Source organism: Tasmannia lanceolata, unplaced genomic scaffold, assembly GCF_043159265.1.
Source record: "Tasmannia lanceolata isolate RefF3 unplaced genomic scaffold, GAP_Taslan_0.1 ptg000019l, whole genome shotgun sequence".
Taxonomy (NCBI): domain Eukaryota; kingdom Viridiplantae; phylum Streptophyta; class Magnoliopsida; order Canellales; family Winteraceae; genus Tasmannia; species Tasmannia lanceolata.
This window is the reverse complement of record NW_027518696.1, coordinates 3,183,588-3,324,878: the sequence shown is the minus strand read 5'-3', so window position 1 is coordinate 3,324,878 and position 141,291 is coordinate 3,183,588. Positions and strand designations below refer to the sequence as shown.

At 38.3% G+C, this 141,291-nt stretch overlaps 14 protein-coding genes, 2 long non-coding RNA genes and 1 other non-coding gene across 39 annotated transcripts in view; 10 read left to right on the top strand and 7 right to left on the bottom strand.

Moving 5' to 3' along the window:
- LOC143852246 (uncharacterized) overlaps positions 1-7,493 on the bottom strand; it is a 13,688-nt gene extending 6,195 nt beyond the window's left edge. For 2 of the 3 annotated variants that reach the window (XM_077361645.1, XM_077361647.1), the window contains exons 1-2: positions 7,358-7,493; positions 1-310 (exon numbers count right to left, since the gene is read on the bottom strand). The exon at positions 1-310 is cut by the window's left edge and continues 358 nt beyond it. In XM_077361645.1, the coding sequence (XP_077217760.1) occupies positions 1-269 (269 nt within the window). In that variant the 5' untranslated portion in view covers positions 270-310; positions 7,358-7,493. Of the gene's footprint in view, positions 311-7,244; positions 7,269-7,357 lie in introns of those variants that run through there. The other variant, XM_077361646.1, reaches the window with a different exon arrangement.
- Positions 7,494-10,593: 3,100 nt separating this feature from the next.
- LOC143853417 (DNA mismatch repair protein) lies at positions 10,594-18,607 on the top strand. Of its 3 annotated transcripts, XM_077363168.1 has the most exons (5): positions 10,601-10,714; positions 10,863-10,960; positions 14,591-14,686; positions 17,592-17,715; positions 18,366-18,607. In XM_077363168.1, the coding sequence occupies exons 3-4, from the start codon at positions 14,596-14,598 to the stop codon at positions 17,711-17,713; spliced, it is 213 nt and encodes a 70-aa protein (XP_077219283.1). In that variant the 5' UTR covers positions 10,601-10,714; positions 10,863-10,960; positions 14,591-14,595; the 3' UTR covers positions 17,714-17,715; positions 18,366-18,607. The 3 variants fall into 3 exon arrangements, with proteins under 3 accessions (XP_077219282.1, XP_077219283.1, XP_077219284.1); XM_077363167.1 differs by lacking the exon at positions 10,863-10,960 and having other exon boundaries at positions 10,594-10,714; XM_077363169.1 differs by lacking the exon at positions 10,863-10,960 and having other exon boundaries at positions 10,613-10,696.
- A 2,345-nt stretch (positions 18,608-20,952) lies between these two features.
- On the top strand, positions 20,953-43,317 carry LOC143853508 (RING/U-box superfamily protein). Of its 4 annotated transcripts, XM_077363299.1 has the most exons (9): positions 20,953-21,112; positions 22,902-23,031; positions 23,218-23,330; positions 37,057-37,177; positions 37,854-38,169; positions 39,948-40,020; positions 41,884-41,974; positions 42,058-42,137; positions 42,813-43,317. In XM_077363299.1, exons 1-9 carry the CDS (start codon positions 21,071-21,073, stop codon positions 42,954-42,956), a joined length of 1,110 nt encoding a protein of 369 aa, XP_077219414.1. In that variant the 5' UTR covers positions 20,953-21,070; the 3' UTR covers positions 42,957-43,317. The 4 variants fall into 4 exon arrangements, 3 of the variants coding, with proteins under 3 accessions (XP_077219414.1, XP_077219412.1, XP_077219413.1); XM_077363297.1 differs by having other exon boundaries at positions 22,902-23,330; XM_077363298.1 differs by having other exon boundaries at positions 22,902-23,330; positions 42,058-42,141.
- Positions 43,318-44,126: 809 nt separating this feature from the next.
- LOC143852645 (uncharacterized) lies at positions 44,127-56,240 on the bottom strand. Of its 3 annotated transcripts, none has more exons than XM_077362144.1 (9): positions 56,065-56,240; positions 55,788-55,904; positions 49,244-49,681; positions 45,627-48,241; positions 45,196-45,465; positions 44,963-45,043; positions 44,695-44,806; positions 44,528-44,594; positions 44,127-44,409 (listed from the first exon to the last, which is right to left on the bottom strand). In XM_077362144.1, exons 2-9 carry the CDS (start codon positions 55,879-55,881, stop codon positions 44,310-44,312), a joined length of 3,777 nt encoding a protein of 1,258 aa, XP_077218259.1. In that variant the 5' UTR covers positions 55,882-55,904; positions 56,065-56,240; the 3' UTR covers positions 44,127-44,309. The 3 variants fall into 3 exon arrangements, with proteins under 3 accessions (XP_077218259.1, XP_077218257.1, XP_077218258.1); XM_077362142.1 differs by having other exon boundaries at positions 44,127-44,419; positions 44,529-44,594; XM_077362143.1 differs by having other exon boundaries at positions 44,127-44,419; positions 44,529-44,594; positions 49,244-49,678; positions 56,065-56,239.
- Positions 56,228-56,299, top strand: TRNAP-AGG (transfer RNA proline (anticodon AGG)). Its single transcript has one exon. It is a non-coding gene; the product is annotated as a tRNA-Pro (tRNA).
- Positions 56,300-59,961: 3,662 nt separating this feature from the next.
- On the bottom strand, positions 59,962-72,168 carry LOC143853006 (uncharacterized). 2 transcript variants are annotated; one of them, XR_013236947.1, is made up of 5 exons: positions 71,420-72,168; positions 71,086-71,137; positions 70,238-70,466; positions 68,210-68,322; positions 59,962-60,596 (listed from the first exon to the last, which is right to left on the bottom strand). It is a non-coding gene; the product is annotated as an uncharacterized LOC143853006 (long non-coding RNA). The 2 variants fall into 2 exon arrangements; XR_013236946.1 differs by lacking the exon at positions 59,962-60,596 and adding an exon at positions 66,821-67,851.
- On the bottom strand, positions 60,690-63,627 carry LOC143853005 (uncharacterized). The gene has a single exon (XM_077362700.1). It carries the CDS (start codon positions 63,073-63,075, stop codon positions 60,994-60,996), a length of 2,082 nt encoding a protein of 693 aa, XP_077218815.1. The 5' UTR covers positions 63,076-63,627; the 3' UTR covers positions 60,690-60,993.
- Positions 72,169-73,966: 1,798 nt separating the features above from the next.
- On the top strand, positions 73,967-75,342 carry LOC143853395 (F-box protein At3g56470-like). The gene has a single exon (XM_077363151.1). It carries the CDS (start codon positions 74,034-74,036, stop codon positions 75,177-75,179), a length of 1,146 nt encoding a protein of 381 aa, XP_077219266.1. The 5' UTR covers positions 73,967-74,033; the 3' UTR covers positions 75,180-75,342.
- Positions 75,343-78,138: 2,796 nt separating this feature from the next.
- LOC143853147 (uncharacterized) lies at positions 78,139-80,506 on the top strand. Its single transcript, XR_013237031.1, has 2 exons — positions 78,139-78,352; positions 78,973-80,506. It is a non-coding gene; the product is annotated as an uncharacterized LOC143853147 (long non-coding RNA).
- A 1,150-nt stretch (positions 80,507-81,656) lies between these two features.
- On the top strand, positions 81,657-82,947 carry LOC143853490 (uncharacterized). Its single transcript, XM_077363278.1, has one exon. The coding sequence runs from the start codon at positions 81,741-81,743 to the stop codon at positions 82,842-82,844; it is 1,104 nt and encodes a 367-aa protein (XP_077219393.1). The 5' UTR covers positions 81,657-81,740; the 3' UTR covers positions 82,845-82,947.
- A 2,650-nt stretch (positions 82,948-85,597) lies between these two features.
- LOC143853526 (F-box protein At1g49360-like) lies at positions 85,598-87,004 on the top strand. Its single transcript, XM_077363328.1, has one exon. The coding sequence runs from the start codon at positions 85,610-85,612 to the stop codon at positions 86,603-86,605; it is 996 nt and encodes a 331-aa protein (XP_077219443.1). The 5' UTR covers positions 85,598-85,609; the 3' UTR covers positions 86,606-87,004.
- Positions 87,005-93,810: 6,806 nt separating this feature from the next.
- Positions 93,811-94,818, top strand: LOC143853208 (F-box protein At1g69090-like). The gene has a single exon (XM_077362948.1). The coding sequence runs from the start codon at positions 93,811-93,813 to the stop codon at positions 94,816-94,818; it is 1,008 nt and encodes a 335-aa protein (XP_077219063.1).
- Positions 94,819-96,989: 2,171 nt separating this feature from the next.
- On the bottom strand, positions 96,990-99,264 carry LOC143852916 (Tetratricopeptide repeat (TPR)-like superfamily protein). The gene has a single exon (XM_077362569.1). The coding sequence runs from the start codon at positions 98,882-98,884 to the stop codon at positions 97,004-97,006; it is 1,881 nt and encodes a 626-aa protein (XP_077218684.1). The 5' UTR covers positions 98,885-99,264; the 3' UTR covers positions 96,990-97,003.
- Positions 99,265-100,294: 1,030 nt separating this feature from the next.
- On the top strand, positions 100,295-107,990 carry LOC143852814 (NAD(P)-binding Rossmann-fold superfamily protein). 10 transcript variants are annotated; one of them, XM_077362422.1, is made up of 5 exons: positions 100,328-100,440; positions 105,681-105,768; positions 105,892-105,927; positions 106,056-106,127; positions 107,062-107,990. In XM_077362422.1, coding segments are annotated over exons 3-5 (876 nt in total). In that variant the 5' UTR covers positions 100,328-100,440; positions 105,681-105,768; positions 105,892-105,925; the 3' UTR covers positions 107,864-107,990. The 10 variants fall into 10 exon arrangements, with proteins under 10 accessions (XP_077218535.1, XP_077218541.1, XP_077218534.1 ...); XM_077362427.1 differs by having other exon boundaries at positions 100,329-100,440; positions 106,043-106,127; XM_077362423.1 differs by having other exon boundaries at positions 100,329-100,440; positions 105,590-105,768.
- A 1,699-nt stretch (positions 107,991-109,689) lies between these two features.
- On the bottom strand, positions 109,690-114,410 carry LOC143853420 (plant/protein). Its single transcript, XM_077363174.1, has 2 exons — positions 114,011-114,410; positions 109,690-110,174 (listed from the first exon to the last, which is right to left on the bottom strand). The coding sequence occupies exons 1-2, from the start codon at positions 114,251-114,253 to the stop codon at positions 109,905-109,907; spliced, it is 513 nt and encodes a 170-aa protein (XP_077219289.1). The 5' UTR covers positions 114,254-114,410; the 3' UTR covers positions 109,690-109,904.
- Positions 114,411-114,855: 445 nt separating this feature from the next.
- On the top strand, positions 114,856-135,136 carry CYP59 (cyclophilin 59). Of its 3 annotated transcripts, XM_077363171.1 has the most exons (13): positions 114,860-115,065; positions 116,609-116,713; positions 119,333-119,450; positions 120,631-120,681; positions 120,770-120,861; positions 122,225-122,444; positions 122,543-122,620; positions 122,862-122,908; positions 123,001-123,056; positions 125,896-125,936; positions 129,718-129,826; positions 133,770-133,905; positions 134,025-135,136. In XM_077363171.1, exons 1-13 carry the CDS (start codon positions 114,968-114,970, stop codon positions 134,824-134,826), a joined length of 1,953 nt encoding a protein of 650 aa, XP_077219286.1. In that variant the 5' UTR covers positions 114,860-114,967; the 3' UTR covers positions 134,827-135,136. The 3 variants fall into 3 exon arrangements, with proteins under 3 accessions (XP_077219288.1, XP_077219286.1, XP_077219287.1); XM_077363173.1 differs by lacking the exons at positions 133,770-133,905; positions 134,025-135,136 and having other exon boundaries at positions 114,856-115,065; positions 129,718-129,837; XM_077363172.1 differs by lacking the exons at positions 114,860-115,065; positions 116,609-116,713; positions 119,333-119,450; ... (6 more) ...; positions 125,896-125,936; positions 129,718-129,826 and adding an exon at positions 129,871-130,594.
- Positions 135,137-135,746: 610 nt separating this feature from the next.
- Positions 135,747-139,122, bottom strand: LOC143853012 (uncharacterized). Of its 2 annotated transcripts, none has more exons than XM_077362706.1 (8): positions 138,989-139,122; positions 138,365-138,452; positions 138,143-138,245; positions 137,957-138,056; positions 137,738-137,769; positions 137,564-137,639; positions 135,995-136,048; positions 135,747-135,881 (listed from the first exon to the last, which is right to left on the bottom strand). In XM_077362706.1, the coding sequence occupies exons 3-8, from the start codon at positions 138,194-138,196 to the stop codon at positions 135,799-135,801; spliced, it is 399 nt and encodes a 132-aa protein (XP_077218821.1). In that variant the 5' UTR covers positions 138,197-138,245; positions 138,365-138,452; positions 138,989-139,122; the 3' UTR covers positions 135,747-135,798. The 2 variants fall into 2 exon arrangements, with proteins under 2 accessions (XP_077218821.1, XP_077218822.1); XM_077362707.1 differs by lacking the exon at positions 138,989-139,122 and adding an exon at positions 138,791-138,935.
- Positions 139,123-141,291: the final 2,169 nt, after the last annotated feature.

Sequence of the window (141,291 nt, the reverse complement as noted above, 5' to 3'; positions counted from 1 at the left end):
TCAGTTTCTTCCGTCTTTACAGCGATCTGACTTTCAGATTCTGGAGTACCTTTTTCGTCTTTTGTTGCTGCAGTGTTCTGAATTTCAGAATCTGGAGTACCTTCGGATTCTCTTGTCATTGTAGAGTTCTGATTTTGAGAATTCTTTAAGATTTTCGGTCTGGGTTTCAATGCATTTGGAAATTTTATTTCAGTTGGTAACGAGTTTGACGCTTCAGCAACATTCCCAGCTTTCTTCTTTGCTTTCTTCTTTGCTTTTCCTCGGCCCATAGTTTATTCTTCCAATTAAGCTTGCCAAGGCAAATGCTTCCCTGCATGCAGCGAGTCACAGTTGTGGTTGTTGATTAAAAACACAACAATTGAAAGAGTAAGATAATTTACTTTACTTCAATTTCAAGAGAGATGCAAAATGAAACTATACACATGCATTATATTTTGGTAATCCGCAACCACCAGCATGCCTTTATCATAATAAGTGGCATTTAAAAATCTAGAGGAAGATCCAATACAAGTCATGTGAGAAACTTGAGTTGTTATACAGTGTTCACGAGTTCCAGATTGTAATGGGGGCACCACCCGTGATATTTAATCCAACGACAGCTGACTTTTTCAGATGCTGTGCTGGATCAAATATCAAGGGCGGCACCTATGTCATACCACATTAAGCGCATGAACGCTCGAACATTGTATAAATGAAAAAATCATCCTACCATAAAAGGATATTACAATTCCCAAAAAGCTCTCAGCAGCCAATCCAAAAGTTTAAAAGAAAGTGAGTTGTCCCGTTATCAAAACACGGTTGTGCCGGTAGCAGTAGCCTACACACACACACACACACACACACACACACACACTAATCATGAATCTTTCCTTTGTCATTCGCTTTTTCCATGGAAAATTTCTATTAAATTTTTTTTCCATAGAAATTATTTTTCAAAATAAATTGTTTTCCCAGATTTCAAGGAAAATATTAATCCTACTAGACATTGAATTTTTTCCATGGAATATTATTTTCCATAGAATTTGTTAACACCTCATGCATAGCAACAGGTGGGGCCCACAATTTTACACCTCATGTTTTGATAGGCAGGGATCATTTAACACCCGGGCTTGGGGGGGGGGGGGGGGGGGCATCTAAGAGTACAAGTCTCGACTCATAGGGCCTTTAACACCGTTTTTAAAAAGGCAGGCATTTCTCTCGCTCCAAATAACCCCTATAGTAGCCACAAGTGCCACCCTCCAAAGAATCCTACCTTTCTTCGGCAAGGCACACAAGACCAATTGTCCAGGAGGTCAGAAATGTGGTGAGGGAACACCCAAGAAATTCCGAACCTCACGAGATACTAGGGGTGCAAATCGGGTCGGGTCCCGAGGAACCATTTACTCATCCCGAACTCGACCCGACCCGAGGAACCCTTTTTTTCCAACCCGAACCCGACCCGAGTTTTTAAGCTTACTAAAAACTTTAAAAAAAAAAAAGATAAAAAATGTCGGGTTTCACTCGGGTTGGGTTGCCCAAGCCCTCAACCCGAACCCGAACCTGAACTCAACCTGGGTTACGAAAACCCAACCCGAACCCGACCCAAAAGACACCCAACCCGGCCTGACTTCTTTTTTTCGGATTTAACCCGAAGAAGGTTCAGGTTGAACCCGACCCGGGTTGCACACCTACGAGATACGACAGCACACATCAGTGGAGAAGTAAATGATCTACTGACTACCTCGCCTCTACACATAGAGGGAAATGATCGATGATCAGCGTCTCACGGTTGCGTAGGTGATCAACCATCGAGATGTTGTCCTGGAAGGCAGTCCCCCCAAAAGCACGAACTCTAAGAGGTGCAGGGACAGTGAACGGCCCCGATTTGTCGCAGATCCAAACCCTTTAGTCACTGTTATGCTTGCCAATGTATATGGCCTCCAGAATGCTAGCATTTGGGCAATTCTATCAACCTCTCTATCCAAACCCTTTAGTCACTGTCATGCTTGCCAATGTATATGGCCTCCAGGATGCCAATTCTATCAACCTCTCTATCGAAAAAACTCCGCTTGAAACCAATCTTCCAAGAAATCTGGCCTCGGTTCAATCCTGGATGAAAGATCTTTTTTGGAAGCCACCCTAAACAAGTCAAGGAACATATCCTTGAGAGGAGACCCTGAACACCAATTATCAAGCCAAAACTTTAACTTGTTTCCCTTTCTAAGCTCTAAATGTAACCCCTTCAAGAAATTTTTGCTTATGCCTCAATACGCCGCTCCAGATTGTTAAACCATTGGTTCTATACTTGTCACCAGATAACCATTGGTTCCATACTTGCCTTCAATCACTCTCGCCCAAAGGTGATTCTTCTCTTTTCCGAACCTCCAAAACCATTTTCCAAGAAAACCTGTATTAACAATTTTTAGTTGACGGATACCCAAACCTCCAACCTTGATCACTCTGCACACATCTTCATAACTAAGTGGATTTTCTTTTTTGCTTTTCCCCTCAAAGCCACCCTATAAGAAGTTCCTTTAGATTTGCTCAATTCTCTTTATCACACTGATCGGACATCTAAACAGGGATAAGTAGACAAGGATATTTGCCAAAACCGCTTTGGTAAGGGTGATTCTTACCCTAAGAGAAACCAGGTTTCGCTTCCAAGTAGAAGGCCTCCTTTCAACCCTCTCAATGATTGGGTCTCAAGACCTCTTCTTAGGCCACCTGATGTGGATCAAGTGCGGCGGAACCTAACTAATTAGACAATGAAGGCAATCTGAAACTCAAAGGAAGTCTTAAGTAAGAGAGCGAATAGTTCTTGTTCATATCTCACTGAAAGAAAGCACATCTCATAGACCTTTGTAGAGTGAAACTGAAGGTTAAATCCAGGTACAATTAAAGAAGTATTTGTGCTAGAAGTTAAACAAGAAAACATGTGGAAGTCACAAGTAGAACGGTAAACTAATTGCTTCCAAATCTGACTTGGAATCAATTGAAATTATAAATTGTTCTCTTGGAAACAAGGTCAATCTTGTTAGCTTTCCATTAGATCTATTAGATCAGAGCTCATAGGTATTCATATGAGGAACACGTATGAAACTTTCATTTCAAGATGACAGTACATTCAGATTATGAACTTTGCTCTAGCATGACTTCTTCTTGACTCAACAATAGAAACATTCACAGCTCAGCAGAAACTTATTCAGATATGAAAAAAAAAAAACTTCCACATCTCCATAGAAGGAGAAAACTCCTCACCTGGAGCCCAAGGCTCACCTCACGAACACACACCACTTTTTTAACTTCCCAAAAAAACTTCAATGTGTAATAGTCCACCTCCCCAACATTGAGTTCATCTCCTCTTCTTTATTTTGAAAGCCCATAGCTCCTTTCTCTTAAAAGCCGTGCACAACCTTCCCTGATATATGCTGCAAAGCAAATGGAATGGAAAACAAATAATAGAGACGGCTGCTCCAACTGCCTCAATGAGTTGAACAAAGTCAGTTTAAGTTAAAGCCCATGCTCTCATTAAACATGAACAGATCAACCCCAATCTACTCCAGGTTCCAACGCGCAGAACACTCAACTACTTGTTCTTAAACCCAAGTTCAGAAGCTTGCTGAAGACAACATTCTATTTGTCTCTCTTCCACTATTCAAGAATCTCCTTCCTCAAAAGGTTCAGCATGTAAGGATTCCAAAAGAAACGAGGAAATGGAGCTATAGAAGAGGACATGGGGAAAAAATGAAATTCCTTGAATGAAAATAGCTTGAGCTATGATGGATTGCAACCGGTTCACTAGTTACGAATGAAATTCTATTGTAACCTCAACTTCAAATTGAAATCGGAAAGAACAATGGGGTAGTCTTTATCTGTCACTGTTGCTAATGTGCTTAAGATGAGGAAGTAGGCAAGGTCACAAGAAGGATATGCATTACAAGAGTGCAGTGTGGAACAGAGTACAGGAAGGATATGCCAAAACATAGTACAGAGCGATGCTCTGTTTTCTTCTTCCGTTAACCTTGTTGGATTTTGTGTTAATACCAGCTAGGAGATCAAGGTTTTTGAAGTATCACAGTGCACAGTCACTCTGTGATTATTAGAACTCCATTAAAATCTATGCGTTGATTAGGTGGACAAAGAGTAGGTCTCAATAGATTTTGTTTTTCTCAATCATAGATAACTATATAGAAAGGACGACAACTAGATAATGGTCGTAGATTAGACTAAGGTTCGACGAACTGTGATGACTGCAAGGGAATTTGTGATGGACTTTCAAGAGAATTCTGTGGAAACAACTCTAAAATCAACAGTATGCATGAATTGTCACCTATGCAGCTGATTTTAAGACTGATGGATAGGTTCAGATAGTTGTTTACTGTAAATTCGTCAACTATGAAGCACGGGTACGGGTACGGGGTGGGGTAAGACACGACACGGGTACATGGGTACGTGATTTTCCAAAAAACCCAGGTGCGGGTACGTTCAGGTACGCCGAATATAATAATATATTTTGATATTTTATTATATATTTATAAAAATTTTAAAAAATTTGGGGAGCAATCAAATAACACAATAACATCACCAAAATGGAAAATTTTAATATTACTCTTCATTTCAAAAGTGATTAAGTTCCATAACATGAGGCATCAATACATCATTCATTAGAAAAAAAGTTTGTCGCCAGTGTGTTGACCACTTGACCAGTGCCTGACAAGATGAATAATTTTTAGAGACTAAATTATGAGATTTTTTTACACCGAACTTTTGGGATTTAATAATGTTTGGACATGATAGATTTTATGAATTTTTAAAAATTGAAAAATAACCCACCGTTTGGAAGTTAAGAAAGTTAAAATATTGACCCGACCCTTTTTCTTCGGATTTTGTACTAGAACAGGAGAGTTGACTTTTTTTCTTTTTAGATTTGGGTCTTGAAACTATTTTTAATAAATCCAAATGGGGGGTATTCCGTTATTTACATGTAAATTTTATGTAAATGGACAATAAAATAGTAAAGACATTTACTTTACTATTTTATCGTACCCGAATGTACCCGCACCCCATAAGTGTCGGGTACGGGAGCCCCGGGAGAGTACCCGTGCTCAAGGTTGCCAGAGCGGGAATCGAAAACGGGAATCGAAACGGGAATCAAAAGCGGGAATCGAAGGCTCTCAGGGAAGAATCCTGCTCAAGGTTGCCAGAGCGGGAATCGAAGGCTCCCAGGGAAGAATCATGCTTCCTTGCCCGTGCTTCCTAGTTCGTCAATGTTAGCCTTGGAATTGGATCGAGTTTCAAAAAAATAGTGATGAAGATGCTTGGAAACGGCTTGACTATTGGTCACCAAACTTATTGTACAGGCACAACAGAACTCAGGAACAAAAATAAGCATTGCGACAGAACTAGCTCAGATCTAACAGATATGATGCGATTCACGTGAGATTAGAATAGATTTACTAATGCTCATTAGATCCAGTCAACTCTAGCTTCAAAAGATGAGGATCTTTTGCAAGCTGAGCTCTGATACCAGTTGATGTAAACTGGATCTGAGATATTTATGCTGCCTCTCATCAAATGAACATGAAGATATTTTGAAAATTCTATAGCAGGAATTTGGCAGAAATTGTGATGGAATTTAAGAACATAAGATAAAAAAAAGAAGGAAAGGGAACAGAATTGGATTGAATAAAGGAGGATATCTATTGAAGGATGAAATCGACAACAAGAAATGGAAAGTTGTGAAGGAGGAAGAAAGGAGATCTTACTTAGCCAAAGACTCCAATCTTCTCCTGACATGATCTATCTACCAAAGGCCTCCCCACAAAAGACTTCAAGAAACTAAGGTCAGGTTCGGGCTGGAAAAAAGGGCTCCTCAAGTCGGGTCAGTTTGAACCTCTTCGGGTTGGAAATCGGGTCAGGTCAAAAGGAACATAATTGGATTGAATAAAGGAGGAGATCTATTGAAGGGTGAAATCGACAACAAGAAATGAAAAGTTGTGAAGGAGGAAGATAGGAGATCTTACTCAGCCAAAGACTCCAATCTTCTCCTGACATGCTCTATCTACCGCCACAGCCCGACCCAACCCAACCTGAGTTGCACCCCTAATCGGCGGCAAGGGTTGTGCCTAGGCCTAGGGTTTCAAATTTTGAATGGAGTAGGCATAGAAGGGAAGGCTTCTCAAGACTAGAGAAACCCACTCACGATAGTGACACCACAGCAATCGCCAGTGAAAGTATCAGTGATGATCTCCAACAGCAGCAGCATCAGTGGTATCCAACTCACTCTGTCCGTTCTCCAACTGCATAATCAATGAACGTGGCAGCCGGCGGGGCAGGGCATACGCCTAGGCTTTCATTCAAGCATAGGACAGGAAAGGGAAGGAAGAATGGAGGTCACAGAACTTTAGAACATATTTTTCCGAATATATGAGACAGTGTGTTTTAGACAGAAAATGCATGTATTATTCAGTAAGCGTGTGACTTATTTAAGATTCCCTCATATTTGGGTCTTACCACTCCCGCATCCCAAGTTGATGCACTCATTATTCGTTACAATTTGTTTGCCTAAGTGCCCATAAATTATATATGCTGTTCTAAGTTCCAATAGCTACCCTCATATTTGGGTCTTGCCCCTCCCGGAACCCAAGTTGATGCACTCATTATTCATTAAAATGTGTTTGCCAAAGTGCCCATAAAGGGCTGAAACCTTATGCACTTTACCGCCCTTTACCTACTCCCCTTCTCTTCTTTCCAAGAAAAGGATTATCCTTCACATATTTCTGTTTTTGGAAGTTAATCTAGGATTGAAACAACAACCACATGGTTGCATGCAACTACAACGAACACCTGATTGATCTGATCTAACTTTTTTTTTTTTGAATGGCAATTGATCTGATCTAACTAAGTAATTCAATTATGGAAGACAGAAAGGTCAGCACCCAAAACCTACATCGAAGTTTCTACTCAAAACAAATAAGTACTATCGAAAAAATGTAATAACCCAAGCAATATCATCTAAGGTAATTAGAACAAATATCACCAATATAAATTCCACTCTCCCAAGCATTTTCAGCCCAAAAGAAACAGACCACTTCACAAATCACAGAAAAAAAATCTACTTCCAGCTACAACAGATAGTAATACAGAAGGCCCATTTCATAAAATCTCAACAGAACCAGTAAGAATCTACAATCTCGCCTCATTTGATATAAAAATCATAATAGAAAGCACACAGAAAGAAAAATAGGCTAAACCATAGGGCAAACCAATTCTATTAAACCCTAGGTCAGGGGATTCTACCACAGACAAATTGAAGATGAGGGAAACTAATCCAATAAATAGCGAACAAAGGGTTAGGGTTTTTGGGCAGAATTGGTACCTCAAAAAGCTCTAGTTGCAAATTGAAAAGTGAAAAACACTCCGAGAAAAGAAAAAGATGACAAAAGAAGAGCTGAAAATTTATGTGTGAAATATATATGTCCACCCCTTTTCATTACTTGGTACACCCACCTGCAGTGTACGTTGGCAATCAAATCCGTTGAATCCTTCCCATGTGAAGTACAACAGCCCCTTTGCAGTCATAGATACACGGAAGGTGGGTGTCCTGAGTAATGAAAAGGACCGGATATATTACTTCCAGGAAAAGAAATGATCGATTCTGTAAAGTACCACCTCTTCTGACGCATTTTAACAGTATTCCATGGAATAATTTTTCATGGTTGTCAGACACGGCCTAATAATTAAAGGAAAAATTGCTAATTGGCTATATCAAAATATGAGAATTGCCAAAGGGGGACACACTTTTGAAAAATTGTTAGAGGGGGAAGAAATGGGGGTTATCAAGTCTCTAAAAGGAGGTTATCAACCCTCTAAATGGTGTTATCAAACTCTGAAATGGGGTTACTAACCCACTTTAAGAATTTTTCAAAAGTGTGTCCCTAGTTGGCAATTATCGTATTTTGATGTCCCCTGTTGCCAATTTTTCCATAATTAAAAGAGAAAGTATGGAATGCAGGCCGATGTTAGTGAAACTACGGATTACGGGCACCTTTTAAACACAAGAACAAAAAAGGGGCAAATCTTCAAAATCGGGTTGAAAAAAGACATTGATACCCTTCTGACATCAACAGAAACGTCATTCAGCCTCCTTTTTCATTACTGGCGTGTTTCACGAGGTTCTTTTGGTTCGTCTGGTATTTGAACCGGCAGAAGTCACAGAACCTTGGGTTCGTTTCTATCTTGGCCGTCGGAATTACCTAGAGACGGATGGATGCCTGACACGTGTTGAGAAACTCTTTGGAATGCTAGCGGCTCTATACATAGTTGGTTTGGTTTGAATTGAAATCTTTCTGTGAACCCAGAGTCCTTGGGTTCCTTTAAATCTTGGTCGTCGCCAATATGAATAAACGGTCGGATCCACGACACGTGGACGTCAATATGAAACAATGGCGTCTTCTAATAATACCCCTCTCTGTAACCATTATTCCCTTCTCTATAACCATTATTTCCATCGGCGTACCCATTATATCCACTGCCGTACACATTATTTTCCTTTATGTAATGTAACCATTATTTTCATCGACGTACACATTATTTTTGCCGGCGTACCCATTATTTCTATTTTGGCCGTCGGAAATACCTAGAGACAGATGGATGCCTGACACGTGTTGAAAAGATAAGTGAGAAAAGATATCGTCTACCGTTCTAAGCCAAAAGATAACGTCAGTGTTCAAAAAAGTACAATAACGTCGGGGTTCCAAAAAGTTTTCTAACACATGTCAAGATCCATTCGTCTCTAGTTATTTCCGACGGCCAAGATAGAAACGAACCCAAGGTTCTCTCGGTTCAAATACACATTTAAATGAATCAAAAGAAGCCTCGTGAATCAGGCCAATTTAAGACGCAGTAATGAAAAAGGAGGACTATGTCGATGTCAAAAGGGTATTAAGGTCTTTTGACCACCCGATTTTGAAGTTTAGCCCTTTCATATTATTGTTTTAAAAGGTGCCCACAATCCGTATGTTCTCTAAACATCGGCCCACATTCCGTACTTTTCTCTAGTTAAAAGGGTTGAGGGTGACCTAAGGGCACCCGTTTTAAGGTGCATTGGAAAACAAGGTGTACCTCAGCTCGGGTTGAGGCCAACCCGATCCAAGCCGAGGAACCCATTTTTCCCGAACCCGACCTTACCCTACCCGACCAGAGGAACCCATTTTTTCAATCCGAACCTAACTCGGCCCGGGTTCTTCTACTTAATTTCATTAATATGATTAGTTTTTTCTTAAATCAAATTCACGGTATTTTAGTTCCATATCAACGAGTAAAACATCCATGACTTTCTAGAATGTCTTGAAAAGGGTTGTTTGGATTCAAGGATAATATTTTTCAATTTTCTTTGAAAAATATTATCCTCAAAAAGGATTTTTTCAGCTTTTGGCTAACTCATTTTTAATGGAAAATATTTTCCAAAATTTAAATTTTTTTCCATAGTATGTAGGAAAACTTATCGTATTTGCCATTGATATGCCATGAGTCAATATAAAGACTCTCCCATTCCACGATCCTAACACTCCAATTTCTGGCGGTGAATACCGGTTGTTGATTCTTTGTTTCATCACGGTCCATTTATTGACAACAAATTGGAGGGTCAAAATTGTCCAATCGGAGTGGATCTTGATCATGGTTTAAAATTTCGACCAAAATCCGAAATTTCGGTTTTCGGTGGGGACCGAAACCGGTATTTGGCGAAATTTGAAATTTCGCCATTTACCAAATTTTGGCCGAAACCTCGGTAATTTCGGTCCGAAATTTCGAGAAAATGACTCTCTTATTTATAAAAAAAAGCGTCACAAAATTTCGTCCGAAACGGAATTTCGGTTTGAAATTTCGAAATCTGTCTCTGGAATTTCAAACGAGAGTACCAAATTTCGACTCGAAATTTCGGTTTTAGGGAAGACCGAAACCGGTACCGAAATCGAAATTTTAAACCATGATCTTGATACATGAATCATTTATAACAAGTCCCAACAAATAAACGGTTTTGAATCATTTAAAAAATTAGTCCCACATCAAATGAGAGTTTTGCTAATGGGAAGTGATATATCCGTCCCATTTTTTCCCTCAAGGGTGTATTTAGGAACCGTTGAGAGGCATCATTTAATTTCATTTAATTTCTCCATTAGATGCTAATACGAGGTTTTGTGGGTTAAGCCAGTTTTCGTATCAAACTCCAAAAAAGAGAGGGCTGTGATAAATTCACCCCCTTCTAGAATGAACTCACCCGGTATTTTTCAAAATGGACTGTACAGCCCATTTGCTGGGCCCCAACATAAACAGGCTATGTCCCAAAAGTCATTTTCCACAGGATGATCCCAACCGTCCGATCTATGGAGTTTCTCTATATACATATCGGAGGGCTAGCATCATCCTATAGAAATGAGATTTTGGGGAACAACCTATTTACGCTGTGGCCCATCAAATGGGCGGTTTGGATCCTCCCATAGTGTGGGCTGTTCCTGTACAGTCGATTCTGAAAAATACAGGGTGAATTCATCCTATAATGGGGTGAATTTATCATTGCCCAAAAGGGTACCTTTAAGATATTAAAAGGGGTGGAAATTGTATTTCCCCATTCGAGAATTTACCCTCTGTAGTCTGTTCTTCTTCCTATTTTCTACATCATTGGCTCGTCCTTCATCAGCTCTGCTCTCTCTTCTACGTGAGTTTTTTTCTGAAGGTATCGTTCTGCACAAAATCCCAATATATACTTTGGTGTTTACCTTTCTGTCTTCCATGGTTGGGTTAATTGGATTAGATATTCTGTTTGTCAAATTGTGTATGGTATTGTATTGTGTTGTAACCATGTGTTTGTGGGGCAATCCCAGCTTATCTAAAAAGGGAAAAAAAAGAAGATCAGATATGGTGTGAAGGACAATAATCCTTCTCTGGCACAAGAGAAAGAAACCATGTAAAAGGCAGTAAGGTACAGTAGGTTTCACTCATTTATATGCACTTACAAATAGCAAAGATATTAGAAAGCAAGTACCCGTGGGTTGAAAGAATAAGAGAGAGATTTATTGGGAAAAGGTAACCGGTGAATGCCATATTCTTATTTGGGGTTGGTATATAGTAGGATCTTTTCACAACTTATGCGATGTTTTGCACTTATATTACTAGAGCTGAAAATCACATTAGATTAAAGCTCACATGATTCACTCCCATCTCATGAGATTTCTAGAATTGATTTAAGGATTTAGTTGTTGCTCACTTGACAATGAAAATACAAAAAGATATAGAGTTCTTTTTGTTGTTTTAGGCTTTTTGTTCTTTAGGTTGCAACCAATGGTTGTCAATAATTATTATGAGAAGTTGGGATATTGAATTGGTTAGTTATCGGGATTCACTACTACACTTCTTTCATTTGCGGAACATCTCATCTATGTTTTCTAGTGCACTTTTATTACACTTTGGCTATTTTGTATCAATACGGACAGATTGTCTGAATCCAACATGGATACCGAGTGTCGGATTCGGCAAACTTAAAAAAAGAACGATTCGTGGGATTCACCAAAATATTATAATCAATTTTCAAATTTTGTTTTCTTACATAATAATATGGGTATAACAAGAAATATATTGAAAATTTTGATTGGTTTAGCTGATATAATATTCTACTTCTATTTATGAAACTTACTAGTAGGATGTGTCTAACACGGATTATTCGCCTGTTTAGAAGAATCCATGTATTCTGTCACTTTTGGTATGTATTATGTAAGTTTTGGGTACAAATTTTGATATTGTTTGATAGGGTGTCACAGAGGGCTTCACATCTATTAGGTTTGATGGTTGAACAAAATGAGTATATCCTTGAACCTTTGTATGCAATGCTTCACTGACAAAATATGGAAGGGAGAGTAGGTGATAGGGAAGAAGTTCCGTAAGCCCTAGAATTTTGGCTGTGTTAGCCATAAAACCCGACTTCTCAAGGTCATGAGGCATGGAGTTAGCCGGGCGAGGGATATTGGATAAGGATTTGTTGAGACCAGTACACAAGTCCCTAATCTTGAGCTTTGTCCCTAATCTTGAGCTTCTTGATCTCCTCATTGCCATCCCAAAATATGTTCATTTGGATTTTCTTGTTCTTCTTAGTGATGGATAGCAGGATTTTGAATATAAACCTATAATATACGGGAAGATTGGCCAAAGCCGGTTTTATGAGTTCAATCCTTCCCCCAAAGCATATGCATCTCTTTTTCCATGTAGTGTGGTTTCCATTTTTTACACCACATTGAGCAAAGTGTCTTAGTGGGAGCACCCACACCAAGGGGAAGGCTCAGATTCTAAATGGGGAGGGAGTACAGTTAGCATCCAAATGAATTTGAAAGCTCTAAGCATCTCCCCTGGTCAATGTTGACACTTTTCGACAATCTCTTGGTTGAGTTGACTTTAAGACCAGAAACCGCCTCAAACCACCTTAAAACATCCCATATGTTGAAGAGATCTTGATCTCTCTTCTTGAATCAGATAATGAAGTCGTACTCATATTGAAGGCGTGAGATTGAGGGAAGTCCAAGCAATTTGAATCTTGTTGAACTAACCTTTGATTGAGGGACTGTCATGAACGTGGTTCTTCTGGTCGTAGTTCTTTAGACTTTGAAGTTTTAAATAGAGACACTCTTTGGCATAGTTATCCCTTTCAAGTTTGGGGAGGGGTGGATGGAGTCCTGTTTGGAACTATAGGTTGAGAGCATGGAAATTGGCCAGAGAGTTTTATGTTAAGTTTAATGAGGGCATCAGTTAGGTTGGGTTGGGACAATTAGATTTTGGGAGGATATTGGCTTTTTTCATTAGCCGAGCCCAACTAGTTTGGGACAAAGGCTTAGTTGAGTTGAGTTGAGTTGAGTATTGACTTTTTTCTTTCTTAGTAAAGCCTATTATCGTTTCAAAAAATGAGGATATTTAATTTGGTCTTTCGTTTTATTCCAGACTTTCGGAAGTTGGGTTAGCAAGTAATATAATAGGATGGGAGTTTTTTTTTATTTGGGGGGGGGGTTGTTTTGAAAAAGTTGTTTGAGTCTGGCCTTTTAGCCGACCCCAACTAGTTTGGGACAAAGGCTTTGTTGAGTTGAGTTGAGTTCAGTCTGGCCTTTCTTTGTTGTGACCATCAGAGTATGCCCATGTTTCCCTTTGGTGTTGAATAAGTGAATTTGGTTCCTTGATTTCTGAGGGAGCTTTTCAGTTAAATTGTTCTTCTCCTTCATGTCGGCTATTTGGATTCCTGGTTCTTTCTCTAGCTAAAGTGTGGGGTGCTTTGATTCCCTCGAGGTGTGAGTGTGACCATTTTTTGGATTACTAGCACACAAATCGTGTTATTTGGAAAACAAATTAATAAGCATGCTTTGAGAAGCTTATGCCTGAGGTGTGGCGAAAGTATTTTAACTTGGGGCCATAAATGAAGGCCCAAAATAGGTTAGGAATTCACCTCTTTTAACTTGAGTAGCTGGGACATTGGGTTTGACAATCTTGCATGCTACTAAACCCTACACCTTGCGGTATACCAGGTTTCCACAGGTTGTTCTTTTTCCAAAAACTTGTTCATTTTCATTTGTTTTGCCTAAAACCTATATTAAATATTGTTATTAATAGACAGGTCAAGAGCTAGAGTTTTGGAGAAAAAGCTACTTTTGGTTGCAACAAAGCGTTTTCTCCAAACCCTAATCATGGATATTTAGAAAGGAAAATCAAGATTTCTTGTAAAAGTTTGATCCGCAAAATGCAAGAGAATTTCATTGGTTAAACGGACTTCATATTGGTTGAATTGTGGGATTTCAATATCCCAATTTTCTTTGCGACTCAAGATCACTGATTGTATTGTAGGGAAAACAATTTTGACAAATTTTTTTGTTAGGATTTGTTTTCCTTTTCACAATTTAAAGGGAAATGATGTGGTTATGGCTTATTTAGCAGAATATCATCATGAATTGAAGGTTCCTCTAAATAAAAATTGAACCCCTCCTAGTTCATGGTATTTTTTTAACGTGTAATCAAATCATGGAAAAACAGGAAATTCTTGGAAAATTCCCTTTTCAAACTTTTCCAGTAAATTCCTGCAATCCAAACTGGGTTAGGGAAAAAATATCTTCTGTTTGGGTTTCGGCTATTATATATTATTTTTTTATGGGCATAATTATTTGCGTTTTCCCATTTAGACCTTAATCAATTACAGCTATAAACTCTCCTATGATAAATATTCGTAGTTTATCCTCATTTTTTTACTCAAAGATTGACACTAGGAAAGGCTGTTCTTGGTTTCATTCAAGGTATCAGTGCCATTGAAGGAGATATAAATAAGGACTGCTATCTAGATGACCATGTTTTGATAATATGACAAGCCACCCTATTTTACACTTCTCTAATTGGCTTTGAGATATGGTCGTGTGCTTATAAATATTGGTGCTATGTTTTGGTAAAATGTATCCCCATAGGAGGGACCCGCTACTCAGAATTTTCTCACCCAAGCATAAACCTTGACCCCTCCATGCCCTTTTCTTATTCTCATTTGATCATTTCCCTAACTTTTCTTTTTATGTTTTCGTTTACATTTTGTTTTCAGCCAATATGAAGTTTGTGGACTGGTATTTGAAGATTGCAGCTGTATCAGCCACGATCGGAGCTTCCATGGAATTTTTCATGATCAAGACTGGTTTCTGTGTGAGAACTCTCCATTTCCTTCTTCCAACTGTTCTCCTTTTCCTTTTTCTTCTTGCTCTCTTCTGCTTGAATTGTATTCTTTTTATCAAAGCTGCTAAATATGAAAACCTTGAGTCAATTTCACACCTGATCTGTGTATTTTCTAGTCAGAACTACTAAATTTCGGGTTTTAGGAAAGAAACAATCTCCAAGTCATTTTCCCTTTTAGACAACTGCTGAGAATTGCTTTAACCTATTTGGGGGATGGTAGATCTTTCTACATTTTACAATCCTCTGTGTTTGGTGGGATATGCTTGTGTGATTTTCCATATCATGTTTGCATGTCAAATTATCAAGTTGGAAACTGTATGGCCTTGGCACATAGAAGGTTGAAGGATTAAAATATAAGATCGAACTTGGGAAGTTTTTCTTCCTGGGAAGATGAACAAGTTACTTTTAGAGCAGTTTGGTCTTTTGATACTGTTTGAAAATTGAAATAATACATTGTTGACTTTGGCCCATGTAGGTGGCTATCTTTCTTCACACTGATATGAAATCTTTTGTATTCCTGGGCCCATCGTGCATGCCACATGTGTGTTGTGATTCGGACCTTTAATCTTGTGGGCCACCACATACACCATTTGGAATTTCCAACTCTGCCAAACAGAGGATTCTAATCCTTTGATCAAAAGGAGCTTGTTTTCCCATTTTTTCTGTAATATTTGACCTTTAATATTTTCAGACCTGGATTGAGTGGATGGGATCTTGATTTGGTGTGGGACCTAATATTTTGTATTGTCTTCCTGTAGCCGCATTTCATTTTCATTATGGAATGTGTTAACATTCGTTGTCATTAGATACCATTTAAAAAAAACAGGAAAAAAAAACCATTCCCTATCATTATCAGTTACTTAGAAATGTCATGGGTGACAATAGAGAAGGAAAGAGACCTGGTCCTCTACCTTCCTACTTGTTGGATTAGATTGAATTTTGATGGACGCAATAAAGGAGACCCAGGCTAGGTAGATCTAGCTAGGGTTTTCACAGAAAAAAATAGAGGTTAATCAGTGTTATGCAGTCCCTACTATGGACTAACTGCCTCCACCTGTGCTCAAGTGTAGGATCTTTTACATGGTATGAGATTAGGTTTCGCTTGTCTTTGAATTGAAGTAGATGCCCTGAATATGATCATTAGGCTGAACTTTTCCAAAGGAGATTTCATAGGGAATTCCGGGAGGTAAAAGAAATGTATGATAGTCTCTGTTCAAGATTCACATGTCTCTACATATTAGTTGCACACTCTACCCCACATGGTTGAGCTAACTTTTTGAGTCATCTATATAACCGCCAACAATTGTTCTTCTCTTAAAGATATAACCTTATTAGTTTCAAATGGATTCCATGTTTCCACTATTGTTTTAATTGCTAGACTCCTTGACAAAGCTACTTGTCTCTCCTGAGTACTGACACTGAGAGAGTTGACATTGTGGTCTGTTGAGAAATAAGATCCCACATCTCTTGGTACTCCTCCCAGTCCCAGACACGTGGATTAAGTGGTTTCTTCTGGAAGGACGTTTTTGGCCACCAAATTTACACTGGCTGAAAATTCATAAATTGCATGCAGTCTAGCTAACTTGGAGGGATCTAAGTAACTCCCTAGAATTGCTGTTCTTCTTTTAGAACTGTATCCTATTTTATCTTCGTACAAATTTTATGGTCCTATTTTGTGTACTTGCATTCCCTTTGACAAGGCTCCATTTGATTAAAAACAAACCAATGTTGCTGCAATTCGAGAAATTTGTTGGTCAAGAAATGCACCCCATCTCTTGGTGCTCCTACACCAAAATGCATGGTGAGATTAGTTGCTTTCTCTACAGTCTTGAATCAGTAAAAAGGTGGCACCATGTTGATGTGAACTATCACCACCGACTCCTTAAGAGTCCTTTTTTATTTGGGTAGGATTTCTATTTGATAGATTAAAAGAGTTTGTTTCTATCTGAATTCTTAGTAGATGAAGTTAAAGGAGTCTTGTATGGGTAGGATAGCTTGTAGTTAGTATTGCTATTTATATTAAACTTAAAAAAAGTGAACGTGAGTTTTTAGCTTCCACGTTTTGCAAAGTGTATCTAGGTTTTGGTTTTCTACAGCAAATTTGTGTTCTCTTTCTTCTTACTCTATAACTCATTATCTCTCTTTTTGGCTATATTATTTAAATATTTCTTTCTTCCAACTATACCAAAGAAGGTTCACAGTTGAAAATTCACTAATTGAGACTTTTATGGTGTACTGGGGCCTTGTCCCCTACACTCATCTGTATCTCTGATTCAAATTAATGGAGTCACCTTTTTCAAAACAAAAAAAAAAAATCATGGGATTAGTGATTGGGGCCTTTAAGTAGCTGGCACATTTTGAGTCGTTGTCCATACGCAGGACGTCATGGATCAATTCAAATGAAGGTTTCAAGAAATGAAAAACCCATCAAAGACAATCTGAGAAGCTGATGGATCTCCCTAGATCTTGCATAGCCAGTATATACAAGATTGTAACTTCTGATACACGAAAAGAGGAATGTTGCAACTTCCAAGAATCTGCATGTAAGGAATAGGTGCAAAGCCTGTGGGATAACTGATCTATAAATGATGCAGAGAATAATAGATGAAATTGAAGGTGCATTTATCTCAACACATTTCAATTCATAAATTCTATGTCATCTACAAACTACAAAGAAACTGCTATGGGTGTTTTTTTATCAATGACAACCACAATTAGCAGGAACTAACAATTATTAGAGTGGTGTGACTGTGAGCATGGTTGTGATGTTTAGCAAAATGAAGATGGCTCTGTGCCGTATCCTGTCAAGAATGTAACTTTGATGTTGAATGGGCGGTGGCTAACACATACCCGAAATGTCGTGTATTTTTCAGATGACAAGGTAACTGTTCTGGAGTCAGAGAAGAGAGCTTGGGAGAGCAGTGACGAAGCCCAAACTGCTAGAGAGGCTCTCAATCCTTGGAGAAAGCGTGAAGCAGAAACAAAAAACTCCTAGAGGTGTGTTTTCTATTGTTGTTTTATCTTAACTTGGGTTGTTGAAAAATAGCATATCAAGCAGCCACTGGAAAGAAGTGCTGACAATATCAAATTTCTCTTTTGAAACAAATTATCAAAATAATAATGTTGCAAATTCAATCCAGTTACATTGGACCTTTCAGTCTGCTATTGGGTCTCCCACCATGCTAAAACTTTGGTTTTCTACATGTTCTTGCATCAAATAAGCATCCGAGTTAGGCACTCTTGCCTTCATGGATTCAACTATTAGATCTCTGAGCCGATTGGCATTGAGTTCTGAGTACTCGTTAGGCACTCTTGCCTTCATGGGTTCAACTATTAGATATCTGAGCGGATTGGCATCGAGTTCTGAGTACTCTTGCCTTCATGTCCAAAGTCCAAACTGATGGTTCCTGATTGTTTGGCTCTTTACTCTAGGAGTTTTGTGTATGGTATCAGCAGGTCCCATTCACAGATAATGGTATTTTTACTGGCCTACGCTCACTAAATTCTATTATTAAATTAATACACCGTCGTAGCATATTTTATTGGTTACCCGAAATCTGAAATGCATAGGGTAATATTTAATAACATTTGGCGATATGTTAAACTGTAGTTGTAACCTTGGCAACTTAATTTGGTCATCTTTGCAGGCTGAAGGAACAAATCTGCATCTGTAGTAATATCTGAAGTCAGAAGTCACTGAACTCGGATGATTTCATTCTGTTGAGTGAACAACTGGAGTTAAAAATTTTGAAGAGAAAAAGGATTGAAAATTTTATTCAGCCTTTTACTAGGTACTGTATTGACTATTTGAAGTTATATGCAAATTCTTGTAGTAAGAACATATTGTAGTAAATGTGTTAACCCTTAAATCATAAATTTCTTTTGCATTTATCTATCCATTGTTGTAAAGCATGAACTTGAGGCTGTCTGACTCTATTTTGGCAAATGTATCTCTCAATGAATTTAAAAATCTAACACTAAACACCTTTTCAAAAAAAAAATCTAACACTAAACTGTAGATGGGCGGCCCAGTGCACGAGGCTCCCGCCATTGCTGGGTCTGGGGAGGGCTAGATGTACGCAAGCCATACCCTTGCTTTGCAAAGAGGCTGTTTCCGTGACTCGAACCTGTGACCACAGGTCACAATGGAGCAACCTTACCGTCACACCAAGGCTCGCCCTCTAACAGAGGACTGTTAGAGTGAAGGGTGCCCTTGCAAAAACCTAGACACAAAGGTGCCCCCCATTGGATTCATATCACCCAACCACAATTATCGTCCTTTAACTTTGGATTTTTAAGTGTTGTTATAAATTTGGATGACATGGATCCAATGGGGCACCCTTGTGGCCGTTTTTTTTTTTTTTTTTTTTGCGATGGCACCCTTCACTTTAGTATTTCTCATTTTCTTTGGTTACATTTCTAAAATGGAAGCACGCTTAAGGGCATGTTTGGCAAGAAGAAAAACTATTCCATGGAACATGGTTAGTCCAATTGTGAAAGAGGATTTGAGAAGGGTGGGGGACAGACTTGAGAGGTCAAGGTGGGGGGAGAGAGAGAGAGAGAGAGAGAGAGAGAGAGAGATCCCTAAAAAGTAAAAACAGTGAAAAATAACACCCCTACCAAATTCAAATTGGGTTTTACATGCTTCCCTCGGTCCCACCCTCTCAAGTCTCTTTCCTCTTAGGCCATCACTCACAACTGGCCCACTAATATTCCATGGAATATTTTTCATGATTGCCAAACATACCCCAAAAAGTCTCACTATTTCTTATTACCCTCTTAGAAAAATGGAAGAGTAACCAAAATAGAAGCACACTTTCAGGGCATGTTTGGCAATCATGAAAAAAAAATGCTTGACAATGATGAAAAAAATATATTCCAAGGAATATTTATTGGGTCACTTTTGAGTTTTGATAGATGGGGGGAGAAGGTAAACTAGATTTTAGCCCCATGATCCAAAGGCACCCTTATTTAACTTTTTCCAAAACAACTTCAGCCATTGATTTTGCAGCCCTTCATTTAATCAAAGGAATCTCAGCTGATCTTTGCCAACGAAATCAACAGTTCACATCATGCAACAGGGTCCCAAGTGTAGACCTGGCAAAAGCGACCCGTGTCAGCGGGTCAACCCAACCCACCTGCAAATTTGCAGGCACGGGTCGGGGTTTTAGTGACCCGCCAAAACCGATCCGCGGGTGACCCACCCGCAAAAACACTGGTCAGGTCGGGTCGGGTCAACCCGCGGGGCACCCGTGATTTTTTGGATTTTTTTAACATTTTTTATTTTAAAATAGAAAATGAGATTGAGGGCTAAGAGCATCTCACTTTTTGAGCTGGAATAGTGCACTTGTGTTTGGAAATCAGCCCTTGTAACAACATCTCACTTTTTTAGGACTCCCAACTTCCAGCAACTCATGAGCATTACTAATTTACTATGCACGAATACACTCCCTATTTTTCAAAATGGATGATTGGAAGGTACAACCCACACTATAGGATGATCCAAACCGTGCATTTGAAGGGCCATAATGTAAATAGGTTGTGCCCAAAAAAGCATTAGCATAGGATGATTCTAACCCTCCGATCTAAACAGGGACTGACAATATGGAAACTTCTATAGATCGAATGGTTGAGATCGTCCTATGGCAATGATTTTTGGGGCACGATCTATTTACATTGTGGCCCATCAAATGGACGGTTTGGATCATCCTATGGTGTAGGTTGTACGGTCCATTTTAAAAATTAGGGGGTGAATTCATACATAGAAGGGGGTGAATTTATCACCGCCCAATAAAAACTCTGTTTTGGAAAAACATGCGGGTAATCCGTGGGTCGACCCGACCCACCCACACTGGGTATGGGTCACCTGGTTGCTGACCTGTATGAATGTGGGTCATTTTGACCCGCACCCGCATGACCCGCGGGTCGACCGACCCGACCCGACCCACCTGTTTGCCAGGTCGACCCAAGTGTATACTGGGCCATGGCTATCCAAATTAATTTGGACAGCTACTATGACGATAATTGAATGTAAATGGTTTATCATCCGCTCCTTCTCCCTTACACCACCCACTTCTAGTGTAAAAGGATTGTAATCAAACACTAGAGGGGTATGGCCCAGGGAAGAAAAGGGTACGAATATATCACTCCCCGAGTTGAACTCTATACTTAAAAAATTGATAGTAGCACGACCAAGGTAGTGGAGGCGTTGTCCTCTTTATTCCGTCGCTGACAAATCCTTGTCGTTATCCCACTGAAAACTTATAATAATTGATGCATATTGCTTTTGGCCATTTTTAATTACAAAGCAAAGCTCCCACTTGTTCTTCTTTTTCACTTCACTCCAGAAAAAATGCAAGACGAACCAGGAAGCCCTAGTAGGGTTGAAGATAAGGTTTTTTTATTCAATCACATCTCTCTCTCTCTCTCTCTCTCTCTCTCTCTCCTTTCAATGGAATCAGGCTTACTCTAATTTTAGGAATTTAAAGTTGATTCCAGAATATATCCAACTGGAACAAGTATTTGTGAGATCTGTGCTTCATTTGCCTGCTATTTTGAATTTTCTACCAACTTTTTATTTTCAATTCATAAATTAGGGCACTTTTTTATTTCTATACTTTTTTTTTTTTTTTTTTTGATTTCTATACTTCAAAAGATTATAGAGGAATCTATCTCCTATACTCCTTGGATTTTATTCCATGTAATGCTTCAATTACATTTACTCCATTACTTTTCTAGTGGCTAACAAAAAAACATTTGATTAAAGGCATTGAGTTTGAGGGGTAGATTGTATTATTGTGTACATATGGATCTTAGAGGAGTGTCCACTATTATTTCTTTATGTTTTTTTCACAGGCGAATGCTATTAGTGGATGTTTTAGGGTCTAGGCTAAGGAGGATGTGTTGAGGTTCAACGCACAAATTGGCTTCTTGTTTCTTTTACCAAATTGCTACTTGTATTGGTGAGAGCATATGTATCACACATTGTGTAGTAATAAGTTTGTAATTGATAAAAAAAAGAGAATTGATATTTAACCCTCCTTTTTTGATAGATACTTCCCTCTATTTTGATCTCTGCTCATTGGGAATTGTAACATCCTACAAGAATTGTTTAAAATAAAGAGATGGGGTGTATCTATCAATGGAGACTTTATTAAAGAACAGAAACAGAAACAGAAAATACAGATTACAATAGGGCAGAGGTAGGTCCTCAACTAGAAAATCTCTACCAGTCCCTTCCTTAGCTAAAAAATCGTTGTTAGCTTCCTTGAATACATTATTAAAAGACCGATGTTTTCCCTTAGGCTCTGTTCACTTGTTTTCCCGGGAAAGGAAAAGAAAAGATTTCCCGGGATTCTGACGTGGCATTAGGAAAAAAAATCCAGGGAAACTGTGTAGGAAAAGGTTTCCCGCGCCTGTTCACGTGCGCAGGATCTATGCAGGAAAATGTTACCCGAGAAACTGCTTGCCCACCTTTTATCACTAGTTTTTTCCGGGAAAGCAAATCCGACCAAAATAATGGGATTTGGTTTCCCACACTAGTGAGAAAAGAGACATTTCCACGTCATTTTTGGCAATTCCATGTCATTATTTGACATATTCCACCCAGGTTTGTTAATTTCTCAGGAAAGCAAGTGAACACCAGAATTATGTCTTGTCAAGGTCATTATGTCTTGTCAAGGTCTTGTCAAGCGAAAAATGAGTGTGTTTCCAGGGATTTGCTTTCCCGGGAACGCAAGTGAACAGAGCCTTAGTGAAATTCTCAGTCCAATAATCGGTTGGGGACTCCACAATCGGTTGTCATAATCTAAAACTAACAGGCCCTTAGTAATATAAATAATCTCAAAATTCTTAATAAAAGCTTTGAGTTTTATTAAGTCAACCTAAGATGGACTGAGTTGAATCCATCCTCGTGTGACCTTTATAAAGGTACAGTAGACAGTGGATGGCAGATCAACTGTTTTTTCCTCCCAGAATTTGATTTGAAATATGATGGCTCTCACTGTAATCTATGTTGAAAACAAGATGTTGTCTACCATGACTTGGCTCGAGTGTCTTGCTGTCATGCTTGTTATCTAAATATGATGTTTCATTTAAGCTATATGATGCAGCTTCCGATTTGGTATTCATTTTTGGGAGACTTGTACTTGAGAAATAAGCCCAAAAGTTATGTTACTATGCAGGCCGACTATCAAAGCATGGATCCCATAACCAAAGACGTTGCACGTTCAGAACTTAGTCGGAAGCGGGCAGATCTCTCACTTCAAATACCCCCAGGACCTATGGATTACACCAGTAATCGTAATGGAAAAGGTCAGGTTCAATTCCATGGTTCGTCTATTGTTGCTTCATCTGAAGGGGTTTTTTTGCATGGGTTAAGCTTCAAGAACCAGGTATCTGCAGTGGATAAGAGAAGCTCCCTTCTCGATTCAGATCCTGCTGCAACATCAGAATCCAGGGTGGTTCCTGAGAATGCTAGTTTGTCTACTTACATTGCAGCTCTCCCTTGGAAAAAATGTGCATCACTACCTGTTACGCCTGCGTCGGTCTTGTCCCCTTCAATTTCTAACTCTGGTTGGGAAAAGACATGTAGTGAGCAGAACCCTTCACGTGTAAGATCTCTCTCTCTCTCTCTCTCTCTCTTCATTTGTTGTCCACACGTAATTCATCTCTATGAATCCTCTCCCAGAAAGTGAGTCTGTTAAATTGTTAGTACTCTTACAGATAAGCGGAAAGAAAAAATCCCTTTGATATATAAATCATTTAATTTGTCAAATATCTGTGCCAAAATCTAAGAAATATGACTCGCCCCCCCCCCCCCCCCCCCCCCACCACACACACACACACACGCACGCACGCACGCACACACACGCAAAAATGCAAATGTCACCTTTCATGAAGATGCCAAGACAGTAGGAAACCCCATGAATAGACAAACCACGTGAGGATACCTTTCCAAACTTCCCTCACCATCAAACATTGTATAAAATGTGGTTGCAATGAAGTTGCGAGCTTTTGGGTTCAAGCCAGCTTCTCTACCAAAAAAAGTGGTTACAAGATTCCATAGCCTTCTTAAACAAAATATATCGGCTGTTCACTATTTGACATATCCTAGTCCCCTTCAACAAAATATATTGGTTCACTATTTGACATCTTTTTCTTTCAAGCGTATCGATCGTTTTGATATTTTGCCAAACAACTGTCCAACAAAAACATTTAAATCCTTGGAGTAGCATGGGATCTCCAAATGCTCATCCAAGAAAAGATGCTCTCTCTCCAGCCATAAGAGTATGGGAAAAAGATCTCTCCATGAAAACCCAATTGGGATCAAGGAACCAATTCCTTAGATCCACGATTATAGAAGATACATACCTATTTTCAAGACAACCCAACAACTCAAGAGATCTATTGACTCCCCATATTTGAGTTCGCCTAAGAACCCAACCCACACTACCCTATGAGAGACATTTTCGAGACAAGCCAACAACTCAAGACACCTATCGACTGCCCATATTTGTGATTTCGCCTAAGAACCCAACCCACTCTACCTTCTCATAACAATCAACTATACCTAACCTTTTCTCACAAGCTAGCCTATAAAGACTTGGATACTCATGCCACGATGGAACAAGACCCACCCATAAATCTTCTGAAAACTTCAATCCCCAACACCTTTCCACGCTAAACCTAATCAAAGAGAGCAAGTCATCTAACAGTACACATGGACCGCCATTCCCTCAAATCCCCAACTCTCTTCCCACTCACCTGCCCCATCGACTGCCATTCTCCAAAGGGCTTTAATTTCTTTTCTGATTATCCAAGTCATTTCTTTTCTTTTCAATTGCATAAAGTTCCACCTTTGTTCAATTGCATAAATTTCCAAGGCCTAGAAGGCATGGTCTCTGAGCCTACACATCCTCCCATTTCCCTAAGCAATTTATTCCTTTTATTTTTTCCTTCCCCTCCAAAGGAAGTCCTTTTGAAGTTTCTTTGTTCTCTTGGCCTCACCACTAGGATTTTGAATAAAGACATAAAATACGTTGTAGGTTGGAGAGCGCGGTGTAATACCCGGTCCCAAGTATTTGGGTAATTATCCTTATCAAAGTGAACATATGATTTTTTTTTATAATGGGTGTCATTATAAAAAATTAAGCCAAGATTAATTGTTAGAAATGGGTGTTAGTATCAAATAAAAGTTGTGAATTTTCTTTGATATGGGTAATAATATCAAATGGACTAAAGTTAAATTAGGAATCAAATATGCAATCATTTTCAATATTCAATCATAAGGTAACAATCATGTGCTATTATCATCAATGACTAAAGTTAAATTAGGAATCAAATATGCAATCATTTTCAATATTCTATCTTAAGATAGCAATCATTTCAATATTGAAAAAGAAAGAAATGTGTGGGATGTTTGGAACCTTACGAGACTACAACCTTCTTCTTTTTTTTCTCTCCACTCTCTTCCTCTCATTGGATGAAGGTTAGTTGGTTAAATTAGGAATCAAATATGCAATCATTTTCAATATTTTATCTTAAGGTAGCAATCATTTCAATATTGAAAAAGAAAGAAATGTGTGGGATGTTTGGAACCTTGCGAGGCTACAACCTTTTCTCTCCACTCTACAACCTTTTCTCTCCACTCTCTTCTCTACAACTTTCTCACCACAACCTTTTCTCTCCACTCTCTTGCCTACAACTTTTTCTCTCCACTCTCTTCTCTCATTGGATGAAGGTTAGTTGTTGTGGGATTTAGAAAGGGGTGGTGTTGATGAAGGTTAGTAGTTGTGGGCTTTAGAAAGGGGTGGTGTTGATGAAGATTAGTTGTTGTGGGCTTTAGAAAGGGGTGGTGTTGATGAAGGTTAGTTGTTGTGGGCTTTAGAAAGAAGAAATATAGGTGTTGGATGTAGTTGTTGTGGGCTTTAGAAAGAAGAAATATAGGTGTTGGATGTAGTTGTTGTGGGCTTTAGAAAGAGGGAATATAGGTGGTGTTTGAGGCCATTGAGATGCTTGTAACTCTCCTACATTGGGATGCTTGTAACTCTCCTACAAGACCAAGTTCTACACCACTTTAGAACCATTGCAAAACAGTCCTAGAAGCCATTGCAAAACAGTCCTAGAAGCCATTGCAAAACAGTCCTAGAAACCTCTGCAAATTGCTATTGCTGCCGGTAAATAAACTACTTTCCACCATCTTGTTGCCATAACCTTGTGTCCAAGAATCAAGGCCTACAAGACCTCATATTCCATCACATATGTCTTGAGATCAACTACGGTTGGGTGGATCTTCATCACGAATAATTGCCAAAATTCTGTAAGTTCATATTCTTGTCTTGAGATCAACTACGGTTGGGTGGATCTTCATCACGAATAATTGCCAAAATTCTGTAAGTTCATATTCTTACTCAGTCACCTTCTAGTTTCAGCTTTGCAAATTCCCTTCCTTGACAAGAACAAAAAGGAGGAAAAGAGTAGTCTTAATTAAATAAATTTGGTTGAGCAAATGGGATTGGAGTTTAGGTGCGAATAAATTTGGTTGAGCAAATGGGATTGGAGTTTAGGTGCGATGTGTTAGAAATGAGTTTTTAGAGCCGTCCTAATTTCTTTTCTTTTTAGAGGCACAATCAAATATGAAATCTTATTTAATAGGGACTGTTACACATTAGGATAGTTAAATGACCTTGGTTTACTTACTAATGTGAAGGGGAAAAAGAGGAGTTTTTGTCAACGTCAACGTCGTCCTAGAGAAAACAAAACAAAGTCAGAAATTCGTGCAAGAGGTAGGTGATCCTACCCTATGTCAGTGTATTATCAAATAATTACATTAGCTAAGTTGAAAGCTTTCTATTTCAATTTTTGCATATCTACTTTGACTTGGAACTTCTTTTGGAGAAGATTTTTACTGAACGTTTTTTTTAGTATGTCATTCTACATAGTTGAATATCATTATGCATGGTATCCTTTAGTCTTGACATGTTTTCATCCCTATACATAAAAAGCTTTATGAAGAACATGATTTAGAAAACTAGAATTCATGAAGCAACAATTTGAAAAGCACTTTGTTTACGATATGTTTTCGTAGATTTGAAATGAGGGAAGTTCCCTATGGCTTGAAGCGTTACAAATTTATGGCATGGTATTGCAAACATTAAAATTGCTTCTCTCTATAATTGCATACAGTCTTGGTATGGAATGGATTCCGCCAGTAAGGTTGATCTCTGGTGGGGATCTAGTGCCCAACCTACCAGTGGGTGAGTACACTGGACGTGATCACGTAGACCGGTCAAATTTTATCTACCCGTAAGGTTGATCTCGGGCGGCCAGTAGGGAGTCCTCTGGCTATTGATATTGTGACATTGCGCACTTTTGGACCTGTGAGTCCTGCGAACGAGTGTTCGCCTTGGGTTACGCTACTTGCCAATAAGGTTGGAAATTGGCCACAGAGAAGACTGTTATGTTTGAAAATATATTACTGTTAAGTATTTGATTTCCAAGTGGAAAAATGCAAAATCAAGTGTTTGAAAATATATATTCTTGTCATTGATTTCCAAGTGAAAAACTGCATAACCGAGTGGTTGGAACTGTTTTGTAAAAACATGTATTTTTCTTATATAGCTTATGTAGAAATGATCTTTTTAATTCTTATCAATTTCTGCATTGGCTAAATTTTATGGCATGCTACGTCTTTTCCGCACAAGTTTGTTTTTGTTTTCCTATTAGCTGGCTTGGATTTGGAAAACCGGCTGGGCTGTTAGCTCATTATGTGGTTTAACAAATTTCAGATACAGAGGAGCGGCAGTAGATTTGCTGAGATCAGGCACTTGGATTGGAGCCTAGGAGATTTGTTCTTTATTTCATTGTTCCAATTTAGAAACCTTTGATATTTTATTAAGGTGATTGTCTTGAAATAATTATTGTTGGATTTAGACTTATGGACCTAATCTATATTTGTATTTCATTATGAGACTAAAATTTCCGCATTTATTAGTTACTCTGATTGTTGAGAATAGTTGATCGAAAAAGGAGCCTTGCATGCTTGTGGGGGCGACCCTATGGGCGTGCGGCGGCTGTCACGTGCGCCTTACCTAGAATTATGGGTTCGGGGCGTGACAGTAAAGTGGTATCAGAGCAATAGGTTTAAGAACCGGTAGGACCTTAGGCAAAGGCAAATTGTATTTTTACTACAGGACCTTAGGCAAAGGCAAATTGTATTTTTACTACTTAGGTAAAGGCAAATTGTATTTTTACAATTTTTACTACTTACCTTCCGATTAGATGTAGGTATTTTATAATCTAGAGCCTTACTAGTGTTTGCTATTGTTGGGATAGGTATGGCTCGTACCAAGAGAATGACTGACCTTGCTCGTAGCACGACCCGACTTCAGCGAAACCCTATACCGGCTCCAGTGCAGCCAAATCAGGCGCAAGAGGAGGAGCCTCCCACCCCTATCATCCATACTGCAGAGGGAGGGACTCATCAGGAAGAGCAAGGGTTACCCCGATTAGAGCGGATGATGGAGACTTTGGTTGGGGTGGTGACCCAACAGCAGCAGCAGCCTCAGCATCATCCGCCACAGGTCGAGCCTCGTCAGCAGAATAGGATGACCGAGTTTCGGAGGATGGCCAATACATTTGGAGGGACCACTGATCCTCTCGTGGCTGATGAATGGTTGCAAGAGACCGAGAAAATCTTTGAATTTCTGGGGATGGCAGCGCCGGACAAAGTAGTAGCTGCCACGTTCATGCTTAGAGGAAGTGCAGATGCTTGGTGGAAGATGGAGAAGCGTGTCAGGGGGAGCGCTATCATTGCATGGGATGAATTCTCTACAGCTTTCTATGACAAATATTTTCCTGATAGTGTGAGGATTCTTAAGGAAAATGATTTTTTCAATTTAAAGCAAGGGAACAGATCTGTCATAGATTATGAGGCAGAGTTTACGAGATTGGGGATGTTTGCACCCATATCGGTCATGGAGGACGACGGGCTTCTTGCTCGCCGTTTCCAAGACGGACTCAGGGAGCCTATCAGGCATCGAGTAAAAGATTTCCAGCTTAAAACCTATGCAGATGTGTTGAGTAAGGCTTTACAGGTTGAGGAAGGAGTCATCAGGTCCCAACAGCATAGGGACCAGCAGAAGAAGAGATTCAGGGCAGGAGGTCAGCAGGATGGCCAGATTTCAGGAGAGCCATCTAAGAGGCCTAATTCCTACCGCCAGGGAGGTGGATCACAGCAGAGGTCAGGCGACCATCGCCCGCAGCATCAGAGTGCTGGTCAGAGGTCTAGCTTGTGTGCCAAATGCAAGAAACATCATGCAGAAAAGGATTGCCCATGGATCACTGGGGCATGTTTTGAGTGTGGCCAGTTGGGTCACAAGGTAGCAGATTGTCCTCGGAAGAGAAATTTTCAGTTTTCAGGAGCACCCCCAGCAGCGCGAGTTCCGCCCACAGGAGAGAATCGGGCACCTCCAGCGGTGCGAGTCCCGCCCACAGGAGAGAATCAGGCATGGAATAAGAAGCAGAGGATCCCAAGCCGAGTCTATGCACTAACCAAGCAGGACGCTATGGCCTCTAATGCAGTGGTGACAGGTATGTCATTAGTTAGTTGTTGATATTCTTATTCATATAAATGTCTATAAAATTTCAACGTATTGCATTTTGATGTTTACTTAGTTAATAGTGGGAATAGGTTAACCTATGTTTGCTTAGTTAATAGTGGGAATGGGTTAACCTATGACAGGTACCCTTCCAATAGCTTCGGTCTATGCATGTGTATTATTTGATTCGGGTGCCTCACATTCTTTTATATCATCCCGGTTTGTTGTGAAGCATGGATTAGTTCATGAGCCTTTAGATGTAGAGTTATGTGTAGACACACCTGTAGGAGGTAGCCTGATTACCGACAGGATTTGCAAGTCGTGTGCAGTGAAGATCGGTGACAGGGAGTTACCCGCTGATTTGGTAGTCTTGGAGATGAAGGATTTTGATGTTATTCTTGGGATGGATTGGCTGGCTGCTAATCATGCCAGCCTAGACTGTCACAGTAAGTTAGTGACTTTTCAGATGCCAGGACAGCGAAGGTTCAGTTTTATTGGTAGTCCTGGTGGTGCGCCCACCCAAATCATTTCGGCTTGCAAGGCTAGCAGATTGTTAAGGAAGGGTTGTGAGGGATTTCTTGCCTCTATATCAGAAGTCAGTCAGGAGGCCCTCAGGCTAGAGGACATCACAATTGTACGAGACTTCCCTGATGTATTCCCTGAAGACTTGCCGGGGTTGCCTCCAGATAGAGAGATCGAATTCTCCATTGATCTTGTACCTAGCACGGGTCCCATTTCTAAGGCTCCCTATCGAATGGCTCCAGTAGAGCTTAAGGAGTTGAGTGGGCAGTTGCAAGAACTTCTTGATAAGGGGTTGATCAGACCTAGTGTTTCTCCTTGGGGTGCACCAGTGCTATTTGTGAAGAAGAAAGATGGGAGTATGCGGTTGTGCATCGATTATAGAGAGCTAAACAAGGTAACTGTGAGAAATAAGTATCCATTGCCCAGGATCGAGGATCTATTTGATCAGTTACAGGGGTCTAAAGTATTCTCTAAGATCGATCTTCGCTCGGGTTACCATCAGTTGAAGATCAAGCCAGAAGATGTGCCCAAGTCAGCTTTCAGGACTAGATATGGACACTACGAGTTCTTAGTGTTGCCATTTGGTTTGACTAACGCACCCGCGGCATTTATGGATTTGATGAATAGGGTGTTCAAGCCATTCTTAGACAGATTTGTAGTAGTGTTCATAGATGACATCCTAATCTACTCAAAGAGCCATGAAGAGCATGAAAATCACTTAAGGCAGGTGTTGCAGGTATTGAGAGCAGAGCAGCTATATGCGAAATTCAAGAAGTGTGAGTTTTGGCTTGATAGAGTGGCTTTTCTGGGGCATGTGATTTCTAAGGATGGAGTGTCTGTGGACCCCCAAAAGATTGAGGCCGTAGTGGATTGGAGCAGGCCGTCTAATGTCGCCGAAATTCGCAGTTTCTTAGGTCTGGCGGGATATTACAGGAAATTCGTAGAGGGATTTTCACGGATTGCCGTACCACTGACCCGTCTAACGCATAAGGGAACCAAGTTTGAATGGTCTGATAAGTGCGAGGAGAGCTTCCAAGAGTTGAAACGAAGGTTAGTATCGGCCCCAATCCTCACTATACCATCTAGAGTTGAAACGAAGGTTAGTATCGGCCCCAATCCTCACTATACCATCTGAGAGTGGAGGATTCACCATATATAGTGATGCCTCTAAGAGTGGTTTAGGTTGTGTGTTGATGCAACACGGAAAGGTAGTGGCCTATGCCTCCAGGCAGTTGAAGCCATATGAGCAGAACTATCCGACGCATGATCTAGAGTTAGCAGCAGTAGTGTTTGCATTGAAAATTTGGAGACACTACCTTTATGGGGAGCCATGTGAGGTCTTCACTGACCATAAGAGCCTAAAGTACTTGTTCACGCAAAAGGAGCTAAATATGCGTCAGAGGAGATGGCTTGAATTGCTACAGGACTATGACCTGACCATCAGCTATCATCCAGGGAAGGCTAATGTAGTAGCAGATGCTTTGAGCAGAAAGGCCCAGGGTAAGATGGCATCTTTGATAACTAATCAAAGGCAGATCATTGAGGACTTGAGGAGGTTGAGTATTGAGGTAAGACAGCACGAGCCTGGTCTGCAAATTGCGAACCTGAGAGTTCAGCCCACTTTGTTAGAGAGAATAAAGATTTCTCAGAGTACTGATGAGAGACTCCATAAGATCAGGGCAGAAGTTGAGGCAGGATCCCAATTAGATTTTCGAGTCCATGAGGATGGGTCCTTGAGGTTCGGAACTCGGTTGTGTGTGCCTGCTGATGCGGATCTCAAGAGGGAGATTATGGATGAGGCCCATAGTTCTACTTATTCAGTGCACCCTGGAAGCACCAAAATGTACAGGGACCTCAGAGAAATTTTCTGGTGGAATAACATGAAGCGAGAGATTGCAGAGTTTGTGGCTCGTTGTATAATCTGCCAGCAGGTCAAGATAGAGCATCAGAGACCTGCCGGGAAGTTAGAGCCCCTCCCTATTCCAGAGTGGAAATGGGAGCACATCACTATGGATTTTGTGACCGGTTTGCCAAAGACATTGAAGAAAAATGATGCCATTTGGGTTATAGTCGACAGGTTGACTAAGTCGGCTCACTTCTTGGCTTATAGAGTGGGTTCGACATTGGATCAGATGGCAGAGTGGTACTTGGAGGAGATTGTCAGGCTACATGGAGTGCCAGTGTCGATTGTGTCTGACAGAGACCCAAGGTTCGTGTCTCAGTTCTGGAGGAGTTTCCATAAGGCTTTGGGAACTAGGTTGAACTTCAGTACAGCGTATCATCCACAAACCGATGGCCAGTCAGAACGGACGATCCAGATATTGGAAGACATGCTGAGAGCATGTGCCTTGGATTTTAGAGGTTCTTGGGATCGGCAGTTACCTTTGGTGGAATTCGCATACAACAATAGCTACCAATCCAGCATTCAGATGGCCCCTTATGAGGCCCTCTATGGTAGAAAGTGCAGGTCTCCCATCCATTGGGATGAGGTTGGTGAGAGGCAGATTTTGGGCCCGGAGCTAGTGCATCAGGCAGAAGAAAAGGTTCAATTGATCAGAGAGCGTCTCCGAGCAGCACAAAGCAGGCAGAAGAGCTACGCTGATGTCAGGAGGCGTGAGCTTGAATTTGAAGTTGGAGATCGTGTTTTCTTGAGGGTGTCTCCCACTAAAGGAGTGGTCAGATTTGGCATTAGAGGAAAGTTGAATCCCAAGTATGTTGGGCCATACGAAATTCTTAAAAGGGTCGGGACAGTTGCCTATCGCCTTGCACTACCACCCAGTTTGGCTGGGGTGCATAATGTCTTCCATGTCTCTATGCTGAGGAAGTATGTTCCGGACCCGGACCGTGTAGTAGAATTGGCCCCTTTGCAACTCAGAGAGGATATGTCATATGAGGAACACCCGGTGCGTATCGTTGATCGAAAGGACCAAGTTCTTAGAAAACGCACCATTCCCTATGTCAAGGTACAGTGGAGAAATCACTCTGAGCGAGAGGCAACTTGGGAGCTTGAGGAGGAGATGCAGGAAAAGTACCCCCAGCTTTTTCAAGCACCAGGTATGTGAAATTCGAGGACGAAATTCTTTTTAGGGGGGTATGATGTAATACCCGGTCCCAAGTATTTGGGTAATTATCCTTATCAAAGTGAACATATGATTTTTTTTTATAATGGGTGTCATTATAAAAAATTAAGCCAAGATTAATTGTTAGAAATGGGTGTTAGTATCAAATAAAAGTTGTGAATTTTCTTTGATATGGGTAATAATATCAAATGGACTAAAGTTAAATTAGGAATCAAATATGCAATCATTTTCAATATTCAATCATAAGGTAACAATCATGTGCTATTATCATCAATGACTAAAGTTAAATTAGGAATCAAATATGCAATCATTTTCAATATTCTATCTTAAGATAGCAATCATTTCAATATTGAAAAAGAAAGAAATGTGTGGGATGTTTGGAACCTTACGAGACTACAACCTTCTTCTTTTTTTTCTCTCCACTCTCTTCCTCTCATTGGATGAAGGTTAGTTGGTTAAATTAGGAATCAAATATGCAATCATTTTCAATATTTTATCTTAAGGTAGCAATCATTTCAATATTGAAAAAGAAAGAAATGTGTGGGATGTTTGGAACCTTGCGAGGCTACAACCTTTTCTCTCCACTCTACAACCTTTTCTCTCCACTCTCTTCTCTACAACTTTCTCACCACAACCTTTTCTCTCCACTCTCTTGCCTACAACTTTTTCTCTCCACTCTCTTCTCTCATTGGATGAAGGTTAGTTGTTGTGGGATTTAGAAAGGGGTGGTGTTGATGAAGGTTAGTAGTTGTGGGCTTTAGAAAGGGGTGGTGTTGATGAAGATTAGTTGTTGTGGGCTTTAGAAAGGGGTGGTGTTGATGAAGGTTAGTTGTTGTGGGCTTTAGAAAGAAGAAATATAGGTGTTGGATGTAGTTGTTGTGGGCTTTAGAAAGAAGAAATATAGGTGTTGGATGTAGTTGTTGTGGGCTTTAGAAAGAGGGAATATAGGTGGTGTTTGAGGCCATTGAGATGCTTGTAACTCTCCTACATTGGGATGCTTGTAACTCTCCTACAAGACCAAGTTCTACACCACTTTAGAACCATTGCAAAACAGTCCTAGAAGCCATTGCAAAACAGTCCTAGAAGCCATTGCAAAACAGTCCTAGAAACCTCTGCAAATTGCTATTGCTGCCGGTAAATAAACTACTTTCCACCATCTTGTTGCCATAACCTTGTGTCCAAGAATCAAGGCCTACAAGACCTCATATTCCATCACATATGTCTTGAGATCAACTACGGTTGGGTGGATCTTCATCACGAATAATTGCCAAAATTCTGTAAGTTCATATTCTTGTCTTGAGATCAACTACGGTTGGGTGGATCTTCATCACGAATAATTGCCAAAATTCTGTAAGTTCATATTCTTACTCAGTCACCTTCTAGTTTCAGCTTTGCAAATTCCCTTCCTTGACAAGAACAAAAAGGAGGAAAAGAGTAGTCTTAATTAAATAAATTTGGTTGAGCAAATGGGATTGGAGTTTAGGTGCGAATAAATTTGGTTGAGCAAATGGGATTGGAGTTTAGGTGCGATGTGTTAGAAATGAGTTTTTAGAGCCGTCCTAATTTCTTTTCTTTTTAGAGGCACAATCAAATATGAAATCTTATTTAATAGGGACTGTTACACATTAGGATAGTTAAATGACCTTGGTTTACTTACTAATGTGAAGGGGAAAAAGAGGAGTTTTTGTCAACGTCAACGTCGTCCTAGAGAAAACAAAACAAAGTCAGAAATTCGTGCAAGAGGTAGGTGATCCTACCCTATGTCAGTGTATTATCAAATAATTACATTAGCTAAGTTGAAAGCTTTCTATTTCAATTTTTGCATATCTACTTTGACTTGGAACTTCTTTTGGAGAAGATTTTTACTGAACGTTTTTTTTAGTATGTCATTCTACATAGTTGAATATCATTATGCATGGTATCCTTTAGTCTTGACATGTTTTCATCCCTATACATAAAAAGCTTTATGAAGAACATGATTTAGAAAACTAGAATTCATGAAGCAACAATTTGAAAAGCACTTTGTTTACGATATGTTTTCGTAGATTTGAAATGAGGGAAGTTCCCTATGGCTTGAAGCGTTACAAATTTATGGCATGGTATTGCAAACATTAAAATTGCTTCTCTCTATAATTGCATACAGTCTTGGTATGGAATGGATTCCGCCAGTAAGGTTGATCTCTGGTGGGGATCTAGTGCCCAACCTACCAGTGGGTGAGTACACTGGACGTGATCACGTAGACCGGTCAAATTTTATCTACCCGTAAGGTTGATCTCGGGCGGCCAGTAGGGAGTCCTCTGGCTATTGATATTGTGACATTGCGCACTTTTGGACCTGTGAGTCCTGCGAACGAGTGTTCGCCTTGGGTTACGCTACTTGCCAATAAGGTTGGAAATTGGCCACAGAGAAGACTGTTATGTTTGAAAATATATTACTGTTAAGTATTTGATTTCCAAGTGGAAAAATGCAAAATCAAGTGTTTGAAAATATATATTCTTGTCATTGATTTCCAAGTGAAAAACTGCATAACCGAGTGGTTGGAACTGTTTTGTAAAAACATGTATTTTTCTTATATAGCTTATGTAGAAATGATCTTTTTAATTCTTATCAATTTCTGCATTGGCTAAATTTTATGGCATGCTACGTCTTTTCCGCACAAGTTTGTTTTTGTTTTCCTATTAGCTGGCTTGGATTTGGAAAACCGGCTGGGCTGTTAGCTCATTATGTGGTTTAACAAATTTCAGATACAGAGGAGCGGCAGTAGATTTGCTGAGATCAGGCACTTGGATTGGAGCCTAGGAGATTTGTTCTTTATTTCATTGTTCCAATTTAGAAACCTTTGATATTTTATTAAGGTGATTGTCTTGAAATAATTATTGTTGGATTTAGACTTATGGACCTAATCTATATTTGTATTTCATTATGAGACTAAAATTTCCGCATTTATTAGTTACTCTGATTGTTGAGAATAGTTGATCGAAAAAGGAGCCTTGCATGCTTGTGGGGGCGACCCTATGGGCGTGCGGCGGCTGTCACGTGCGCCTTACCTAGAATTATGGGTTCGGGGCGTGACACGCGGCCTTAAGTGATTCTACCCCCAAAAGAAATATAACCTCTCCTCCAATGAGCCTACTTCCTCTCAATACATTCCACCACTAGTTCTTCTTGTGAGCTTTCTTTTGACTTTTAGAACTTCATGTGTTGCTTTTTGTATGGTTCACTAGATTTACTTTTTGAGATTTATCCGCTACTTAGTCTTGCTCAAATTTCCAATGTCATGGTTATTGTGCATTATGTAGATGTATTGTTTTCCCGTTCTTGTTCGACATGTTACCGAGTATGATTTGGCCAACTCAACCTTGTCATCTGGGCTTTTGAATTGGACCCTTTCAGATAACATTCAACTCACTCTAAAAGCATAACATAAGATGGGCATCCGTTGACTTATTTCCGTATTTATTCCCAATTATGTGAACTGTATAATGTCGTTCTTCACATTGAGTTGAACGGTCCGACTTTGATCTGCTCACTTTTTCCTTTTCAGTAAAGTGGTCGTCTTGATTATGTTTTGCTTTTGAACGAATCGTATCTTTTGGCTTGCTTTATTATCATTTCCTATTTTTCTGATATTGCTTTTCATACGTTTTTTGCACACACCATTTTTCTTTTTGAGAGAGATGAGTTCCTTATGCAGAATGATGACACAGTGCAACTATTGCCAACCACTTTTAAATTTACCATTCACTGTTACCCTGCCAGTCATAAATGCGAGGAAACATGAAATCCTTTATACTTCCACTATTTATTGAAAACAAAACGAAAACATGCTAGATAACTGTTGCACAGTGCAACTATTGCCAACCACTTTTAAATTTACCATTCACTGTTACCCTGCCAGTCATAAATGCGAGGAAACATGAAATCCTTTATACTTCCACTATTTATCGAAAACAAAACGAAAACATGCTAGATAACTGTTGATCATTTTTATTTGCTAGACACAATGGCTTTTTCTTTTGGAATTTTGGAAGTTAGTCTAGTTTTGAATATGTGCTGATTGTTTCTGCCACTAATTCTTTTATAAATAATCTAAATGTATGTTGAAAGGAAATTGGCAATTTTTGGGTTCTCACAGAAGCGAAGAATTCCAGAAACAGTTTCAAGGTCCTTGTCTGTGCCCCTACGAAATGTTGTTATTTTGAGATCTCTATCCATCCCTACCCCAAAGGAACTCACAAGCACGGATACTAATGACGGTAAAGACATGTGTGTGTGTGTGTGTGTCTGTTTCTGTGTTTATATATATATATATATATATATATATATATATATATATATATATATATAGAGAGAGAGAGAGAGAGAGAGAGAGAGAGAGAGAGAGAGAGAGAGAGAGAGAGAGAGAGAGAGAGGAAAAGGATTGTGAGCTTGAGCGCACCATCCTTATGGTGCGCTTGAGCTCTCAAACCCATGTGGTCCACATTGTTAGGATGATCCAAAGCATTCATTTGAAAGGCCCTTACATAGATAGGGTGTGTACAAAAAATCAGCTCCATAGGATCATCCTAACCCATCCATTTATGGAGGTCAAAATGAATAGACCACAAATCTGCCAATTTTTGCCCTCCACTTTTGGAGGGGTTAGGATGATTCAATGGACCTGATTTTTGGTACACACCCTATCTATGATAGAGCCTTGCAAATGAATGGTTTGGATCCTCACAGAAATTGTGGGACCCATGTGATTGGTGCATTCAAGCGCACCATTTGTTTGGTGTGCTCAAGCGCCCCAACACATTCCTCATATTCATATATATATATATATATATATATATATATATATTTTTTTTTTTTTTTGAGATCTCCATGGTTGATTTTTCCTTCTATTCGCATTTTTATCTTCTGAAGATAGTTGATTGCTTTCCAAGTCAGGTCAAATAAGGTCTGCTGATGTAGAGGATGGTGATGAAGAGATTCCAGAAGAAGACGCAGTTTGCAGGGTCTGCTTAGATGAACTATGTGATGGAGAAAATTCATTCAAGATGGAGTGTAGTTGCAAAGGTGCTCTCAGTCTTATACATGAAAAATGTGCGGTGAAGTGGTTCAGAATAAAAGGTAACAAGAAATGTGACGTCTGTGGGCAAGAGGTCCGCAATTTACCTGTAACTTTGTTTCGGATGCAGAGTTCTGGTCAAAGGGATAATGGAGATCTGAACATCAGACAGAACTCCAATTCACAGTTGACCAGGTAACCAAACCAGAGATTAACATCACAGATACCATTTTTTCTTACTCATGATAAGCAAATGTTGTGTTAAGGCACCAATGTTACATGGATATGGGCATGGATATATATGATACGCTTAGGGGTATCAGGTACGGGGAATCTCTTAAGCCCCAACATCTTAGGATACAGGTGCGGCAAGAGTAATTTGTTTTTATCGATATGGGCAAGGATCATTGAAACCTAATAGGATATACGTCAGGAGCATCCAAGGATATGATATGCTGTTCTTGAGAACATATGATGCTTTCGTCAATATAGGTGAGGATCATTAATTGAGCCTCATCTGCTAGTCATAAAAAAGGAAAATATAGTAGGATACAGATCAAGAATATCCGAGGCGTATCCCTTACCTTCACCCAAAGATATGTAGAAATACCGAGAAATACCTTCTCTGCACGGATTGAACACGATGTGCAACAAAAAACTTCAAGAAACGATGCAAAGAATACAATCACACAAGAAACACAAGATTTACTTGGTTCGGCAATGCCTACGTCCACAGGGAAAGATTTTCCACTATTTTGGTCTAGGGTTACAAAGTCTTCTTCTTGGCCAAGAAAACACAAAGAAAAACCTCATCCCGTAACCTTAACATGCGGCTTATATATCAATACCACCACATGAAAAATTTACCAAAATACCCTTTAGTGAAAATCCGAAAATTAACCGCATATGCGTCGCACACATTAGTCCGTCGGGGTCTTGTATAATGCCAGAATACAAGATATATGCATAAAAATATCCTTATCTGATAATTGGATACTTTTTTTTTTGTAAGTAATAATTGGATACTTTATGAAGGATCCAGAAAATGTTTTAAAAATAGGAATCGAATCGTAAATAGTAATAGGGGTTGAATCGTATTGGATCATAAATCGTAAGATTCATTCAGATTTATATATATTTATATGTCAAACAATGTAAAGAATTATAAATAAATTAGAAAATAATAAAATAGACAATCATTCATTTTTCATACACATCCATTCGTTTAAATAAAAACTATTACTTATTCAATATCATAATACGAATTGTTTCCTGACAAACTTGTCACATATTAATTATCTATTTCTCATCCAAACCCATGCTTATTGGATAATAATCCTAAAAATAATAAGACACAAGATCGTAGCAATTATCAAAGTCTCAAACATCAAATGACAAATATTAATTATAAAAACCGGTAAGTTGTCGATGTTGTCCTCATTATAGTCATCTCTCTCCTCTAAGTAATCTCCTCAGAAACATGCACTATTCTCAATTGGTTCAAATTAGTTAGATTCGTCCAAACTCCACCTCCGTCTACTTCCTTCCCATGAGAGAGTGTTCGAAGGCTTTTTCTAACCTAGAAGGGAAATGGGGTCTTTTGTAAGAATATCCTATTTTCTTTTATAAAAAACTTAATTAGGAAAAATCACATGAATTGTATGAATCATTCGATTTATGATATAATCGTAAGATTCAATAAAAAATCGTAAGATTCATACAAATTATCGAAATCCATAAGATTATATTTGAACCATAAGAGTTTTACAACAATAGATTCGGCTATCATACTAAGGCACTACTAAACCTAGTCCATCAAGCAACTATATAGAAAACATGAGAGGATCACTTTTGACCATTTTGTTGGACATGAACTGTTCACATTTCCTTTTCTTTTTCTTTTTTCTTTTTTCTGTGGCCATGGATCACTTCTGTTGATTTTAACACATTATTTTGATGCTTTGTTTCTGCAGAGCCTGGCACGATGTTGTGGTGCTTCTTTTGATTAGCACCATGTGCTATTTCTTTTTCCTCGAGCAGCTGCTGGTATGTCAGCCTGGTTATGAAGGAGAAAACAGTTTTAAAGCAAATCCCAAGTTCTGTTGACCTGTCCCTAGTTCTGAAAACTGAAAATACAACACTAAACCAGGTTTTTCTAAATATGGATTATAATGTCGCCTAATGCCTTTCATTTTCATTGCAAAAGTAGATACATGCATGGTATTGAAAGCAGGAGAGAAAAAATATGAGAAACATGAATCATGCTGTTTGATAGTTTTTCATCATCATAGTAGGAGTCGTCATTTGAGCTATAGATCACCAGCAAAAGCCAGACAGGTAGAATCCTTATGTGAGTAAACCTCTTCATGTGAAGATTCCTATGTCAAATAAATAGATCTCATTTACGACATTCCACTCTAAAAACGTAGGATGTTCTATTGCTTCTGAAGGAGGAGGAGGAGGAGCATCCCTCTTTTATTTATTTATTTGAAAGGTTACAGAAGACATAAGGGTTTTAAATTTCCAACGAAACCGACACAAAATGACAGAAATGTTTCTGTTTCCAACTCCATCAAAACGATACCAAAATAAAAAAAACATCTCAAAGCCAAAATCGTTAAGTGCATTAGTGGTATACTGCATCAATATGAATTACATAATTATATTTATATGAATTGCATGTGAAATCTAGTGTATATGTAATATGTTATATATAAATATTTATATGAACATGTGAAATGTGGTATGTACTGAATCATCATACACATCCGACAACGCATGTCACTAGATGGTTGATCTTATTAAATCATTATGGATGACCGACTTGCTTATGAAAGGATGCCAACAAAACTACTCAGCCTGATCACCACTTTGTCAGTGTTTCTCAACAGTCCCGCAATGCCTGGCAGACTTGGATTACGAAACTCAATGTTCAGTCAACGATAAGGTTAGATGCAAGAAACACAAACACACAAAGCAAGAAACACAAGAGTTATGTGGTTTGGCAGTGTGCATACGTAGATGGAGAAAGAGAGTTACACTATTTCGATATGAAGGTTACAAACACTCTTTTTTACCTTTTCTCTCGTGTACATTAGTCCACCAGGGTGATGAATCATTGCCATAATACAAGAGATCTGCACAACATAACCATTAATGGAAACAGAAAATTGGAAGAAGAAAGTCCAATGCAAGTGTTTTAAATCTTGGGTTAGTTTGATGTTCCCATTCTAGGACCATTTTGTAGCATAACATAAAGCTGGGGAGCATTTATTGTTTAGTATACTAAACATTACCAATTCCTCAATGATACCAAATTTGAGGTAGGCTAGGGAGAGAAAAGAAGAAGAAAGAAGAAAAGAAGTACAAATAAAAGAAGAGGAGAACTTTGGGGAGAAAGAAGCACTCATCTCTATAATCAAATCAATTAATCATCCAAAAGTGACAAAGAAGCTGTAAATTGGCCTATAAATAGGCATTTAAGAATCCCTAAAAGACTAAAATATCATAAAAATCAATAAAGACTAAAATAATCCTAATAATAGCAACTAATCCCCAAAATAACCCTAAAAACAACAAAAAGATCCTTACGGGGCTCCCTAAGTGCGGCCTGCCTAGAATAAACACGCGAGGGACGTCCACGATCCCCATCATTATCATATAGAACAACTACTTTATAATCATGGTTTGAGTTTAGTCCCACCAATTTTATTATTTTGGGGAAAATTGGATGCTTGTATCTGTCCTTAATCCTTATCATCCATTCATTCATTTTTTACTATAGATAATGGCGTGGCTTGAGATGGCAATTTCCCCTGGTGCAAATCTTTTCTCCAGTTTTGTCTTTTTTCATACCTATACTCAGTGTGTTTAATAATTTCTTTTTGATAATTTCTTTTTGTTACATAGGTTGATGACATGAAATCTCATGCAATTGAGATTGCAGCTCCGTCTTCTGTGATCTTGGGCAGTTTGACATCAATGTTTGCAATCATCTTTGGTACAATCAAGCCTCAAAAAAGAAGTTTCAACAAATCTGAATATCTGTGGTCATTTGCTCAGTATTTGCTTTCTTTCATGCAGCACACAGGGAGTACGTTTGGGCATATTCTGCGTTTCAGTTTGCACTTGTAGCCATATTCCTACATCTCTTCTATTCTAGCGTGGGTATTCTTTTATAAGTTCTATGGTTTAAGACTTGGGTGATTCATTTCATTCTATTAGACTATGTTCCAATTGTAATTTCGTTCTTTTTAATTAAAATGAGCCAATAACACTTTAGTGTTGGTTCTATCTTGAGAAAAGTAATGATGATCTTGGTTCATGTTATAAAGAAGATAAAACTCTAGTGACAAATCTTGTTCATGGGATTCTCTTGATGAGGGAAATCTCGTGTTTTTTTGGTTTTTTCAGTTTCCTTTATTAGAAACTATGGGATTTGCTAGCAGATTTTGTCTCATTCGTTTAATTCATAATGAGATGGCTGTTCTTTCCTGCAAAAGTCAGTCGCGAAATGGCTTTCTGGGAAATTGCCAAATCCCCATATTATGTGTGTTTACAATGCTCAAGACATTGGTTTTAAGGTATAGGATGTCCATGGATATATATTGAATTAGCTGATCACCAGTATGATATAGAAACCGATGCATGTATCTCTGATGATTGAATGAAATTAACTGATAATGGGCTGAAAATGATGAGACAGGTACCCAGAGATGACTCTTCTTTGTAATGATATCTTAAACAATGAGTAATGATGTACTGTTATTGCACTTTGCTGATTGCTTGCTTATCCTTGATTTTGGCAAGTAACCCAATGTGTTTTCTTCTCCTTGCAGCTTCAAGTAGGAACAGCTTATGCTCTCCTGTTTGCGTCGTTTCTCGGTTTTGGGATCGCAATTAGCACCAATTCACTCTGCCGTCTATTTTTGGGTTGGAGAGCTCAGGTTGTTCGGACACCGATGAATTCTAATCCAGTCTGATTGAAGAGGAATTATCTTTAGGTTTATTTATCCCTTCTGATGAAATTTTGTACATATTAGTGATTGCTCTACACAAGCAAGTAAATTAGATTAAGAAAACATCAGTTTTATGTTAGAGTTTCCAAAAGGAAGAAACCTCGCTGATCTCTCGAAAGCGCACAATTGGGCCCATAAATTGGCCAATCTTGATGGACAGGATTCCTGATCTGGCCACTCCATTGGCTTCGCTTCATGGAGGTGTACTGGACTCAAGCTCTATGGTCACATGTACCCAACAAAGAGCTCATTCTACAGAGCTTTTCTTCTTATCTTACTGTAAACAGGAACAAATAAGTTTATAATTCCATTTATCTTTTCATCATTTATTGCCCTTTTCAAAGTTTATTTTCTTTTACAATCAACAAACCAAAGAACTCTGAACAGTTGCTGGGAAAGGCAGAACAGCAAGACTTCATTGTAATAAGAGGAATCCTTTTAAGTCAGGATAGTAAAAGACTTGATGTAATAAGCGTGGTTTTAAATTTCGACCGAAATTTCGGATTTCGGTGGGGACCGAAACCGGTATTTGGCGAAATTAGAAATTTCGTGGAAATGCCTTTTTTATTTTAAAAAAAAAAGTGTTACAAAATTTCGGTCGAAATTTCGGAAGTCCGAAACCGGGACCGAAATCGAAATTTTAAACCTTGGTAATAAGAGGAATCTTTTGGTAGTTTGCAACCTCATTGTAATAGAATGAGGCATACCCACTATGGCATAATGGGTTTCACCTTAGATTGATCTGAACCATTCATTTTATTGGTCTTGATTTCGATCCCCTGTTACCCAATGGATTCAGATCCGAAGCAGAACGAACCAAGATCTCATTCTCTAGATTGAGGCTTGCAAAAATCAACTGTTTCAAGACATCTCAGGATGTCTTTTCATTTTTGCTTGATCGGGGTAAAAAAATATGGTCCGATGAACGTGGGACCAAGGGCAATATTCATGGACATGATCACCGTACACATGGCAGTGGGGTCCATGAAGTATTGCTTTCCTTAACTAAGAGGATGATTGTTCAAACTCTTCTCTTTTACATTTCCTTTTTTCTTTTGTTTGTTAGGCATTTAACACACGATCCAGATGAAAAACATTTGAAAAGACTCGTTTGAACTCTAAATGACAAAACGATTAGAAGAAAATTAACTGTATGGAAATTACAAGATCGTCTGTTGGAATACAGGTGTGAGTTCTGTACATATTCTGTGTCCTTCATGAACAACCACAGAATTCATAATTATTATTAAAAATCACCTTCCATGAACAAGCAAATTTTAATAAGTTTAAGAAAAAACAAAGAAAAAGAAAAAGAAACTATGTACGTTTCGCCACAGGATGAAACTGATTGCCATCTTCATTCCTTAACCAAATCGTCGAGCGGGTTCTCTTAACATGATCCAAGAAAAGACGATGTCTGTGCCATCCGTAAGAAAATACAGATGGAAAAGGAAGAACACAAGTGTTTGTTAGAAAAGCAAGTGGTTTAAAATTTGATACTTGCAGACATACCTCTGATGATATGCACTACTGACCTCTTATACTCCAGCTTTTGAATAACTATCCCATTCAGTAGAAGCTCTGAACTGTATATCTCTGCTCCTGCAAGTTATAGTTACACCCATGAAGCTCTTGGTGCATTTTGAGTGTTCCAAGTGATGGTTGTGTTTACAAATATGGAGAGGTAGATGGGATGCTATACCTTTCTCAAGGAGAGGCACACAGATTGTATAATCTTCTTCACATGAAATAACCAACAGATCATCTGGAATCTTATCATCCTTCAATATGGATCTCCCAATTCTCTCAATTGCCTGAGTTGCATTTGAATAAATTCAGCAATATAGACTTAAAATATACATGGGATGCCACATACCTGGCTCAAAAGTTGGAGATATCTCACAGCTATCAGAGGGATAGGGTGTTGTGATTAGGAATTATAGGGAGAGAAGATTTGGGAAGCCACATACCTGGCCTTGAACTGCCCTAACCAAGCTTGCAACCAGTTCTCTATTAGGTTTTATATTTGGAGTGATGAACACCCTTTTCCCCTGCATAGACATTTTTCCAGAGAGGTATAAAGAGCTAGTATGACATTGAACCATTAATAAAATACAAGAACCGCACTACCAAAGAAAAGCACACACCAATGTACATAGCCAAGAAGCTCATCTGGTTAAGTTGACAAATGATTTGTGATTACCTGTAAGAGTGGACTTTGGCATGCACGGGCCAATGTAAAAACCATGTTGAACCCAATCTCCTTTTCCTTCTTGAGATCCCTCAATATGTAATTTTTCTCGTCAACAAAACAGCTAGCTTGTCCACAGCTCTCAAGCCACAAATGTGTCACAACTGGTTTACCAAGAGCCATTGCTTCTAACATGTTCCTTGTACGCACGAACTTATCAGCAATGAAGTGTGTAGCCTCTGTAGAAGTGGATGCAATGGAAACTCCAAGTCGCGCCAAAATCTAACAGTAAAAAACCCTCAGTAATCACATTAAGTAAAATTGCTAGTGACTAATAATTACAGCAAAATACCCAAAGGCGCCACATATTTACAACTGCTAGTAACAACAATAATAACAGTAATGTTTCAAATGAAGTAGAATAGACAAAAGGAGAAAATGACCTTTTTCTGCGGTTTAATTATGTCTTCACCTAAGTGATGGCTGAACAAGACACGAACACTGGCCATATCTCTCCTCCTCCGTATATCTTTCAATGGAGGCGTTAGTGATGCATTCGGGACATCCAATCTAATTAGCTCCCTTTTAAGGGATGATTTTGATAAGCCTGTCTCCCCTGATTGTTTCCGAGGGTCATCGCCCATACAAATAGGCGAAACTGCACTTATTTTACTAATAGGTGTAGTACATGCTGAGCCAGATGGTTGAATCTTTTCTTTCAGTGATCCTTCTACAGTTACATTTTCTTCTGCATCTTCAACAGGTAAAATGGAAGAACTTGCACCATCTCCCCGGCCAGAGATTGTGAAGGTACCAGAGGTAGGTACTGTGAGATCATTAGGAGACATTTTCTCACTCATGGAAGCAATAGAACTGTCAATAGCAGCACCAACTGAACAATTTCCAAATAACCTTTCACTTGCCATGGTTTCCTTAGAATTTTTTTCTGCAGGAAGCACAAACGGATGGGAGTTTCGAGATGATGATCGTGTTCTGACACTAAACTCCACCAGCACTTTTTTGTGACCAGAAGTCCGGGTATTAGTTTCAGAAGGCACATGTGGATCACTAGCAAAACCATCAATTCTTGACCTTTTCCTCCGTATGGAAGACTGTGTCTTAGCTTCGAGCACACCATTATTTATCATAGAGGGGTCATTCAAGTTGGAAGCATTGTCTAAGTCATCTGACATACTTCGACGTGTTCTCCTCTGTCTGGGGTCGGTCAAAGCATCAGTTGTCGGACAACTGGTTTTATGCTTCCCTTTATACAGAGGCTCAGAATTCCACACCTTTGATTGAACCGTATTAATCTTTTCAGGTTTCCGATTTTGACTGGGATCTGGTATAAAACATTTTCCTTCAACTTTTAATGTATCAGGTGCACCAACCACAGAATTTTTGTCTGTACTTTTCAATGGTTTCCTCAATGAGGACTGCCTGGTCCGGTGTGCAACTGGTGTAACAGTCCAAGGTAGATGCTGCTCTTGTACGAGTTCATGGCCATTTGGTGACAATGGATTACGACATATATCCACTACTTTGATATAGGTTTCATTCAATGCCACTTTTGTCTTCCTTGCCTTGACAAGCTTAGAAGATTTTTCGCTTGAGCATTCACTTCCTTTAACAGAATGTCCAATATTTAATTGATCTTTGTGATTCCTCTTTTCCATCTTTGATTTTGTTTTTTGTACAGGTTCTTGCCCCAAATCCTTTGATCTTGAGTCTTTTAATCTTAAAGCAGCACCACGCTTGTTCATTCGCTTGGATAGTCTCGTAGTGACCTTTGAATTAGAAGCAGAAGAAACCCTCTTCTTCTGAACGGGCTTTGATCGGGCTTTATTCATTTTTGCACCTCCAGTAGAACCTTCAGTCAAGTCTTTTGTTTCTGGATGTGCATCCATAAATTTATGGTTAGCAGGAGGTCCACAAACTAAGGCCTCCATAGCTTCAGCAGCCAATTGAGTGTCAATACCAACGTCGTATATACTTTGGAAACCTCTGCCAATAGCAGTTGTCTCCAATTGCTGCCCCGAAGGTTCGGAAGTTAATTGTTCATCTAGATCCTTAAAAATATTCTTCTTTGTTTTTGTTTTTGAAATTTGTACTTTGCCACAGTTTATTGAACTGTGCAACATTAGCCTTGAATCTGAACAAGTTAAACCTATTATTTTTTTATGGATTTGAGGGTTTATGCCTTCTTCATTCACTTCAAACTCATCAACTATACCTCTGGTTCTTTTTAAGTTGAGATGCTTGGGCTTCCTAGGTTGAGTAAGTGATTTTCGAATATGGTCTCTGCTTTCGAAGAATTCATCTTTTCTTCTAGTGAAGAAATCCCCCCCTCTCTCGTCCTCATGACTGTCAATCCAGTCAAATACTCCTTCCTTTCCCACTGGGCTTCTATGATGAGCTCTTTTAGCCAAACTTTGAGGCCCTTTCCCACTAGAGACAGGAGGTAATTTCTCTCCTAGGTTTTCTCTGGGGTCTACTTCTCCGCATGGCTCCAAACCATTAATGCTCAAAAGCTTATCCACAACATCCAATGCATTGACTTGTGACAGTTCCCCAGGTTCCTGTGACCCAACATAGTTTAACCCAGCAAAAGCATTATCACGGACAACCAATCGCAGTGAGTCTATACTTTCGGAAGTTCGGTCAATCTTTTTAATTGTTTCTTCGTTATCGGAAGGTGTATCCTCAGCAAAAAGTTTTCTTGCTGTTCCATTTTTTATCCTGCGCCTGGTTTCGTTTCTACATTTGTCCTGCGTGTTCTGGTGAGAGTTCTCAGTCTCGTGGTCTTTATCCACTTCACATACTCCCATACCTAAAGAAGTCTCCCATCTTAAACTAGTGATCCCGATATCCTTTCCAATGCCATCGGAAACAGAATGTGGGACTCTATTATTGTCTTGCTTTTGCTCTGCTTGACTATTAGACAAGGTAGGATTCTGCTCAGTTTTGGTTATCTTAGGAGTAATACTGCGAGCAGCGGCAAGACCAGAAGACCGTAATGACGCTGAACGAACTGAAGTAAAGCTCCTGTGTACAAATCCTGCATCAGCAGAGATGAGATTTGTAGGTTCACAGAACAGTTTTTTTTCATATACGCTTTAAAGTGTCTGCAGATTAAGGTACATTCAATGAGACAATTCAGGGGAAAACATAAGAGGAGTAGGAGAAAGCATTCATAGACTGGAACTTTAAAAGCATTATTTATAACGAATGTAAAAGGCAGGAAATCAATAATACTTGACGTAAAAGGCTAAAGTTTGCAGAATTGGACCCCCATCTCCTATGGAAGAGTAGGACCTATACAATCTCATTGCTAGTTGTAGATATGGTGTGAAATCTGTCTTAGATAACATTTTGTTGGACTTGGCACAGGGTAGTTAGTTTCGGGATTTTGGCAACTTCAAAATTCACAAGAGTATAATGTATCTAGCTTCTAATCCATTATTAAATGCAATATCCAAGTGCACTATAGTCCCCTTGTCGCCTTTTCCGAATTGCTTTTTGGCACATGAGACTGGCACTCAAAACTACATTGCGAAAATCAAATTGTTGTCCATAAATTAATGAATGTGTGGTAAAAGCAAGTGCAGTGAACTTTCAGACATGCTCCCAATGGTTTCATAGATCATTATTGTTCTAGTATTAGCATTACAAAGTTTGATGCTTCCATTGAATATTTGATAATGATGAACAAGTTCTTTTTTCTTCTTGCTGTCCTTCAAGCCAAGGCATAGTTTGTATCTGAGAAGGAAATAAACTAATTTCTTCTGTTCAAAGTTCAAACACTGAAACAATATGTACACAAAGAGGCTAGCTATATCAAGATAGCACAATTGAACTATAAAAAGAACATTGAAGCATAAAAAGGAACAATCTGAGTTCTGATTCATCTGTGGTATTAAAGTCGTTTGAGATTATGCAACAGATTGTGAGTCCAAAACCAATTATTGGACTCAAAATCAAACGTAAATTTGAGTCCAATAATTGGTTTTGGACTCACGATCGGTTGGCATAATCTCAACGAACTGGGCCTAAGGCTGACCTGAACTGCACTCTTCATCAATTGAAGCAGCAGAATCCATCACAACATTCCTTCCATCCTGATCATATGAGCGTGGAGCAGGAATAGATGGCGTATTCCCAAAGCATTTTGCGCCATTTCCATCTTTTCTTTCAGTGCCACAATCATTGACTTCACAACGACTAGCTACATCATCAGATACCCCATCACTGTCTCTCAACACTTCAGTTCTATCTGTTCCTTCAGCATCACTATCAATGACAACTTCTGTTTCGAACTCACCCAAAATGCAATCTGTATCTTCTAATACTTGGGTTTCGCCACCTAGATCAGTGTCTTCCTTCACCAATTCAGTTTCAAACAAAAAGTCATCTTCAAGCGGAAGGGTATCATCAAATTGCATAGTACTTTGCAATGGACAGGTTTCATCGCCATCACCGTCTTTGAAGTCTTCTCCTGCTTTTAGGAAATCAGAAAAATGGGAAAACCTGAAATTAAATCGGATGAGGGACTCCAAAAAATGGATAGTCATCAACTGACTTTTTGTTAATCATCTTTGAATACTATATTCTAAAAATAAAATGTGGACCCATAAGGATCACACATTAAAGCCACATATTTCAAAATTTCAATTTACCTGTCAATAAAAATAAATTATCCAATACGCACACACATACATCCATATTGATGAATACCCAAAATTTGAGGATCAGTTTAACATGTTCAGCCAGAGACATAAAAGAGAGCAGCAGGCCCAAGCTCTTGTTCTAAAGTCATGATAAAAAGGTGCCTACAAGAACCACCATTAAAACTAATATAGATGGAGGGATGTTTATGCAAGACTGTACACGGACTATTGGCTAATAATCAAGAACACAGTCTGAAGGGGCTCACATTAGCTTAGCTACAGTTTTAATTTCTTTAATGTTATTTTTAGAAGTTATTAGTAAGATGAGCGTTTTTAATACGGCCCACATAGTCCACTACTTGACTAGTTTATTTTTGTAAGCCTTAGAACTTTTTAGAAGTTAGGGTTTCACTGTTTATGTCACTATTCATGCGCATGTTAGGATTTTTTGATGGCAGAGAACTTGTTACTAGTACATTTTTGTGGCTGTTAGAAATTTCTAAGACTTGAGGTTTTACTATTCACATCACTCTTCATGCACATTAAGTCTAGGGCCACAAAAAAAATGACTTATTGAATGAAAAGAAAAAGACTTTTCGTTGCAATTTACGCAAATCGTGGATGTGATGCCTACATATATTGGTCTGATGCATTTGGACTCGTTGGTGCGACTCCAGCACAACTATCCTATTTTGTTGGTATTTATGTTATTTCTTGCTTCTAGTTTCTAGTTCTAGTTACACGTTCTTGTTTCAAGCTCTAGTTCTAGTTCTTGTTTATTTTAATTATTTACTTATGTTATTTCTTGCTTCTAGTTCTAATTTCTAGTTTCTAGTTCTAGTTACTAGTTCTTATTTCAAGCTCTAGTTCTAGTCATGGTTTTAAATGTCAGCTGAAACGAAATGAAACGGCCGAAATATTTCAGTTTCGGCCAAGGCCGAAACAAAATTCACATGAAGCCGTTTCTTTACAAGATTTTGGCGAAATTTCACCGAAATTCTGAAATGTAGCTGAAATTTCATTTTTAGCCTTTTTTTACAAAATTTCCACAGAAAATTTAGAAATGTCCACCGAAATGTTATAATTTCCACCAAAATAGCAGAAATTTTAACTGAAATTGCCAAAATTTACACCAAAATTTTAGACATTTCGGTCGAAATTTAAAAAAAAAATGAAATCATTAACATATTTTTACATGATTTTGGCCTGAAACCGACACCGAAACCGAAATTTAAAACCTTGGTTCTAGTTCTTGTTTATTTTAATTATCAATCTTTTAGTTCCCTTCTTTCATACTTGTACTCTTTAGTTTGTGCTTGTTTTTTTAATCTTAAATTACTTTCTTTCCATTCAATATTTTCTATTCTTCTTCTAGTTCTTCAATAATTTCACTCTTCTAATCTCTCATTCATTTGGGTTTAGAAATGCATCTCCAACTCCACATTCATTAGATCTGGGTTGTCCATTTCTAGTTGCATTCAAACATCTGTTTTTTTTAGGTAAGCTAGGATCTAATTAAGTAATCCATGCACAATTGACAAATTCAATATGTGATCTGTTAACTTACCAACTTCTCCAAAAGCTTAAGCTTTTGGAGAAAGGCATTATTTATCTTTTATACTTTAACACTCTCCCGCACGTGTGGCCCACTTGGCAAACACGTGGCACATGTGGTCCCACTTTGGGCCGACCATCGCATGTGGATTTTTGCTATTCGGGAGGTTTGAACTCGAGACCTTTGGCTCTGATACCATGTTAACTTACCAGCTTCTCCAAAAGCTTAAGCTGTTGGAGAAAGGCGTTATTTATCTTTTCTACTTTAACACTCCCCCGCATGTGTGGCCCACTTGGCGAACACGTGGCACATGTGGTCCCACTTTGGGCCGACCATTGCATGTGGATTTTTGCTATCCGGGAGGTTTGAACTCGAGACCTTTGGCTCTGATACCATGTTAACTTACCAGCTTCTCCAAAAGCTTAAGCTGTTGGAGAAAGGCGTTATTTATCTCTGCCATGGAATATAGGAATGTCAACACCACAAACCACAAACCACAAACCCACACCCAAGTTACTTCATAAAGTAAAACAATACTAACAGTGATATAATAAACAAGTGATATTGACTTAAACAAGGCAAGCAGTGTGATAAAATAAGCAAGCGATATTGCTAAAAATGTATTTCACAAAGCTGCAATGGATTTTACCAAGCCTTTAAAAAAGAATTCTATTGCGTAGGGGAGTGAGATCCTCAATGACTGACAATAGCTCGAAGGTCCTTGCGAATGCCTCACTGGAATTCCAGTCCAAACCCAGGCCTGCTAGAGTGTACTCCCATCAGAAGGTCCTTGCGAATGCCTCACTGGAATGCCTCACTCGATCAGCGTGTCCATGGTGGTCTTTATGCTTAATGGATTCAAGTTGGACATGTGCCTTGTGTTGGGCTTGGATGCGGGCTGACCTTCTCACTTGCTTAGGATGGTTCATCTGGGCTTCAAACTTGTCAACCTCATGGGTGTGGGCTGCATCAGATGTTTATGCAAGACAGTACACGGACTATTGGCTAATAATCAAGAACACAGTCTGAAGGGGCTCACATTAGCTTAGCTAGAGTTTTAATTTCTTTAATGTTTTTTTAGAAGTTATTAGTAAGATGAGCGTTTTTAATACGGCCCACATAGTCCACTACTTGACTAGTTTATTTTTGTAAGCCTTTGAACTTTTTAGAAGTTAGGGTTTCACTGTTTATGTCATTATTCATGCGCATGTTAGGATTTTTTGATGGCAGAGAACTTGTTACTAGTACATTTTCGTGGCTGTTAGAAATTTCTAAGAGTTGAGGTTTTACTATTCACATCACTCTTCATGCACATTAAGTCTAGGGCCACAAAAAACATGACTTATTGAATGAAAAGAAAAAGACTTTTCGTTGCAATGTATGCAAATCGTGGATGTGATGCCTACATATATTGGTCTGATGCATTTGGACTCGTTGGTGCGACTCCAGCACAACTGTCCTATTTTGTTGGTATTTATGTTATTTCTTGCTTCTAGTTTCTAGTTTCTAGTTCTAGTTACACGTTCTTGTTTCAAGCTCTAGTTCTAGTTCTTGTTTATTTTAATTATTTACTTATGTTATTTCTTGCTTCTAGTTCTAATTTCTAGTTTCTAGATCTAGTTACTAGTTCTTATTTCAAGCTCTAGTTCTAGTCATGGTTTTAAATGTCAGCCGAAACGAAATGAAATGGCCGAAATATTTCAGTTTCGGCCAAGGCAGAAACAAAAGTCACATGAAGCCGTTTCTTTAGAAGATTTTGGCGAAATTTCACCAAAATTCTGAAATGTAGCTGAAATTTTAGTTTTAGCCTTTTTTTACAAAATTTCCACAGAAAATTTAAAAATGTCCACCGAAATGTTATAATTTCCACCAAAATAGCAGAAATTTTAACTGAAATTACCAAAATTTACACCAAAATTTTAGACATTTCGGTCGAAATTAAAATAAAATAAAATGAAATCATTAACATATTTTTACATGATTTCGGCCTGAAACCGACACCGAAACCGAAATTTAAAACCTTGGTTCTAGTTCTTGTTTATTTTAATTATCAATCTTTTAGTTCCCTTCTTTCATACTTATACTCTTTAGTTTGTGCTTGTTTTTTTAATCTTAAATTACTTTCTTTCCATTCAATATTTTCTATTCTTCTTCTAGTTCTTCAATAATTTCACTCTTCTAAGCTCTCATTCATTTGGGTTTAGAAATGCAACTCCAACTCCAACTCCACATTCATTAGTTGGTAAGTTAACAGATCACATATTGAATTTCTAGTTGCATTCGATCACATATTGAATTTCTAGTTGCATTCAAACATCTCCAAAAGCTTAAGCTTTTGGAGAAAGGCATTATTTATCTTTTATACTTTAACACTCCCCCGCACGTGTGGCCCACTTGGCAAACACGTGGCACATGTGGTCCCACTTTGGGCCGACCATCGCACGTGGATTTTTGCTATCCGGGAGGTTTGAACTCGAGACCTTTGGCTCTGATACCATGTTAACTTACCAGCTTCTCCAAAAGCTTAAGCTGTTGGAGAAAGGCGTTATTTATCTTTTCTACTTTAACACTCCCCCGCATGTGTGGCCCACTTGGCGAACACGTGGCACATGTGGTCCCACTTTGGGCCGACCATTGCATGTGGATTTTTGCTATCCGGGAGGTTTGAACTCGAGACCTTTGGCTCTGATACTATGTTAACTTACCAGCTTCTCCAAAAGCTTAAGCTGTTGGAGAAAGGCGTTATTTATCTCTGCCATGGAATATAGGAAGGTCAACACCACAAACCACAAACCACAAACCCACACCCAAGTTACTTCTTAAAGTAAAACAATACTAACAGTGATATAATAAACAAGTGATATTGACTTAAAGAAGGCAAGCAGTGTGTATAAAAAAAGCAAGCGATATTGCTAAAATTGTATTTCACAAAGCTGCAATGGATTTTACCAAGCCTTTAAAAAAGAATTCTATTGGGTAGGGGAGTGAGATCCTCAATGACTGACAATAGCTCGAAGGTCCTTGCGAATGCCTCACTGGAATTCCAGTCCAAACCCAGGCCTGCTAGAGTGTACTTCCATCCAAAATGGTCATGGGTAAAGCCTCGAGAACCCACATCAGGATCTGAATGAGCCCAATACTTACCTCGAGAACTGCATTAGATCTAGAATTTGAAGTTCTTCAAATTGTCTCCACAGGGCAAAATCTTCTCACCACTGCTTTCTCTATTGCAACTATGCCTACAATGACCCAAACGATAGTGATGGGAAGAAGCTGAGAGGTGTATCCGATAATCACGACTGCAAGTCTGCAACCATGTTGAGGAGAGAGACCATAACAAAAACCCCTAACCCTCTCATTTATCTCCCCCCTGGCTGCGGGACTAATGCACTTTGGGATTATCCAAGGGCTATTATTTCTTCCTATGCTTCAAATCAACACTTGTTAGCAAGGAGGATGCCGTTTAGAATTTGCTTTGTTCTCACAAAAGGCCCTTGGAATGGTGAAACAATTTCTGCCATAATGTATCACACATCTCTCATTCTAACTTCTAAGAGATACTACTCTGGAAACAATCTTACAGAAACTACTAACTAGGCTTATAGACTTAAAGTCTTCACCTTCCACTGCTTACACTGTTGGGATAAGCATGCTGAATGTAGAAATGACACATTTTTTAAAGCAACTTGTAACAAAAGATTCTTTGAACACATTCACCAAATCCCGTTGAGTACTTCACAATTATACTGATAGAATGCAAGAAAAAAAGACATCAAAACTAGGAGCTTTTTCACCACTTAATTCAAAATTTCTTTTTAAACTCCTTTTTTATTTTATTTTATGAATAGCTCTGTTTAAACTCATATTCCACAATATCTATATGCCTTTCTAGCCATCCCCTACTTCCTCCAGACAAGCTACTGAATGAAAGCTCCTCCATCTTTGGTCTTGATTCCATATTACTGGAATAGAGATTCTTGAGACACTCCAACAAAAGCCTATAACACTTCTTCCCACTTTTTTTAGCGTGACCCATCTCTTTAAACTCTTTTAATTTTCTGGAAAAGTTTGAAAAGGGAAAATATTCATAAATTTTTTTACACAAGAAGAACAAAAATAACTTTAACCAGCCCTATTCAATTCTTATTTAAAGAGACCTTCAGTTTATGATGATATCCTCTAAAGTATAAATTAACCATAATCATATTATGATGATAATTAGGGTTTACTGAATGGGTTAGGCATTGATTCCACCAAATTTCCTTTTTTTTTTTTTCTTTTTAAGTTGAAGCAAATAAAAGTTAAATATAATTATCAAGAATGGAAAAGAAAATTCTAGAAACAAAAGGTGATAAAAAAAAAGAAAAAGAAAAAGAGATTACCTGAGGGCGAAGAATCAATGTTGAAGAGTTGAGTATCAGTTGAAATTGAAAACCCTTCTTTTTTATCATCATTTGTATCCCCAGTTGAACCCATTTCAGATCATATCCAAAAGCAATCTAAACCCAATTAAAGGGGGAAATCAAAAAACCGATCAAAGAAACGTTTTTTTTTTTTTTTTTATAACGGAAAACAAAAGAAGCTCATCAGTCGTGCAAAAATCAATACCTAAAAAAGACATTTAAGAAAAAAAAGAAAAAAAGAAAAAGAGAATCGCACCTGAGATGATGAATAAGAGGAGAGTTTGGAATTATCAGCATCCTTCGAACGGTTGTAAGGGTTCGAGGGTTTTGGAGGGAAAAGATGCGATCGATTTTGGTGGGGTTAAAGTTTGAACCCCTTTAAGTAAATAAAATTGTTTGGTTAGAGTAATAACAAATCCGGGCATTTGGTCTAGTGGTATGATTCTCGCTTAGGGTGCGAGAGGTCCCGAGTTCAATTCTCGGAATGCCCCTTTTCCTCTGTTTTTATTCCTTTTGAGAATGTGACAACCGATTATTAACCCAAAACCTATTATCAGTCTCCAGATTACATTCAAATTTGAGTCCGATAATAGGTTAGGGGCTCACAATCGGTTGTCACAATCTCAAACGAACGGGGCCTAAGACTCTAAGAGTAAACATTCAATTTTTAATTGCCTATTATTAGTCTCCAGATTACATTCAAATTTGAGTCCGATAATGGGTTAGGGGCTCACAATCGGTTGTCACAATCTCAAACGAACAGGGGCTAAGAGTAAACATTCAATTTTTAATTGATTGATCATGATCATCAGACCAAAAGTTACTTATATGTAGGGTCCATCTATCAGATGATTCAAACCATTTAAAAATCTTTCCCTTTCGGCCCTCTTTGGATTGAGGGAATTTTCTTAAAAAGTTTAGAAAGGAAAAACTTTTCTACAATTTCTTGTTTTGATATTATTTGATTACACATGAGAAAAAAAATAAAATTGAAGCAATAATGTTTATAAGTTTTATTTAGAAAGATGATATCTCTCTAAATAGGCCATAACCATATCATTTCCCTCTAAACGGTGGAAAGCAAAACAAATCCTCTAAAAATCACAGGAATGTTTATCCTGCAATCAAGAAAAGGTCTTAGGTCATTTTAAGGAAATGATTTGGTGAGGTTTTATGAAACTAGGTGGGTGGAATCCCATGGAAATGGCGTTGCGACAAGGAAACTAGGTGGAGAAGGGAAGGAAAATGAAAGAAAAATAGCTATGTTTGGTGGCAACCTGCCGAGTGAAAATAAAATAAAATGGATTCCACTGTGGCACTCAGATGGCAACCGAACGATCGGTCAAATGAGGTTTGACGAAAAATAACAGGGTTTCCTTATTATTTCTATGGAAAGTGATACAACTAAACAGGGCCGGAGGAAAATTGTATGAAGATGCACTTGTGTAAAGTTTCTCCCAAAATTTCCATATGAAACGAAGTGGGGTATGTTTGTTATTTTATTAAAGAAAGAAGGGTATTCTTGTCATGAAAAAAATAGTGATGCCGGTCACAGAAAGAAGGGTCGATAGAACATTTTCCCAACCTTACCATCCTCAAAGCCATCCTTAAATCAGCTTAGGAAATATATTAGCTAGGCAAAATGGCCAAAATGACTACAAAAATGAAAACAGTCCTAGAGAGAGAGAGAGAGAGAGAGAGAGAGTTCCAAGGATAGTTCCTCCTTATAGCACCCTCTTTCCATAGGCAATTTCTGTCATGGATCTCTAGATTTCCTAGCCTAGGGCCATTTCTAGTAACTCCACATTAAATAAAGTTCACACCATAAACAAGCACCCTTTTCCATTACCAATGACCAAGTGAGCTCAATTTTTAAATAATTCTAGGGTTGAGCCTATAGCTCAATTGGTTAGGGATTTGGTTTTCAACCTTGAGGTCAGAGGTTCAATACCAGCTTACCTATCAATTTTTTTATGTATAATTCTAGACTTTTTCCATGCCTTCCCAATCATCCAACTCCTGTGATGTTCCTTGGCATAATAGATGTTGGCAGCTTTTAGGTACATATTTTGCTTCTAGTATACTTATGCATGGGCTATTAGGCCTAGAGAAGAGATAACAAATTAGAAATATACTAGTCCATGGGCCAAACCAATAGGCCCTAGAGAAGAGATAACAAATTAGCTTTGCCATGAACACAATGTTCACTGCACAAGAATTCAGTATTCTCAGTCTTTATGTTTGGTCTATATACTGTATCCAAAAAATTAGATCAAGTTTGTGCTTATTGTTTTGTATCCCCCCATAGGCAGTTGCATTGAAGTTTCTCAACATATTAAAAAATAGATTTGGGGATACAGAAACTTGGCATGACATAGTTCATCATACCACTCTTAAGTTCTAACAGACTTGATTAAGGTGATTCTGTCATCTTGGGTAAGGGTGAGACTTCCACCCTTGAATTCTATTGGCCATTGTCAGTTAAGTTGTCTAAGCCCTCTAGATCGGGCGACATTATCATCAGGCATGGCATTTACTAACAAAAAAAGTGGTTTTTTACGCCATTCATGGTCACTTAAAACCAATTCGAATAGAGACCAAAATTCATAACAGCATTTTAGAGAAACCACGATTCAAGTTTATCAAATGCTATCTCAAGAGTGAGCTTGATTATCTTTGCTTAATCTATGAGATTTTGTTATTGCTTATTAGTACATGATTGTGATGATGCAATTTAAAAAACTAAGATACGTAGTTAATTTAATATGTAATTAACTAATGATCGTCCGTGGTGAATAGCTATTTGTACAGAAAGACCAACCCTAATATGCCAAATAAAGCCACTGACAAGGAGATACAAGGACCATAATTATTCAAGAAATGAGGATGGTCTTACTGTTCATACGTTCATATGCTAGGATGGGATGTCTGAGATGAGTAACATAACACAAGTTGGTGAGGACTTATCATGGTGGTGTAATTAGGCGAGACATAATTTGAGGTTACTTAAATCTTTTTAGAACTACGCCATGATGTGTGAATCATACCACATAGGAGGCTGAGAATTGGGTTTGAAGGAGGAGATGGGAGAAAAGCATGACGCAGAAAATGAATCCGAGGAGGAGGAGGAGGAGACGGTTTTGGTTTGGTCATTGGTATTGTGAAGAAGAGAGGATTGCGCACGGAGGGAGGGGGAGAGAGAGAGAGAGAGGGGTTCTAACAACTGAAGGAAATGTTTGATGGGAAACTTATAATTTTGTAAATAAAAGTAAACAACAAGTAAAGGAAGACGGTTTTAGGGGTGTTCTAGGAATTATTCTCTAAGATATGAATATTTTAGATAGTAAGTAGCTTTTAGTGACTGATCAGACAATATGCTACAAACTACTGACGATTTAGAAAAAAAAAAATCTCAATTTTCATACTTGGGTGAGTCAAAGGAGCTTTTGTTTGAGGCAAAACTCAAATTTAGAGGACTTGACCAATCTACAAGGGTTTTGATTCACGGGCTCACTGAATGACTCGAGGAAATTTTTAAACAGTGCTTCTCCCAATTCTTTTCATTTTTCCCTCATAGTTTTCAATAGAAAATTAAAAATGCATTGGCAATCACCTATATTATCAATCATATCATGTCAGAAAGGTCCTACTTCAGACCAACGCCTGATTGTTCTTTTTATGTCAAAATATCCTAAATCTTAACTCCTAAACAGCTAAGAAGCATTATTGATTATGTTCTATGAATGTAGACAGAAGAGGGCCTTACAGGGAGGATCGATCATGCTCCACCACTTGTGCCACATATAGAAGTCCACACAAATCTTGAAAATTCTTATTTATCTCCGGCATGCTAGACCTGTTCTTATCAAGAGCTTAGAACATGGAGATAAAAACTATTTTAAAAATACAACACCATATGGAAGATCTAAGACTAAGATGTGAAATCAGGCTTTGAGAACATTGGAAGTTGTTCATTCCATTAAAACATTCCCAAGAGATCGGCAGTTCGATGTTCAGATGCAGTGGAAATAGCCTTATGGTTTAACTTTGGAATTCCACTAACCCCATTCTTTTACTTAAAAAGCATATGAACCAATTGTATAAACATATCAACAAAGAAAAGGTGTCTGTCATGGAAATACTAAAATCGATATATAGAATGATTGCACGAATCTGATTAGAAATGTCATTACAGGAATACATTTTTTTATTACAGAGTGAAGTTCAAACTTTGACAGATGCTAGCTGGCTAGCTGTAAAATTAAATCCAGATCTACCTATCCAACAAAATCATGAGATCAGTTAAAAGAGAAACATCCAAGATTTCCTTTCAAGCGATTATGAGGTCATTGACAGGTAACAAAATACATGACACATAAGAAGAGCGCAAATTGTTCACCCCATAATGTGTGCAATTGGGATGGTCTTTGTGGTGTACAGAAGTAGAGGAAGACATAGCCCCTAATTGCAGGTGAGCTTTGCAAATAGAGAAGTGGATTGCAGTTGCCTTTTTTCCCATATATTCCTCTTGAAACTGGAGAAGTGCTTGATAAAGACAATTCCAAATTTGATTGTTATCTTTTAAAAAAAAGATATTGTCAATTCCAAATTTCTGAAATACTTCATAAGAAGAGCACATGTTCATCCGATAATGTGTGCGCAATTGCAATGGGCTTTATGGTGTGGAGAGTAGAGGAAGACATAGCCCCCTAATTGCAGGTGAGCTTTGCAAATGGAGAAAAGGATTGCAGTTGTCTTTTTTCCATATTTCATCTTGAAACTTGAAATCTGGTTGATAAAGACAACTCAAGATATTGTCAATTCTAAATTTCCAATTCTAATAAATCTTAGGGCTCTTGAAGAAAAAAAAAAGAAGTTTGTGAAGAAAAAATGAAGTCAATTACTGCAATAGTGAGACAATACTTGACAGGACTTGGAATATGTTATCAAAGCTTGGAGCAATTAAACATTAAACAAGCATGACAGTTCCTATATAACCATAAGACGCTAATCTGAGACGAAGATGCTGATTTCATATTATCTCACATGGAGCACTATGGTAAGAAGCTCCCCCTAACTTTTTAGGTGACAAACTCATCACATAATTGCGGCTGGCATTTTTTTTTTCTTGAAAAGCAATAATTGCAGCTGGCATTTAAGATGGGCCAACAATACAACCCAGATTTTAGTTTGTGGATGTGCAGAGGAAAATACTGGGCACTGAAGCAGGATCAAGCTCGAAATAGCCTCTCAGGTTTCCACCTTTTTCTTCTGTAAGCTGGAAAGCAGGAACCTGATGGGAGAACTTCAGAAACTCATCTGGTAATATCTCCTTTGTGCTGTCGTTTTGTTTGAAAAGATATCTATAACCCTCCACCTTTCCCAAACTGATAACTCTCAACCCAGAACCAGTATCTTTGAGGACTTCCACAATTTCATATTCGCAGTTATCCAGATTGGGAAGGATCCCTCCAGGACTCCAATTCTTGTATAATGCCCAAACCTCACATTCCCTTGGGTATACTTCATACATACTCTTATCAGAAGTTGGCTCTTCTCGGACTTGATGAGAGAAAGTCTTAATGCCAAGGGTCTTCATTATAGCACTAGTACAGAAAGAAGTTGGCTCGGCTCGAACTTGATGAGAGAAAGTCTTAATTCCAAGGGTCATCATTATAGCAGTAGTACGGAAAGTTCCACAAGCAATAGGTAGATCCTTGGACCACCTGATCTCTTCTTCCGACATGGGACAAGCTTCAAGCAATGTTACATGCACTTTAGAACTTGCAAATACGATTGAACTTATCCGAGCATAGTACTTAGGCCAGCCATCTTCATCACCATACACTGCCCAGATCTGACCCGGTTGGAACTTATTTATATCTGGTTCAAAATTGTGAAATTCAGGATCAGCATCATTCGTAAATTTGTTCTGAACAGGGTATCTTGTAGCATGAGAATTCATATTCAGCTTTTGAGCTAGCCTAGGGGAGTTTCTAAGAGCGACTTTTTTCTCCACACTGTATGGAGACTGTTTGGCTCGGTGAGAAAGCACCCTCAATGCTTCCTCGGCTAGCTTAAAAGCAGCCCTCTCACCCATGAATTTGTTCTTATTCAGATGAAGAAGATGACGCTTCACATACTGCTGCTTGATAGATTCTAGATCTAATTTGGTCACAGGACTCGAATCAACTCTCGAATTTCCAATCTGCTCTTTCCCATTGCCCTTACTTTTCTCTGCTTGTTCTTTGAAAAGGATACTTCCTTTATGCTTGTTGTCTTCCTTTTCTTCAAGAACCGCAGTCCCACCAGTTAGATTAGTAGTTTTACTACTATGATTGTCAGCATTGCCTGATAATTTAATCACCTTTGACCTTTTACAACTTGGGGGGTTGGCAAATCCATCATCAACAACACCATTGCCAATTCCTTGTTGTTCACTGTAGCTAACATGTTGTTTTCCCTTGGGAAGCTCGCATACATGGCTAGTTTCAGGTAAGGTTTTCACAATACCAGAACATGTCGTATCTACTGCATCATGTCCTAGTTCGTCACATATGGGGCATATTTTTGGCATTGTTTCGTACTCAAATGGCTGCCATTTTCCAGAATCCTTGGGTCCAAACCAAACGCCTTTGGGAGGTGGATTTGAACAATCAACTTCCACACAAACTCTCGCGATTCTCACACGATCAGTTTCTATTGTGTGATCATCATCCATTTTAAGAGGCTTTCCAATCGGCGAGGCTAGGGAGAACAGATAATACTCTTCCCACAAATGTATTGGCAGTCCTGGGAACCGGACCCATATCGGGAATTTGTGGATTTTGTCAACTAGGGGATTAAAATCAGGAGTCCACCTCTGTAAGACAAGGGATTGTTGTGGAGCAATAGACAAAGGTCCTCTTATAAATGCCTTTAAAAGATCATCCTCATTTTCAAACTTAAATAAAAGATAATGGTTTTCGATCAACATGATTGACAAATTACCTTTTGGATTCCATAAATGAAAGATTTTATCTCTAATAGATTCTACTGGAGGCATGAGACCAGAAATCTTACCAACAAGACACCTAATCCATTTTTGAATGCTTGTATTGATTCGATTATCGTCGAATTGGAATTGAAGCTGGCCATCTACCAAAATGGGTTTTTGGAGTTCAAATTCTGAGGTCATTATTGACCTAGAGGGTGTCAAGTGTGTAGGATTCATGAAACCTGGAGGTGGTTTTTCTTCTAGAAAACACATAGAAGAGGAATTGGGCATTTTGTGGGAGAGGGTATACTCTAACCAGACACCTAGATGAAGAGAGGGTTTGATGGGTCGTCTCAAAACCCTAAACCCATATCAAAATTGGCCAGAAATAAAAGGGAAGACAACAAATGGAAAAAAATCAAAGATAAAATAAGAGCAAAGAAAGTACATTGAGATATTACCTGCAAGAGGCAAAAGAAAATCTCGATTTTTAAGCACCGGTGATATTCCTTTTTAGGGCATTACAAGTAACGGGCTGATTTTGAATGACACATTTGATCAAGGAGGTGAAACAGCCTCCTCTACGATTATTTGCAAATAATAACTTTGAAAATATCAGAAATAATAGCCTGAACTTGAGCTTTGAAAAAGGAATGTGGATTGCAGTGGTTTGAAAAAGGAAAAATGCTTGATAACGACAAACGGAAATATGTTAACATTCGCTCCTTCTTATTCCCCAGGCCACTCACTCCATAGTAATATTTGCTCCTTTTTATCCTCTGTCCAACCACCACCACCACCACCACTTCTAGGATAAAATCCTCCCCCTGCTAGTTTACAACCAGTACCATACTTCCAAACCTTTCTCTGCAACATGAACCATTTGTGGGCCTAACAATTAATTGGTTGAAATCTTTGAGCAAGGCAGGCCCCATTCATATTTTTCAAAATGAAGTGTACGGCCCACACCATAGGATGATCCAAACCGTCTATTTGATGTGCCACAACATAAATAGGTTGCGCCCCAAAATCATTTCCACAGGAAACCTCTATAGATTGGAGGGTCGCGTCCTATGGAAATGATTTTTGGGGCACTACCTATTTACGTTGTGGCCCATCAAATGGACGGCATGGATCATCTTATGGTGTGGGTCGTACAGTAACATTAAAGCCTAAATGTAGGAGTCTTTCCTTAGTTGAGTTAGGTTCACCAAACTTATAGGGAAGCTACCTCCCTTAAAGTTAAGGACTTTCCTTATGGAGCGCTTTTCATGTTTTGGATATTGCTAATTTGCTATTTCCGGAAAATGATATCACCACTACTCTATTTTGATGATCGCACTTCTCACATTATTAAAAAGTAAGGCATGGCACGCACCATAGGATGATCCAAACCGTCCATTAGATGGGTCACAGCCTAAATAGGTTGTACCCAAAAAATCATTTCCATAGGTTGATCTGAACCCTCCGATCGATAGAGGGACTGAATCTTAGAGGGTTTGTCCTATCCTAGGATCAACCTATGGAAATGATTTTTGGGGCACAACCTATTTAGGCTGTGCCCCATCTAATGGACTGTTTGGATCACCCAATGGTGTGGGCCATATTGTACTTTTAAATAAAGTGAGCAGTGCTATCATCAAAATATGGTAGTGCTGATCACATTTCCCCTGTTTCCGAGATATGGAGAATCCTTCTCGACGTCGACCCCCTCGGAGGCAAATTTGGTTTCCTATTTAGACTCAACGCCTCGTGTCAAGCATCCGGGGAAATTTACCCCTAACGCCTTTCATTAGGATAGTGAGATAGTGAGAGAGCGTATACGGCTTACAGAGGCAGCTATAGCTCTCAATGTCGAGTGGCCTTCCTTGATTCTTGAATGATGCGTATTGTGGTGGTTAGTTCCGTAAATAATATTGACAATCACAAGTACTGCTGTGCTGACTCATGGGAAGATTATAGCCCTTTGATCAAGTGTGTTACGAAATATTTCCTTTAAGATGTCTTTTAAGCCGTTGATTTTAAGACGCCTCAATCTTTTAAATACTATCTTCATTCGGCTCACCGGTCACCCATGATGGCCCATCAAATTAGTTATCTATTGACCAAGACACATGCCGCATGTAAGCTCATCAAGAAAACATCTACTCTCTTGCTTCTAATCTCTTATTTACTTATATATTTTTTGTTTAAATTTCCTGGTATTTGGTGTTTTTTGATGTCATGATTTAGTGGATATATGATCAAATCCCCATCTATCTATCTAACTATATAATCTAGGGAAATGATAAATGCGCCCATTTTCATCACTTGGGACACCCAGCAGCAGTGCAAGTGGCAATCAAATCCGTTGAATCCTTCTGATTTGAAGTACATTAGCCCCTCTGCAGTCATTGTCTTGATACACTGCTGGTGGGTGTCCCGGGGTCCATTTACCATTTCTCATATAATATACTAGTAAAAAACCCGTGCGATGCACGGGCCGACAAAGAACTGTACGGACCACGTCATAGGTTGATCCAAACCGTCCATGTGATGGAACACAACATAAATAGGTTGTGCCCCAAAAATCATTTCCATAGGCCGATCCTAGCCCTCCAATCTATAGATGTTTCCATAATTCTTCTTATCTTAAATCGGATGGTCAAGATCACCCTATAGTTTTTTAATTAAAAAACCATAAAGGAGGGGGGTAAGATCGAAATTATACGGCTTTAATGGGTGCCTTTGTTAAAAGCATAAAGGAGGGGGTAGGATTGAAATTATATGATTCAATGGGCGCCTTTGTTAAAAGCATAAAGGGGGGATAGGATTGAAATTATATGAGTTGAATGGGTGCATTTGTTCAAAAAAGTCAAAAAATGTGACGTGTAATTCTCATGTGATTTTAAAAAAAAATCGAAAATACTCTCCTCTTTTCATCCCAGCTTAAGATTAGACTAGTAAAGACCCGCCGTGCGATGCACGAGGCGGCATGAAAATTTATATCTTTTTCGAGTGACCCAAAAATTAATTCAAATACAAACTGAAAATGTACTGAGTATAAGACCGAAAAGAGAAAACATTGTTATACGGCTTATAGTTAATCAAAAGAAAAACTCCAGACTTTCAGGAAGGATAAAAGGAAAAAGAAAGGGTATTTTGAGCTTCTAATTGGTCAAAACACTGAATGTGATCTATAGCCTTTGCACGGGAAGAGAAAGAAAAATAAAATAATTATAAAAACTACTGATGTAGGAAACAAACCACAAAAAATGTAAGTTGAATATTTTTTCTTATGGGAAAATAGGATACAATTCATGTATCTACAAACAATTATAATTTTCTCAAATTTTGAGGCATCAGTAATCTAAAGATAGTTAGCAAGTAACATGCATGAGACCATGAGACCGAGGATGCTAGTTGAACATTATGATTAGATCATCCTAATCATTCCCCTTGTTGTATATTGGAGCTTATATATATATATATATATATATATATATATATATATATATATATATATATATATATATATATATATATATATATGAGGAAAGTGTTGGTGAGCTTAAGCTCACCAAACTTATGGTGAGCTTAAGTGCCCCAATCACATGGGTCCAACATTTTCTGTGGTGATCCAAACCATTAATTTGCAAGGCCCTATCATAGATAGGGTGTGTACCAAAAATCAGCTCCATAGGTTCATCCTAACCCCTCCATTTGTGGAAGACAAAAATGGGCAGATTTATGGACAAATAATGTCTGTCCATTTTGACCTCCACAAATGGATGGGTTAAGATGATCTTATGGAGCTGATTTTTGGTACACACCCCATCTATGTAAGGGCCTTTCAAATGAATGCTTTGGATCATCTTAACAAAGTGGGCCCCAATGTGATTGGGCGCTTAAGCTCACCAACACTTTCCTCTATATATATATATCGACCTTTTCAATGGAGAAGATTATTTTCGGGTCAGAAACAAATTGTGAAAGCATCATAATGTAAGTTTGAAGGGAAAACAGTGTGCCATGTTATCGAACACTCGAAATGGCAAGTAGCAGAAGATTATAATACTCGTTACTAATAATAAACAAATACACCTATGATCTATCTACCACTAACTACCAATTTTGATAGATTCTGTCTTTAAAAAGACACAATAATCTCAATTGGAGAGATGGCTTTGTTGACAACATTATGAGACAAAACTAAATCATCCCTAGTGCTCGTGTCATGAGCCCGCTGAGAGAGAGAGAGAGCCATGAAAAAAGAACAGACCTGGGAACCATAGTGGTTATAAATATGTGAGAATAATAGCAGAAACCGTGATAATTTTCTCAGTTGAAAACCTCATTAGTACATGGGGGTTTTTGTTATGAAATTTCTACATTTTCACTTTTTTCATATGATTTTACCAAGACAGCCAAAGTTTAGATGGATCAAAGACATATTTGCGTGAAATTTGGGACAGATGCCTTGAATTGCATGACAACAGTGAAATAAGGGATCAAATGGTGTGGCATTTAAGATCTAACCTTGCATCTTGAATGGACATAAAGATGTGTCAAATATCAATAAAAGCAAAGTGGAAAAGAATGGAGAAAAGTGATAGATGATTATCATGTTGTAACTGTGCTGGCTGAAGCATCGCTTGAAATATAGTGCAAAGAAACACATCCAGAGATTTTGTTTCAAAAAAAAAAAAAAAAAACACATCCAGAGACAGGGTGAGCTTGCATCCACATATGAAACACTTAAGTTCCCTGTTGTTTCTAAAACAGGGAAGGACTACCATATTGTGAGCAGGTATCAAATTTAAGAAGAAGAAAAAAAAAACACAGACAGAGTTCTCTTTGAAAAGTACATAGTTCTAAATTCTCTGCACATTTATAATGCAATTCAATATAACCAAACAAATTGAAAAACTAATTTGTGAAACCAATTTGTGAAAAGGAAAAAGTAGAGGACGAAGAAGAAGCTGAGCAAGGACACTGCAAAAAGAAAAAAGAAAAGAGAAGAGAAGCACATGTTTCATGCTAGAACCAAGTCTCATATCAGAAACCGACACATCCACATAAATGCACCTGTGTGGATCCATATAGTTAGATTAGAAATAAAAAATAATATATTTTCCATTAATTGAACAGTGTAAATACATGAAAATAGAAGAAAAATATATTCAAATCTACATAATCATTGAAATTTAATTTAACCAAACAAATTAAAAAAAAAAAAAACAATTTACAAAACCAGCTTCTGAAAAGGAAAAAGTAGAATTTACGAAACCACAGACCCATATCCCATGAATTCAAATTTATGAATATCATTCAAATTTAGAATGAGAACATATAATGAAAGCAAAACACACTCAAATTAGATTAAGCAAGAAATGCTTGAATCACTTCAGAAGTTAAACAAAACAAATTAATGAAATAAACATACCTTCGATCAACAATTCTGACTTTGTAATTCTCCTTATATTACTCTAAGCAATCCCAAAATACCACTTTATAAACTGAAAATCTTATGTTCTACTCACAGCAACATCGAGAAATCTGGAACATAGAACGGGTAGGACATAAAGCATCAATAAAGAGTCATTAGAGGCAAAATACAGGTTTATACAGTCAATGAAAATATGATATTCTACTGACAGCAATGTCAAGAAATGTGGAACTCGTGAGTCAATTTGAAATTTAAAAAAACAACAGACACACATTTTTAAATTCTCTTCACATCTACAATAAAATTAAATTTAACCTAACAAATTTCTGAAAAGGAAGAAGTAGATGATGATGAAGAAGAAGAACATAAGGCCTGACATTTATAATCAAATTTAATTTATGCAGAAAAAAGGACGCCTAGCTGGAGGTCTTGAAGGGTTTTAGTTACAGGGTTCTGTACAATCGGAGGTAAGGCTTTGCAAGGATGACAGAGGGAGAGGGAGGGGCCTCACATATTAGGGAGAGAGAGAAAGGGGAACTGAGAAGACCTAAATCAAAATATCTCTGACGAAGAGAGAGAGAGAGAGGAACACGGACACGTATTAGAGAGAGATGGGAGGGACGCGTGTGAAGTCTGTGAGGATACGTAAGGTCATTACAAATCTTATGAATTTGAATTTTTAAGGGGCATAAAGGTAGAACCATATGAGAGAGAACGGAGGAGAAAATTTGGGAGACAAAAAAGAAATTCACAGAAGCTGCATGTATAGAGGGGACACGTGGCAGCACCACAAAATTTTCAGAAAAATAAAAAAAGCCTGGGCTTTTCCTCCCAGCTTATTATAGAGGGGACACGTGGCAGCACCACAAAATATACACGTCATAGGTTGATCCAAACCGTTCATGTGATGGAACACAACATAAATAGGTTGTGCCCCAAAAATCATTTCCATAGGCTGATCCTAGCCCTCCAATCTATAGATGTTTCCATAATTCCTCTTAAATCGGATGGTTAAGATCACCCTATAGATTTTTATTAAAAAACCATAAAGGAGGGGGGTAAGATTGAAATTATATGGCTTTAATGGATGAGAAACACCAATTCTATGTTTCATGGATTATTGTTTTTAAAAGTGGCGTTTCTAAAAATTGAAAGTCCGATTGAAAAATTGAATAAAAAAAAAATCATAATAGTCGATTCCCTTTCTTTTGAGGATGATAGAGATATAATGATCAACATCACAAAAAATATGAAGATTGGAGAAGAAAACTTAGATAGAAAAAGAAAGTTGGATTGGAATCATTTAGGTTTTCTTTTGAAGATGATAAGAGATATAAATTTTTTCTCGATCATGGAAAGAAATTTTTTTTAAAGTTTGAAAAGGAAAAAACATTTCTAAAATAACCTGAACCAATCGTATTCAATTTTTACTTATGATAATATCTCTCTAAATTAACCAAAAGCATACCATTTCTGTCTAAATCATGGAAAGAAACAAAAATTCTAAGAAATTTTTTCCAAAGAGCACATCTTCAAACAAATCAAGGAAAATATAATTTACTTGCAATATTCATAAACAGAATGACAATGTAATGTTCACATTATTAAAAATGTCAATTAGTTGCAGCTTTAAAGGCATGAATAAAGAAGTAATTCATTCAGACATCAGAGAATAAATAAAGTCAAAAAATGATAACGGAAGAAAGAGACTTCAGGATAAAGATATTAGGGGATCGATTTAGCACTGACCTAAAAATATTTCAGCTGGGCGGCTAATAAAAGACATAGTAACAGCTAAAAAAGAGATAAAAAGAATCGGTTTTTTGACATTCAAAACTGAGAAAGATGAATGCACATACCAAACATGTCAGATTAAATATACATGCTTGTAAGATTGGTCTACTAAATCACAATAAGAGACTTCATCAATTAGACCCAAAACTATTGATGTGCAATATGCTCTGATCTTCCAATGGTACTTACAGCCACGATTGAGAAGAGCTTCTGCTCTATCAAATTCCTCACCTCTCAAGATCAGCCCCAACGCGTATAGTAGATGCCAACTGGTGTTTGGGCATATTATGTGTACATTTGGGTATATTCAGCGTCTCCCCGCCTGCTTTCTAGCCCAAAATTAGGTTGAGGATACAATGAAGATGTAGAAATGCATGACTTGGCACAAAGTTACTGAAACAGAAAGTTTCACCATGGCTCCTCAAGAATGATCCCCAGTGAAACAGTGGACGTTAATTTTCTGACAACCAAACAGTGGTATAAAATCATATATCTAGAAAAGAGCTTTGCCGTTTCAAGTAGCTAAAATCTGAAATGAAAAGGGGAAAAAATTTCTCTACCTAGCTGTAAATTAATTAAGATGTATACAATGGATTGACAGAGCAAACCAAAGTTTTAGCATGGCACAAACGGACATTTATTCGGTTATCCAAATAATCCATATAATAATGGACATAGTGAAACTATCCATTATGTAAATAATTCATAGCAATATCACAAACTAAACTCTTAAAGTACCATTCCAAAGAAAAGGGAAAAAAATTAAACACTTCAGGTCTACAAATATAGGTAAAAATAGATGCGAGAGTAGAAACTGAATAACCCTATTGAGGGGCACATACAATTTTGTTCACATGAGACAGAAAGAAATTGAATCTATCGGCCAACTTTTCACAACTATGAATAAATTTCAATTATTTTCAGCTTAATCATAAACTAATCTACCGGCTCATGGAACAACCTGCAAATCAAAGAAGACAAATTTCAATAAATTTCTACTCACTATATACTCTTTTTATTAAAGATTAAATAGGCATGTCAAAACATAGATTAAGAAAGAAGACAGGATGAACTAATACCTGCTCAAGTGTTTTTATAGTCCTTCGATCTGAAGCTTGCTAGTTTTTGCATCTGTGGAGTGAAAAATAATCCAAAGTAACAGCCAAATCGAGCTTCAAAAAAGATATATAGTAATGTATTCCGAAGAAAGACAACACAATTCAGGATTTTGGGGAAAAAAATTGAAACCCCCGAATTGTCCCTCAATCAATGACCCAAAAGCAGAGTAAGAATAAAAAACAAAGTTAACCCTAAGTTGTGCACATCAAGTAATGTTGGAAATAAAAAATATGTATAAATTTCAATTATTTTCAACCTAATCATCAACCAAAATTTCAATAATTTATTTCTTACCCAAAGAATAATAAACTACAATCACTGCCCAAGATGAAGTAAGAGTCCATCGGATAGTGGAACAACCTGCAAATGAAAGAAAAAGATAAATTTCAATCATTTTCCACTTAACCCCCAAAACACCATTGAGTAAAGCAAACCTATCAAGGATAACATTTCCGCCCTAAATAGACTGCATAAAAAGAAGTAATGAAAAACCCGAATTATTTAGAGTTAATAAGAAAGAAGCAGAAAGGCAACTAATCTACTTCCAGAAGCATGAAGTTTTTGGCATTGCTAAAGTTAATACTGAATCAAAATATCCAAGAAATGAGAGGACTTGAGGGAGGGGGAGGCTTGGAAGCCACTTTCTGTGCAAGTTGATGGCGACAGAGATGGGTAGAAAGTACAGGTGGAATGGAGACATGGAGAAAGAGAGAGGTGCATAACCCCAATTCGATTTCCTTTTTTGGGTGGGGTTTAGTTACATGGGTTTTGCTACATGGGTTTTTATATTTGGGGTTTAGGGATTAGTTTTTTGTGGTTGTTCGATGGTAAGGGGAGAAGAGGGAGACGAAGGAATGAAGGGCATAAGAGGTGGGTTTTGCTACATGGGTTTTTATATTAGGGGTTTAGGGATTAGTTTTTTGTGGTTGTTCGATGGTAAGGGGAGAAGAGGGAGACGAAGGAATGAAGGGCATAAGAGGTAAGAGGTGGGTTTTGCTACATGGGTTTTTATATCTGGGGTTTAGGGATTAGTTTTTTGTGGTTGTTCGATGGTAAGGGGAGAAGAGGGAGACGAAGGAATGAAGGGCATAAGAGGTATTTATGTAATGAGGGGGGTAAGATTGAAATTATATGAGTTGAATGGGTGCATTCGATCAAAAAAGTCAAAAAATGTGATGTGTAAATCTCATGTAATTTTCAAAAAAATGGAAAAAACTCTCTTCTTTTCATCCCAGCTTATTGTAGTAGATACCAAGCATGTTTCTTTTCCGTTGTCGCCAGCTTTCTTTTATTGAAAATATTTTACGTACCAGACAACCTTTTCTTTATGCCTCTTGTTTTGTTTGATAGGGTAGGGCCCAACAATTTATACCCAAGCATAGCATGGGTTGAGCTACCATTTTACACTTGATCTGATAGGCCCACCATCTCTACTCAGAACCATGCATAAGGTGTGCCCGCAAGTTTGCACCTCAAACTATGATTGGAAAGGGCCAACCATTTTATAACCTTGCCCAGCATGGGTTGGGCCCACCACCCACACCCATGCATAGGGTGGGGCCTACCATTTTACATCTCATGTTTTTTATGGGATGAGGCCTGACCATTTTATACCTCAAACATTGATGGCGCGGGACTGCTATCTCTACCCAAACCAATACATAGAATGGGGCCTGCCATTTTACCCCTAATGTTATTGATTAGGTGCGGTCGACCATCTCTACCCAAACCTATACATGAGGGATTTATACCTCATGTTTTGATTGGGTGGGGCCTATCATTTACACACATATCTTGAGAAAAGTTTTTCTTTGAATCATTTTTTTTTGTTTGCAATTTTTTGGAGGAAATTGAAAAATTGAAGGAATATCATTATAGATTAAGGGCGATGATTTTTTCACCCCCTGTAGGAGCCATGCGCCCCACCTTTTTGTTTTTGTTTTTTTCAGCTCATGTGTAACATGGACAGGGCGTCATTTTACAACCCATGTTTTGACAAAGTGATCGAGGCCCATCATTTACACTCTCCAAGCATGCATGAGGTCCACCATTTGCACACATTTGATACGGTAGGGCGCACGTGTCTAGCCAAAACCATGATTAAATGGGCCCAATAATTTACACCATGTTTTGATAGGGTTGGCCCCGCCAACTCCACCCAAACCCGTGCATAAGTGGGGCCCACCATTTTATCTCATGTTTTGATGGGGTGGGCCCCACGATCTCCACCCAATCCTATACATAGGGTGGGGCCCATTATTTTAGACGCTTGCATAACATGGACCAAGAATGCTATTAGCTAAGAAACGAAAATTAAGCTAGTCCCTCTCTCTCTCTCTCTCTCTCTCTCTCTCTCTCTCAATAAAGAAAGTAGGTAACTAATTCAGAACATTTGTAGGAGCGTTTGGATTTAAACTACTTGACAAATTCTCGATTTGATTCTAGAAAAATCCCATCGATGGTGGGAGTTAGGATTAGGAAAATTAAGCTAGTCCCCCCTCTCTCTCTCTCTCTCTCTCTCTCTCTCTCTCTCTCTCTCTCTCAAGATAGTAGGTAACTAATTCAGAACATTTTAAGGAGCGTTTGGATTTAAACTACTTAACAAATTCTCGATTTGATTCTAGAAAAATCCCATCGATGGTGGGATTTATGATTAGGAAAAATCCTAATATTATCATGATCTTTTTAGCATTTTATGCGGATAAAAATTCTCTAAGGATGATCCTCTGTGGTGTTGATCACCACACAATTAATGCTACGTGTATGGTGAGGGAGGAGAGATAGAGATGAGATTGTAATGAAAGAGATGTGCTAAACATGGACTCAACAAGTTCAGTTTTACTAAAACTCATATCACTTTCCATTCAATATCACTCCAAAACCGTAATAGATCTCTCCGGAAACTAACATGGGACTCAAAAACTCAAAAAGTTCTAGGGTGCGCAGATCAACTAAAATGTGTAACAGTGTGTATGGCAATGGAGAGGATAAGATGGAACTTCCAAAAGAGTGTAAGGCTAAAGAGTGCAACAGTGTGGAAGGAGAGAGGGTAGAAGGCAATGGAGAGGAGGGAGTACAAGAGCCCCAGATAAAATGGACAGATCTTCCAACTGAGATCGCAGCATTAATCGCTGGTCGATCGCATCTGATCGAATTCCATGCGTTTCGGAGCGTATGTAAGCAATGGCAATTAGCTTCTTCCTTAAATTCTTCATCAAATCCCCAACCCTTCGACCCATGGATCTTGTTTTATGACCAATCAGATTGCTTTATATATGACCCAACATCAGATAAGTCTTACTTGATGCAAATCCCAGAGTTAAAAGGCACAGATTGCATTGCCTCTGAACAAGGATGGTTACTCGTGCACCTAGACGGGCGCCTCTTCTTCTTCAATATTTTCTCTCGGGCGAAAATCGACCTACCGGAGATCCCCTGTTTCAATCTTTCCGATCACGTCGCTACTTTCTCGGAACCTCCTACTTCTAAAGATTGCAGGGTTTTTGTTGTGGTTAACTGTATGACTACTAATACTATTGAGATTAGGATGTGTCGCCATGGAAGTAGAGATTGGGAGATGCACACTTATAGTCCTCATCCACAATTCAAAACCGTTACATGTGTTAAATATAAAGCTAATGATGAGCTTTTATGTTGTTTTGACTCGAATACGATGGTGATGACCTACAATCCTTTTACCAAGATTAGAAAAGCTTACAAGTTTGTGACTGAGGCTGAAGCTACCCCAGCTGCTACAAGAATGAATGTTTCACTCAAGGGGGATTATTTAGCACCTCTAATTAAGGATAATGGCGAGATAAGGAAATGGTTGGGTCGATTTGGAGGGGAGATGGATATCAGGATATCGCTTTGTGGGATGAACGGAAGTGGACAGGGCCAGACGGGTGCCATTTGTTTTCCTCATGAGGACCTGGGTTATATTAATGGGAGAGGTGATAGTGTTAATGACGGGAAGCAAAAGTATCAGTTGAAAGCGGTTTTGGTGGAGCCACGGTTCATTGATCTCACACAGAATCATAGCTGGTTTGTTTGATGTAGGAGAGGCATTAGCTGCAATAGATTTACTTCTCATGTTAATTTCCATATGGAAAATAGTTTCTTTACTATATTTGTTTAAGTATTTTTTTTAAACCTGATTATTTTATGGCAGTCTTTATATATGGATACATGATAAAAGGCTTTCCTTTACTTCCAAACATTTGTTTGTTCTTGTAAGGGAAAAATAAAGAAACACCCCCTTTCAATAAACAAGCATTATCGAAAGGTTTTCAATAATGCTTGTTACGTGACGGGTGGACAGGAACGAAGAAGGGGTGTCGTCTTTGATGAATTTTGAACTGTAGGGTGAAAAGTCAGGGGGTTACCGTTGAAAATGTCAGAAAATTGAGGGGGTGTATCTATATTTTTCCCTTCTTGTAAATCGGAGTAGAATATGCAAATACTTAAGGAGAATATGATGAGAGACTGTTCTTAAGGATACTAAGATTAATACTAAATACTTGCTTTAATAATGGCTATTTACAATGCTAAGCTTTTGGAATTTTTTTTACTTTTTCGATTTTTTTTTCCTTTTTCACTTTTTTGGTGAGATAAATGTATATTGCTCATTTTCATGAGCGGGAAAGCGTTGCCAATTAGAACTTTAAATTTCTACCTATTTGAAAAGGACTTTAAGGTGAGCTTTTCAAGAAGATAGTGGGATTTTGGTGGACTTTCTGGGCTAATCACTAATCAGTTTGGATTCACAATCGGTTCCCATAATCTGGCCTGTTCATTTAAGATTATGAAAACCGTTTGTGATTGGTTTTGGACTCACAACCGGTTTTCATTATCTTAAACGAACACCGGAACCGATTGTTGGACCCAAATTTAAACTTAGTTTTGAGTCCAATAATTGGGTTGGCACTCACAAGCTGTTGTTGTTTGTTTAAGATTATGACAACCGATTTTGCCTGTCACAGGGGCGGAGGCACATATAGCATGAGGGGGGCCATGGCGCCCCCAAAGACTTGCAAAATCCCTTTTATGCTACATGGCTGTACATGCATGCTAGTTAGTTTAGTGGCCATGCCCCCGCCCCAATGACCAATCAAGGCAAGTGTGTAAATTAGTCTGGCCCCCCTAAGTGTAAATTCCTGGCTCTGCCCTTGGCCTGCCAAACCAAATTCAAAAGTAATTTTGAGTCCAATAATCGGTTTGGCGCTCATAATTGTTTGTCATAATCTTAAACAAACAGGGCCTAAGCGAACAAGGCCACGAACTGGGAGTGTTTGAATTATGCTAGTGTTGATGCTCAAATCTGGCCGAGCAAATCGAATGGCTATGATGCTGCTGATCCCGCCTGTTGCCCAACGCCAAGTTACCAATTGCAAGGAAAATCCTTCCTTGTAATTCTCATCTAAGGGATTATACCAATTGTAATTCAGCATCACCTTGCGGGATCCATCCTACGTAGTTGAATGTTTCTGCAATAGCAAGAAAATGCTTCATTAAAGAACTGACCTAAGCATGAGTTTCTACATTTTTATTCTTCAGGATCTTTTTGACTGAGTTCCATCATCTAAACCTTCAGTTTTACAAGTGATCAGAGCTAGAAGCGTTCATATCTGTGCTCATTATTCATTCACGACTGCTAACGGTAAAACTCGTAAATGATTTCATCCCATGACCTGGAAAAAACACAAGCCTGAGAATTTAACCGTGGCCACATGCTCTTAGAATTCACCTAGTGCTCTCAAAGATCTCTTCATTTCATAGATCAGATCACTCATATATTAGAGCAAGCATCCATCTTTTTTTCTGATTTGAAAGCTTCTTGGCTGAGTTGATGATTATGGAGTGGTTCTAAACTTGAGAAATACAATTGGGATTATTTGACAGAGTAACCATTAGTGCATTTATTTATTTGAAATGATGAGATTTTATTATAACTATTCGTGTTTTTACTTAGGACTGATTTTCATCCATATGTGCATTAAAAAATCACAACGGCTCAGTTTTTGTTGGGGTTCCACGCAAAAGCAAATAGTCCCACATCGTACAAGTGAAATGGATGGGGATGGGTTATAAGGGAATGCCCCCCCCCCCCTCTAAAGGCCAGCTTTTAGGGGTGAGTTCTACCTTGTCAAATTCCCAACAAATGGTATCAGAGCTCAGGGTGTGGTAACCCCGGTTTTCCTCCGAGGGCGGGAATGTCCCTCGGGGAAGATCTTAGAAACCCTGGTGTAGTTATCTCGTGGTTGCCACGTTGCCGCCGTGTGGAGGGGCGGTAACCCCGGGGAAGATCAGGGTGTGGTAACCCCGGTTTTCCTCCGAGGGCGGGAATGTCCCTCGGGGAAGATCTTAGAAACCCTGGTGTAGTTATCTCGTGGTTGCCACGTTGCCGCCGTGTGGAGGGGCGAGATGGTCCACGTTGCTTCCGCGTGGATGGGGAGATTGTTGGGGTTCCATACAAAAGCAAATAGTCCCACATCGGATAAGTGAAATGGATGGGGATGTGTTATAAGGGAATGGGACCCTCGCCCTAAGGGGTAGCTTTTAGGGGTGAGTTCTACCAGGTTAAATTCCCAACAGTTTTGGAATTACCTCTTATTGGATCCATGTTCACTCTTATGGGACACTTTAGATCGAACTTTATATGGTGTTGGACTTACTATGACAGCAGGTGGTATCAAATTCAGAACATTTTTAGAAGCGTTTGGATTATACTGATAAGAGATAGCAAATCTCTTGATAGAGATAAACCACCGAATATTTCTCCTAATTGGAGTCTTACAGATCTGAGGGACCAGGATCATCCGATTAAAGTGGGGGCCATGCGGGGTGGGAGTTAGGGAAAATCCTAATATTATCTTCTTTTTAGCATTTTATGCGGATAGCCTATGTGTGTAGTTGATCACCACACAAATGCCACGTGTATGGTGATGAAGGAGAGATACAAGTTCTAAGAAGAGATGCGCTGAACATGGACTCAAAAAAGTTGAGATTTTTGGTTTCCCACGTTTCCATCTCTTTCCATTGTTTGTTTCTAATAGGAAAGAGAATCCTTGATGGATTCCTCTTTCAATATTATCTTAGGAAAGAAATATCGGGTTTTATTAGGACTCTCGTCATAATCGATTTTGTCGCCTCAGAAACCTTAGTTTTTTTCTCTCTACTTGTATCCAAGAGCTTCAACGAAGGTTGTTCGTCCTCGTGCATTCAAAGGTAAAGTTCCCCTTATTTGCTTTTGCACAAATCTTTATTATATACCATTATTGCTTTACCCTTGTTACCCAACATTAGCACATTAGCAGTATCTTAATTCTCATCAATTTCAATTTTGTCATGATGAGAGCAGATAATCACAGACAGTATTAAATTACTTAAACTGTCAAAATTTCTTAAGAATTTCATCTTCATTCTCTTCTTTTTCCTTGCTTGAACTTGGCTCTCATGGTATTATTGAACCTCTCTCACCAACTAATGTTTGTGATTGTAAGTGTTCAAGTGTTTAAATGGCTTTCTATTGTGTATGTTGCTTGTTGTTCTGATGGACTTATTGCACTACCTGTGTACATTTCTTGTTCTGATGGTCATGTTCTGTCAAATCCCATATTGCCATTTGACGCAGCCCTTTGAAGCTTGTGAAGAATTACTAGCACTCATAGTTGCATCCAAATTAGTTTTATTTGTCAACACATTTATTTATTTCTTTTAGAATCTGGTTTCTTAGTTATTCATCAAAATAAGACCCATTCTTGTAGTAGGCATGTCTTCTTGGCCATTGTTAGTCAATAAATGTGCTCATATTTCTTTTCCAAATAAGATGATCAATTCCTTTCCAGGAAAAGGCTTTCTATTTCAGCTCTGTTGTTCCAAATGACAAAAAAGGATTTCCCGAAATGAAAAGAAAACCAATATGCAAAACATGGAGTCAAGAAGTTAAGTTTTACTAAAATCACTTAGACCATCACTCCAAAACCGTAAAGGATCCCTCCCCAAACTAACATGGGACTCCAAGACTAAAAAAGTTCAGGGGTTCGCAGATCAACTAAAGAGGGTAATAGTGTAGACGGCAATGGAGAGGATAAGAAGTTAATTCCTAGAGAGTGCAAGGCTAAACAGTGCATTAGTGCGGACGGCAATGGAGAGGATAATAAGGTAATTCCTAAAAAGTGCAACAGTGCGGAAGGCAACAGGTTAGAAGGCAATGGAGAGGAGCGAGTACAAGAGGCCCAGATAAAATGGACAGATCTTCCAACAGAGATCGCAACATTGATCGCTGGTTGATTGCGTCTGATTGAATTCCATGCCTTTCGTAGTGTATGTAAGGAATGGCGATTAGCTTCTTCCTTCAATTCTTCACTTCGCTACTTTTCCCGCCCATGGATCTTGTTCTACGGCGCCGAGGACGAGTGTTCCAATTGCTTGCTATACGACCGCACATCACATAAGTCTTACTTCATGCAAATCCCAGAGTTAAAAGGCACAGATTGTATCGCCTCGGAGCAAGGATGGTTACTTGTGCACCTAGATGGGCGCCTCTTCTTCTTCAATATTTTCTCTCGCGCAAAAATCGACTTACCTCAGATCCCTGATTTCAAACTTTCCGATCATGTTGCCACCTTCTCCGCGCCTCCTACTTCTAAAGATTGCATGGTATTTGTCGTGGTTAATCATATGACTACTAATACTATTGTGATTAGAATGTGTCGCCGTGGAAGTAGAGATTGGGAAATGTACACTTGTATTCCTCATTCGCAATTCAAAGCCATTGTATCTGTTAAATATAGAGGTGAAGATGAGCTTCTATATTGTTTTGACTCGAAGAAAGGGATAGAGACTTACAATCCTTTTAAAAAGATTAGCAAAGATTACAAGTTTGTGAATGAGGCTGAAGCCACCCCAGAAACTGAAATTAAACATATTAATATTTCACTGTGGGAGGGTTCTTTTGCACCTCTAATTAAGGATATGATGAACTAAGGAAATGGTTCTGTCAATTTGGAGGGGAGAAGGATATCAGGATATCACTTTGTGGGATGAGCGGATGGGAGCGGACGGGTGACATCATTTGTTTTCCTCACGAGGACCTGCATTATATTAATGGGAGAGATGATAGTGTTAATGACGAGAGGCAAAAGTATCTGTCGAAAGCGGTGTTGGTGGATCCAGTGTTCATTGATCTCACACAGAATCATAGCTGGTTTGTTTGAGGTGGGAAAGGCATTGGCTGCAATAGATTTATTTTTCATGTTAATTTCCATTTCTAGAGTTTTTGCTTACTTCTAATTGTTTATTCTTGTAAACCTGATTAGAACCTGATTAGAATATGCAAATAATTAAGAAGAATATGATGAGAGACTGTTCTTAAGGGTAGTAATAGGAATACTATATCTGTATTCTCTTGCTTTGGTATTGGCTTGTTTTTTTTCTGAATGGCAAAGAATTATATTAACGAAAAAGGGGACCACAGATCGAGAAGATCTGAGCAACACAAGGACAAAAAACTAAAGCACAAGAAAAATACACCTCAAAGGGGAAGAAAATCAAAGATTTCCAAATCCACCCAAGAGCAACCTCCCCTCCCTAACCTATCCTGCTCGGAATTTGCCGACCTCATTACATGATTGTGAGAAATAGAGTAACCCATTAGCAAATCACCAAGGAGGACAAGTTCTACACTCTAACCATTTTATCACATTTGAGACTCAATTTGGACTCACAATCGGTTCGCATAATCTGGCCTGTTCATTTAAGATTATGAAAACCGTTTGTGATTGGTTTGACTCACAATCGGTTTTCATAATCTTAAACAAACACCTATTGTGAGTGCTAAACTGAACAGATTGTTGGACTCAAATTTAAACGTAATTCTTGGTCCAATGAATAGTTTGGCAATCACAATAATATGTGTTTGGATTATATATATATATATATATATATATATATATATATATTAAGCAAACAAGGCCAACTAACAGGGAGTGTTTGGATTATATTAGTTAACAAATTCTTGTGCTTGAATAATGATACCTGTTTACCTTTTCTTAGTCGAGGATATCTTTCTGTTCATCTCGAGTTGGTCACTTTTCGTTGCAGTATGATTATTTGCCATTAAAAATTAATGATATGGTAACCATTGTTTTAAATTTCGGTTTCGGTACCAGTCACGGACCCCACCGAAATTTCGAAATTTCGGCTGAAATCGGGCAAAATATTAAAAAAAATATTTTATTCAATACAAAATTTTGGCCTGGAACCCAACACCTCTCTTATGCCATGTTGCGTGGAGGGAGTTGTTCTGTTTCACTCTAGGTTCAACTCTCATAGCAGTCTTCTGATTCTTTTTTTTAGGATCGAGATTTAGCAAAGTCTCTCTTTTTGGGTTTACCAGATCTGAGGGACAAGGATTATCCGATTAAGGTGGGGCCCATTTGTTGTGGCAGTTAGGAAAAATCACCACAAAATGCCACGTGTAAGTATGTTGATGGAGGAGAGATAGAGGATGATCGAGTCTGAAATTGACAGGGTGTTCCAGACGTCCCAAACATGGACTCAAAAAGTTTCATTTTACTAAACTCTAATTGAAAAAAACCAGGGTGTTAGGGTAATGGATAAAGAGTGTAACAGGGATGGAGAGGAGAAGGATAAAAGAAGTAGAGATATTCCAATCCTTCTATTGCATTGGTTTCTTGGTTTAATGACCTCTAAAAGGGTCCACAGATCAACTAAGGTAATGGCTAAAGAGTGTAAGAGGGTCACCATCAATGGAGGGGAGGAAGACAGAAGATGGATAGATCTTCCAATTGAAATAGGAGTGTTGATCGCTGCTCGATTGCATCTGATCGAATTCCATGCGTTTCGTAGCGTATGTAAGCAATGGCGATTAGCTGCTTCCTTAAATTCTTCAACACTTCCCCAATCCTTCAAGCCATGGATCTTGTTCTACGGCGAGGACAAATGTTTTCTATACAACATAGAGTCACCCAAGTCTTACTTTATGCAAATCCCAGAGTTAATAGGTGCAGATTGCATTGCCTCGGAACAAGGATGGTTACTAGTGCACCTAGACGAGCGCCTCTTCTTCTTCAATATTTTCTCTCGCGCAAAAATCAACTTACCTCAAATCCCAGATTTCAAATTTTCCAATCATGTCGCCACCTTCTCAGCGCCTCCTACTTCTAAAGATTGCATTGTTTTCGTTAATCGTATTTCTCCTACTACTGAGACTATAGAGATCAACATGTGTCGTCATGGAAGTAGAGATTGGGAGACTCACACTCATATCTCTGATCCGGGATTTAAAACCATAACATGTGTTAAATATAGAGCTAAAGATGAGCTTTTAGATTATTACGATTTCAAGTTGATGACGATGGACACTTACAATTCTTGTGACAAGAGTAGCAGCCTTTACAATCTTGGGAATGGACCTCCCCCAGAACAAGCAGGTTTCTTAATTTCCTGGGAGGAGGATTATTTAGAACGTGTAATTAGTGCTAATATCGATATAAGGAAATGGCTGGATCAATTCGGAGAGGAGAAAAATATCTCTATTATCTCTATATCGCTTTGTGGGACGAGCGTACAGGAGCCGAGGGGTGACATTTTTTATCCTCATGAGGGCTCGGATTATGTTCATGGTCAATTGAAAGCGGTGTTGGTGGAGCCACGGTTCATTGATCTCACACAGAATCATAGCTGGCTTGTTTGATTGGGAGATGCATTGGCTTCCTTCTGGTTTCACTTCTGATATTTGTTTTAGTTTTTAATTCTCTGATTAGACTTTGGTAATTTTTATAAAGGATATTTGATGAGAGTCTGATTAGACTTTGGCAATTTTTATAAAGGATATTTGATGAGAGTTTTTTTTTTCTTTACCTCTAAACATTTTTTTTTTTTTTTTTGAATGGCAACATTTAATATGCTAATATTTTTGAAGAGGAATTTGGTGGAAATTTTTGAGGAAAATCATTTCATGGCATGAGGAATATGATGAGAGACTATTTTATGGGTGATGTTTTAGTTATAGTTTTTTTTTTATCTCAGTTACATCTCTTAAAGGGTAAGATGAATAGTAAATATTTATCCTATAAAAGTTTCTGTTTATACTCTTCTAATAAAATTTTTTTTTTCTTATGCAAGCGTTCTTGAAATGTTGTTGCAGAAGTTCAATTAAGCACTCTTTTGAGATTACCATTAAGTATGAATAATGCAATGAAGCCCTTATCACCAAGAAGTAGGAATCAAGTAATACTAAGGATAGAACTTAATCAAATCTTTCTGTTTAGCCTTTAGAATGTGAGAGATCTCACCCTATCATCAAGGATTAGATTAATGGCATTTTGTTTAGATTTGGGTTTGGTTAAGATTATCTTTTCAATGCTTATCTTATCATCTCCATGTTCATAGGGGTGATTGTTATTTGTTGTAGTGAAGATTTCCATTGTTTTACACACTTCCACCTCTTTTTTTAAAAGATATGTCATTTTCTAGGACTCAAATTCCTTTAATTGAGGCGATGTAGAAAGACTTAGTTGCGATTGAATTTGTTAATTGAGGGCATTCCAGGGGAGCTGATCTAAGCTCTGACCAAATCAAGTTATTCACACAAAATCCAAAGGGTTTACTTTCAGTGAAGGGATCGAAGAGTGGAAATTAATTTTCTAGTGTTTGGTCAACTCATTTTCCATGGAATTTTGTTCCATGTCTTATTTTCATGTTTGCAACCCTACAAGATCTAGCATTTTTTTTTCGATGGAATGCTTTATTTCAAAGAGGAAAATAATTTTTGGCTTTACTACAAACAGTCCCCTTTTTAGAAATGAATGGCTGACTTTGGTGCAAAGAATCTCCAATGGGTCCCACAGGGACATGTGTTTAATCCTGGCCATAGATCTGGGGGCCATCGCTAGGTGACTCATATGTCGAGTCCCATGACAAGGTAACATCCAATCCATAAGATAAAGCCCATAAAAAATCGATGCAAGCTTCTCTTGGAACGGGGCTTTATAGAAAAAAGGCTAAGATCTTCTGACCAATGGTCTAGACTTCCTACCAAGAATCAAATCAACGGACCCAATCAAGGCCATGTGGTACATACATTGATTCTTGAAATAATCACATACATTGATTATTACTTCGTAGTGCATGGTTTTTTGTGCCAAAACCATTCTATGACCCAGTCTCCTTTGTGTTGTTACCCGGACTTCCGAAATTTTAACTTCTGTTTACTTCCTAACTTTTCTTTTTTCTGCTTTGTTCTCTTGGGATGTCGCATCTCGGGGCTTCCCTCTTTCTAATTATAAAGATCACCTTAGAAAAAATTTCGGTTGGGAAAGTGTCTTGTTTTCCATAGTTAGTGAAAAACAAAATTAGAAGCAAGTTCTTTTAGGACCCGTTTGGATGCCGAGAAGATTTTGATTTGGATTTCTCACATTTGCAGCTTTTTTTGCATTGTAATTTGGGTCCGGACCAAATCCTTGGATTTCCAAATCAGCAACTTTGTAGTGAAAAAAAAATAATCAGATTTCCAAATATGCTGTGGAAATAAGTAATTGGAAATTCACAGATGTGGCAGTTTCCTTCACCCTCTTTGCTCCTACCTCTCCCCTCCAGTAGGAAGTATACCCTTCGCTCTTTGTCTCCCTCAACATGAGCCGGCGGATCTATTCATTTTGTATTCAAAACTCAATTCCAATTCCAAATACAAAATATGAGGTATCCAAACGGGCCCTGAGTGTTTTTTACAAAGTATAAAAGAAGCCTTGAACACACTCTCTAAGTGTGGCTGCCGGGGCTTTTTTTTTTGTAGAGAGAGAGAGAGAGAGATCCAATTGTTGTAGTACAATAATCAATTTGGACTCAATCAGTTCCCATAATCTGGCCCTGTTCACATCGTTAAGCCCCTGTTCGTTTAAGATTATGACAACTGATTGTGAGTCCAAAACGAATTTTTGTAATTTTGAGTACGATAATTGGTTTTGGACTCACAATCGGTTTTCATAATCTTAAACGAACAAAAGATTATGACAACCAATTGTGAGTGCTAAACCGATTGTTAGACTCAAATTTATATTTAATTTTGAGTTCAATAATCAGTTTGGCACTGCCAGATGAATCCATTATCTTGAGCCACCCATGAGTTGGGCTAGTCTTGTTTTTTTTTTTCAAAAAAAAAGAGAGATCAAGACTATCTTGAAAGCAAATCTGAGGGATAAGGATCATCCGATTAAGGAGGGGCCCATATGTGGCGGGAGTTAGGAAAATCCCAATATTATCATCTGCTTAGCATCTTATGCGGATAAAAATTACCAGTGGCCTAATCTAAACAATAACTGAATCCACCCCAATCAATCGGATCTTAGAAAATCTGATCATGTTCTCTAACAAACATGGACTCAAAAAGTTTTAGTTTTATTAAAACTCAACTTCACTTTCCAATTAGAAAAACAAGGGTGAGCAAGAGGGTGGACGGCAATGGAGAGAAGATGGGCAGTCATGACAGATATTCTTATCGTTCTAGTTTTTGGGTTCATGACCATTAAAAGGATCCACAAATCAAATAAGGTAATGGCTAAAGAGTGTAAGAGGGTCACCATCAATGGAGAGGAGGAAGTGAGAAGATGGATAGATCTTCCAATCGAAATCGGAGCGTTGATAGCTGCTCGATTGCATCTGATCGAATTCCATGTGTTTCGTAGCATATGTAACCAATGGCGATTAGCTGCTTCCTTAAATTCTTCATCACTTCCCCAATCCTTCAAGCCATGGATTTTGTTCTACGGAGAGGACAAATGTTTTCTATACAACCTAGAGTCACCCAAGTCTTACTTGATGCAAATCCCAGAGTTAAAAGGTGCAGATTGCATTGCATCAGAAGGAGGATGGTTACTAGTGCACCTAGACAGGCACCTCTTCTTTTTCAATATTTTCTCTCGCGCGAAAATCTACTTACCGGAGATCCCCGGTTTCAAACTTTCCGGTCATGTCGCAACCTTTTCATCGCCTCCTACTTCTAAAGATTGCATTGTTTTTGTGGTTGTTAATCATATTACTACTCCTACAAGGACTATAGAGATCAACATGTGTCGTCGTGGGAGTAGAGATTGGGAGACAAACACTTATCCCTCTGATCTGTCATTTGAGCCCATTACAATTGTTAAATATAGAGCTAAAGATAAACTTTTATGTTATTTCTATTTCAAGTTTTGGGTGATGGAAACTTACAATCCTTGTAGCAAGAGTAGAAACCATCACATGCTTCTGCCTGCAACTTCCCCAGAAGAAGCAAGTTTGAAGATCCTAGTGGGTTATTTAAATTATGTAATTAGTCATAATATTGATATAAGTGAATGGTTGGATCGATTTGTAGAGGAGAAAAAGATCTGGATATCTCTTTGTGGGACGAGCTTACTGGCGCCGAAGGGTGACATTTTTTATCCTCATGAGGTCCTGGATTATTCTTTTTTTTGAAAAGGGCAACAGATTATATATATATATATATATATATATATGTAAAAACAGAACCGAGGTGGTCCTGAAGGAACAAAGATAATACAAAGATAGCAGTACAATAATTCAAGGAGGTAGATAGTCAAAGCACTCAAACGCGGCCCGAAAGACTCCTTTCTTGGCAAGGGAGTCTGCTTCCGCATTGGCTGATCTCCTGACATGGCGAAAAACTATTGAGGAGCCCTTAGCCCTGTCCTCTATTTCCTCTAAGAGAGGCAAAAATCGCCAAGGGGGAGAAGCGTTACCCGAAAGCCAGCGAATAACATTTAAGGAATCCTGGATTATTCTTGTGGGCAAGAGAATAGTGATGATGAGAAGCAAAAGTATCAGTTGAAAGCGGTGTTGGTGGAGCCACGGCTCCATGATCTCTCACACAATCATAGCTGGTTTGTTTGAAGTGGGAGAGGCATTGGCTGCCTTATAGTTTCTGTACTTCTGATATTTGATTTAGTTTCTAAAACTGATTAGACTATGGAGTTCTTTTTCTTTACTTGTGACATTTTTTTTTTTGAATGGCAACATTTGTTTACTCTTGTAAACCTGATTAGAATATGCTAATATTTATGAAGAGGGATTTGCTAGGCAATTTCGGGAAAACCATGTCCTGTCTCACTTTTGCAGAAGAGAAACAGCTACCCCAGAATTAAATCAATAAGACTAATTTATGAGGAATATGATGAGAGACTATTCTTATGAGTGATGTTTTGGTCATATATATATATATATATATATATATATATATATATATATATATATATATATATATATATATATATCTCCTTATATCTCTTAAGGGTAAAATGAATAGTAAATATCTGAACACTCTCGCTTTAATAATGACTATTTACACTTTGCTAATGATAGTGATTTTTTTTCTTTCTTTTTTAATATAATTCTTTGCCATTCAAAAGAAAAAAAAATAGTGATATTTTCTTATGCATTCTTTCTTCATAAGGTGGTGTTTGATTGCGGGATAATCTAACCTTGAATAGTACCTTGTCCCGGATTGCTTGTTGTCATGGATAACTTTTCCTGAATAGCATATCTTTTATTTGACCATTTTTTATTTATTATAGAATTATTTTTGTCCGATGCTTGTTCCATGTTGTATTATAAAGGAATAAATGATCTAGAGGGAATGATAAAGTGGGAATCATCAAGTGAAGGGCGTTGTTGCAAGAACTAGGGGTGCAACTTGGGTTGGGTTGAACCCGAACCCGACGGGTTGAACCCGAATTTGGGTTGGGTTGGGTTGGGTTTTTTTCAAAATCGGGTTGGGTTGGGTTGGGAAATATCAACCCGAATTGGAAATCGGGTTGGGTCGGGTTGGGGTGTCTGGCAACCCGACCCGACCCGAAACCCGATTTCCAATTCCAATATATGCTTAAAACCCGATTTCAACTGAACACATTTCCCATTGAAGCTAGAAATGTGCTTAAATTTCAACATAAATTTATCCTTCAGTTCAGTTACAGAGGTTTTATATGGTGGATGCCTCTGTGGGAATGTGAGCAAAAAAAAAAAAAGTAGGGCCCACAAAAAACATGGGCATAAATTGAAAATCGGGTTGGGTCGGGTTGACCCAATTGCAAATCGGGTTGGGTCGGGTTGGGTCCAGCCGGGTTAGAAATCGGGTTGGGTCGGGTCGGGTTGGCAAAATGGGTTCCTCGGGTTGGGTCGGGTTGGCCTCAACCCGACCCAACCCGACCCGAGTTGCACCCCTAGCAAGAACCCTATCATTAAAATTACCAAACTACCCATATCTTAAAGAAGGAGGGCAAAATGTCCTTATCTCATGGAAAATGACCAAAATACCCCTATTGTGAAAATGACAAAATACCCCTGCCTCATTGAAAATAATCAAAGTACCTTATCTTTGAAAATAATCAAAATACCCCTATATTTCAAAAAATAACCAAAATGCCCTCATCTTTTTCATCCATACTTCATAATGATTAGGGGTATTTTGATCATTTTTATGAGGTAGGGGTACTTGAGCAAATTTCTATGAAAGAGAGTTATTTAGGTCATTTTTCATGATAAGGGTATTTCTGTCATTTTATGAGATAAGGGTGCTTTAGTAATTTTTTATGAGATGAGTATTTTTCTCATTTCCTATGAAATAAGAGTGTTATAGGATTTTTTTAAGACTCGTTTTTATTTTTATATTTTTTTCTCAAACATACTATAAATGCATCCACTTTTTGTAAGGGTATTTTTATCATTTCCATGATGTAGGGGTATTTTAGTTAATTTCCCATGTGATAAAGGTATTTTGGTCATTTTGTATGAGATACGAGTATTTTAGTTACTTTTTTAAAAATAGGGTTATTCGAGCCATTTTCTATGAAATAGGGGTAGTTTGGTCATTTTATGACATGTAGTTTAATCATTTTTATGAAATAGGGTTATTTTGTCATTTCTCATATAATATAAGTCTTTTAAGATTTTTTTTCTTTTTTAGGAATTTTTAAAATTATAGTTTCTAGTTTTCATTTTTTATGAGTAAGTGGAATTTCATCTTTCATATAGAATTTCAGTTGTTCTCATTTTCTCGGTTAAAGTCACAAGTTGGGAATGTTTTTCATTGGGACAATTCTTCAACAAATACTGAATAACCTCTTATTCCTGAACTTATGCCAACAAATGCTGAATAACCTTCTTATTCTTGAATAAATTCTGCCCCAAAAAAATTATCCTACAATCAAACAGGTCCAAAAGGCGCAGATTGCATTGGAAGGATGGTTACTGCACTTAGAAAGTGACATGGCCACTACTTTTCGCGAATCCAATAAGTACATGCAGTGGGTATAAATAGAGTTTCTTTATTTAATTTATCTGCTTCCTTCTAGCTACTAGGTAGTTTTAGACGAATATGGCTTGTTGCCTTTTCTTATAATTTGAGTCCAGTATATTTAGAAATTTTGTCAATTAGGAATAGAAGTTGAGTCTAATTTAGGAATTCGCTTCAAATAATTTTAGAAAGTAGAGATTTACTTGGAGAAGAAGTTAGTGTTTTTCTAAAAGCCTAAGTGCAAGGGTTGTTGCACAATTCATGTTTGTTTTATAAATAAAGAAATTTTCTTCCTTCTCGGTAGAGAAAGTTGTTTATCTCATTCTTTGTGGATTCGAAGAATAGCTCTTTGTGGATTCGACGAGCGCCCTTCGTGGATTCGAAGGTTTATTTCGATTGGTGTTGGAATTAATCAACCTCGACTTGTTCTTCGCGCTTATGCCTATGCCAGGTGGTATCAGAGCCTTGCTACTTTCCATTGCTTTCCACGTTTAACATTCTCCAGGCTACCATTAATCAAATAGCAAAGCAATTGGCACTGTTAAATCCTATTGAGTGCGAGCAACCCCAAATTGACGACGGTGATCGACGACGGCACGCTCAAGCTCTACGTCGAGTTCCACGTTCCGGCCCTAGAGTTACATATTTTCCTAACAATTATTACTTTGGCGAGGAGAACTTCGAAGACATAATCCATCTGAGGTATATTCGTGACCGTGCTTCGAAATCCACGATTCGTGATCACGATTATTGTATAAAGATGGATTTGCTCAATTTTAATGGCCAACTCTATATCGAAGATTTTTTTGATTACCTTGCGGCGGTCGAGAGATTTTTTGCCGAGGAGAAAAAGACAAAACTTGTGGCCATCAAACTCAAGGGAGGTGCTTCGGCATGGTGGGATCAACTACAACTCTCACATACAAGGATGGGGAAGCGACCAATCCGGACATGGGCACGGATGCGTCAAGTCCTTTGTGAGAGGTTTCTACCCATTGATTATGATCAGATGACTTTTTACATGAGTCAAACTGTGGTAGAGACATCGCAAACGATGAATCCGATAGTAAAAGAGAAGGTGACTTTGGATCCTCCTGTTTGGACAAGCAAGGCGGCCCAGGCATTCCCAACACAAGGAAGAGGACACAGAGATGTTCCTTCTACTTTGTCAACGACCAAAGTCCCATTTTATGATTCATACGAGTCACAGTTCGAGCAATAGATCTTGTGCTACAAGTGCAACCAATTGGGTCACAAATCCGATCAGTGTCTCCAAGGTGGTCGGCATGCTACACATCTAGCCATTGGTGACGAGCTTGAAGACGATAATCAGAAGCAGTGTGATACAGAGGAGCACAAAGAGGAGCAAAATACGGAAGAAGACCTCATTCCTACCATTTGTGCTTCCGAGGTATACTTAACGATGCCTCAAGTTATGTGTCCATCAAAAGTAGAGGAGGACCCCAAACCCTTTCAAGTGGAGCGACAATTATGTTTGACACTAAAATTTCCCCTTGTCAAATCAAAGAAGGAGAAGAAGAAGCATATATCAAAAGGTGTCAAAAGGAAAGAGAAGCTCGTCGAGTCCAAATCTAAGTACAATGCCGAAAGGGCCAAAGCATCAATTTAATAAGGTCTATGAAGTTGGAGATTTTATAATGACATCACCAATGAACTCGAGGTCGAGTTCTCTTCAAGTGGAGGAGAATGACCTGGCCACTACTTTTGGCAATAAAGTTAAAAAATTAGAAAGTGTCCCAAGAATCCAATAAGTACATGCAGTGGGTATAAATAGAGTTTTTATATTTAATTTATTTGTTTCCTTCTAGCTACGAGGTAGTTTTAGACGAATATAGCTTGTTGCCTTTTCTTATAATTTGAGTCCATGTAGATTTAGAAAATTAGTCAATTAGGAATAGAAGTTGAGTCTAATTTAGGAATTGGCTTCAAATAATTTTAGAAAGTGGAGATTTACTTGGAGAAGAAGTTAGTGTTTTTATAAAAGCCTATGTGCAAGGGTTGTTGCACAATTCATGTTTGTTTTACGAAATAAAGAAAATTTATTCTTTTTTGGTATAGAAAGTTGTTTATCTCATTCTTCGTGGATTCGAAGAATAGCTTACCGTGGATTCGACGAGTGCTATTACGTACCCAAGATTAGCTGGAAGATTTTCTTGATTTCCTTAGTAGTAGATTTCCTTATTTCTTGCTATAGCTAGGATATTCTCCTTAATATCAGTTTCCTTTTATTTTTATCTTGTTTCCTAAGTATCCCTTAGGATTTGGGAAGTTTGGATTGTTTCCTAAATAGTAGAAATGCTAATTCCATAAGTATGTAATAGCTTTCTTTTTAACGTATGAATGGAAAACCAAGGACTGTTTTAGAAGATTTGGCCATCTCGAATAGGCCTACATTGTTTCTTTTTCTCTTATTTTTACTTTTATCCACGGGGTCGTATCAAGTGCTCTTCGTGGATTCGAAGGTTTATTCCGATCGGTGTTGAAATTAATCAATCTCGACTTGTTCTCCACGCTTCCGGCTATGCCAGAAAGGCGCCTCTTCTTATTTATTATTTTCTCTCGGGTGAAAATTGACTTACTGGATATCTAAGGTTTTAAACTTTCCAATCATGTGGTCACCTTCATCTCCCCTCCTATTTCTAAATATTATAATTGTAGTAGTTAATCGTATTACTCCTACTACTAAGACTATGGAGATCATCATGTTTCGTCATGGAAGTAGAGATTGGGAGACTTACATTTATAGCTCTAATCATTCATTGAAAGACATTACATGCGTTAAAACTGATTTAAAACTGATGTGGATAGAGACTTTCAATCCTTGTAGCAAGAGTATCTACCATTTCAATATTGCCAAAGCACCTTCCCTAGAAAAAGCAAGTTTAAATATTTTCCCGCGTGTGGATTGTTTAGAACATGCAATTAGTCACAGAAATGGTTGGATCAATTTGGAGAGGAGAAAATGATTTGGATAAATAACACTTTGTGGGACAAGCGTGAGGGTGACATTTGTTTTCCTCATGAGGACCTTGATTATGTTCGTAGGCGAGAGGATGATGATGAGAAGTAAAAGTACAAGTTGAAAGCGGTATTGGTGGAGCCACAATTCATTGATCTCGCACAGAATCATAGCTGGTTTGTTTGAGGTGGGAGAGGCATTGGCTGCCTTAATAGTTTCTTTACTTTTATATTTGTTTCAGTTATTTAAATTTTTGATTAGACTATGGTAATCTTTATAAAGGTTATACGATGAAAGTTTTTCTTCTTCTTTACTTTAACAAAAAAACGAGATCGTAGTCATAGACAGCTTATTGGTATGGTAGAACTACTCGACAATAACTCTAAAATACACAGGTCCAGGTTTGTAAATGGGCACAGACGTGTTGGGCATAGTTTTGGATCCGAGTCGTGTCTATGAGATCCATATCTTAAGGTCCGAAACTATTTAGGAATTAGGTTCGTGACCCATGGCCACAAAATCCAATGCAACTTCTTGGTTATGAGATTCAAAATAGAGGGCGTTCAGTGTACAAGAATACCCTTCATACTGAGGAAATCTTTTGGCCTTTTGTTTTGGGAAATGATAAATTCGTCCCTTTTTTCTTCTTGGGACAGCTCCTTCTGGCTACTCTTTTACCCTAGAAGAGTAGAAGGGGCTGTCCCAAGTGAAAAAAAGAGGTGAATATATCACTTCCCTTTAATTATTTTGGAAAAGACTAGGCCTTTGACCAAATTTGACTGAAATTACCATAATACACATCATCTCATATGGAGTATGAATTCACTCATAAGGGTATTTGGGTCATTTAAATTGGCAAGGTTCTCTTCTCGAAACAGAACCGACCCCTGAGCATGGATATTTATAGAATTGAGTTTTGTACCAACATTCTAAAACTAGTACACTAAAATATAGAAAATACCTTCTAGACTCCTAATGAAAGTAAAGTTCCTAAAGGAGTTTCTAAAATCCCAAACACTATTTCAAGATAAAGATAAAAATAGAATCTTAAGAAACAAATCTTGTAGATAACTATGTTTCCTAATATTTTTATTAAGCTTGTTTTTTGGCTCTATGGCTGCATCAATGAGCCTTTGTATAAACGGTGTTGATCAATGCCACTTGTATGGTGATGGAGGAAAGATAGAGGATGAGACTGAAATGGAAGGGTGTTCTTAAAAGTCTTAGAAGAGACTTGCGAAACATGGACTCAAATAGTTTCAGTTTTATTAAAACTCAAATCACTTACCAATTAGAAAAAATAGAAAAACAATGGCTAGGAGATGGACAGATCTTCTAATCGTTCTATTGCTTTGAATTCTTGGTTCATTGGTGAGCAGAAAAACTAAGGTTATGGATAAAAAACATAAGAGGGTCTACATTAATGGAGAGGAGGGAAGATGGAGAAATCTTCCAATCGAAATCGGAGCGTTGATCGCTGCTCGATTGTCTCTGATCGAATTCCATGCGTTTCGTAGCGTATGTAAGCAATGGCAACTAGCTTCTTCCTTAAATTCTTCATCACTTCCCCATTCCTTAGACCCATGGATCTTGTTCTACGGACATTCCAATTGCTTTCTATACGACCCAAAATCATTTAAGTCTTATTTCATGCAAATCCCAGAGTTAAAAGGAGCAGATTGCATTGCCTCGGAAGAAGGATGGTTACTAGTCCATCTAGAAGGACGCCTCTTCTTCTTCAATATTTTCTCTCGCGCGAAAATCGACTTACCCCAGATCCAAGGTTTTAAATTTTCCAATCATGTGGCAACCTTCTCCTCCCCTCCTACTTCTAAAGATTGCATTGTTTTTGTTATCCTTAATTGTGTTACTCCTACTACTAAGACTATAGAGATCAACATGTGTCGTCATGGAAGTAAAGATTGGGAGACTCACACTTATAGCTATGATGATCTGCCATTGGATGCCATTACCTGTGTTAAATATATAGCTAAAGATGAGCTTTTACATTATTTCAATTACAAACAGTTGAGGGCAGGGACTTACAATCCTTCTAACAAGAGTAGAGACCATTACTGTCTCAAGACTGAAGTTCCGCCAGAAAACACAAGTTTAAATATCTCAGTGAAGAATAATTGTTTAAAACATGAAATTCGTTGTCATAAGGGTATAAGGAAATGGTTGGATCAGTTTGGAGAGGAGAAAAAGATCTGGATATCTCTTTGTGGGACGAATGTACGGGGCTTGGAGCGTGACATCTTTTATCCTCATGAGAGCCTGGATTATGTTCGCGGGCAAGAGGAAAGCGTCGATGACGAGAAACAAAAGTATCAGTTGAAAGCGGTGAGGGTGGAGCCACGATTCCTTGATCTCACAAAGAATTATACCTGGTTTGTTTGAGGTGGGAGAGACATTGGCTTCCTTATTAGTTTCTTACTTCAGATATTTATTTTAGTTTTTAAATCAGATTAGACTTTGGTAATTTCTATAAAGGATAATTGATGAGAGTTTTTCTTCTTCTTTAACATTTGTTTTTTTTTTTTTTTTTTGAATGGCAACATTTGTTTGTTCTTGTAAACCTGATTAGAATATTCTAATATCTATGAAGAGGGATTTCCTAGGCAAGTTCGCGGAAGCCATTTCATGGCTCACTTTTGCAATAAGACAAAATTATGGGTAATATGATGAGAGAATTTATGAGGAATATGATGAGAGACTTTCTTATGAGTGATGTTTTAGTTATCTCACAGGGGTAAGATGAATACTAAATATCTGTACTTTCTTGCTTTAATGATGGCTGTTTACACTTTTTCTAATAGTGATTTTTTCTTATGAAAGTTTTCTTGATATGTTATTGCAGATGTTCAATTAAGAACTTTTTTGAGATCTTGTTTATTACCATTAAGTATGGCTTTGGCACTGAAGCCCTAATCACCAAGAACTAGGAATCAAGTAATACTAAGGATAGACCTTAATTAAATCTTCCTGTTAGAGTGTGAGAGATCTCACCCTTGGATTATCATGGATTAGATTACAGCTTGTTTGTTTAGATTTGCCAACTATGTAGGTAGGTTAGATTAGGATTATATTGTGAAGATTTCCATTATTTACACACTTCCACTGGTTTTTTAACAGATCTTCAAATTCCTTTAATTTGTGATTGAATTTGTTAATGGAAGGCATTCCAGGTGAGCTGATCTAAGCTCTGACCAAATCAAGTCAGTCACACAAAATCCAAAGGGTTTACTTTCACCGTCAGGATTGAACTGACAATCAACATTGGTCCCACAGGGACTTTTGTTTAGTCCTGGTTGTAGATACGAGGGACCATCGAAAGGTGACTCATATGGTTTGAGTCCCATGCCAGGGTAACATCCTATCCATAAGATTATGCTGTTACTGTCCTGAGTGGGGGCCTGCCTACGTATAGGACTAGATGGGACCTAGCTTGGTATAGGACAAGTTTAAAGGTCCGAGCCTAACATCATCCATCAGCTTTGGAGCTTTTGACGTATTGGTTAGGGCTACCTGTAAAAAGCCACGCCTGAGTGAAATTGCCACAGAATGAGCCGCTGCATAAGGGGCAACCTGTGGAAAGGACTACTTAGAAAAAAGGCCAGAGTGAATGTCATAGACTAGGCCGCTGAGGAGGGTGGATAGAGAAGCGTGGTGGAATGTTACGGTGCGAGTGGAGGCCAGCCTTAGGTATGGGACTAGGTGGGACAAAAACTTTTGCGGGTTCAGCCGGAATTTGTGATGCAAACGAGGACAAGGTGAAGGCTTTAATCAGCCGGTCTAAAATGGTTTGTCAAAAACAATATGGGACTGCTGATCGTCAAAGGTGATTCTGTCAATGCAATTGTCTGGGCACAGAATTGAGGCGGTGAGCCATGGTGCTTTCACAAGATTCTCAACAAGATTTGGGATTTAGTGCGGGATCTTCACCCCCAATTACGACATCGGCGGGGATCTGCAAATTCCTCAGCTGATGCCTTGGCAAAAGCAGGGGTGAATATTCCTATCACTCGCTTCAACTTCTCTCTGGGTGTTCCAATTGATCTGATCAATGTAGACCCTCTGTCAAAGATGTGGGTGTTGTTTCTGTAATCGGACCTACCTTTGGGGACCGCTTCTCCCTGTTTTGTACTGTCGGATTTTGCAATTAATAAACGTTACTTTTCAAAAAAAAAACTTTTGCCGTATTGGTTAGGTACCTAGCATAAGCCCATAAAAACAATGATATTGCTTCTCTTGGAGGAACCCTAAACTGGGCTTTATAGAACAAGTGGCTAAGATCATCGGACCGATCAAAGACTTGTCAACAAGCAATGGTCTGGACTTACGATCGAGTACCAGGTCAACGGATCCAATCATATCCATATGGTACACATAAGGCCCAAGGAGGATCATTAGGAAAACATCTGGCAGTCATCGTTGTTATAGCATTTTCACACACAATGGATTCTTAATTGTTAGTGCATGGATGCAATTTATGCTCCTTCATTTGTTTGTGCCAAAGCCAAGCTAGCAATCCCAGTCTCCTTTGTGTTGCTGCCCGTACTTTCCAAATTTTAAATTCAAAGCATTATAAATCCATAGGAAAACCGATAAAACTTGGATTTCTCATTTCAGATTCTAGCAATTCTATTATTTTACAGATATATTCCATCAGAGGATTTGAAAGATCCCCTGCTACAAAGATCATGACCATGTTTCTCACTTGAATCCAGCTATAACCAGGCATCTTCTTTACCCCATGCTCAGCCATTGCCTTCCTCACCCTTTCAGCTTCCTTCCATTGCCCACTACCACAATACAAGTTTGATAACAACACATAACCCATCTCTTTCAATGGCTCCATATTCATTAATTCATCCCCCACCTTCCTCCCAAGCTCTACATCCCCATTCACGGCACATGCACCAAGCAATGCCTCGCATGAGCTAGTCCTCAAGTTAACCATCTTCGAACAACTTTCGACCAAATTACTCGCTTCTCTCATGTACCCGCCTCGGCCAAGCATGTCAATCAGACACCCCACATGATTTGAATCGGGTTCAAGCCCATAAACTGATTCCATTGAATCAAACAGCTCCTGACCTCGCTCAATTAGCCCTGAATGGCTACATCCCATCAACAAGCCAATGAAAGAAACCTTATCAGGTCTTATTCCAGATGCTACCATGGCTTCGTACGAACTTAAAGCTTCCTGAGCCTGCCCATGTAAACCGAACCCAAATAACATGGCATTCCAAGAGACCAAATCCTTGTAGAGAATGCCATCAAATGCTCCCTTTGATCCTTCGATGTCCCCGCACTTGGCATACATATTGACCAATGCATTGCTCACATAATTATAAGATTGAAAACCATAACGAATTATGCAACCATGAACCATCCTACCATGTGCTAAAACAGATAAGTTAGCACATGCTTGAAGAACAGCCCGGAACGTAAAATCATCAGGCAGAAGAAGACCCCTGACCATGTCAACGAAGAAGCAGAGTGCCTGCTCTCCGTGGCCATTTCTCGCATACCCACAAATCATAGCCGTCCACGACACAATGTTATGCTCTGGTGCCCGCCTAAACACGTGAAGAGCTTCATTGACATTTCCAATTTTCATGTGGGCGTCGATTAAGGCATTCAATGAAACCAGGGTTGGAATCTTAATCGATTCAAAGATCTTAATGGCATCGTCGTGGCAGCCTAGTTTAGCATAGAAGCTTAGAATTGAGTTACTAGCCTCCACTGCTGAGCTCCATCCACTTTTAGCAATGCACGCATGGATCATACACCCATAACACGGTTCGGACAATTCAGCACAAGCATTCATGAGGCAGGTGAATGTCCACAAATCCCCTCTGAAGGAATTAATTTGCATCTGTTTGAACAAATCAATTGAGAATTCAGCTTCCCCGTATCGAGTATAGCCCGCAATCAATATGTTCCATGCAACTTCACTCCTATGGGGCATTTCATCAAACAATTGACGTGCGTTTTCGAACCGGCCCGATTTTGTATAAGCAAACAGTAGAGAACACCAAGAAACTTCGTTCTGAATACTCATGTCTTCAAACATTCTATAAGCATTACAAGGAGAGAAACATTTCCCATACATGTCTATGAGTGAATTGCATACGGGCAAAGAATATTGTAATCCAAAGCAAATGACAAGGGCATGAAATTTACTTCCCAGCTTCAGCTCGCCGGCTTCTGCTGAGGTGCTCAAGGCGGCAGTGAAAGAGAAAGCGTCTGGCTCCACGCCAGCGTTTCTCATGTGGGAAAACAGTAACAGAGCTTCTTGTGGCAGACCCAACTGAGAATAGCTACTGAGCATGGCGTTCCAAGCGATCAAATCTCTCTGTGGCATTTCGTCAAACACCTTTCTCGCAGTTTCGATCATCCCCGATTTGGAGAGAGCTACAATTTTGGATGTAGCGCGAAGCAAAAACGAGTGTACCATTTGATCGCTAGATTTTGGGACACTAGGTTTTAAATTCGGGCGAAGATTTTTTCACCCCAACTGTAGGAGGAATGCGCCCCCCTAATAACATGATTTGACATGAAAAAAACGTTGAAGTTGCCCACAATTCACGTTAGAGGAGGGCGGGGGGATTCATATCCTTCTGTAGTGATATCAACGGCTATCTTGTGAAATCATCTAATTACTGTGGTTTTTATAACATGTTTGTAGTAGGGGTGGACATGGTTCCGGTTTGAACCGAGGAACCGAACCGAACCGGCACATTTGGTTCGGTTCGGTTCGGTTCCATTTATATATGGTTCGGTTCCGGTTCCAAAATCCGGGAACCGGTGAAAATTCGGTTTGGTTCTGGGTTTGGGATCCCGGAACCGAGAACCGAATTGGTTTAATGAGGGCCTGTTTGCTTTGGATATTAGGGCCTGATTATTTTCCAAATTTGTAGTTCATGGCTTCATGCATTGCCAAAATTGGTGCATGATTATCCCACCTGTTTGTACTTCTTCATACTTCATATAAGTTTTGCATTGCCCAAATTTGTGTCTGTTACTGTTACTGTTAGTGCTTGTAATTCATATATAAACAGGGCCATTGGTGAAGGTTGGGTAAACCCAGAACCAAACCGAACCGAACCGATTATATATGGTTCTGGTTCGGTTCGGTTCCACAGATATATGGTTCGGTTCTGGTTCCAATTTCAGGGAACCGATTATACATGGTTCGGTTCTGGGTTTAGCCCAAAACCGAACCGAACCGAACCATGTCCACCCCTAGTTTGTAGGCAAAATTGGTTGAGGATTTGTATCAACACCTTGAGCCCTTGAGGTCGTGGATTCAACACTTCTTTATGTTCCGAAACTATTCAGCCCATAGCCACAAAATCCAATGCAACATCTTAGATAAATAGAGGGCCTTTGGGTACAAAAATACCCTTCATCCTAAGGTGATCTTTGGGCTTGTTTCCTTATTATTTAGCAAAATACGAGATTTTCTATGGTGTAAGCCCTTCTAGTCCCATGTTTTTCAAAAAGTATTGTACGGCCCACACATAGGATGATCCAAACCGTCCATGTAATTGAACACAATGTAAATAGGTTGTGCCCCCAAAACCATTTCTACAGGATGATCCTAGCTCTCCGATTTATAGAGGTTTCCATAATATGCAATTCATCTATAGACATGAGGGTTGGGAACTTGGGATCATCCTATAGAAATGATTTCTTAGGAGCAGCCTATTTACGTTATTGCCTATCACATGGACGGTTTGGATCATCCTATCGTGTGGTCCGTGACAAGACAAGGTAATTGACCAAAATTGGACTGAAATGACTATAATACCCCTCACCCAGTCTGCAGCATTGAAGGGCATTTGGGACATTTTAATTGGCAAGATTCTCTTCTCGGAAACAGAACCGACCGATGGCCTATTTGTCTGCTTTTGCGCAGCGACAGGAGATGAAGAAAATATAGATTCTGATTTTATCATTTCTAAAAATGGCGTTATTACTGAAGAAGGAGATTTTTAGATTTTCATCCAGGTGGGTTTTCTGTTCTTTATCTTTATCCTTGAAAAAAAAAGTACCCATTTAAGCTCTGGATTTTTTGTTATTGTTCTTCAATTTGTATTGATCTTTCCTCTGTTATTTGGTCCATCCAATTTATTTTTTCTTCAGATAATGGGTTTTCCCTTCTTATGTTCATGGATAAGATTTTATGCTGTAAGCTCCTGACTATTTTGTTTCTTTTGATCTTCAGTTCTTGGTTATTTTTTCTTCACCAAATGAATGTGTATAGTCTTGTAAAAGTCTATACAATAGCCATGTTTGGCAACTGTAAATTTTTTCTTCTAATATTGGCTTACCCAATGGTGAGGGAGGTCGGGAGAGGGTAAGAAAAGGCTGAAAAACAAGGAAAAAATTTCACTCAAAATACTATTCATTTTCCCTATTTTTTAGCCATTTCTCACCCTTCAATCATTCATGCAAGTCTCTCCTCCTTCTACCCTCCATAATCCTTTCTCACCCTACTTCATAAACTAATATTCCATGGAAAAAAATCCATAGTTGCCAAACATGGCCTAAAATTACCTTGTTTGGATTGCAGTAAAAACATTGATGGCAGATATTCATAGGAGAAATTTTCCTTCTCATTATGGTTTTTGAAATGGTTAGAATTTAGTCGACCCCAACTAGTTTGGGACAAAGGCTTAGTTGAGTTGAGTTAGAATTTATCAAATAGAACAAACCACGACTGTGACAGTCATGCAGACAAAGAAAGAATAGCAATGAAGGGGAAGATACAACTACTAAAGCCTCCTCAAAGAGGGAGAAAATCAAAGCTCTCAATTGCCACTCTGGACACTCCTTCGTGAGCTAAATGATCCGCCACTCTATTCGCCAATATCTTGAGATGCAACATGATGGAAGCGAACCAAGTGGCCCTCCACCCAATTCAAGATCTTATTAATAATCTCTGAAAATCTTCAGGGATGGGGAGAGTTTTCGTCCAACCATCTGATAACATTGAGGGAATCACCCTCGACTAAGAGATTATCCTATCTCTCTTTCTGTCAAAAGTCTTATACCCTGTAAGATCGCCCTCACTTTTGCTACATTTGAATCCTTAATTCCAATCGGCCTGGAGAAGGCTCATTTAGTAAAGTCGTGCTCATATCTAAGAATGCCTCTTACACCGAGGGCTCTGGATTTCCCAAGCTAGAACCATCAAAGTTTAACTTCAACCACTCGGGTCCAGGTGGTTTCCATCTAGGCACACCGATCTCCTCACAGACCTTACTGGAACAAATTTTCTTCCAACAGCGACTAATATTTATAGCCGAGTACATATTAAAAGAAGGAAGAGCTTTGGCCTAAGAGATGATTAAAGATTTGATTCTAGAGAAAGAAGAGATAGCACTTTTGAATTCATTCTTAAAAGTGAGGGCATTTCCCTCTTTCCAAAAGATACATGTGGTGGCCAAAAGGGCAAGAATCTATAAAGTTACGCCCTTGCTAGGCCAAGGTGCAAAGGATCAGCTATCAAGGAGCTTGCATATATGAGCAGGGAACAACCATAAAACCCCAATAAATCATTCACTTTGCTTTAAACCCCACGAGCATACCTACAATGAGTACGAGAGTGATTCACTGACTCGCTTGGTCTCCCTCAAAGGGCACAATGATCAATGATCCACATATGGCATCAATGGAGATGATCTATGGTCTGAAGCTTACTTTGGAACGCTTTCCACCCGAACTCTCAATCTCTAGGGGGAGCTGGTGAGTCAGTGGATTTTCTTCCTATGATTTAGAGGGAAATAATATTATTATGGCTTATTTAAAGGATATTATCATCAAATAAAGGCCCCTCTAAATATAACTTGAATGGCTTTGGTTCAAGTTATTTTTTCTTGAATGTGTAATCAAACAATGGAAAAGTGGGAAATTCTAAAATGGCATTTCTTTTCTAAACTTCTTGAGAAAATTCCTGCAATCCAACGACGGCAAGAATTTTTTAGATTATAAGCATCATTTGGTTTTAGGTATAAGGCTAAGTCACTTGGGGTTTCGTCTTTTTGAAATGGTGGAATTTTATTAAATGAAAGACGGTGGCCCTCCACCATCTATCTCCAAGGGTGGGAATGCCTCCCATCCAACCATCTGACAATGTTAAGGATGTCGTCCTCCATAACAAAATTTTCCAAATCGGTTCTGGTTGTCAATTTAATACTTTGAAGAATAGTCCCTACCTTTGCCTCATTAGAATCCTTAACTCCAATAGGACCAAAGAAAGCTCATTTGGTCGAACCTATCTCGGCTAAGTCGTTTGGGTAGGCTAAAGAGTAGTAAGCTTGTGATATCTTGCTACTACTTTCGTTAGGGATTGGCCCTCTTTAACTCCAAAAATCGTTGAGGTGTTGAGTGTGCAAATTGAATTGACACGTTAGTAAAAATGAGTTGACTCGTCAACAACTCAATAATTTTGTTAAAGATAAAGTAACCCAACAAAAGGCTTAGGCCATCTTTGTTTTGGATTTTGAGAACCGATTGTGAGTCTAAAAATGATTATTGGACTCAAAATTAAACAAACAAACAAGGCCAAAACCATGCATCCTACTAGAATGAAATGATATGCACTACATCTCGCCTTTGGTGGGTCTAGTTTTGAAGTTTTTGGACTACAATTAACTGGCCCCAAAAGACTAGCCACTACTTTTGATCAAACTGTGGGGCTAGATGACAACTTCCTTAGTGGTCCCCAATATTTTTTTGAACTGATGAAGGTTTATTAAAAGAAAAGGACATGACCAAGAAAGTTGAGGCTGCTAGAACTAGAAAGGGGGAGAAGAGGAAAAAACAAGACCAGTCAATCATTAACATAGCTCCTACTACTATGGAGGGAGAAAGTAAAAAAATCTCTAGTAAGGGTATGGTAGTATGGAATTTTGCCCTTTTGGCCACCATTTGGGTCCTTTGGAAAGAAAGAAATGCTCACGCTTTTAAGAATGAAGTCAAAATTGTTTGCTCTTCTTTCTTAAGGATTAACTCTTTAGTCATCTCTTGTGCTAAAGCTCTCCCATCTTTTAATTTGTACCCAGCCATATGCTAGAAGGAAATCTGCCTTTGTAGCGTTTGTGAGGAGATTAGTGTGCCTAGATGAAACCCACCTAAGCTTGGGTGGCTGAAGCTAAACTTTGACGGGTCTAGCTTGGGGAATCCTGGGCCCTTGGGAGGCATTCTTAGAGATGAGAATGACCATACTAAATGGGCATTTTTCAGGCCGATTGAATTAAAGATTCAAATGAGACAGAAGTGAGGGTGATTTTACAGGGCTTAAGAATTATAACGGCTTTCGAGATAGATAATCTCTTGATAGAGGATGATTCCCTCAATGTGATCATATGGTTGGACGACAGGTCTCCATATCTCTGGAGATTCTCAGAGTTTGTTGATGAGATCTTGGATCGGGTGGATGGCCTTTAAGTTCGCTTCCACCATGTCAGGAGATCGGCAAATGGAGATGCAGACCATGCGCATCTCTTTTGGCCTTCAGGTTTGCTTCCAAGCTTGAGCATCAAGCTTTCCCCCTTGTGTGCATCTCTTTTATCCTTGTTTATCAAGGTTTTTTGTGTAAACAAGAGGAATTCCAAGCTTAAGGAGCTAGCTTTCCCCTATGCATCTCCTTTGTCCTTGTTTATCAAGGATTTGCAGAGGATCGATGTCCTGGCGTCCTGTCACTGGTTCTTTTATGGTTTCCTTGAAGGAATCGTGGAGGAGTGGAACTGTGCAATTCTGCCCTAAAACAGTGATAATTTTGCAAGTTACGGGTAATTTCGTGATCAGTCCTCTATTCTGACATGGATCAACAAGTATGTTGCAGATCTTTCCATTTCAATCCATCCCTGTGAAAGAATTCAAGGGACTGGAGCTCAAGCTATGCAAGAACAGTCCAATCAGCTTCCATGATTGCTATAGAAGCCAAATTCATTAGAACACGTGGCATTTTGGTGAATCTTTTTTTTTTAATGATGGCATTTTGTTGAATCTTGTGTTGGATTGCCCTTAGAATTTCAGTCCCTGTCGGTGACTCTCCTCTCTCATGTGGTTGCTTTCCTTTGATCTGTTGAATTTGTGCTGAAATTGGTTGAATCGAAGCCTGAGCAGTGACACTGTTTAGCTTGATTAAGTTATGGAGAGCGGATCGAATCTTCTACTCAGACCTTGAATCTCATCTCTGAAATGATCTGATTTGAATGTCTAATCATTAACCTTCTATCTGGTGGTAAGTTTCTCGATTTATATACTGGAGATAGGGTTGATTTGTCATTACAAAAAGGATCAAATCCGCGCTCCATCTCTGCAGCAAGTGGCCATAAATTGAGGCATGCGACTGATCGTTACTGAAACCATTGTGAATACCTTTTAAGCTTTTTAAATTCTTGGTGTTCTCTACTTTCGACTATCCAGAAGCTCAGCATTTTCTGCGTGTTTCCTTTTCCACAGACTTTGGCCAATATTCAACATGAATGTAGCTTCTGGCAAGGTTTTGAATGCATGCGGTCTTAAGTCACTGCTGAAGTAAATAGGACTCACAAATTCATTTCATTAAGCTTTGGAGAATTTTTTCGATACTATGTAATGCCAGTTGGGACTCCTGGTCCCCAATGTATTCTTCATAGTATCAATGAAAATTTGTCATTTTTCAAAAGCAAAATAAAAAGCTTTGGAGAATTTTGGTGAAACTGCACTCAGAGACTACTATTACTGTGCAAAGAATTCCTTTCGGTGTTAACTGAGTTTCAGGTGGAATTTATTCCATCTCACTTTCCAAAAGGAAGTTTGGAAGAATCTGACTCTTCTCCAAGCATTTGTCACTTGAGCACTTTCAAGTTCAGTCTCCATGTCTCTGTTCAGACATGCATAAAGATGGTAATACTTACCATTAAACTTTGGACAGTATGACTTTGATTAGATGAAAGGAATGTAATGTGAGCATGGTGTTTAATACTTACATGCATAAAGATGGTAATACTTACCATTAAACTTTGGACAGTATGACTTTGATTTAGATGAAAGGAATGTAATGTGAGCATGGGATTTAATACTTAGAAATTCAGTTTGGTTGGTATTTTTCTCAAAGGAAAAGTCACTCTTGATTGTTGTATGTGAACCTCCTTCAAAGACGCAGTGTGTGAGACAGTTCAAATTCATGGAAATGAATCACAGTACTTGCCTTTGCTTCAAAGCTCTGCTAATTGGAAACAGTGACTGTCCTTCAGTGTGCTCTGTTGGAAGAAGGACCTGTTTTAAAGATTGCCATCTAAGAACTTCATTTTAATCAAATTTTGCCAACCACAACCATTACAGGCAAACTCTTCATCCTCCTGCTCACCACCACTGCATCATTTGGTGGGACCCAATATTTTATTAACGATTTGTAACAGTTTCAATCTCTCTTTGATATCATTTGCTATTATTGTTGCATGGCAGGTATCGCCACCGATAAATTAAGACATTTGTAACCATGTGAGTTTGTCTTAACTTCTTTTTTTTCATGTAGGACAAACTGACATGGGTGGCATGCCTAGCTTTAAGGGTGGTAACTTGTTATTAGATGTGTTGAAATATAAAATTCTGTCAGTCGTTGTTGGCAGGAGAAGTTTGTTGATGTTTAGAGATTGGGATGGAGAGATCATGAGGAGGCAGTTCTCCACCGAGACTGGAAGGTGTGCTCTATTGTTTGTTCATCTTGCTTATGTTCACCATGGAATAGCAATTCACAGTTTATTTTATCCTTGGATATAGACATTATATCCTTATCATGTCGACTTTGATTCTTAGATAAGACATTATGAGAATAAGATCGTTGAACAACGTACAAAACTTATCCAACTAGGATAATCAATAACAGGAACAACCTATCGAAATATCTCTATCCTCATTTTTGGGCTATAGAAGATCCAAAGCAAGGCTCAAGTGGCTCAAGTTGATTGTTTATATCAATCAACACTATGCTATAGTGAGTGCAAGGCCTATCAAGTTGATGGTTTATATCAAAGGTTGACCCACTATACTATAGTGGGGACGTCTGGTGGAAGCATTCCTCAGAAGTAAAATATGTCAGTTAGGCTTGATCTTTTGACATAAAATGGGTGTAAAACAAAATTTACACCCATATGAATGTAAATATGAGTGTAAAATTTGTTTTAAGCCCTTTTTACATTGAAAAAAATGGAGCCTTGGGAAAAACTGAGATGGTTGGAAATACGTATTCTTCTCGTGGTTTTAAATATCAGCTGATATATCATTATCTGTGATCGAGATTTTATATGGTGTGTGGCCGTATAGTCCAATATTTTTCAAGAAGTGCTGTACGGCCCACTCCATGGGATGATCGAAACCATCCATTTGTTGGGCCACCACGACGTAAATAGGTTGTGCCGTGAAAATCATTCCCATAGGACGATCATATTCCATGCTAGAAATAATCGTAGGAAATCCTTTGATAACACTGATTCCTATTTCCCAATGATATCTCGGTGGAGACAATGCATAGGCCCTTCTTGTAATTTTTTGTAGCCTCTATAAGTTCCATTCTTACTGTCATGTGGCGCAACTTGTACTCTCATAGGCTTAAACATTGTGACATCTCCCCTACAGATTGGTTGGCAAGGTGGCATTGATCACCGGAGCAGCTTCCGGTATCGGCAAAGCAACAGCAACAGAATTCATCCGGAATGGTGCTAAGGTTATTATCTCCGACGTCCAACCCGAACTAGGAGAAGAAACAGCGGCCGAGCTCGGACCCAATGCAACCTTCGTCCCATGTGATGTCACACAAGAACCCCAAGTCTCCGATGCCATAGACTTCGCAATCTCAAATCACGGCCACCTCGACATAATGTACAACAATGCTGGACTCCCTGGGTTGTGCATCCCCAGCATAGTTGACCTTGACATGACCGACTTTGACCGGGTCATGAATGTCAATGTCCGGGGAGTCGTGGCCGGAATAAAACACGCGGCCCGTGTAATGGTCCCGAGGCGGGCCGGATCCATATTGTGTACCGCGAGCATCACAGGGATCTTGGGAGGGTTGTCCCCCCTCCCCTATGCCACTTCTAAATCTGCAGTCATTGGGATCGTGAAATCGGCGGCTTCGGAACTCTCGAAGTACGGAATTCGAGTGAATTGCATCTCGCCTTTCGCTATCCCCACCATGTTTTCCTTAGATTTAATGTTGGAACTTTATCCTGGGATCGACGTGGGTCGGTTGACTGAGATGGTTTACAATTCCGGCGAGTTTGAAGGGGCTAAATGTGAAGTGGGGGACATTGCCAAGGCCGCGCTATATCTGGCCTCCGATGAGGCCAAGTATGTGAGTGGGCATAATTTGGTGGTGGATGGGGGTTTTACTTCCTTCAAGAGTCTAAGGTTCCCGGCGCCGGATCAGGTGAGATGAATTGAAATCTGTAGGCCGTTGGAGACTTTTTTTGAATTTGAAAATTGAATGGATATGTTGAAATATATTAACCCTTTAATTGTAAAGATTAGTGGGTAAATAATGTTTTGATTTGTAGTTTCTACAAGTGCGCAGGGACATATTTGAAGTACCTCCAAAACTAAGAATATAGTGGGCCCACTCGTGGTTGACATTGGGACATTAGGGATCTAACATGGGGCCTCTACTAAATGGGTGATCAGGATCAACCATAGGTGGAGCCCACTATGTAAAATTGGGCGTACCTCTAAAACCGATCGATCAATGGGATCCGCCCACTGATATTCGCACTACCATGTTTTGATATATGCAATAGCTCCTCTTGTCTATTAGCATTCAGACGGCTTCCAAAAGTTATTACAGTTGGGACTGAGCCTCTAGCTTAATGGTAAAGACTTTGTTCTTAAACCCCGAGGTCGGACGTTCAATCCCAGCTAGCCTACGAAAAAAGTGTTATTACATTTCCAAAAAGCTACGAGAAGCCAACTAAAAACGAAAAAACAAGAGGAATTAGTGCAATTATTAAAATATGGTAGTGCCAATATTGGTAGCCTAAAAAAAGTAATTATTCAATCAAAGGGCCCCTCCATGGCCAAAATTTGTACTGATTAAAATGATTGTAACAGTTCGATCAATGGCTTTGTCCCTTGATGATTCATGGACAAATTTTGTACTGATAAAAAGATCGGTTTGATGATTCATGGCCAAATTGCTATGATAAAATGATTATAACAGTTTGATCAATGGGGCTATTCCTTTTATGCTTACAGGCAAGGTTTAAAATTTCGGTTTCGGACCCTCAAATTTCAGAAATTTCGTCCGATATTCTGAAATTTCAGTCGAAATTAAGTACTTCCGGAATGGACCATTCGGTGAAATTTCCAAAATTTCATTTTTAAATTCCTCTTTAATATTAATTTAATATGGGCAAAATTCCAAAATTTCGGTGAAATATTAATTAATTTTTAAAAAACAGGACTTTTTGTTCAAATTTCAGGAAAAACAAAATTTTGGATTTCGGTCGAAATTTAAAACCATGCTTACAGGCCGAATTTTGCACTGATAAAAAGATCGTGACGGTTGAATCAATGGTACCACCCGTTTGATGATTAATTGCTCAAATTTGTACCGATAAAAATAGGGCAATGATAAATTCGCACCCCCCTAGGATGATTCACACCCCTTTACCGTGAATCGGCATGAAAAAGTGTTAAAAGTGTGCCACATACCCTCCTTTAAAGGGGTGTGAATCATCCTACAGGGGGTACGAATTTATCATCACGCCTAAAAATACAGCAATGATTGATTCTAGCGCTGCAACATGGGTTTGGTACTTGGGTAGGTTTTACCTGACCCACATCGACCAGACCTTAACCTTAATGGGGTTTAGAAACATGGGTCTTGCGTAAGGTAGGTGTACTACGACTTTCTTAAATATCTCTTGAATAACATGGCGAATTATTTTCTAATATATTGATATAATTGTTTTCGTTGGGTTGATCATGTTTGTGATGTGAAAAAATAAGTTTCTTTTTAAAATTTATACACTTGATAATATAAATCTAGAGATTTTTTTAGCATAATCATACGGGAGGTGTGAAAAAATCATCTCCCTTCATATGAATTAGCTTAAGGCTTCTCAAAGATAAATATCCAAGATGCAAAAACTCCTCAGGGAAGCATGGGACAGTTTTATAGAAGAAGATCGAATGTTTTGAAAAAAAAAAATCCATATTTTGGAGTATTTCTTTCACATGGAGAAATCACGCCAGGATTTGTTCCAACTATAACTGAAAATAAAATCAGGATATCTAAGATAAAGAAACTCCTCATTGATGGTTTGCGGCTGGAGTACAGGGACAGATTTGATGTACTTTGCTAGTTGGGTGACACAACTATCTGTGGATGAGTTCGAGAGTCTGCTCATTGGCCGAGGAATTGAGCTCGCTAAAACGATCAACTTGAAGATTGAGGAGGTATGTGTTATTTCAACCATAACCATCTATTTTTCTCCATATGATTCCATCCGTAGAGATATTAGATCTACAGCAGCATTCGCCGACGAGAAGGCTCCATGAAAACTTTCTTGGTATGAGAGTGATTCCAAATCCCTAATCATCTTCAACAGTATCTCACCAAGATCACTCTGTTTCCCAATTAAAGATTCGTAGTACGAGCGCGCCGCAAGCTTACTAATTTCTATGTTGGTAGCCTCTGGGCAGTACTCATCATCCAACCATTTGTGCAGAGTTACTCTAAGCCACTCTGATTCCTGTAGACGCACCATGAAGGAAAAGAGTTTAAATTGGAACTGGGGAAAGAAAGCAAAAAATATGAAACTACTCATCTTCATTGGCTCTTTTTTCTTAAACATGATGGGACATAAGAAAAATTGATATGATGTTCCCTGAACAAGTCTACAATCTAAAGTATCTAAATTTCTGAGCATCCTATGCCTCAGCGAGTTGTGATGGAATAAGCATTCACATTTTTCATTAATGCTAGACCTGTTTCCTGTTCGTTTCAGATTGCGGCCACCGATTGTCATGCCCAACCCGATTATTGGACTCAAAATTTTGTTCAACTCTAGTCCAATAATCGGTTTGGGCCTAACAATCGGTGGCCACAATCTGAAACGTACAGGGCCTTAATAATTGTTATGGAAGAATCAGTGATAGACAGAAAGGTATTTGGAGAGATCAAAAAGTACACCTTGCTGGATACAAACAGGGTATTAAATTCTAAAGGAACTTCTCTATTGGAATTATAGAATCATAGTCAGGGAAGCCCCACAAGTTTTTCAATAAACCAACTAGCAAGTAGTTCCCTATATGAATTCAACAGTCAAAAATTTTCATTTAGACTAATAAAATAAGTACTGTGAATTTATTTAATCAGGTTGACAGATAGGTGGTGAGTGAATCTTTCTGTGATGGTACTATTGACGGTTAGTGAAGCTATGTTCTGACCACAACCCAGTAATAGTAGTATTCACAGCGATGGCACTAGGTGAAGGTATATTCTGACCACATAATGAAGTCAAGTTGAACCACCAAATTCAGGTCTGGAGACATTTGAGCAATGTGGTATATGCAATATAGCTTCCTCATGGTTAATAAGTTATCTTCGAGCTTAAAATTAGAGTCCAGCCATATTTCAGGATCATTTGGAATTAGATTTTTAAATAGCCCTTCTGATCTTGGAAACCCTACTGATGATGAGTGACTTGACATTTTCCTTTTTCTTCCCAGTGCATAAGCAATGAATTGATATGAGAAAATATATAATAATCAGACAAATAGTTCACATACAAGTATGAATTTGATAACTAAAGGGAACGCCCCAATATATTCTATCCGTCTTTCAATTTACACTCATTCTAACCCAACCCTAGCCTTATATAAATCGATTAAACAATTTTCCTTCTAAACCCACTTGCAGCCAATGGGCTCTGTATCAAAAAGCTTCCAGATTTCCAAATCACATTTTTCATGATTGGAGTCATTCTCTATTGTTGAAATACACTAATAGAAACCAGGTGCACAAGTAGCATTTTAGTAATTTGAAAGTTCATCATCAAGTTTAGAACCAACCCACACAGCATTCTTCCCAGAAGTGAAGAAATTATTTACGAGGCTGACTATAGCACTTATAAGCAATGTCATCATCCCCACTATTCTTGTACGCATTTTCTTGAGCTCAACTTGAGCATCTTTGCTCTCATAATTACTATAGAACCTTCTAAAAAAGTGGCAGCATTTCTATCAGCACTTCCTCGTGAGGATTTGAACCAATAACCGTTGGAGTGATTAAAGACCCAAAAGTATGTACAGCTAGTTTACTCTTCCAATCTGGCTTGCTCAACTATTTGTTCAAATTAGCATTTGCGAAACAACCCCAAACTTAAGTTTGACAATATATCCCTTCTATAAATCCTTTGGCCACCAACATTTATTCATGCCACATATTATAGTCTCTACAAGCTATTTCAGTCATAATTCCTTCAACAATCAATATCATTAAAAAAAAAGATAATCAATATTTTATTCAATCCATCTTGATTTAGTTGAGCCTTAGATCCATAAAGAAAAGGCAATTTCAAAAAATCTGATTCTCAAGTCTTTTATTTCCAATTTTTAGAGGTAGTTGATTATCTTAAATCGATCATGAAATAAAGAAATCAGCATACAATGAAGAGTTCTCAAATTATACACATCCAGACTCATCTTATGCAAGTAAGCCACTTCTATCACCAACTACAAGATATACAAAACCTAATTGTGGGCTTTCCTTAGCTGACATCAACATCAAATTTGTAAGTCTTGAAACTAAAATAGAGATAAAGATCTTATTCGCTCTGAACAGACAAATTAATTAAGAGTCCAATCCCTTCGCTTCCCAACCTTGTCATCAAGGTATTAATTACACACGACATATGCAATTCTCCCTCACCCAAACTGCTAGGAGCATCAATGATTGTTTGGAAATATGGAGTCTACAATACTAGCTAAAAGATGATTGCAGAAAGTAAATTTTGAACCTCCTCTCCAAAGCTTACCCTTCCTATAATTTTTGCAAAATGGTGGCTTAATTTTTAGTTGTTTTAATATTTCTGTTATACACACAAAGGTGTCCATTGGACCTACTCTCGTCGGATCCACCTCTGTCGTTATCTCTATCTCTGAATGTCTCTGCCTTTGTCCAGTCGTCTCAATATGGCGTATTCCCTGCTCAGGAGGGCTTGCAGACTGACATACTAGTCTTGCAGCTCCAACCTCTTTACTCTCCCGCCAACCCCTCCAAATGAAGTATCCCCCTCCCAATGTGATGACCATGTTCCTAATAGAAAATCATTGTTGCTCCTTGTCTATGCAACGCTTACTGAAGCTATCTCACACGTATACCTGTACTAACGATCAGAGTTTGCATCAGTCACAATATCATTGTCTTCCTCAGCAACACCTTATCTCTCTTTTTCTAGCTCCTCTCATTCTCTTAGCTTAATTTTTTTATCCATTTGATTATCTTAAGAGTTTTCTCATCACTTGTCTCACTTCTTGGGGTATGGCCTCACAATATGTAATTTGGCCTTCTTGAATAGCCAAATGATGTTGGAAATGGGTAATACCACCACTAACAATTATGCAACAGTAATTACATGTCATCTTGCAATCTATCCCTGCGTACTCAATAACAATTAGAAAAACATATATCATATACAAACAAAAATAGGGAAAATAAAAAAGTAACGGGAAGAAAAAAGAAAGAAAATTTTGTTAAATGGCAACAATTTATAAGAAAACAAGACAAATGCCCGGGGACCGAGATGGTAAAAAACAAGCCAAAACAAAAGGAGGAAGAAGAGAAAATACAAAAGTAACACAATCTCGAGGAACCCTACTTCATCTAGCAAATAGGATGATTGGAGTCGCCTTTCACAATCAGGTTGTCTAGGTCCCATGTAATCTACCAGGCGAATCCCAACCATCAAGGCTTGCACTTCCGCCTTTTTAGCATCCTTTTGACTGAGGGGCCCAGAGAAGGCCCACTTGGTGGGTCCATCCTCATTGTGGAGAAGACCCCCAATGTCCGTCGGGCCTGGGTCCCTAACACTGGATCCATCAAAGTTCAACTTAACCAACCCAAAGCATAAGACTCTAGAGAAATCGAATCTAAACTCAAATTAGCATCCACTAACAAGCAACAAAATGTGGCTAATTCATTCGATGATAATAACTGTTACCAACTACAACTCTAATTCACCAAATAACCAAGTCAAATTCAAAAACCCAAATCCCCCCTTACCTAAGCAACAAATTGATGTAATCCATCAGCCCATATACACAGATGGGCCTTAATTCTTTTTCGAGTCATTTGATAGCACACCAAAACAAATGCCATTTAAGCGATGAATGTTCTATAATAGGTTATAAATAGAGGCACCCTCTCTAAGAAAACCCAACCTCTGTATAAGTAATGGACACTAACATGAATTCTATCCGAAAAAAATGAAAGAAACGCTAAATTGGGTTCCAACTGATGTTTCAAAATGCATCAAAAGAATCATAAAAAAAAAAAAAAAAGGGATTTATCCTCCTTTCTTTTTACCTGAAGCGCATTGGAAGGGATCAACCAATGGTCCGGAACCCTAAGATTTTGAACTAGGGTTTGGTGGTCCTCTTCTGAACTTTCGGCATTACAACATGTGAGAGGTCTTGGGAAGTGAAGGGGGCGTTTTGGAGGGCCAAGTGTCCTGAAACAGACTGAGAAAGATGGAAGGGGGAGTGGCCTTATCATAAAGAGGGGGTGATATTTTGGGATTGCTGTGGTTCCAAGAAAGAGTGATCCCATTTGATTCTTTTGTCGCTGCGAAAAAACAGGGAGAAAAAAAATCTAAGTATTAGAGCCCTTGTAACGATAAGAGCCGCGAGGAGAGACCCGATTTGGAGGCTCTCAGGAGTCAGGACCATCTGAATCAGTAGTTCCTAATCTCTAAGGCCCTCCTCGTTTTGATTGGATGGTCCTATGATCCAAAAGGCACCCATTATTAGACCTGCCAAACCGGTGGGCCGGGCCAGGTGGTACGGGCCGGATCACAAATGACACGGAATCTTACAGGTCACTATTTTGTGAACCCAGACACCACCCATATGGGCCGGGTGGACCCGCGGGTCACCCAATTTTTTTATTTTTATTTTTGATGAGCCATAACATAAATTGGTAGGATCAACGGATTCTTTATGTTTCTATTGATTTGCTTGGACGAATTATCAACGGCTTAGATTTTGTTCCTGAAACCCTAAAAGAGGCTTGATGGATCAAAGACGTAGGATCAACGGATTCGATCACACAGATGTGGCACATGCGGGCCCAACGAGTGTGTAGTAGCATATACCAATCCCATCTTGTAAATACCCTTTTTAAAGAGAAATGTTATCAGCACTAATTACGATTAAATCTCTCTCACACAGTATATGTAATCCGCTCTCTCGTTTCAGGTTTTATTTCACTATTCCCATTCCGGAGAAGGAAAAGAAAGAAGAGAAAGGAGAGAAAGTTGGGAGGATGTCGGTTCTGATAGTTACAAGCTTGGGAGATATGGTGGTAGATTTGCACACGGACAAATGCCCTTTAACCACCAAGAATTTCTTGAAGCTCTGCAAGTATAACTCTCCCCTTCCTTTCTTTAACTTTCCCTTTCTATTTTTCTTCTGTGCCTTTTTTTATTTGTTGGATTGAGTTTATCAACACTGTATTCTTTTCGGTGAAAACGTGGAAACCCAATTCCAATTAGATCAAATTTGTTCAAATGGCTTGTTGGGTTCGTCCCTCTTCGTTCATCTCTCTCTATCTCTATCTCTCTCTAGGATTTCTGTGATGGTTATTTGCTAAACATGTTGAATTACGCTTTTGTAATGTTATCCGAATCTATTGATTAATTCATAGGGTTTCTGTGATGGGTTTTTGCTAACCTTGTGAATTGTGCTTTTGTAATGTTATCGGAGTCTATTGATTAATTCTTAGGGTTTCTGTGATGGGTTTTTGCTAAACTTGTTGAATTGCGCTTTTGTAATTTATCCGAGTCTATTGATTAATTCGTAGGGTTTCTGTGATGGGTATTTGCTAAACCTGTTCAACTGCGCTAGCAACTATGGAGGGAGAAAATCGAAGAGCTCAACTCTCAGCTTATGAATCCCTTCTCTGGCGAGCTTATCCGCCTCACCATTTCCCGACCTCCTTATATGATTGAAAGATATCGAAGATGATCCCACCCTGTCCTGAATCTCATCCAATAGAGCTAGCGTCTATCCCTTTTGTAATGTTATCAGAGTCTATTGATTAATCCATAGGATTTCTGTGCTGGGTTTTTGCTAACCTTGTTGAATTACACTTTTGTAATGTTATCCGAGTCTATTGATCAGTACGTGCTCTTGTATCATTTGAGTTGCTCTTATAAATAGATGGAAGCCTCTCACATTGTCGGTGCTCATCAGAAACCTAGGTTTTTATTGTTTTCCTTGAAGGTTTTCATTGATAGGTTGTTTGTGAATGCTATAATTAAAATGTTCATGTATCAATCAAAATTGAGTGCATTGTTTGTTGGTTATTCATAACTAAATTGAGATTGCTCAAATAAATCAGGGTTTTGCTGAGTGCATTGGAAACTGTATCTTGCAATAATTTTACACATATTTTCAGTCTTTTACCCATTTTTTTATAAAACTTTCTCAAAACATGTGTAAAATACAGTTTCCAATGCACCTAAGGGCACTCGTTAGCAAAACGCAATAAATTATTGGGTACTCTCCAGAAAACCATTCCTCTTCTGGTTGTTGGGCAATGACTTGCTTGTTGCTATTAAATGGGAAGATTTTCTTTTGGAACCTTAATTAAGTGCATTATATGCTAATGCTTCTCTTTTAGAACCTTAATTAAGTGCATTAGTAAAGTTATGCAAATGCTTCTTATCGGTTTGTCATTAATAGGTTGAAATTATTTTCATCTCTAAGGTGTTGATACTTGCAACTCATTTCGAAATAGACAAAAACTGACAAAGTGATTATAATTTATTTTTTTCCTTCCTTTTCTGTTTTAGGTTTCCTTGTGTAGGTGGTAAATAATTTCACATTTACTTTCCTACCTCTTAGGAATTGATTAGTTTGGGCTTATTCCTCTGATGGGCTCTTCTTGTTTGGTCAAATGCAGGATTAAATATTTCAATGGCTGTCTATTTCACACAGTTCAGAAGGATTTCACTGCACAAACTGGTGACCCTACTGGAAGTGGCACTGGTGGTGATTCTGTGTACAAGTATGAAACTGCATTCTTTCTAGTATGGGAAACTACTTTCAATTATACAAGCCTGAATTGATGGAATGACATTTTAATTTTCCATTCCTTCATTAATCATCACATATGGGCCAATCAAATTTATCTATATATCTTCCCTTTATTTTATGAAGATGAGGATGGGTAATTTAGTTCTCAAACTGTCCTACTATTACAAAATCAAAACAAATTGCTTTAATCTGGTTATGATTTTAGTCTAATATATATCTGGATTTCATATGCGGTTTTTCTTTTCATGAAGAATGTGATATTGCTCTGATCTTTACATGGATTGAATGTCATAACAGTTTCTCAAAGTGTGCTATGAGTCCTCCGAGGTTATGAGAAATCCCATTTAGCACTCGGGATGACATTTAAAGTCCTATCGGGTCAAGGAATAGCACCTATAAAAAACTAGAAGCTAACATGCATATATGATAAGTTTTTTCAAAAATATATTTTTCCCATTTTGAAAATCATAATCCCATGAAAAATGGCATTTAATGGATTAGTCTGTGTGCTAATACATCAAATCAACAATTAGTTGATGCATTTGCACCCTAATTTAAGAAAGAACTAAAATACCCAAAATGAACACATACTTTTCAACGTCGACCAAAATCTTGAAGTTCTTATAATACAGATGAAGCGTTTTGGTCGACATGATCGAGATGACACCGGCATGTTCGTAATTTTGTCGAAATTTTGTAACGATGTTACTTCAGTGGAAAGTCGTTTTAGTGAGGACCAAAACTGAAACTTGTAGGGCGAAATTGGCACGTTTCGACCAACACTTGACATTATGCCCGCTCCTTATTTTATTTATTCAGATGCTTCTGAATACACAATAGGTGAGTCATCTGTGTTTCAATCCTTTGCTAGTCTATTGTCCATACCTCTGTTACCTTGGCTGATGGATCTGATAAACTCATGACTAGCCATGTGTCCCACCAAGTCCATTTCACTCCCTCCAGTCTTACAATAGTAAATTAAATGTATTCTTGAACTGCTCATATGGTCTCATAACAAATATGTTAGGAGGATCATAAAGAGTAGGCATAACATGGATTGAGAGAAGAATTTTATTTGATTGAAGATAATAGCCTCACCACCCTTTGTGCTCCTCAATATGTCAAACAAATACACATATTGCAGCCTTTGGGGAGAACTTTCAGATGTGATTGACTGATCGTAGGTACATAAACATAACACACATGGCCTCATGTGTGAAGTGTAGTAATCTGGAACAGCCCAACAGCCCCCACAGATGCCCTGATAAGGAGATTGTTAATCAAGAATAAGAGATGGGGGGCTGTTAATGATATGAAGTGCAATAGAAAAGGCCTCTCTCAACAGATGTTTTGGAGCACCGGAATGAATAAGATAAAAAGGAATTTTTCATTTTTAATTATGGTTAGTTTTCCTGGAATTTAGGAGATCATTAAAAGGGTTTTGGAACTCCCATCCGTTCTCAAATTCTATGGCTGGTTGGGGGGTGATTTAAAGTTAATCTTAATCTGGAGATCTTTCTGTAGTGAATACCATCTGAGAGGAAGTATATTCTGACTATGAAGCTTAGAGAAATAAAAGAGTTTGGATTGGAATAAGAATGATCATGTTTGTAGGACCTTTACTAGTTTTCAGGAGAGTAAAACCTCAGAATTCACGACTGTTTTAACAGCAGTCCATATTTAGTCATTGCCGTAGTTCTATTAAACCTCTATGAGTTTTACTTATTTCAAAAGTTGATATAAGGTTTGCAAAGGATTTTATTTGCAGGAGTCGTCAAATTTAAGGTTTTCTAAGTGTATATATAGGGATTATTGCCGAAATTTCTGCAGGAGTTTCATTTCCCCATGAAATTTGTGTGGGTGCTTGAAGCTCAGTTTGAAGTTTTAGTTTATTTAATTCTGCTTGCTTCTCTTCTTCTTTTCTTTTCTTTTTTTTTATTTTCCTGTTTAAGGGGCTGCATTATTTAGCTCTGTTGAGTTATTATATGAATATTATTTGCATGAACAAACTTTTTAATTTCTATCAATGTCTGCAAACCTGTTATGTAAATACGAAACAGGTTCTCGGCTTTCAGTTCAATATATTTGTTGTTTAACTGAAAATATTTTTATGTTAAAAATTGTAACTTTTTGTTTTTGATATATTCAGTACACTAACTAAGCTTGATTTGAAGAAAGCAACACGATTCCTCATATTTGGAGGTCTTTGTTTTATTGCATGAACAAACTTTTTAATCTCTATCAATGTCTGCAAACCTTTTATGTAAATACGAAACAGGTTCTCGGCTTTCAGTTCAATGATATTTGTTGTTTAACTGAAAATATTTTTATGTTAAAATATGTAACTTTTTGTTTTTGATATATTCAGTACACTAACTAAGCTTGATTTGAAGAAAGCAACACGATTCCTCATATTTGGAGGTCTTTGTTTTAATCTGTGTTTACATGTTTTCTGTTCAATATTGCTCAACAATTTCTACATCCTCTTGCATAATTAGCCTTGACTTATGTCTCTACATAGTTCATCATTCATAGTTCAACTGTTATTTGCATCTAATTGTATCCGCGTATAATGTCATCCTCCTTTCAGATTTCTGTATGGTGATCAGGCTCGCTTTTTCGGTGATGAGATCCATCCCGGTCTAAAGCATTGTAAAATAGGCACGGTAGCTATGGCTAGTGCCGGAGAGAATCTTAATGCTTCTCAGGTATACCATTACTTTGCTTGCAAATGTTTTTAAGATCTCATCCTTGAAGCATTTTTGCATTTTCCTTCTTAGTATTCGGTCTATGAATACTCTAACTCAGTATGCGACACTTGTGTCCGTGTCCACAAATCATAGGTATTTTCAACTTCCATGGTCCAATGCTAATGTCCCTTGCCAATGAAATGACATTAGAGCAGTTTCTTACACCACCAACCAACCGCTTACGTCTCTTTTGAGAAGGCAAATTCCCGTATGCAGAACCTGAGCCTGCACCTCGGTCTTATTTAAATAAGCATTGGTTTCCGAGCAAACAACCATTGGAGTTTAATTTGATAAGATTAGGACGGGAAGGGACCCATTCGCTTTGGATTTCTTCTTCAAGATTCTTCCCACCAAAATTTTCTTCCATTTTTTGAGAATGCCTTGGTTAGAGTAGCCACGGAATTTCTTTCTAGATGCAGCCCAGTTTACCAAGGACAGCTTGCTATTCACTAGCACACAAACAAGAGAAGAAAACTTGTTCTAGAAAGTTCTAGCATTCTTTTCAATCCACAGTATACACACCATTGCGAAAGGAGTCAACGACCCCAAAATCTGACCCATAATTCCCCAATGTCTACAACATCAGCCCTCAATTAGGGAAATTAAAGAGTGATGGAGAACCCAATCCACCCCAAACCATGAGAAAATCTTGCCCCAAATGTCTATGGCTCCTTTGCAATGACTAAATATGTGATCTGCCGATTTTCCTCCTTAGAAATGATGCATCTGTTGCTGTAACGGAACCTTTGCATTTTCTTACTATTCAACGTGTTAATTTTCCTCAACACTTCTGTCCATGTGAATGCTTGAACCTTACTGGGAACTGAAGCTTTCCATAAGCTTTTCCAACTAAAGCCGATATATTGTCCTAGGAGAGGAGTCCCTAGAACAAACACATCAAAACAGTTCTAGTCGATACATTGCCCTGGGATTTGGGGCCCTAATTCTTCTATTTTCTACCACATGAGACAAAACAGCTCTCGATAGCAGAACTTTCTTTGAAACTAACCTTCAGCTGGCATTATATTCGTTTGTGCTGTAGAACTTTCAAGGGTGTTACATATTATCTTACTATGCTCATGGATTGGTTCTTTGCAATTATTTATTTATAAACTAATGTATTTGTTCACGTCTCCAGTTTTATTTTACATTGCGGGATGATCTTGAATATCTGGATGGCAAACACACGGTTAGTTTTCTTACTATCTATTACCATATGTTTTGGCATTTAATCATCTTGTTTCCATTAATAATGAAATACAACTTCTCTGATGCAGGTATTTGGGGAGATTGCGGAAGGCTTAGAAACCTTGATGAGGATAAATGAAGCATATGTAGATGATAAAGGAAGACCATACAAAAATATCAGGTTTATTCTTATTCTAGAATTATTATTTACATTGCTAGCACTTAGCATCCAGTGTCTTTTTCTTTGATTTTGCAAATATGAAAATGCAATTCATGCAAAACCGAAGGTTTTCCAACAATAGAATTATCACATCTAAGTTCGCAAGCTTTAAAATTGTAGCTTACTGATGATTTGATGCTACCGGCTTATAAATTGTTCATTTGATTGAGAAAGCGGTCGCTATCGATACTGATTAGGGCTGATGTTGTTGGTACTCTTGAAATCATTTTCGTCACCATTTAAAAGTGGAGAAATTATATGGTGACCGCTTGGGCACGTACGCTAGCGGGGCATCTGCCCTTGATATTTGATCCAACAGCAGCTCCTTAAAAAGTTGAAAAATTGGGCTGCTGTTGGATCAAATATCCAGGGCAGATGCCCCGCCGGTCTACATGCCCGATATGCCACGGTATAAAATCTCTTAAAAGTGTGATGTGTTGTTTATCACCTGGAAATGTTTCTCTAGGAGAATAGCTATATATGTACAAAGTCATGTGTTGCTGCAACGAAACCTTCCTGAGAAGTGCATTACAGCTTCAAAAGTATTCATTTTGACAAAATTGTTTTCTCATTTTTTTTTCCAGTTCCTTTCTCCAGCCATGCTATATAATTTTAATGAACAAGTCATAACTTTAGCTTATTGATGGTTCATTGCTAATGGATTTTAACTTCCTCATGTGATTGAGAAATCCAGTTGCTGTATAACGTTTGGATCAGTTAGTTGATGTTACTCTTGATATCAGATTTCTGTCACCATTAAAATGTATGACATGTTTGCGAGCAGGAATGTTTCTCTAGGAGAATAGTTGTAAGTTTACAAACAAGGTTTAAAATTTCGGTTTGGGTGTCGATTTCGGCCGAAATTCAGTAATAAAAAAATTCAGCACTGTTCTGAAATTTCAACCAAAATTTAGGAAAAGGCAAAAAATTTCAGGAAAAAAATAGAAATGTCTGAAATTTCGGCCGAAATCTGGGCTGACACCGAAGTAATGTACTTTCGGTGTCGGCCCTGGCCAAAATCCGAAATTTTGGATTCGGCTGAAATTTTAAACCATGTTTAGAATTCGTGTATTGCTGACATAAAACCTTTCCGAGAAGCCCATTATAGCTTGAAAAGTATTCATTTTGACAAAAGCAAATTCTCATGTTTTCCTGTTCCTTTGGTTTGCTTCCCCGTACGTGCGTTATAATTTTGCTGGATGAGTAACTCTTGGTGTCACATGTGATTTTTTACTTATAAACCCTGTAAAAGGTTTCTTGCATTTGTAACTTGTTCCTCCTATCCTATTGTTAATAATGTCTTCACTCTATTGTAATGCAACAGAATAAAACATGCATATATACTGGATGATCCTTTTGATGATCCTCCTCAGCTTGCTCAATTAATCCCTGAGAGATCCCCAGAAGGCAGACCACCGGACGAGATTGAAGATGTACGTCTGGAAGATGACTGGGTGCCAATAGATGAGAAATTGGGCCCCGCAGAGCTTGAGGAGGAGCTGCGGTTGAAAGAGGCACACTCCAATGCAGTTTTTCTCGAGACTGTATGTATCGGTTGGAAATATCTTGGTTCGGTATTTGTTTTCTGAATTTTTTGTGTAACTGTTATTCAGAGTATTATGATGACCCGTACGCTTCACAGGTAGGAGACATTCCAGATGCTGAGATAAAGCCCCCAGAGAACGTCCTATTTGTTTGTAAACTTAACCAAGCTACAGAAGTGAGTGTTTAATCTTGACTGACTTAGCTAGTTCTTGCTGAGTATTATGAAGACTTACGTAGGCTTTCGCTTTACTGTAGAAAGGTTTCTTTTTCTGAAAATAAAAATTGCCTGGCCACTTACTCCAGATTGCGTCTAACAATATGTTATTTGTTGTCTTTCAGATAGTCTTTTATTTGTTATTCCAGACTATCATCTTCAGATGAATGTGATTTATCTCACATATATATCTATGCTGCAGGATGAGGATTTGAATACAATCTTTTCACGTTTTGGAAATGTATTATCGTGAGTGCATAAAAATGATACCTTTTGTTGTCCAATAATTTCAGACCATTTTTTTTCTCTTTGGTTCTCACATCATAAGTTCATGAGTGCAGGGCTGAAGTTATTCGTGATTACAAGACAGGAGACAGTTTATGTTACGCTTTCATTGGTGAGGTCTTTTTCTTGGTATCTTTACTTGTTATGATGCTAATTTCATGTGCAATACTATTGCACAATGCTTAATTCATTGCCTTCGTTTCAAAAAAAAAAAAAAAAAACTAGTAATCATCATTTCATGTGTTCATAGGTTCTCTCCCTTCAATTATGAAAAGTAGAGTTAGAGTGGTATTTGCATAAGTATATAGATGGAAAGCATCATTATATTATGCTTCAAGATCCATTAAGCCACTCTGCTTGCTTCTTTGTAGACATGTATGATGTACCAATCTTCATATTGACTAAGAGAAAATAACTAATTCCTTGCCTAATGCAAGCTTCTAAGCTCAATAATCTAGCTTCTTGTGGCACATTAAAAAAAAATCTAGCTTTTATTTTAACAAATATGAAAACAAGTGAAAAATGCAACATAAGGTCTTAAACTTGGTCTCTTCTAGGAACACATCTAGAATCCACTAGAGAACAATGAAAACACATCTAGAACACTGAGCCTGTGTTTTTCACAGCCTGTCCCAAGCCAGGATAAAGGAGGAGGGTTGGCGTCAGGTTGGCAGCCGGCCGTAAACGTTGCCACTCTTTTATGAAATGAATCCTATAAACTACATACGGAAGGAGAGATTGAAGAGGATGTTAACCATAGAATAAGAGCAGGTTGGTTGAAGTGGAAGCTTCCCTCAGGAGTTCTGTGCGACCGTAAAATCCCTACCAAGTTGAAGGGAAAGTTTTATAAGACAGCTGTGAGGCCAGCCATGATGTACGGCTCAGAATGTTGGGCCACCATGAAGCAACATATGCATAAGATGAGTGTAGCGGAGGTGCAAATGCTTAGATGGATGTGCGGCCACACAAGGTTAGATTGAATTAAAAATGAAGACATTCGTAAAAAGGTTAGGGTGGCACCAATTGAGGAAAAGATGAGAGAGCATTGCTTAAGATGGTTCGGACATATCCAACGTAGGCCTTTGGATGCTCCAGTGAGAAGAGGCGACTCGTGCCAAATTGATGGAGTAAAAAGAGGTAGGGGCAGACCGAAAACAACTTGGGTAGAAACAGTGAGGAAAGACTTGATAGCTAGAAACATAATAGAGAACATGACCTTGGATAGGATAGAATGGAGGAGAATGATCCACGTAGAAGAACCCAACTAGAGCCAAGATTCGAGCCGGGTATATTCCTTTCACCTTCATGAATTTTTTCTAAAGGATTCATTTAGTTGACCCCAACTAGTTTGGGACAAAGGTTTTGTTGAGTTGAGTTGAGTCGACGATTTACTAAAAATCAAAACAACAAAACACAGTATCTTTTTGCAAACAGGCCACATGTGGCCCTTCTATTGATGTCATCATAATGTTACTAATATGGCACAATGTTAAAAAATTATGACTCGAAAGAGAATGAGCCTAGTTAAAAGGAGTCCACTTGGGTGAGTCAATGATTGGCGTGGTCAACTTTTCGTTAAATTAAGTGAGTCAAAGGAGTATTTTAATTCACTTGGTAAGGCGAAACTTGGACTCAGATGAGAACTCGGCTAAGATAAAAGGGAGTCGACTCGGACGAGTGAATGATTGACACAAGAAGTTTTAAAACAGTGGTATGGCCTATGATACCAGACACAGATGCAAAAATGAGAATGTTGGTACGATTCGACTTTTGTTTGTAAAATCAAGGACACAAATATGACTAATATGATATTTTTTGGGGGGAATTGCTAGCGTCCATCGCAAAAGGCATTTCACGGGTGGTCTGTCGCATGTCAGACCACCCACCTCGTGAATGGAGAGGGCGCGGTATCTGAGCTCAAGCTCAGAGAGAATTTCTGAGGTAGAGTTCTTAAATAGGGCATCTCCCATGTTGTTTGACTCGTCCAACCTATTCATTCCATGGAACCTGACATAGATAGGTTGTTCCTAAGAAACCATTTTCATGCAATCATCCTAACCGTTCGATGTGTATAGGCACAAAATGGACCATTTTCTAGACGTCCATTTTAAACCTCCACAAATCAACGCTTACCATGATCCTATGGAGATGATTTCTTAGGGACACCCTATCTATGTTAGGTCCTATATAATCAATATCTAACATAACCCAAACAACATAGGGACCCACGCTATTTAAAAACTCTAGCTCAGAAAACCTATATGAGCTTGAGCTCAGATACCATATATCTTTTTTTGGAATAGCTATGATTGATATAATATTAATAAATATAAATTTGTAAGGTTATATTATAAAATATAAAAGCTTCAATGTTTATCATGTTATGATTTTTAAGCGATCTTGAAATTGTAGATAAATGGTAGTACACTCATGTGTCTTGTTTGATGAAGTGCCTTTGTTTTTGCTAATAACAATGGCTGGTTTTATATTATGCTATTAGTTATTGTGTATTTTTTCCTTAGTAAAGTTTACTATTCATCCAAAAAATCTGAACAATATCATGTAGCATGTTATTCTATTTTGTCTCCATCACATTATAATAGTTGATACTAGAAGCTAAGGAAATTCCTTTTGATCTTCTATAAGGTGTTTTTACTTGTAGACGTTATTGTATTTGTGTTTAGTAGTAAGTATGACTTATTTTACTTGGCTTATTAATCATTTTTTTAAAAAAAAAACATTAAAATGAGAAACAAAATAACAGGAAACAAAGGGAGCAAAGATCGCTACATACAGGGCTTCGCTAGAAACACCCCCCTTCACTAACAATTCGATGTTTTATTTTTCAGATGTGTGTGAATCCATTGAATGTATTTCTACTTGTGATTAGTGTTCTCTTAATACCCTAGTGCTCATTGAAATTAACCATCTGCTTGCACTTTCTTCTCCAGAGTTTGAGACAAACGAAGCATGCGAACAAGCATATTTTAAGGTATATTTAGCCATTGTTATTTATTTATTTATTTGAATGGCATATATTTAGCCATTGGTACTCTTATGTCTTTTGCAACTTTTGCTTCTCTGTTCTATGTTGAGCAGTTTCAATGAGTTTTAACTTTCAATAATGTTGTTACAATGACTATTGCATAAGAAGATAATGTATATTTCATAATTTTCATTACTGGTCATGAACAACCTGAGCTGACTCAGCTTAAATTGTCAACTCGTTTGGTTGGTTGAACTAGAAACTCAACAAAACATAGTAAACCAACAACAAACATCAACAAACTTTGTCGAGTCAATCTATCAAGGCTGGCTTTGCCCCAAGTTTACCTCTTGTACTAATGGTGGTGACATCATAATGCCAACTTTGTTAAGAGTGTGGTAGCAGTGCCAATTGACATTTGTGTTTATGATTCATGCTGGCATTTACTTTTCCCTTACATACACTCTAATAGGTGACTAATTAGAGTTAGCTATGTAAATTATTTAGTAGTTAGTAAATCTACTGCAATGGAATTCTTCTCTATAATCTTTCCACGACTCTTAACACTATAACAAAGCCTACTCTTCCATGTGTATGACTGTGTTTGCTATGTTCTCAATTTCAATCCTAATATGAAATAGCTTTCCACTAAATCACTTAAATATGTGATTACTCACTCCCGAATAGATTATAAGTGTGTCAATCCTCTTAATGTTAAGAGATATATAACTATTGATGTGACAAATATGTCCTTTTTTCAAATGAAGAGAAATCTCTTTCTCAGCCCGACGCTCCTCAAGGGAGCTTGATTATCTCAACAAGGCCAGAGCTGTTTTTCCTACCGCTGGGGGAAAAGTTGCAATTATTTTCATTAGTCTATACGGGCATAGTGGTGGTGTTTTGACTAGCCTGGATATCCAAAGTGATGGCAGTAGTGGCATCAAGATATATGCTCCAGAGGAAAAGAGAGGATACATACAATTACTTGTATCTAGTGCTCCAATCAATGCAGTTATTTTTCCTCTCCATGTTTTTGTTATTGATTTGCCTAATACATATTGTAACGTCAACCACATGTCCCTACAAAGCCCTGTTCATCACGAAAATGGGCAAACTGAGTTATTATGATTTGTGGAGAACTAGCCTCATTACTTCCCACTCGGCGAGAGGTGCACTTAACTCACCTACCCGCTCATCAATCACGGTGTTCAGCTGACTTGCACTGATAGACTCTACTGTATTGGAATTAGGCGCCCCATCTTTTGACTGCTGTCAACTAATCTCTTCAATGTTCGATTCTACTCTACGTTAGAACATTTCTGTGAATGCTATTACGAATTTCCGATCTAATACATATTGTAACGTCAACCACATGCCCTACAGAGCCCTGTTCATCACGAAAATTGGCAAACTGAGTTATTATGATTTGTGGAGATTTAAAATTTTTATATTTGATTGTTGGCTTTGTTGAGTTGGCTAAAATTGGCAAACTGAGTTATTATGATTTGCCGACGCCGACAAGTTTGGGACAAAGGCTTTGTTGAGTTGAGTTGAGTAGATATTTGATTGTTGGCTAAAATTTCAATTGGTTTTGGTGGGCCATATAAAAATAAACATAAATAATATTTTTTTTCCAATAAGGAGTATTATTTTTAAAGTTAAATAGTTTGAGAAGTTGGTGTTCTAGGTTTCTTGGACGTTAGAATGTAATGAACTTCCTATTTCTATCTTTGGCTGCTCTAAAATAGAAATTGGCATTTATCTAGGTTGATCTAAGGAGCAAAATTGATCTTATAGCAGTGGTTGGGATTAAACTTGGGTTGTAGGGTGATTTGGGCCTCTATATATGTGTTTTGATTATTTTTCATGAGTGACTTGACTAGAAGGAAAAAAAATGAAAGTTTTATTTTCAGTTTTGGGTTTTACTTTTCTTCGATAATATTTTGATCAATTCTATTGTTTTTTATCTCTTGCATTGTTTGTGAAGATCTACTAGATTATTTATGTGATTGTTCAATTATCTAGCAAGTTCTCTACTTTTGATGGATTCCTAGTTGTTATACTTGCATGACATGCCATACTTAATTTTTGTAAAGAATCCAATTAAGATTTGTACTCAATATGGGCGTTCATTAATTTAATAATGTAATTAAAGTATGTGTATTGGATCCAAAATACTTATATGCACTTCAGCTGAGGCCATGGTTTTAAATTTCATCCGAAATCTGAAATTTCGGGTTTCGGTCGAGTCCGAAACCAAAATCAGGTATACCGGAAACATTACAAAATTTCAACCGAAATTTCCTTTTTCCTGAAATTTCGTCTGAAATTTAAGGAATTTTACCCAAAAATCTAATTTTTGTTCATTATTTAATATTTTCCTGAAATTTCGGTAATTTAGCCGAAATTTTGTATGAGATAAAATATTATTTTAATTAATTTCGTCGGATTTCGGCCGAAAGACTATTTATTGGGCTAATCTGCTAATCCCCTACCGGTTTGGCTCTCTACTGACCTGTATCGCTTTCCTGTACTGACCTGTCTAGTGAGACCCCGATGGATCTCGATTCGGGTTGATAGAAAAAAGCTTGAGTGCTATCTCTCCGAAGTGAAATCCTTGTATTAGTAGTCACTAGGAAGCCTTCCCCCTAGCTAGAGGAAGCCCCATAGCAAGTGAGCGACCAGTTCTTCACTCTCTGTCCCGTCTGAGTTTAGTTCGTCTCTCTGGAGTATGAGATCCCATTTCAATCAACTTGGCCACCGAAGAAGGCGAAGGCTGGGCCAACTTACTGCCATGTCATGGTTGAAGCTTTAGGCTCCATAGACGGACCTAAGTATTAGGTATTAGGGAAGGGAGGACACCGCTCAGCTTCAAAACGGAACCTGCGAGCTCCGCTTTCAAAGCGAAGAGTGCGTTATGCCCTGTGGCCGCCTGCCTGGTGGGGGCGGCTCCTTCGTTTCGGTGAGGACTGGAACTCATTCCGAAACCGAAATTTGAAACCATGCCTGAGGCATTAAGATGCAGGAGTAATCCATTCGTCTGGTGAAGAAACAATCATCTAGTACATGGCTTCTGCACATTTTCTTGAGCCACAAGCCACGAGTCCATGCCCAACCCTCTACATATGGGAGCTTATGTGTCTGACACATGGCTATCTTATCGGTTGGTGCTTAATCCCAAGAAATATATATCTATTGACCCAAATTTTCACATCCCAATTGCGAGGGTCTTAGAGGGATTGGGGATTTTCTATCATTCTCTAGTTTTTTTTTTCTCAAATACAGTAAAAAGAAATAAGAGGAAATGTACCTGCAAGTCCACATCAAATTCCCACAATGCCTTTCCTTAATCACCCATTGTATTTCATGTATTTGAGAATGATTTCTTGTACCAAGTAATTTAAATAGCTTAAATAGAACTCTAAATGTTCCTTTCAATTGAAAGGGTGTCCAAATCTTCTTGAAACATCGCAATTGTAAGCTACCGTATATCATTGCCATCATATTATGCTCATAATATGAGCAGTTATTTGAAATTGCATGAACAATTGTCATATATATATATATATATATATATATATATATATATATATATATATGAAGCATAGGATCCCTGAAGGGAGTGATTCGTCCGACAGAAAAGGTCAAACCCCATCTCGATTAGTAGACTAGTAGGGGTGTGTTATTTGAAAAGGGTCATATTTCTATATTATATACTAATCATAAGTAATAAATTCTGTTTTTGCATTAATTTTTTGTAATTACCTTGCGTAAGTTGGCATGGCAGATGGACAACACATTAATCGATGACCGAAGGATACATGTGGATTTCAGTCAAAGTGTTTCTAGATTGTGGTCCCAATACAGACGTGGTAAAGCTAGTCAGAATGGTAAAGGTAAATCCTAAACTTCTTTCTTTGTTGTTGACCAGTTATCCACACATAATTTGTCATAGACATTTTCTTCCTTTTAATTTTCTTATGTGTTTCATGCTTTCATGTTTATTCTTGATGCAACTAACAAGGAACTATTTACTTTGATCAATGGAATGCATTACTCAAATCCTTTTATTGTGCTGTTACTTTCACTGATCTGAGATGTGCTCGGGCAATTCTTTGTACCCAAACGGATAAACCCACGCAACAGATAAGCCCGCTCATCTTATTGTACTTGTGATGCAGTGCATTAATGGAATCTCAAAATGATGCTCTTTTAAGTTTTGTAAACAGGGTTCCTTTTCAACACCACTCAGCTACTTCCTTCAACAAGAACCTCATTCTTTCTAGCACTTGTAGTCTGTGGTAGGAGAGAACAGAGTGACCAGGGTGTCTAGTGAAGGCCATAAGTCATCAGATCTGAGTATGAAAGAAGTTCAATTCATTTCCGCCTCCTTCCAATATGAAACTAGATTGCAATGGAAGGATAAAAAAAGGCTTTATATGAAAGCATGAGTGCAGCAGGTGCTATTTGTGGTCATGATCCATGAATCCTTTGCAGACAAATGCTGGTGACCCTTGCAGACAGATTGGGCTTTGCCATCAAGTGCTTGGATGAAGAATTGCATGGCTTTGTCATGGTTTTCCATTCTTATCGCCCCGCCCCCACGCCCAACACGCACTTACACACACAAGGATTCTGCAAAAGCTTTAGCGGTTTCCACCAAGGTGACCCTTTCTCTCTTCATTTCACCCTGGAACCCAAGGCTCTTAACGAGCTATAGTAATCGATGGCTGGGCTTATCAAAGGATTTAGGGTGTAATGTTTTTCTTTTGGAGACCATACGCCATTGTTTTTTTTATTTTTAAAGATGACAATTTCATTGATATTAGAAAAGCATTGGGGACCAGTGGTCCCACCCTGCATTACAACATATCAATAAGACTGGATCGGGTATCCCCGGAACCAGAAAAGGTAGGCCTAACCAGAACACCTTTACTACAAAAATAAAATTTCCTTCACTATACCATTCAGTCCCTCCTATGATTCCAAAAAAAATACGTCCATCCTCTATTTTTAAAACCAAAGCCCACTTCTCAAGTTAGCGCCAATAGTAACAAAAACCAGAAGTTATTGGCAGCAGAGGCAAACACACCCAAAATGCTCCTACTATATCTATAAGAACAACGGGGTTCGTTACCCAGAGCATTTCTCCAAATCTTCCAAAATGGAGTTGAATTCATCAAGGACCAATTCCTCTTCGAACGCTTGGTCTTCCTCATTCGAGTTCGATTTTTCCGAAACTTCTGCTCTTAAAATCCAATCCTCCAGCCTTGAAAGCCCATCCTCTTGCTTTGCTTCCCAATCCAATCTCCTTTCTCTTATTTCATCCATCATGAATTTGACAAAGAGGGGGTGTTTGTGCATGGGCTTATGGGTTTCTTTCACTTCGTAAAGCCCAGTTAAATGAAAGAAAACGTCCCTACTCCTATAGGCCTCTCTCTTAAAAAGAGTCCATTCCTTTTTCAAGAATGCACCAATATCCTCTCTGGGTGTTGGAGAGGATTTTGAAGCCTTTTCTTCATTATAGCTTAATCCCCTGAATCGTAAAAGGAGGTCCTCTCGAGTCAGTTTATTAGAAGACCGCTTCCTTTTCCTACTTGGTTCTGCTGTGGAAGAGGGGGAAATGGGGGAAGATTGATTCTAATCCATACTCCGAGCAGGCTGAGAAGTGTTTCCAAGGATGGAAGACACATAGGTAACCGCCAAGAAGATTTAGGCCTCAGGCACTAAAACCAATAACCGCCCCCATAATACACATAGAGCGAGAGTGCCCACCTGGAAATGTACTCAGATATGACCCCTTTAAACTTCTTGACCATTTATCTCTGCATTTTCAAGTGCCAAAGATAATAAGACAAAAGATCCTGGTTTTACGTAAGTATCGATATAAGGACCCAAATTACCATGTAATGGTTTTCCCGCAAAACCCCAAAATTTCTCTAGAAAAATCATTGAATATCACTTTCCATGAGATCACATTACCCATTTAAATTTGTTGCTATTTCCTCCAGCATATGGTCTAAAATTCTAAATATCATGTAACATATATAGGCCATTCATTTCCAGAGACTTCTGGATCAATTGCCATCTTATTTTTTGTCGTTCATTTTGGGAGGCAGAAAGGGTGGGTTAAGATTATAGTTACCAATTTCGTTCCATTGGGGATGGAATCTTCAAAACATCCCATTTCAGCAAGAAACAATAAAGGAACATATCGGCCAGTATTCCAATGAACTCCCGATTGTCTGATCATTCCTATCATTCCGGTTGTTCCCGTTTGTTCCAGTCAGTTCTTATTTTTTATCTTTTTAATATTTCCGTACCATTTTTTCTTGAAAAAAGTTATATGTCATTAAATATTCACTTGAAATATGAATTGCGGTCAAATGTGCAATTTTTTAAATAAAAAAGAGAAGACCAAATTTAAGAAGCATCCAAGAGTTGGAAGAAAAGAATAACGAGAAAGGAAGAGAAATAATACGAAGAAAGGAAAAGAAGAGAGAGGGAAACTCGTGGGAGTTTAGAGTTAAAACTCCCATATCTAGTTATACATATAAAAAAATTACGCGCTGAATTTTTATCTAGAACCTTTGTAAAATGTTTGCTAGTTGATGTATAGACGTGATTTCCTTGCCAATAAACCTTTCTCAGATTAAGCAATATTCTACTTTGATATGATTTGTCTGCTCATGAAACAATGGATTACCATTGATGTAATTAGCTGCTTTGTTGTCACAAAACATCGTCATTGGCTTGTCGATCATAAAACTCATAATTTCTATAGTCCCCGACCATATTAACTCATATGCAATGTGACACATTGAACAATATTCAACCTCTTTTTGGGATCCAAGCAACCCGAATGATTTATCAGCGGCTTGTCACTTTTATTACACTGAACCTTGAATTGTCCACTCATATACATGTAGATTTTCTTCTATTGTGGTAATAAGCTTGTTATACGTAATCTACTATGAGGTATTACTAGAAGCACAGAAAACACTATCAGAACTGTGAACTTTGCAGTAGTGCTACTCTATGCTATAAGTCGCGTAACAATCTATTAGCCAAGCAATTTTCCTTGTGGTTTTGTTGTAATCAACAGCAATTGGCATCACAAACATGATCTGTTGTATGATTGATCCTCAACGAATCCCTTTTTGTTGGATTGAACCCTGATGTGATTCACTTAAACAACATGTCGATTTTCTCTTTTGTTATAGCATTATTATGATTTGTTTGGTGATACAATGATGCAATTCTAGAGGCATGTAGAATTTTTGTAGGAGGTAAACTTTCGCAAGCATTCAGGTTCAATAATACAATATTATGAAGTCTCATCATGAAGGGAGTCATCTTCTGTAAACTGCCATGATATTGCTAATGTTTATTGCAGGGATTGCATTGTTAATATTGAATCTAGATCCAAGATACCATGCCGCTAAATTCAAGCTGTGGTTTCTTAGCCTCTATGGTTCAAACACTAAGAATTACTGTATTTCAACCTCTATATTGTAGCTTTGAGGATTGGTATCCCAAGAAATCTCTTCACAACACTAAGAATGGCTGCCGTTGTTGAATTGAGAAACCAAATCAGCACACAAAAGTATATACTTATCACAGAGGCTAAGAAACCTTAGGTTGAATTTATTGGCACAAGACCTTGGCCTTTATAATTTTGGGTTCTTATTTGTTTTTAACAAATCAACATTGACAGCTATTCTTAGTGGTTGTATTTTATTAACAGTACCCAGAAATCATAGCCTTGAACTTCCATTTGGGTTTTTCCATCCAGATGGAGATCAATTGTAAATTAGTTAAATTCTGCATTGTGTACAGGCCGTGGCTGCTTCAAATGCGGTGCTCCTGATCATATCGCCAAGGATTGTGCTCAGAATCCAAATACGAAAATGCAACCACCAAAATACACTTTGAAAGAAGAAAATAAACAGCATGGTGGAGATGCTCGCCAAAGGTTGCAATCTCTCTCTCTCTCTCTCTCTCTCTCTCTCTCTCTCTCTCTCTCTGTGTGTGTGTGTGTGTGTGTGTATTTATGTATCCCTCTCTCATGCATCAACAAAAACATGTGTGCAGTTATGAAATGGTGTTCGACGGAGAAACTTTGGAAAGGCCGGAACATGAGAAAAGACGCCCTGACCATGATACAGAAGATATATCAAAAAAGTGGAAGAGGGATAGTCGGCATTCAGAAGATTCAAGACATAGGTATCAGAATAAGAGAGACTCCACAAGTGACAGGCACAGGCATGATGACAGAGGCAGAGGACACAGGGATGACGATAAGGGTGAAGGAAGCAAGTTCAGAGGAAGCAGAAAAGATGATGAATATCATGGGAGAGATGGTGGAGAAAAAATAGCAGAAGGGCATAGAAGTAAAGAGGATCAAAAGAGACATGATAGCAGTTTTCACAGCAGGGACGAGCGATTTGATAGAAGCATACATCGCGATGATGATCATCATAAGAGGCACGAGCGAGATGGGAGAAGAAACATTGATCAGGATGGTTCTCCTCTCTATAGGAGGAATAGCCAAGATGATAGAAAAAGAAGCATTGACCACAATGGTGATTCGTACAGGAGGGAGGATCAAGATGATAGAAAGAAAAGCAAAGATCGCAAGGATGATACTCACAGGGGTGATGAGCGAGATGATAGGAAGAGAATCAAAGACCACGAGGGTGATACCCGCAGGAGAGATGAGCAAGATGATAGGAAGAGGAGAGATGAGCAAGATGATAGGAAGAGGAGCAAAGACCAAGATGATAGGAAGAGGAGCAAAGACCGCAATGGAGATACTCACCGCGAGCGGGATGATAGAAAGAGGAGCATAGACCACAATCGTGATGCTTACTCGGATAAGAGGTTTCGAGTTTAGGGGAGATGAGCAGTTTTGCTTATAAAAACTAATGGGTACACAAGATGAATTCACGTATGAATTTAGTTGCTTTGCATTGTTTAATGGCCTTATTAGTACTAATGCAAAAGCAGGATCTTGACTATTGACCATTGTTCTTAAAATCCCTGTTTTGCCTTGGGTGGGTGAGCTCATTGACTTGCTGAAGCGACTTAGTTTTGCCTCGGGTCGGTGAGTTCTTGTGTTTTGCGTATGTGTTTAAACACCTTTTAAATCCAAACCAAACTTAAATATGATAATTTGCAGATAATAATTATTATAGTTTTAGAAACAGCATAGTTAATGGCTTCCAAAGAGGCTCTAAATTAATGAAAATCCTCTTGCTTGTTGCAAGAAGATGATGATTGTTATTTTTAGAAATAACATAGTTAATTTGGATGATGATTGTTGCAATATTTTCACCTTGGCCCACCCAATCGTCCATTGTGGGGCCTACTCACAATGGGTCCCATCAAACAAACGCTCGTGATTTGCAAGCGCAGAGTCCATGGATCAGAGTACTATCAACTATTGTTCTTGAATTAGTGCTTTTGGATCAATGAGGAACCTCTTGCAGCTCACATTGACCGTTGGAATGTTAAGGGCCTCTTTGGAAACCTCAAAGTTATTTGCATATAATCTTCTATGCAAATGGTTTATATAATCTTCTATGCAAATGGTTTGAAGTATTGATTGTTTTCAAAAAATGAAAATCACCTCTGCCTTTTACCCCTCTTCCTAGTTTTTATTGGTGATTCACAATCACTTCTGGGATAGCCATACCCAATGCCGAACAGCCCCATTAGTAAGAGTACTTCATGATTTAATTTGCAAATGGGACATCAAGGCCTCTTTGGGAAATTTTTAATTCTGAGAAGAAAAAAAATCCCATGAAAAATGAGTTCATCAAATGGTAAACTTGCTCATTACTACTACTCAGAGAAAACCTCTGATTCACTGAGGTTCTTTATTCCAACAACTATTAATGTGTCCCTCTGCATTCAAACAGCATTGTGGCGCCTGAAGGCCAATGATACCTGCAAAAAAATTATAAAGATAAACCGATAAACGTAAAGATTAGATTAGGATGAGCAGTGGGTGTTTGATCATGTAAAGCGAAAGTGCAAACAGAACAATAGGGCTGGCTCACCGCAGGCTATTCGACCACCAGCATTTCCGGTGGTTTTGCTGAGTTCATCTCCACCTGCAAAACAAAGGCAGCAGTTTTAAGCTTTGCGCATACTTAGATGGCTCAAAAGAGGCTCAAAGAACAATCTGAAAAATTGGTGGAATCATCTCAACATCAAAAATCATTTGTGAAAAACTAATAATTTGCATCTTTGAGAAGATAGTAGTAGGCTGTTCAATTAACCAGCAGCTAACAGTTTTTAACATATTTTTGAATGGTGGAGAGAATTTATTCCAGACAAAAACAACAAGCATATGACCAGAGGATACAACAATACATGACTGAACTGGTCACAAACAACAAAATAAGATAAGGCAACACTTTTTTTCTCCTCTCCCATATTTCCAGTGTAATTAAAAACTTTTGGTTCCTAAAACAGTAGACCTAGAAACCATATAACCCTTTAGCCAAAAGACAGTTTTGAAAGATTTTTGCTGCATAATGATTTTAACATCCAGCTTAGGTGCCTCTATGAAGCCCATATATTCACCCAAATTCAAGTCAATTATATATTCTCAGCACAAGCAGGAGGCTAGATCTAACATGACACCCCCAATCATTTGTTCCATTCCTCCCAACCAACATCATGGAATCGCCTCAAGACTCTACCATGAGCTACTCATAATTTAAAATTTTGAAACTTTAGAAGAAAACATCTCAATCCTTAAGAAGAAGTTTTCTTCTAATTAAAACCCCTTAGCCGAAGGGAACTTCAAAGCAAAAACTCATCAGGCTCAGAAACTGACCAACTCAGTGAGGCCTTCTTTAGTTGATAATGTAGCCACCCGAACAATTTTAAACTGTTCTGAAATCTGGAATGCAACAGCTTTTAGAAGATCCAATTTTACATTCAAATGTCACAGATATTTGAACTAGTTTGGGACCAAGGTCACAACCCATCTCCGGATGGAGATTGAGCTCCCTCCAAAGACTAAGGACTAACCATATGACAAGCTCTAGAATCTAAACCTGCAATCAATTCTAGGCCGAAAGAAATAGCATATGCTGGGTGATGTGCAACCTGCACAGTTCCAACTAACGAGGAAAACCAAAATCAAATTCAGATAGCAAAAACTTCAGCCTTCCATCCAGAACTTCTCATCAACATTAAAGCAATAAGGTTCCCCACTGCCCATTCAGAGGGGAGAAATCATGCCTAATTAACTATATTAAGCCCTCAGCTCACCTTAGATGATCCTTGGTGACAGATATAATAAGCTCAATAACCTCAACTAATAATCAGCACACGAATCCAAGATGAGGAAATAGTTTTTTCAGCGAATTAAAATTTTCACACCAGAAAAATAAGCCTTTTTTTTTTTTTTGAATAGTCAGAAAAATAAGCCTTAATTTGCACATTACTAGAAAAGACAACTCTGTAGTTATTTGCTAGCAAAGTGATTAAGGATTTTTTACCGCAAATCAATCATTTTATTAAAGCATGTGCAGGTGGCTCAGATTTGTCCAATATTAGGATATTAACAAGGAATGTTGAAGATTCAAATTTTACAAAAGAAAATATAATATTACCCTTTCCAAGATCATCAGGATCAGCATGGACAACAACAGCCCTTCCAACAACAGAATTTGGTCCAGTGAGAGCAATCTGCAAACATAAAATAGAGCTTCTAAATCAGATACAAAGGAATGATTAAACACTATAGCATAAAGAGGAAAAAATTTCAGTGTTCTAAACCAAATCACCTGAGTGTCGACTATGGTGAAATTAACACTACCTGAAACATGAACTCCATTAGTAGTATTGATATAGTATTAATGGATAGAGCATAATTCATCCATGCATAGAACTGACATATGTCTATTGAATTAAGTGCCAATATGATTATATAGATTTTATCTATATGAAGTAGTAGTAATATTGATTATACAGAATAACAGTTAAATAGAAGAAAGAATACATACCATCCATCCTCGTTGGCAGTAACATTCCCAAGATCACCAGCGTGTCTGATCTCATCCTCAGAAGCACCATGCTCATTGTTGGCAGGGTTAAAATGTGCTCCTGCAACCAAAACTTATTTCTGTTAGTATTCACTTTCCTTGTTTCCTGATAAGAATATATGGAAGATCCCCATATAGGCACAATACCAGTTGACAAACAGCCATTTGTTGTATCACCAAGGGAATGGACATGGAACCCATGGAGCCCAGGTTTAAGACCAATGATACGCCCTGTCACTGTAGTTGGGCCTGTAAAAATCACTTAAATAATGAGGGGAGAAACTCAAAGAATAGTTTAATTTCTATGAAAAATTGTGAGAATAGATACTTATTATTTCAACTAAATGTTCTAACTGAAATCAAATTATCATCTCTTTCCTGGGTGAAGTGCACAACGCCTTTGACACCCTCACTCCCAAAAAGAACACCAACAGCCTTCAACATTGTGGAATGTGATCTAAAGCAAAACACAGAATCATGAGATATCTACATAAAGAACAAAGGTCAATAAGAGAAAAGAACATTTCTCTTATAAAATATGGATTCTGGGTTTAACAATTAACAAGTCAAATTAAAGAAAAACTAATTCCAATGAGGAAAAATAAATGAGAGAACCATGAAATTCCTTCCCAATGGAAACTGCTTCACCATATCTTTTTTCATCTCAAATTAGATTATACATGTTGGCCTTTGTCTTCATTTAGCCAAATAACTCATAGGCCTCAAAAATGGTAGAAAATGAAGGTTCAAAACAAGGAGCAGAGAAGAAACTAAAAATTGAAATACTCTAAATACCTGACATAATAGATGCATTCATATATCCCAGATCAAAGACAAGTACAAAATATTTAAGTCATCATTCCATCACCCCTAAATAGAATGAAGTACCCCAAACCATTCAGCCCATTTAAGTAGGAATTCTCATCATGCCTACACTAAATCTAAATATATGTAAGTGCAAAATAGGGAAAAAAAATGCAACTAGAACAATACCACTTGCAAATAGAGACAAGGTTTGGACTTTGGTTGGTGTGGTGGTGGGAGTAAAATGAAGAGCTCTTTAATTTATCTAAGCACAAGAAGAGAGAGAAAAACGAGCTCCCTTTTCTCTGACTCTTGACACCTACTATTTTCAATGTTGTCCAAGTGAAGGCAATGCATCCACCTTAACATACGCCGCTACCTATCCATGTGAAGTCAATGTATCCACCTTGGAAATGTTCTTGATATTGGCACTACCATGTTTTGACAATTGCACATTTGTTTCTTAATTTATTTCAGAGAGCTTCTTTTGGTAATTAAGATAACCTTTAACAGCTAGATAAATACTAAAAGACAAGGTGAGTTAGTGCGGTTATCAAATTATGGTAGTGCGAATATCAGTAGCCTCTTGAAATGATACAATTTTGTATTGTGGGGCCAGAGTAAATGAGCACGACCAAGATGACCGTTGGCCTGCAAATGGACGGTTTAAATGAAGTAAAGTCTACTGGATGGCTAAATTCAATTGATGAGGGAGGTGCCACTATTAGGCCCATCAGATGAATGGTGTAGGTCACTCATGATAATTGATAAGTGGCTGTAGACACCCCATTTTGCTCTGCTTTGATTAAAAAAGAAATTAGGGTTTCGCTGTCAATTTTTCAATGTTTTCTATTCCGGTGTTCGTCCCTTACGCTTTCTCAAATCTTTCTGGTCATTTCTGCATTGTTCTGATTTTTTCCGCTAAAGTGCGGAGAAGGGTTATTCGTGAGAATCCGAGCAAGGGAGAATTTGTACCCGTTTGGTGGGCCCGCATTGAACATTTGTTTAAAATTGAATCAACCGGGGGCCCACATTGTGGGGCCCGCGTTGTGGGGCCCGCGTTGTGGGGCCCGCGTTGTGGGGCCCGCGTTGTGGGGCCCGCGTTGTGGGGCCCACGTTGTGGGGCCCGCGTTGTGGGGCCCGCGTTGTGGGGCCTCAATGGGGCCTCTTGTGAGGCCTCTTATGAAGAGCAATGATGGTAGCTCTCCACTAAGACAACATGATGGGCCCTCCACTAAGAACAATAATGATGGATTCTCCACTAAGAAACATGATGGGCCCTCCACTAAGAACAATAATGATGGATTCTCCACTAAGAAACATGATGGGCCCTCCACTAAGAACAATAATGATGGATTCTCCACTAAGAAACATGATGGGCCCTCCACTAAGAACAATAATGATGGATTCTCCACTAAGAGGGACAACATGATGAGCTCTCCACCAACATATCTCTCTCTCTCTCTTTCTCTCCCTATATATATCTTCCTTCCCATCCATAAAAAAAGGAGGAGAAATTTATCTTCCATTATCTCTTTCTCTTCCATTATCTCTTCTAATCACTCCCTCCAATCCCTTTCCTCAATATATTCTTCCATCCCTCTCCCTAATATTCTTCTTCCATTATCTCTTCACTCCCTCAATCACTCCCTCTAAACACTCCAGAGAAAGCGAAAGACGGCGGAGCGGATCGGCGGCGGCAGGATTTTTTATATTTTTTTGGATTGGGCAGAGATCTTCACCACAGGTAGGTGCATTGTTCTCAAAATATTTCTGTATTTTTCCGAATTTTTCTGATTTTTTCCGCAAATTGTGTTTTAAAAATGGAAAACTCTTCAAAAAACATCTTTTGATGAAGAAAAATTAAATTATATACCAAACAGATTCTAAAATTAATGAAATTTCGTGGGAACATAATATGTTACTGATTCATTTTACCATGAATTTATAAAGATTTTTGGAGTTTATTTGGTATATTATTTAATATTTTCTTTGAAACTTATCAGATTTTAGGAGAATTTTTACTAACATCAGATCATCATTAAAATTCATAAAATTTTTACAGTAGTCTTATCTTCCATATTACTTGTTACTGTAAAATTTTCGTGTTATTTGGATCTGTTTTAATATGGGATGTAGTGTTAATTTATAATCTGGTCTGGAAATTGTAAAATCCGAAATTGGTAGTAAATAATTTCTAAAATTCATGAAAATCTCCCTGCATGCTATTTTGATTCATATAGTATTTCTGTAGAAATTTCATAGAATTTCGAGTTGTATTTCTACTAGTTTATGTGTTAATTGTGCAATCTGGACATTTAATGGATTAATCAAGATTAAATGTGAATTTAATGTAAAAATATGCAAAACTCATCCTGTAAGCTACATACATTTTCATCTTGCTGCTGTAGAAATTTCAAATCATTTCGAATTTATTTGCAACAATTTCACTTGTAAAACCGCTCATATGCTTAAAATTGATAAAATCCATG

Coding starts and splice junctions, on each gene's coding strand:
- LOC143853417 (XM_077363167.1), top strand. CDS start 14,596: ATGAAGTTTGTGGACTGGTATTTGAAGATTGCAGCTGTATCAGCCACG. Junction 14,687..17,591: donor CATGATCAAGACTGGTTTCT/GTGTGAGAACTC, acceptor TGTATTTTTCAG/ATGACAAGGTAACTGTTCTG.
- LOC143853508 (XM_077363297.1), top strand. CDS start 21,071: ATGCAAGACGAACCAGGAAGCCCTAGTAGGGTTGAAGATAAG. Junction 21,113..22,901: donor CTAGTAGGGTTGAAGATAAG/GTTTTTTTATTC, acceptor GTTACTATGCAG/GCCGACTATCAAAGCATGGA. Junction 37,178..37,853: donor AAGCACGGATACTAATGACG/GTAAAGACATGT, acceptor TTTCCAAGTCAG/GTCAAATAAGGTCTGCTGAT.
- LOC143852645 (XM_077362142.1), bottom strand. CDS start 55,881: ATGGGTTCAACTGGGGATACAAATGATGATAAAAAAGAAGGGTTTTCA. Junction 49,682..55,787: donor CATTGATTCTTCGCCCTCAG/GTAATCTCTTTT, acceptor ATTTCCTAAAAG/CAGGAGAAGACTTCAAAGAC. Junction 45,466..45,626: donor TAATTAAACCGCAGAAAAAG/GTCATTTTCTCC, acceptor TTTTACTGTTAG/ATTTTGGCGCGACTTGGAGT.
- LOC143853005 (XM_077362700.1), bottom strand. CDS start 63,075: ATGCCCAATTCCTCTTCTATGTGTTTTCTAGAAGAAAAACCACCTCCA.
- LOC143853395 (XM_077363151.1), top strand. CDS start 74,034: ATGGGACTCAAAAACTCAAAAAGTTCTAGGGTGCGCAGATCAACTAAA.
- LOC143853490 (XM_077363278.1), top strand. CDS start 81,741: ATGGATAAAGAGTGTAACAGGGATGGAGAGGAGAAGGATAAAAGAAGT.
- LOC143853526 (XM_077363328.1), top strand. CDS start 85,610: ATGGAGAGAAGATGGGCAGTCATGACAGATATTCTTATCGTTCTAGTT.
- LOC143853208 (XM_077362948.1), top strand. CDS start 93,811: ATGGATAAAAAACATAAGAGGGTCTACATTAATGGAGAGGAGGGAAGA.
- LOC143852916 (XM_077362569.1), bottom strand. CDS start 98,884: ATGGTACACTCGTTTTTGCTTCGCGCTACATCCAAAATTGTAGCTCTC.
- LOC143852814 (XM_077362419.1), top strand. CDS start 105,973: ATGGGTGGCATGCCTAGCTTTAAGGGTGGTAACTTGTTATTAGATGTG. Junction 106,128..107,061: donor TTCTCCACCGAGACTGGAAG/GTGTGCTCTATT, acceptor TCTCCCCTACAG/ATTGGTTGGCAAGGTGGCAT.
- LOC143853420 (XM_077363174.1), bottom strand. CDS start 114,253: ATGGGATCACTCTTTCTTGGAACCACAGCAATCCCAAAATATCACCCC. Junction 110,175..114,010: donor TCCCTTCCAATGCGCTTCAG/GTAAAAAGAAAG, acceptor GTGCGTCTACAG/GAATCAGAGTGGCTTAGAGT.
- CYP59 (XM_077363171.1), top strand. CDS start 114,968: ATGTCGGTTCTGATAGTTACAAGCTTGGGAGATATGGTGGTAGATTTG. Junction 115,066..116,608: donor AATTTCTTGAAGCTCTGCAA/GTATAACTCTCC, acceptor GGTCAAATGCAG/GATTAAATATTTCAATGGCT. Junction 125,937..129,717: donor GCGAACAAGCATATTTTAAG/GTATATTTAGCC, acceptor TTGGCATGGCAG/ATGGACAACACATTAATCGA.
- LOC143853012 (XM_077362706.1), bottom strand. CDS start 138,196: ATGGGTTCCATGTCCATTCCCTTGGTGATACAACAAATGGCTGTTTGT. Junction 137,770..137,956: donor ACTGCCAACGAGGATGGATG/GTATGTATTCTT, acceptor TTCATGTTTCAG/GTAGTGTTAATTTCACCATA. Junction 135,882..135,994: donor TGGTGGTCGAATAGCCTGCG/GTGAGCCAGCCC, acceptor ATTTTTTTGCAG/GTATCATTGGCCTTCAGGCG.